Source organism: Fundulus heteroclitus, chromosome 11 (assembly GCF_011125445.2).
Source record: "Fundulus heteroclitus isolate FHET01 chromosome 11, MU-UCD_Fhet_4.1, whole genome shotgun sequence".
NCBI classification, from domain to species: domain Eukaryota; kingdom Metazoa; phylum Chordata; class Actinopteri; order Cyprinodontiformes; family Fundulidae; genus Fundulus; species Fundulus heteroclitus.
The window spans coordinates 6,371,763-6,494,586 of NC_046371.1; the positions used below are offsets into that span (position 1 = coordinate 6,371,763).

The 122,824-nt window shown below is 39.7% G+C and overlaps 3 protein-coding genes and 1 long non-coding RNA gene across 9 annotated transcripts; 2 read left to right on the top strand and 2 right to left on the bottom strand.

Annotated features, from left to right (window-relative positions):
- Positions 1-5,424: 5,424 nt before the first annotated feature.
- Positions 5,425-27,328, bottom strand: LOC105930609 (protein sprouty homolog 3). Its single transcript, XM_012868893.3, has 2 exons — positions 26,630-27,328; positions 5,425-8,729 (listed from the first exon to the last, which is right to left on the bottom strand). The coding sequence occupies exon 2, from the start codon at positions 8,648-8,650 to the stop codon at positions 7,766-7,768; it is 885 nt and encodes a 294-aa protein (XP_012724347.2). The 5' UTR covers positions 8,651-8,729; positions 26,630-27,328; the 3' UTR covers positions 5,425-7,765.
- Positions 27,329-57,611: 30,283 nt separating this feature from the next.
- On the bottom strand, positions 57,612-105,395 carry pof1b (POF1B actin binding protein). 4 transcript variants are annotated; one of them, XM_036142788.1, is made up of 13 exons: positions 104,703-105,395; positions 98,326-98,406; positions 75,530-75,795; positions 73,120-73,144; positions 72,786-72,866; positions 72,314-72,406; positions 70,967-71,080; positions 69,603-69,755; positions 68,352-68,471; positions 67,795-67,941; positions 65,533-65,603; positions 64,699-64,813; positions 57,612-62,369 (listed from the first exon to the last, which is right to left on the bottom strand). In XM_036142788.1, exons 1-13 carry the CDS (start codon positions 105,168-105,170, stop codon positions 62,349-62,351), a joined length of 1,755 nt encoding a protein of 584 aa, XP_035998681.1. In that variant the 5' UTR covers positions 105,171-105,395; the 3' UTR covers positions 57,612-62,348. The 4 variants fall into 4 exon arrangements, with proteins under 4 accessions (XP_035998681.1, XP_021175316.2, XP_035998682.1 ...); XM_021319641.2 differs by having other exon boundaries at positions 75,530-75,804; XM_036142789.1 differs by having other exon boundaries at positions 57,612-62,324; positions 75,530-75,807.
- On the top strand, positions 64,754-65,801 carry LOC118564501. The gene is made up of 2 exons (XR_004931890.1): positions 64,754-64,860; positions 65,504-65,801. It is a non-coding gene; the product is annotated as an uncharacterized LOC118564501 (long non-coding RNA).
- Positions 105,396-109,314: 3,919 nt separating the features above from the next.
- On the top strand, positions 109,315-121,229 carry LOC105930598 (putative monooxygenase p33MONOX). Of its 3 annotated transcripts, none has more exons than XM_021319635.2 (9): positions 109,315-109,460; positions 112,606-112,727; positions 114,274-114,339; positions 115,196-115,371; positions 115,463-115,577; positions 115,774-115,901; positions 117,049-117,149; positions 117,252-117,442; positions 119,387-121,229. In XM_021319635.2, the coding sequence occupies exons 3-9, from the start codon at positions 114,315-114,317 to the stop codon at positions 119,590-119,592; spliced, it is 942 nt and encodes a 313-aa protein (XP_021175310.2). In that variant the 5' UTR covers positions 109,315-109,460; positions 112,606-112,727; positions 114,274-114,314; the 3' UTR covers positions 119,593-121,229. The 3 variants fall into 3 exon arrangements, with proteins under 3 accessions (XP_021175310.2, XP_021175309.2, XP_035998683.1); XM_021319634.2 differs by having other exon boundaries at positions 109,316-109,460; positions 119,384-121,229; XM_036142790.1 differs by having other exon boundaries at positions 109,316-109,460; positions 112,606-112,723; positions 119,384-121,229.
- Positions 121,230-122,824: the final 1,595 nt, after the last annotated feature.

Here is a 122,824-nt window from a genome sequence, read left to right on the forward strand (position 1 = left end):
TGCATTCTCCACTCGGTTTTGCAACAACAGATGTTGGATGATGATGGACAGCATACCGTTATGTGTGAGGTAGAAGCCATTCTAAATGATCGCCCAATTACAAAGCAGTCTGACGAGCCAAATGAACTGGAGCCTCTCATGCCAAATCCTCTTCTTTTGTCAAAATGAAAACCTGCCTTACCACCTGGGCTATTTGAACTGTCAGACATGCATGTGAAACCTCGATGGAAACAAGTTCAGTATATTTCAAATTCGTTTTTTGGACATGTTGGGTGCAGGGACTACCTGCCATCACTACAAGAGAGACAGAAGTGGAAACAAAGGAAAGCTGAAGATGTTGTCATCATTATGGATTCTTCTGCACCATGTGGCTCTTGGCCTCTTGCCAAAGTGCTGGAGATCTTTCCTGAAAAAAGGGGCACAGTGCATTCTGTCAAACTGCAGACTAAAAACAATATTACTGAGGACTGACTCACATCAACATAAAGTCCATTACAGTAATCTAAGTGGGATAAAATAAAAGCAAGGATCACTTGTCTGGACAGGACAGATTTCCGGACAGGAATGATTTTAAGTTGACTTTACAAGGCAACCACACACACAGCTTCACATTCAACTGTTTATTACAGTGTGATCATAGCTATGACAAATGGTGTGAAATTCATTTCATTTTACCAATTGGATAAAAGTTTTCTATATAAGGATTCCCAGCCTGTGTTTTGAGTCATTAAAGCTATAGTTGGTAATCCTGTTCAGAAACACGTTTTGTTATACTGGGTTAAATCGTCCTTCCATCCTAAAAGCAGTCAATACATTATGTATTCAGAACAAGGAGGTTAAAAATGTATCTCTTTGGGAGCTGCAGGTCTGTAAAAACTCTAACCAATCTCTGCCATTAGGTCCGAAGGGCATGGATTGGTCAGAGTTTTGTTCCTGCTCTCACCCCTAGACGTTATATACTCACCCTCGTCTGTCCTTTAGGTTCTGGGGTATCACCTTATCTATTGGTTGTCCCACACGCTTTCATTCTGACGAGCTCACGTAACGCCAGTGTGCGTGCTCGGTCCTTGTTAGTTTCCACTTGCTGGCTGCACATGCGCACTTGTAATGTTTATGTATCCAGTTAGCTTAGCGGTTAGCTTCGGTGTTAGCTGTTCATTGTAGCTCTGCTGCTCTCTCCGTATACCTTGAACATGGCTGAGAGTCGCAAGAAGCAATCTACTTTAATGTTTATGAGAAGAAAAGGAAGGCTTCAGTAGAAAGAAACAAGACCAGAGTGGATTTGGGAGAATTTCTTAAGAGCCCCCTTAAGAGCAAAAGAGCAAGGTGAGATGGTCTTCCGCATGTGCGGTTATTCAAAAAGGGACTTGGGGAAACTTCTGGAAAAATCGAAGACCCTAGCTTTTACTGCAAGCAATTACTCATACCGAAAAAGCATGTGGTGACAGTGGAAAAGAAAACTCCCCCGACGTTTATAATCTAGATAAAAGAAACACAACTGAACAAAAGAAAACAAAACAAAATACTGTTTATGGGACAAAAACCAGAGTGCCAGCAGTGGTGGTTCTGTTGACATTGTCCACCATTGTCCTCAACCACGAAAAGGAGGACTGCTCAGTTCAGATGGGGCATCAGTCCCTGCTTCAAGGAGAGGAGTTCAGCGGACCTCTCTGGTCCCACTGGCAGAAAACCCTTGGACCAACCCATAACCTGCTACAGGAACTGTCTATCTCGGCTTGCCTTTAAATGCCTTGAGGTCAGAATGAGCTGGAGACTGTTGCTGAAAAGAGGTACATCTGGGTTGCCCTACCAGACCTATTACTTCCATTCTTACATAAGGTTATTTTGACATTGAGTCTGGCATCACTGATTGTATGAAACTGGTGTCTCCATTTCTGGTAAAAATGGAGCAGCTGCATGATAAATCAGACCATAGCAACTCCACTTTTGTTTGAAAACTGTTCTTTTATTGGTTCATCTTTTGCCAGGAGGTCAGCAGCAGCCACACCACACTGAGAGGAACAAATAAACTCAAAATACAAACAATAACATTGATGCTGTTTGCTTTCACCGAGTGCTGTATAAATAAATACAACATGGTTATTGTCAGCACAATCATTGCAACCATTTAAATAAATATGGATGAATCAAAAACAGCAGTGGAAGCAAGTGTGAAATGCACATTGTTTTATATATAATACATTTATTTTAGATAGATTTCTATATATATTTGTTCTATATATTCTCCCTAAATTGTTTTACAACTTACAGGATCCCAATTAGCACCAGAAATGATGCTTACTGCCACCCAAGGAGAAGTGGAGTGGTTACTGTGGTAGCCTTCGAACATATAGCAGCAGACAGATCCCTGACATGAGCGCAGGTCCTCAAGGTGACAATGTTGGCAATGCATAGGATTTTTACTTGCTGACTCATACAGACACATAGAGAAACATCAGGAAAAGGGAGCTCTGGAGGATGAAGAGCAGTGACGCTTGCTTACCAAAACTCTGTTAAGCTCAAATTAGCAGTTTCCCATCAATGCTTTAGCGTTTTTTTCAATTGTAAATCTAAAAGTTATCCATGCAAGGAAGGAAGGAAGGAAGGAAGGAAGGAAGGAAGGAAGGAAGGAAGGAAGGAAGGAAGGAAGGAAGGAAGGAAGGAAGGAAGGATGGAAGGAAGGACATGGAGGAGAAAAGAGAGAGGAAGAAAATTAGAGAGGAGACAGGAAGGCAGGATGAGGGCAAGACAAAGGAAAATGATGAAAGATCGAGAAATGAGAAACAGTCAGAAAGAAAGCGAAATCAATAAGAAATCAATTAAGAAGGAAGGACTGCATAGGATTTAGATGGCATAGGATAATTTTATTTCTTTTAAAAAACAATGGGTCATTATGCAGCTTATTTAGCCCATTAGTTTATGTTTTAGAACACAAGCATCAGCTTGTCAATTTTTATGCCTGGATATGTTTTTTTTTTTTTAAGTAAACTCTTAAACTTACTGATTTTAATTGAGTTTTTTCTGAAGTTGAGTTTAGCTTTTCCCCAACAGCTCACCTCTCTGTGTTTCTGTACAGAAAAAAACAAAAAGCTAAGACCTATCCAGAATGAAACAACTGTTCCTCACATGGTCTCCACCAGCACCAAGATTCTGTGCAGAATCCATCTGGGTCCACAATAATGAAGATACATTTGAAAACTGTTATCTTTTTTAAAACGTTTAACTCAACACTCGAGTTTTCTTAATCAGGCACCCAAGCTGTTTTGCTGCTTTGAAGCGTTGTCATTCACGGTTGCATGCATGTGCCAGCAAAGTATCAAAAACAGCTCCTTGGAGGAACCTATTTTTTTATTTTCAGACTCCATGGTTTTATGTGTTTATAGCATCTGTGAAAATTGGTTCTCAGATTTATCTGCATTAATGTGGACATGACATTTAGGGATTTGATTGCCTTACTGAGCATCTGATTGCTGTTCGGTGAAATGTTAGCAATAATTATGCCATAGATATCACTAAACGCAGAACAAGTTGCAACAATCTGATAAAAGAAATACATAAAAAGGAGAAAAACATGGAATCAGTTATCAACTCTTCAGTGTAGGATCAGTGGTGTGCAGAAAAATCTAGGGCAACTCTCACACAGACACGACAAACCAGTAATGGTTTACTTTCACCGGATATAAAATATATCTAATTGACACTGTTGCTGTGATTATGACAGAAATTGAAAAGGTGAACTAAAATATTGTTTTTAAAACAACAATTACAAGTCTATCCATTCGTTGTCTACACCTGCTTGTCTGCTTTGTTTCACAGAGTAAAGCAAAAGTATACAACAAACACTGCTTATTGCACAGAATTGCATCACTTTTTGCCATTTTGCTCTTTATTAACTAACACAAGCATAACAGGTGTTTAGTTGCTGGATAATATGTCAGGCTATCTGCTCAGGTAGCCTTAATAACAGAGATTGGAGATGCTTGTTTATTTTTAGAGATATTTCCAAAAGAGCGGGATTTATCTTCTTTTTAGATTAGAGGAAATTATGTCACATGTACATACCATGGTAACTGTGGCCATTATGGGGCAATGGTGTTAGGGAGTTAGTCCTGCAATTGGCGGGTTGCCAGTTCGATCCCCTGCTTGACTGTCTCAGTCATTGTGTCCTTGGGCAAGACACTTCACCCGCATTGTCTGCTGGCGGTGGTCAGAGAGCCCGGTGGTGCCGATTTATGGCAGCCTCGCTTCTGTCAGTCTGCCCCAGGGCAGCTGTGGCTGCTAACATAGCTCACCACCGTCAGGGTGTGAATGGGTAAATGACTGTAGTATAAAGCGCTTTAGGGTCATCGGGCTAGTTAAAGCACTTTACAAGTACAAGCCTTTTACCATGTAACTGCATGTGCAGAATACTGTAAAAACTTATTTAAACCCCTTAAGAGCTGTTTTATGTTGTTTTTTGTGTGATATTTTAATGTTTGAGATCATTTCATTATCAGACTAAGATCACCTGAGTGAATAGAAAACTTGTGGTTTCAATGATTAATGAAAATAGAAACTGTGCCAACATGGCTCTGCATTAACATGCAATTGTGTCCCTGTCGAGTCATGACTTTACTGTTATCTGCCAAAGTTTTGGGTTCAGTTTCACTAGGCTGGCATGTCGAACCTAAATATCACCTAATCAGAACCTGTCTGACAACATGAAGTAGGCTAAAAGATCAGAAAAATCTATGGGTTACAAACCCATCTCTCAGGATTTAGGACTCCAGCCATAATCCACAAACTGAGGAGACATGGAACAGCAGTGATCTTTTCAAAAAGAGTGTCGGGGATACTAAAAGCACCAAAGAGGGCTTTAATGACTCATCTGGGAGCTCATAAAAGAATAAAGTTATTTCAGAGAGTTTTTTTCAGAGAACTTCAAAGGCTAAAACCATGTCTGGCCAGAAATAACCCAAATCCTCTTCTCATATTTGCCAAAAAAATATCTTGGTCACTTTTGGGAAAATATTTTGTGGACCGAGGAGACCACAGAGGAACCTTCTGGAATGTAATCTAATACATCTGGTGTCAAACAAACACAGCATCTTAGAAACAAGTAACATTACATTTCCAGTTATGTCAAAGGATCTCTCACTGTCAGTTTGGGACATTGTGCCCAAGAACACTTTGTCCAAATGATCCAAAAGACAACAGCCACTCAGTCTTTTAGCAGATAGAGAAAGCAAAATCAAAGTTTTGGGGCGGCCTAGTCCTAGTGTAGATTTAAATCAGACTGAATCCAGAGGGCAGACCTTAAACCAGCTATTCATGCTGGAAAACCCTCTAATTTGTATTTATACATGTTATCTTTGTTTAATAGAAATATTTCTCATGATCTAAAAACATTGTGTGACCAAAAAAGGCAAAAATTGAATACATCTGTAAGGAAGCAAACATGTTTAATGGTACTGTTGTGCAAAATGATGAACAACTCTGGGGAAATATACGGAAAGCATAATTTTAACCGATTGTAATAACAATTTGAGACCCAGACCTTCATAAGGCTTTTCTGATGTATGTTGTATTTAGTCTACACACTGGGTCACATAAAGAAGCCCGTTTTTATCCATTTGTGGATAATGTACAAATTTTAGCCGAGTCATAGCCAGAACTAAAAAAAATTAGAGAACGTTTACTTTTTAAAAATCCCAGGCCTTTCATACAAGGAATCTGTGCAGCACAAAGCTGGGAAATAAGTTTACTTCCTGAGGCAGTTGTGGAAATTAATAACCACATCCTCGATCGCTCGTGAGAGTTGCCCTAAAAGTTTCTGACAAGATCACATGTGTAGTAAAACAGGAAATTGCTCACTCTAATTGAAAAACAACATCAGTGCCAGAAAATAATACTGAATAAAAATAGGTATACAGTTGGTAGGTCCACAATGACATATAAAAATATAGCAAAGTAATATTCAACACATCAGGTCAGTGTGCATGCCTTCGCTTACACACGTGCACAGACAAGCTAAAATGCATTCATTCTTAACCCCCCCCCCAACACACACACACACACACACACACACACACACACACACACACACACACACACACACACACACACACACACACACACACACACAAATATTAAAAAAAACATATGCACATGCCCCAACCTTCACACAAATCCACACCCAAACCAGTGTGACTGTTGAATGCCTCTTTTTCAGAAAGTCTGTTGCATTTCCCCTGCATTGAAGCCCGAAGTGCTGAAATAAGAAAGGATGACCTCATTGCAACACCAACCACCTCTTTTTCCCCTCTTAGCATCCCTCTCTCCATCTGCCAAACACCACAACTCTTTGCATCCTGTCCGCTCTCCTCCCTCCCTCCTCCCACACTCCGGTCTTCTATGGCCCATTAAGAGCTAACAGGAAGCTAATTGCCTGTTTGATCAACTCTCTGTGGGCCTGGAACTAGAGGCTTTTAGCCGTCTGAGCTTAAGAGGGTAGACAGAGGAGGCAGGAGGGAGAGATACAATATAAATGCGTCATGCCTACTTTCTAGTTGGATTGTCTTAGTTCTGTCCACTTCTGTTGGTGTTGAGCCTTCGTCTTTACCAAAAAAATGTTCATTCACTCACATCTAAAAGCAAGCTCCTCCTATGGTAATGTTGGTTATTCAGAGAGCTGACTCTAACTGTCGTGCACCAAGGTATTACCTGATTGTTGGTTGATTAAATAGTTAGGAAAAAGAGGAGTGGATTATGCGGAGCAGAGAAGGAAGATGGAGGTCGGTCAGCAGGGTGAGGCTGGCGACAGACTGACTTCAAGAGGAAATCCGACCAGACCCCTGGAGCTTGACTAAAGCGGCGTGGCTAAAAATAAAGACAAGGGGAGGCTTCTTCTGCTGACAAAACGACACACACGCGCACACATGTTGTACAGTAGGGAAGACACACATAAACACATTCGCGCGCTGCCTTGACAAAATGGATGCGTCCTCTCTGGTTTAATAATCCCCGGTTCAGTTCTGGGTGGGAAAACAGTGTTCATCCACCTCACAGTGCTTTTCTTTTAGGAATGAGCTTAGTAGCATTTAGATCCACTTTGTCCGTACTGTCTATGGTTCCATTGTTTTTGGTTTCAGATTGTAGGTACAGTCACTTTATGCCCTTTTTTTTTGCTTTGCTTAGACCTAGTCAAGCATTCAGTGTAGCAAAAACATTTTTTAATTCTCCCTTTTCTCCCCGTAGATTCTCATAAGTGCTCAGAACATCATTGTATGGTTAATTTCAGTACTTGCTCTTAATTTCTATTTCTGACCTCCAGAAACAGTGTATACAGTCTTTGCCAAACAGGCAAAGACTGTATACACGGACTCTTTCCTTCCTCTCTTGGTGAGTCGCTCCAAGAGACTGTGGTCTGCTCGAACCCTCTGCAAAGGGTGGGGAGGAAGGAGCTTTAACAATAAATAAATAGATTTTATCATGTTGAGATAACACGACAGAAGGCAAAGAGAAGTCGTTCCTGTCTGAGAGTCTTGGTTAAAGGTTAAGCAGACGGTTTCTCCTTCTTCAAGTTGAGCTCTTGTTCTCAGGCATTAAGACTCCAACATGAACAGGCACAGTAAATGTTTGGTCCCCCCTGAGCTGGAGATCTAAAATCAGAGTATATTAGGAGAGCAACACTTTATGGTAGGTGTGTTAGGTTGGTATTTGTAGGCAGGTGGATCGCAATGTCTCAACTTTGGTTTGGCTTTTTTCCCCCTCAACTCGCAACGTGTCATAGTGACTTTTCCAGGTCTTTGCTTCGCAGCGGGGGATGACCAGCGTTAGGGTTGGAAGCAGAAATCTTACGGCACACTGTGTTGGTGTTGCTGCACCTGCAGCCAGGCCGAGTCGCTCGGTCATGGGCACACTGGCATACTGCAAGACACATCCTGGCAGGCGGGTAGCAGCAGAGGCAGGGCAGACAGAGTGCCAGCAGGGTCATGGTGCTCCAACGTGTGCAGGCACGGGCCGAAGTGCAGGAGCATGGCCGGTCAGCACAGTTGTCCTCGTCGTCTTGAGCAGAACAGTGATAAAACAGACCTTTGACACAACACAAGCATGTGCCATACTCCACGGCACTCTCGGCAGAGCAAAGACAACGCTGTCCGCAGGCCCAGCACGACGGGAGGCGGCGGGGGCTGCAGCATTCCTGACACTTACAGCGACCGCACCGCTCACAGATGAACAAATGTTCAGCATCGTCATCCGTCAGGCCTTTACCAAAGGAAGTGTCGGACTTAAGTTCCCCTTTAGGCTGGGAGTGCACCACTGAGCTAAAGCCAGAGTGAGACGGCGTCAAACCTGCCAATAGCCGCTGGTCGGATGTGGCACTGGTCCGAGAAAAGGAGGAGCTGACGGTGCTGGAGCGGCTCAGGTGGGCCAGGTGGGCATGCTGCTGCTGACTTTGACTGCGGGACAGAGCGGAGGAGAAAGAAGAAGACTGGGGGTGATGGCTGTATACTATACGGTTCTCCTGGGCATAATAGAATCCAGACTGCGATGCCGGCTCCAGCGCCACCGGTCTCTCCACATAGTCATTGTTGGCCCGGATGGCACGAATCTGCTCAAGCGAGAGCACTGAGTCCAGCTCATTTCTCAGGGAATGAGTGTGTTCCATCCTGGTGAGCCAGCTGTGTGGCACCAGGACCGGAAGCCGGGGCGAAGGGCTCCCAAATCTCACGGGACATCAGACATGTCTGCAAACACACAGAAGGGAAGAGAAAGCTACTTCAGTTTTTGGTCTTTAAGTTATCGGAAAAGATCAAAAGCTGTCAAAACATTTAACTCAACGTTTACAAGAATGGAGCCAAACATATTGAATAACCACCATCTTACTTTTTCGCATTGGGAATTAAATTGCTATCAGAAAATGGGAACCTAAATACTCCCTTCAGACTTTTTTGTAGCATTTGATTAAACATTTTGGCAGCAGAAGCTGCAAAGAATCCACCGTGTCGCCATGACTGCGGAGGCTCTCCACTTCTCTAACTAATGGTGTTATTAGTCTGCCAGAACCAGAGAGACACGACCCTGTAATTCAGCATTTCTTAAACACAGCTGCTGCTGCTGCTGCTGCAGGAGAAGAATCCCATCTGCAGACTCGGGCTCAGTGAGCACAAATTCAGAGGCTCGTTCCCTCCAATCGGTTTTCTTGAATTGGCTTCAAGCTTGTATTGAAAATAGGAGTACTGTTTGCATCATTATACTACTGTGTTTTCTATTAAAAAAAAAAGATGTAAGACGTCTTTTTATGTTTCTACCTTTATATGGAACAGAGTTAAATGTAATGCTGTATTACTTGTGAAAAATCACGGGTCAAATATTAGATTTATTAGTGCTCCCATGACACAAAGCTTATATAATCCTGAAAAACACACCTAATACATGCTTTTAGGATTAATAAATGTACATGCAACTATAAATATATGAGCTTCTGTTAAAAAAACAACAACAACTGTACGCACAATCTCTTCTCTCCAGTGTCCTTTCATGGGAGCTTTTGGAAACAGTATAGTGGGTCTGGTTGCAATGTAGTGTGACTAATTTGCTCAAAAAAGGGAGAAAATGTGATATTCCTCCTCTTGAGTTTGTTGAATTAATGTCCTGAGAAGCTCCCTTTTTTTGGTTTGGATATTAAACAGGAAATGGTAAGTGTAAACAGGACAAAACATGTTTAACATGATCTGGTTCATACCTTTGCAGTAACAGGAGGGTAATAGGTGAGGTTTCTTATCGGATTTTAGAACTGCCCATACATCAATTTGTACCTTCCAAAGAGATATTTAATACTTGCTTTGACTACCAGTCATTGAAAGACACTTACAGGGATCAAAATCTCACATATTTTTATAAAAAAAAAAAAAATCTGTCCTGAATTAGGATTGCTACCACAATTGTGGAAACAAAATGGTGTAGTATGAAGTCATCAAAAAATAATAGGCAACTAAATGAAATAAAACACTTTATTTAACATGTTTTTTTGTGATATATCTCCAGAATTCATCAACATGGAAGGAGGTTCGGACAAAATGGTAAAGTGTGGGCATAAACCTGTAAAAGGGAAGCCATCCACAAACGCAATGAAATCACCATCCACCAAATCTCTTGAGTTAATAGATCACTGCTTCACCCTTTATACAGGGCGGGAAAAATTAATGTTTGTTTCAAACATTGGATGTTGGGAGATTATAAAGAAGGATGAAACAGAAGAGGTATATAACCTGGGTTAGAGCTCATTCATCCGTTTTTTGTATCTGGTCAGTTCTGGTCAGGGTGTGGTGATGTACAAGGCGCACCCTAGATAGGACAGCACTTTTTTAAAAAAAAAACAAACAGGGTTATATAACACAAACCCTCATTGGTGATTTAGAGCAATCTGGTTGCAAAGCATCTGTGGGACCCTGACAAAAAAACTGCCAGGTGATCAGTTGTCAGAGGTTCAAATCTCAGTGGGTCTTTTGTCTGGTTAAATAAAAATTTAATTAAAAAAATAATATATATTTAAAAAGCCCACACAGACTAACTGTGAGACAGCGGCAACCATCATTCCATCATCCAGTCCAAATTATTTCCTGTTAAATCTGATGGATTTTATGCACTTTTGTCATACTTATACTGTAAGAGTTTTACAGTGTCTTGCAGTTCTGCATATTCCACTGTCTCCACAGTTGGAAGTTATGGAAAGTTTGAGCAAAAGCAACAACGGAAGACTAAACACAACTGTGTTCATGTTTATGCACCTGGCAGACGCTTTTACCCAAACTGACTTATTCATTTTTACTATTGTTTTTTTTTTTTTGGACCAATTATAATACTAGTGTAAAGGACTTTAAAAGATTTTTGGGGAAGTGGAAATAAGGGATTTGGATTAAACCTAAGAACAGTAAGTCATTGCTGCAGAGTGGAACAAAAATACAGATAAATCACTACATTTAGTCTGCTGTTTTCAAGGAGTAACATAAAAAAAATGCGACATTTGTCCATTTTCCATTGAAACCCCCAGGGATGTGGTTTCCCGGGGTAAACCAAAGTCTGTTTTTTTTGGGGTTTTTATGTTTCCATTAGCTAGGAGCCATTTATGTAAAACAGCCCCAATGAGGTATGGGACGTTGTGAGGGGAAACTGCAGTACCACTCCAGTCCAGCTGGTGGCGACAAGAAGACATCAGTCAAACAGACAGATGTAGAGAAGTTGCATCCATGTCCTGCCACTCAAGCTGCCGGGCTCCACTATATTCTACTCCTGTTGGTAGAAATTAATAAAAATGAAGCACAGCTTCTTTCTGCCCGTGCAGCACAGGGACTGCAGTGGTGTGGGGACTGTGACAGAAGTGGAGAGTAGAAGAGACTGAATTTTATGAGTATAATTTTTCCTCAGCCATGCTGAGAACGACTGGGGCGATTTTTAAATATAGTATTGTGAGCTATTGATAACAGCAAAATAATGTAATTATAGGTTAAAGGCTATAGGAGCTGATCTGGTGTCCTCCGTTTATAATTAACTAAAAACTCTGAAAACATCCAGCCAGGATTTTCACATTTGATATCTGTCATGTGCAGATATTCCCCACAAAGTTAGTAAATGCTTTATAGTGACTTTTCAGCCGCGACGAACAGATTCAGTGTACAGGAAATCCCAGATGTTCTGGCCGACAACATGCAGCAGCGGGACTAAAACAATGCAGACTCCTCGGTGAGACTGCAGTGGGTCCGCGGGCCTCTGACTCTCCTGGCAAGTCAGAACAGAATTAAAATCTGCACAGATTAAGTTTGGAGGTGTACCTCATTGACTTTAAAACATCTTAAAACAATCTTTTCTGATAAATTAAGGCTATAAAAACGACGGGTTTGTAACTTCCTCATCTCCTTACTGCTACTTTGTCCTGCTGCACACAACCCCACCCCCTCAACAAGCCCCAGGAAAGCAAAGTACCGGGTCGCTTCGGGGACTAAAGCCCCAGGAAAGTGAAATTAGTTGGGTAAATGTGTTTAGATTTGAAAAGCCACAGGCTTTTAAGTGGTGATGGAAACGGGGGTATTTAAGCTTTTTTTTTTTTGCCTTCTTGGTTTGCCCGCGAACAGCCTACCCCTCGGTTTTCTTCCTGCCACAGGTCCAGCCATAAAGCAGCAGATAAGGAGGGATGGGGCTGGTTAGACGAAGATGCATTTTTCAAATTAGTTTGAGAAGAGAGGTCCTGGTGACTAATCACATCAAGCAGAGCGGTAGCTGCTGCTCACTCATACTCTGCTCGCCTATCAGACCATCTAATTGTTAAAAGGGAAGAGGCCTGCTGTTCATTTTCATGACCTCATATTTACTTACAACTGCTGCCACCCCTGAACATGGCCCACATCCTGGAACTCATGTGAGATAGTTGGACACAGAGACAAATACCTTTCAAGCTCAGCCAACTTTGGGGGGGCTAATTTATTCAACTTGAATATTGCTTTGTGATTGTAGCTTCGGCATCCTTCAGCTAGGACTACAAAAATTGTGGCAAGAAATAAAAATGACAGATTCACAAAATCAGTAAGTCGGAAGTCTATGACCTTGTTTGGCAGCTCTGCAACAAATATTGTGACATTATAGTTCAAAAGCTATATTAGGCAACAGAAAAAAACTGAATGGGTTGAAAAAATTGGATCCAAACTGAGTATGAAAATATTTATGCAGCTCCTGGGCTGACTATGTTTAACTTTTCTGCCCTCCAACAGACTCCATGTACACAACCACATGTACCCTTAAAGAACAAACAGCATTACTAAAATCAAGAAAAATGGCAAACAGGTCAGGGCGGGGGGACAGTGGGTGGTGGTGGTGGGGGTGGGGGGGGGGGTTAAAGAACGATTCATCTCACAGAACTACAAACCTGCCAAGACATGACATCCTACTGAACTGACAGGTCGGGAAGTATAGCATTACTCTACGCGTCACCCTGAACACACCCACCCCAAAGTAAAGCTCAGTGGTGGTATCATCATGCTATGGGGATGTTTTCCTCAGCAATGTAGAACAGATTCCTGGATCAATGTGTCTTCTGTGCTTTCTGTGTCTCTGCTCTGTCTTCTCTAAGCCCCAGTGGATCGAGGCAGATGAGCGTTCACACTGAGCCTGGTTCTGGTTCTGTTGGAGATTTTTCCTCCCTGTTAAAGGGGAGTTTTCCTCTCCACTGTCGCTTAATGCATGCTCAGTATGAGGGATTGCTGCAAAGCCATCAACAATGCAGACAACTCTCCCTGTGGCTCTACGCTTCCCCAGGAGTGAATGCTGCTTGTCGGGACTTTGATGCAATCAACTGGTTTCCTTATATAGGACATTTTTGACCACTGTGGCTCTACGCTCTTTCAGGAGGAGTGAATGCTGCTTGGAGAGACTTGATGCAACCTGCTGGGTTTCCTTAGAGAGGAAACTTTCTCACCAACCTGGAGGATCTGATGGAAGCTGACTTTGGAAAGTGCCTTGAGATGACATGTTTCATGAATTGGCGCTATATAAATAAAATTGAATTGAACTGAATTAAATTCAATGCCCAGAAAGCTACAAAGTTGATGGATGGAGCTAAAAGAGTCTGCAAAAGACATGGGAGGAGGTTCATCTTCCAGCATGACAACAACCCCAATCATAAAGACGCTGCAGAAGCCCCCAGGGGGCTGCAGCAAGCAGATCCAGCCATGCGCCTAAAGACTTGAACCCCAAGGGCACCCTGCCCCCCAGTGGGGCCTCGACAGAGCCAGGGAGCCCAGGCCCCATGAAGCAGCTGCTGTACTGAACCAGCACAAACCCAAACACCCAGCTCTGAACACCTAGAACACCTAGAACCACTGCCCTATCCTGGGCAACCCTGGTCCACACCGCAACCCCCCGCCCCAACCTCAGCTCCGAAGACCCCCGAACCCATCCATTCAGAAATGGGTCCAACACAATTTCATCGAGCCAGCCAACCACAACTTGTAGGTGCCCAGAACCCCCCCCCCACACACACACACACACACACACCGCCCCACAACCACCTGCTCCGGATGCCTCCACAAGACGGAAGGAACGGCATTTTATCCTATAAACATATAAAGTTTGTGGCTGTAACGTGACAAAATGTAGTTTAAACAAAATAGTAGCCTGCAATATTTCATCAAAATTGGTAGGATAACTGTTGCACTACCAATTTTGTTTAAAAAAATAGTATTTTGCAATTTAAAAAAAAAATTTCTCACTGAATTAATGTACTCGAATAAAGGTTTATCGTTGCAATAAATAATTACATTTATTTTAATCAATATTTGAGTGTTTAGCAAAATAATAAACTAGTCAGATGTTTTTAGGTACTAATTTTAGCTAAGTAATGTAAGGCAGTTTGTTCTTTCATTGTAAGCATATGGAAAGTTTTTTACAGTAACAAAGTAAAGAATTCAACCTTTCATATAAAAGAAACAGTGATTAAAAGCTCTTATTGGCCCGAGCTTCAGGATTAACGCACAACCTCAGTCCGGCTTCAGTGATTGGCTTCTCTGAGTGCCGCTGTTGTTTTGGCTGGTGCTGCTCGGTCTGGCTCTGCTGGGGAGCGTCTGTTATCAATCCTCTGTGCACAGCAGCTGGGAGAAGCGTGTGTGTGTCTGTGTTAAAGGATGTAGGAGGGTGGGGCTGGCAGCATCCCGCCTCTCACGTTACAAGTGGAGCTAAAGGATGTGTGCGTCTGTGCTTTTTTATGAGTCACATGTTTGTGATTGTCTCAGGATTCTGGATAGCTGGCTTCCCAAACACGGTTTCCATGGACACATCTTCCAGTAAAAGGGTGTGGGGTGCAGCCTGCAGCAGTCACTTGAATGAATGCTTTGTGTAAACGTACAACCAATCCGGAAGCGAGGAGAAAAAAAGGTACTTAATGTTTCACCTCTACACACAACATGGCATTTAACTAAATTTGTATTTAACTATAGTCTTATTTTCCCTGCTTGTTATCTATAGACCTTACAAAGTAAACAACTAAAATGAGTTACTTGTGTAAGCAGCAGGTGGCGCTATAAAGAAAGACTGGAACCTGCTTAACTCTGCAGCCAACTCATATGGCAATATATGTATATATACTGTTAACAGCACCCTTAATCCAGTCTAAGATCTGTTCTGATTCAGCCATACAACGTAGTTTTTAATTCAACCAATTTCAAGTAGAATTTGCCATTACATTTGCGGTGAGAGGGCGGAAGAAAATACTCTTTTGCATGAATGAACAAGAGAAAGCTGAAGGTGTAATGCCGGTAAAAAGTGTCTGCTGTTGAATATGTACACACAGACCCTACAGGTGCATCCCAATAATTTTTAAAGCACTTTTTCCTTTCACTCAACTTTCCACTGATACGCCTGGATACAGCACTCTGTGAACAGACAGCTTTCGTTGGCATTAACATTTTGTGGCTTCCTCTCTGAATAAACGTATGACTATTGAGTCAGCAGTCTTCAAATTAACATGGCCATGACATAACCTTTCAGTATTAAAAATAATATTTTCTTGGTCTTCTTCAATAATCAAATTTTCTGAAAGGTAACTTTTGGTTTTCATTATCCGTAAGACCTAGTTATCAAAATTAACAAAAATAAATAATGAATAAATAAATACTGAAATGTGTCACTCCATATGTATTTTTTTAATTTAATTAAAGAAAACAACAAATAACTTGGGGTCAGCTTTACCCAGTAAATATGCCTTCACCAAAGAAGCGATATCATAACCCCCGTTGTTTGTAGAGAACTCTACAATAAACTGAGGTCTGCAAAGGTGTTGTACATGTGCAAATCACATTAGCAATTAAGGTCATTAAATATTTTAAGTCAAAATAGTAGAAAAAATATTGAGTAAATCTCTCAGGATGTGCAAAAGCTTTCACAAATAATTATATTTTAGGAAGATTATTGAAGTCCGGAAGAGAAAAGGCCTGTCTGACATGCTATGGAAGATTATTTCATAACTTGAGGGCAGCAACGGTGAAAGCATGGTTACCTCTAAGTTTACGCTTGGTTTTAGGCAAATTGATGGTAGACAGGAGCAGCTGGAGCAGCTCAGGGAGGTACGTAAGAAGTCTTCATCATGTGGAAGTTCCCAGTATGTAATGAGTGACTCACAAATGGGCTGCAGCCAATGCTGATTTAGGTTAGATTTAGGTTTAGATTAGTTAGACAACTCAGGAATTGTTTTAATCCATCACTGCTTTCAGTAGGCACACTTTCTCTTCTTGTTTTGCTGCAACCTTTTGTGCCGTCAAATGAAAATACTGACTTATGACACAGGAATCTGAAACAAATTTTTATTCTTCTTCGATCAGCTCTAATTTACAATATACATTATTAAAGTCAACGCAAGCCGTAACTAAATTATCCCTTTTTGTTTACATATTATTTTCAAAGCTGTTGTTGATTTGTGGATCATGTGTTCTGTTTGTGCAAAATAAAGAGAAAAGAATAATATAGATAGACAGACAGACAGACAGACAGACAGACAGACAGACAGACAGACAGACAGACAGACAGACAGACAGACAGACAGACAGACAGACAGACAGACAGACAGACAGATAGATAGATAGATAGATAGATAGATAGATAGATAGATAGATAGATAGATAGATAGATAGATAGATAGATAGATAGATAGATAGATAGAGTATTATTTTGATCCTTTTTTTACCATGTAAACAACCTTAGATCGGTTTAAGGAGGAAAGCTACAAAGCAACAATAAAAATCTGAACTAAATTGGTTTAAAATTCTTTATATTTTCTATGAATAAAAGGTGGGTGTTAGCGTCCTATTAAATTAGCTCCATACTGTATCGTAAAACAGCTGCTAGTAAAGTTGTTATGGCTATGAATGGTTAAAATAGAGCTAACATAACACTAATTAACGTAACATAAATTTTACTGTCAGTTCTCAGATTCATGAATAGCCCTCTGTGCAATATTATACGTTGCAGCTAAAAGTAACACCTCTGCATTTTCTTTCTTATATAGTTAGGATTTATCTCAGCTTCCAGTTTTTTTACTTGGATATCAAGAATAAATAAATTGACAGTAATTTTAAGGTAAAGGTTTGAAGGCAAACGGTGGTAACACCAAATATTGATGTGCTTTAGATTTTTCTTTTATCCTCTAACTTTGCATTTTATAAATCAATAAAAAGTAACAATTATTATCTAAAATTTTGGAAGAATTCATACTTTACAGGATTTTTTTCATACCTGCTCTCTACTGTAAACTTGGACTGCATGTATTTTCTACAATAATCATGAACAAAATGTAGTTAATCGCTTTTGGATTGTTGTTATACAATACTACAAACTTTTTTTCTTTGTAGATATTTGGAAATTAAAATAAATGTATTTTGTTTAGACTGGAAAAACTGACTTCACTAATACAGAACTATTATATGTCGGCAACTGTTTTTATATATTTATTTCTCTTATCTTCATATGAAGAGCTATATAGACTCCCTAAAATTAAGTTTAAGTGATAAAGCCATTCAAATTATATCTGCTATCAAAAAGCTACAACCTTCAAGCACCAATTTAGTTTTCATTTTATAATCTATCTGTTGTTTAATGCCCTTAAATATTGTATTTCTGTTTATACACTGGTCTGCATTGTCCCTGTTTCTATTGTTGTTGTTCTAAAGAAAGTTTATAAAAAATAAAAACAATTATTTGCTAAATTCCTATTTGGATATACAAGAAGAACTCTAATCTGACTTGAATAATCGGAGGTCTTCAGCCAACTCCCAAGCACCCATTGTCCTGAACAACTTATATTTGTAATATTACATTGCTATTAGCTTTTACATCTGTTTGTAGTTAACGCTGTTTCCAGTCCCACTGTATTTTCAGACATTGGATCTGGAACATGCTCAAATTGGATGTGATCCAATCCCTAAAAGTGAAACTCCACCTAGTTTTTTGATCTGTACTGCATGACATTGTTCTGGGATCCACAAAACTCTTGTGTCAGAAACCTACTGTTTTACATTGATGAAGTGCCTGAACAGGACATGCATCATATGAAAATGTATAGAAGTGAAGCAGACCAAACAAAGAGGAAGACTGTGACAGAGTGAGAGCCGATGTTTTCAGAAGCTGTCAGCAGTAACCCGAGGATGGAGCTCTGGGGGAGTATCAGTAATGACTCTGCCCTGGGACACACTCACACTCTCTCCTCCATCACTTCTTGCCACTAAAACACTGTGTACACTCTGTCTTTGCTGCAACATCACTATTTGAAACATCAAATTGCAAAATCATTCTTTATTTTGCAATAAATATTACCATGTATGTGTTAAAATAATAAAGTTACTTTTTCTTTTTTGCCTTGTTTTGGGCTACAATTTATTCTTATTATTATTCTCAAGGGTATTATTATTATCATTATTATTATTATTATTATTATTATTATTATTATTATTATTATTATTATTATTATTATTGCTACAGTTTTTCCATTACTCCTGGTGTGCTTGTAATTATGTTGTTTTAGTGATTGGCTTGTCTTTGAGTCTGCAGTTGTACTGCCCCCTTATTATGGCTTGATCAGACTAAATATTAAAAAATACATTGCATAATGTTTTGACTGAAGGTGGTTTCCTATTCAACACTGATTAATATTTTGCAGCTACAGCATCAAGGCCATGTGGTGTTACTCAGGGTATCATGTCGGTTACCATGATCTTTCCTTTACATATAGGATGTCTTAGGAATGTATTTTCACATGATGGAATATAGTTTCCAAGTGCTTTGCCAATGATGTACAGGTTATTCTCTCCATAAAAAGAAATGGTAAGGATATTTTTGCAGCCTTTATCATATCACACTAGTTCTGGCCTCCCTACTCCGGCTTTATGTTGATTTACAGATTCAGTTTAAAACTGTACATCTTGTTTTTGAGAATTGAAATGGTTTAGCACCAGATAATCTGTCAGAACATTAATACCGTCACTCGTGAGCTTCAGTTCACTGAGCCAAAAATTTATTACTTTTGGAAATTCCTAGGTCCAGACTGAATAAGAGGAGAAATTTAGGCTTTTGGAGGCATTTAAGTATAAACATTGCTTCCCCTTATACATAAAAGCATGCAGAAATTTAACCAGGACAATTTTATAGCTAAACAAAAAAAACGTTTAGTACCATATGATCACTATTCTTTTTCAAAGTTCATTCAAAAATGATAAACAGGTTAGCCCAGGAGTCATATTAATTATGTGGTTAGATCTAAGTTGAAATCTGGCATATCAGTAAGGACCTTGGCTTCACAGGTAACCTACACAATATTATGCCAATAAGAACTTGAAAACTACAACTAAATTTAATCTGTTTACTATATATTTTTTGTTCACATCTACGTATGGTTAAACCCAAAAATGTTCAAACTCATGACAGATTCTAATATTATCAATGTGTTTCTTCTTTCTGGAGGTAAAATTTACATTTTGAACCGCTGGTCAATTATATGAGGGATTGGATTGCAGTAATGCTAAATTAAGATTTGCCCACTAATTTCTTAGAAGACTATTGTGGTATTTGGCCGAATGAGAAAGAGGAATTCACAGACTTCAGGCTGGGTGCTTGATATTGTTTGCTTTCTCCCCAGCGAGAAAGCTTCATGGTGCAAAGAAGAATCAAATACGAAGCTATTTAAAAAGCAAACATTTTCAAATTAATCAAACTGAGATTATGCTGTATCTAAATGACCAAAAAGCACCAGGACACCCGGCAATGGAGCTTAAGAACTCTGTGCCTCTTGGGCACCAAACTGCAAAACAAGGCTTCAAACCGCAAGCTCCTCCAATAAGACAAACCACCATTAATTGGAATTTAATCAATAAAACACAATTGCAATCAGAAGCAGAGAATATTAACAATACACTAGTCTATTAAAAACAACTATAGTCTATTGAAATTGTTCAAATACACATACATACACACTTATTAATTTAAACAAAGACCCCTAGGTAGTGCATCAGAAATGGAACATCCCATAATCAGCTTGTCTGTTTAAAGCCTTTGGAGACTTCTTGCTCTGGTTTGAAAGACTGTCACTATTATCTGTATCAGGTATGCATGTTTGTAGTGGGGAGTGGTGGCCTAGTGGTTAGAGCAGGGTGCTTGCGTCTTGGGAAGGCTGAGAGTTCCTGAGTTTGAGTCCCACAGAGCGTCACTCTGGGTCCCAGAATGTTGCCTGGGCACTGCACAGGGGCAGCCCACTGTTCCCTAAGGGATGGGTTAAAATCAGAGAACAAATTTCATTGGAATGTACATACATTTCAACACTGGAAGCCCAACATATATTGCTTTTCAAAAAAAAAAATCCAAAATCTAGTTTTATTACTATGTAAATCGATATTAAAATAATGTTTTATTGTGCACCCATGACTTAGAGATTCAGGTATTGTTAAAAAACACAATATTGTGCATAATAGCAGGACATTGGCACACACACATGTACAATTGCTAATGTGGCTACTTAAAACAGAAAAAATGTCATCCAGAAAATAAAAGCCCTTTTTCCAAAATAAAATCAATGTCTTTGTATTTGCATACAAAACTATTTTCTATTGACCACTGTATGCCACTCCAGACCATCCGAAGGACAGCGTGTCTTATAAAGAAGACCAACAATCTGAACTCTAACTAAAGAAACCAGAATAAATTGCCCTATTAGCTTCTCCTTTAGCCTCTTCAACTGTATAAGCTCATACAGCTGGCAAAGTATTCAAGCGAAGAGTAAAGAAGCAAATAATAAAAATTCTGTTTTGTTTGCATGAAGTTTAGTCAAATTCGTGACATATGACTTGAAGTACTTAGGCTCATCTATTCTTAAATAAATGTTGTATGTTCCTCCAGCATTTAATTGAATTAATCATCTGCTGTCTTAATTTTAGCTGAATGAAATGTTGAATGAAAACGCCACTGCTCTACGTAAGAAAAGGGGAAAAAGTTTTCTGTGGCTCACTTGTCTGACTTTCTTTCTTTTGCTGAATCTAAACTCAACCTGCTGGACTTCATTGGTTGAAGCATCCCTCGCAGATGACATCATGGTTGCAGGCTATTTTAAAACCGGCAGCAGTGACCCTTTGGAATGAGGAGGGGTTGCCCTTTCCTCTCCTCTCCTTTTCCCCCCATCTTCCTTTCCTCTCTATTCTCCCTCCTCTTTCACTCATCCTACTTTTCTTCACATTCTCTTTTCAGCCGTTCACCTCTGCTGACCTTTTCTTTAACTTTTCTTGCCTTTTTGTCCCGTTGTGCCTCGAGTTATCTCTTTATCCAGAGGGAACGAATGAAATCTTGTACCTTACAGTGGGTTTTTTTAGCAGTGAAGATAAATATTAAGTTTTATTTCAGTGCCAGCATATCACCTAAACTACATGTTTAAACATTTTACATTAAGGAAATGTTTACTTTTTAATTTTCTGATGTCTTATTTTTTTATCAGTTGCCCAATTGAAAATATAGAAAACCTTTCTGTTAAAATTCATGCACACAGAGATTATCCCAACTGGTTTAAATCAGCAGAATTCAGCAGCTCAAGATATCCAACCACGTGGCTTCTGATTCTGTTGGCTGTGGGACTTTTTGCTTAAGGACTGGTATGGCACTAAGACCCAGGGGCCCTCGTCCCAACGCCCTCAGGGAGCACAGCAGAATTCAATGACAATAAACTGGACGAGATAGCGGATGTGCCGAATCTGACCCCAACGGAAAGACTGAAATAGACACTGCAGACCAGAGAGTCCAGGCAGGGGAAGGAGGAAACGAGGAAGTGGGAAGAGCCAGAAAACGAGAGAACGGTACATGATGTTTACAATGGTGAAAATGAGAAAAGGAGTGACCATTTGGGCCTGTTGTTCATAGATTTTAGTAAATTAGAAGTATTTAGGATTTTTTTTTAAATAATCAAATAAATAAAAGCTGGAATCAAAACACAAAACTGGAATTATATGTACCTAAAGGGGAGATCCTGTTAGCAATCATGTGGGACAAAGCCCACAAACTTTTTTCACAATTAAGTGACGATAATAAACAAGAGTATGGATTTGTTTTTATTTAATTTTCATTTAACCATTGGAAAACTAGGATTTATATTCAACCCCAACCCATCTGACAAATGATCACCCTTGCACTGATTTTGCCATACATGAAGATAACTATTTTAAAAATGTGCAGAAGTAGTCTAATTAGGAGCTTTTATTTCACTGGATCTAATTCAGCAACCGGCTGTTTTTCAAACATGTCAGGGAACAAGGGAGTTCAGGTTGAACTTCGTAAAATCATGAATTAATGGGATGCACAAGAGACCGACAAGAAGCTGAGTACAGGGATTTGCTGGACCGCTTCGTGAGATTGTGTGAAAACAATCATCTATTGTTGAACATAAATAAAACAAAGGGTGTTGTTGCTCACTTCAGGAGAGACATGACTAGATCAAACACTATTTCCATCATGAGAGGAGAAGTGGAGATAGTGGAGGACTATAAATACCTTGGTGCTCACCTAGACCACTGACTGGACTGGAGAGGCAACTGTGAAGCTGTCTACAAGAAGAGAGAGACAGCAGGCTGGACTTCTTGAGGAAGGGTAGGTACATTTGGTGTTTGCAGCAAGATGCAACAGATCTAAGTCCGTAGCGTAGAGAAGAGTGCAATGTTCTCTGCCATCATCTTCTGGGGTAGTAACCTCAGAGCAAGTAACTTAAAAAAGCTCATAAAGCTGATATCAAGCTGATAGAGAAGGCTGGCTCTGTTCTAGGGGCTCATCTAAGACCTTACAGAGATGATTGTGCATTCATAAAATGAAGAACATTACAGACAACCCTGAGCATCTTCTTCATCAGACTATCATTCAGCACAAGGGTATCTTCATTCAGAGGCTTCTTCAGATCCACCGTAACACCGACCGCTACAGAGAATCCATCCTGCCCACTGCCATCAACATCTACAACTCTTTGAAGAAAACATTTAATTTGCCTTTTTATTTAATAAAGTATTTTTGAACTGAATTGAATTGAGTCAAAGGAAGGATGGTAAAGATGGAAGTTACCAAACAACTTAGATTGTTTTTTACAGATGAAATATGACAATAATACTATATAATTTTACAAATTTACACCAATGCTTGTCTTAGTTTTTAACAAAATAAATCAACAGGCTAAAGGTTATCTAAGACTAATCTTTTACCACCATACCCCACTGACTTTACTGAACCCCTCTGGATCAGAAATGCAGCGCTGAGTTCAAAATCCAATATGGCGGTCATGCATATAAGATGTAGAGAAAGTAGTAAGTATAAACTATTTATAAGGACTTTTGACTGCTGCATATCATAAAACCAGTGACACATGGTGCTGAGCACTAACTATGAAGATGTTTCTGTTGTGTATCAAATGGGGAGAAATGCAATGTTTTTGGCCTGGGTTGCTAATAGTAGTTGCACCACAACAATAAACAAATCTAAGAAAAGAGTTTAATAATAAATCTGAAACCTGATTCCCAAGACAAATCGAAAACAACTTAAAAGTAAGCAGCGCCTCCAGAATGAAAAGGTATTCTGGCTATAAGTTAACCTGACATTGGCAGAAGATGCTAGCCAAAATAGGGCTTGCTAAAACAGGGGCTAGCATAACTACTTCCACATCAGCAATCAGAATTTCCTAGGAATACCTCCTGAGGTCGAAGTTTTTAAGTTGACACTTGGAGACTTCTCACTAACACAACATCAAAATCCAATATGGCTGCTTTACGTAGAGAACACAAAAAAAAATCACGGTTTATTTGCCCTTCAGTTTGTATCTTAATAAATCAGGAGCCCACTAACCTTTGTTAGTAAACTTGTTTCAGCTTTTGTACACCTCAGGTACACAGAAATAAGGCGCTGTTCTCTTTCATTAGTAACTAATCAGCACCACAGTTTCTACATTTCTCTGGTTTTCCAATCGACAACTGCGAGTAACATCGTTGGCAGGTCAGAGTTTTAAATTCTGAGTTACAATGATGGCAGTACTGTATAGCTAGCATAACATGTTAGCTAAGGCAATGCTAGCTAGCCCTCCACTGATTCTGGCTGCCATTTGATAAGTTAACATAGGAAAAGGGTTCTGATTCTGAAAATTAAGTTCAACTCCACATATGTTGATGGAAGGACCACAATGTTTGAGTATTTTGCAGATAGAGTTTAAACTGTAATTTTTTTTTCTTGTACAATGCTTAGTCCTGAAAACATGCAGTGAGAGAAATGAGTCTTCGACATTTGTAATGCAAAGTGCCTTGAGACAACCTGTGTTGTGAGTTGCTGCTACATAAATAAGCTGAATTTAAACTCAATTGAATCTCCCGCTGAGTTGCTAACTTTGCTCATTTACAAACAGAAGTAGGTTTCGCAAGTTTGATTTTAAAATCCAGAAACAGGAAATATCAGGAAAGGAATTAGATATTTTGCACTACATAAAAGTTGGAAATTGAGCACCCAAAATTAGTTGCTTTAAAGATATTTCAGGCCTTGACTTGGTATGGGAATAAACCACAACTGTCCACAGAGACAATTTCTTCAATTCCAACTTTTCTCCACCAGTGTGGAGCCGTCAAGGGGTGCTATCTGCACAAGGCTGCAAGGGGCTATAATAACATCTGTAAATAGCTTATGAGAAGGTGACATCAGAGAAATCACTGACATATAAAAGTTACGAAATTACCCTCAGTCACTTTCAGTTTGAGGCTCCAATCTGAATCTTACGTGGTGAGAATGATCATGAGAAAGTTGATGATTCAGCCCACAGCTGAAATGAGGAGCCAAAAAACCCAAAGGATTTAGAGACTTTCTAAAAAAGAGCAGGGGTTCAAAATCCCTCCTGAGATGCATTAAAACTTGGTGACCAAATGCAAAAAATGTCTCAGTCCTGCAATGGCAACATAGGTTTGTTCAACACATTCTCTGTCATGCTTTGATGTCTTTAAATACTCAATGACATGGAAGCCAGTTTTTAACATTGATGCTCTGCACTTCTTCTGACAGCTCCATTTAAATGTTCTCTCTGTATAAGTGAGAAGACTTAGAATGATCAGCAGAGGTGCTTCTATTCATGTTTTCTCCCTAGATTCATATTGCATACTTGCTGAATGAAATGCCATCGTATGATTCTGTTTTAATTTCAGAAAAGCACCTCCCCTCCCCTCCGCTATTTGCGGATGACTTCTTCTTCCAAACATCTGTCCATTTGTCCAACTATGGTGAATGCCTCTTCCCAACACCAGCCCACCCGCTCCTCCCTTCCTGCATCCGGTTCATTTTCTTTCTTTCCCTTCTTCGCGTCAGTCCATCCCATCATTTTCACATCCACCCACCCCTCCACTCGCAACCCAGCGTAGATGGGTATTGACGTTCCACATCCGACCTTGAGGACAATCAATCCAGGCCTCGCGTGTCCCCAATGCAGTTACATGTAAATTGCTCTGAAGCTACATGGCTTTAGAAGTGGAATAGCTGAAATAAAGTTACCCTAACTTCATCCCAAAGTTGCTGCACAGACACACCTTAGAGCATTTTACAGGGTTTCACTAGTTACACAACAGATACACCACAGGTTGATTCATATTTGTTGCTTGAAAAAAAAGGGTAATTTTATATCTCATATTACTGAATACTCATGAAATTCACCATTTAAACACTCTATACTATAGAGTCTATAAATCTATATAATGAACAGAAAACACTTAATGTTAACAAACCTTGTTGTCAATGACATTTAAAGGGCCATTGATGGTAGTTTTGCCGTGGATTTGTTTGTTTCATCTGCCTGTGGAAGAGTTTTCATTTATTCTTATACTACCAAAGCTTTATTCATTTGTTCATTATGCAAAACGCTACTAAATATGTAAAAATCTTTTTCTTCTTCTTTAATGCTTAACTGAAGTGTAAATAATGCACTGTAACTATATTTAATTTAATTTTTATTCACCCTTATGCCATCTTTGTACATTTGAATTTTCCTTGTCCAGCATTTAATGTACTGTATTATTTTACACAGGTTGCTCCATTGGTAGTTAGTTATTTTCATGTTTATCTTCTTTCAGTTCATTATGTGCAATTTTAGAGCAGAAGTTACATTCTGTTCTTTTTGTTAATTAAGATGTGAGTGCGATTCAGATTTTTTTGTTTCTTAAATGTCAGTGTTTCTTAAATGTAAATTTAAATTGATCTCGTAGTTTTCCATCATATTTCTCATTATTCACACATTTGCACATTAATATAAAAATGCATGTCAGATGAATGTAATAAAACAAACAATACGTGCTTTTATTTCAAATGATGAACGTATTTCAGCAGGGTGTTAAATGACCAAATATAATTATTTTGATTATTGAAAACTTAAAAACCGTGAGACGTGCTGCAATGTAAAGCCCAAACGTAAAGTTTAAACAGAGCAGATTTTAAGATGCGCTTACACAACCATAACGAGGAGCTTGAACGACCGACTTTCCTCAAAAAAATCCTGAAACATTTCTATCGTGTGAAGGTCAGGCAAAACATCAATAGATCTCCATGAGATCGAATGGCGACAGGATGAATTAATGCTTACCTCTGATTGGAGGGAGATCCATTCTGCAGCGGTGTGCTGGTGCGTCCCGGATGTGAGTGTGCAGTATCCCTACAGTGTGGGGAGTTTTAATCTTACAGCTGAGCTTTCTATTTAGTAAAACACATTTAAAAAAAGAACCGGTTGTTGTAGACTTATTGGTGCACTGGTTTCTTGGCTGGGAGGATGCTCTTTCCCAGTTTATAGCACTCCCCTCCTCGTCTTCCCGGAGCTTTTTCTGGGAGCGCTCTGATCCCGGATGCTTCCTCTTCAGGTCACCCCGTTCTTCACCTCCCAAAAATAAGCCAACCAGTCCTTTGGTGCAAAGTGCATAAAAGAGAGCTCCCCCCTCTCTGTCCCTGCTCAACAGAGATTCACTTTGGAATGGCTGCTCCCGATGCTGGAATCAAGTCAAACGAAGCGCACACTTATGGCTTTTGTGTATTTGGTCTGCAGTTCTCAGAGAAGGAAGAGTTCTCAGATGCAAGAGGGCATCAGAAGTATCTCCACACAGCAGCTGAACTTGCAGCAGCAGCACAGTAAGTGTGAAAAGAATTGATTGCAAAGGGGGGAAAAAAAGCAGCTTTTAAAGTTTGAATTGATCAGAATTGATATCAGTTTAAAAAGCGTCCTCTTTGGGGGGGGTTTTGATTAAAAATCTCCTTGCCTTTTTGTTGTAGTTTCCTCTCCTCTTTCTAAGAGATGAATGACTGAGAGCTGCATGCAGCCTCGGTCTCTCTTTCACACACACACATTAAGTCAGCCCTCCTCCTGCCTTCCCGTCTCAACTCCTCCCTCTCCCATCACTGAATTCAGCTCAATTCACTTAAGCTTCTTTAACATGACAGTGCAGAAGTCGAACTTAAACAAGCTTGGGAAAAATGTCACAATGCAGAGGATAAACACTTAAAGTTGACCTAAAATGCTCCTTTTTAAACATTTAGGATCGGTCTAAGATGAGAAATAACTTTATTGTCCCACAATGGAGAAATGCGGTCCATACAAAACATGTTCATTGCATTTTTGCACAAAATCATTCTCAGATGATGACGTTTTACCTCCCCAGTTTAGCCTATTCTGAGCTCCTTTCCAAATGAACTCTGTTGTGCCATTACACATGTTTTTAAGTTATTTAATGTTTAATAAATAACTCTCAGTCTGTTAGTTTTTTTTCCAGTGAATATTAGCCCAAACAGCTGATATCAGAACAATAGTTGAAATGAATGATTCGGGCACTGGCGCTCTCTTAACAGTAAACTATGCACACATATAGAATAAATTAACTCTTCAAGTTCAAGAATTTATTAACAGAAAAAATTAACATCACTATTGAATGTTGTTTATCTGAACTAACACTATGTTTCAATCAACAAATCCTCTACTAGGCTAGTGAAACATAACTAAGCTACTGAGAAAAATTAACATTGAAGAAACTAAGGCTCTATGTACACACAAAAGAACAGAAGGACAAATAAAATAGTTGAAAACTATCATCAGAATAATTCAGAGAATCTTGGATTCATGTCATGTCATCTCGGAGTTCATCTTAAAGAATCTCTCACTCTGCTTAGTTCTCCTACTGTTCTCCAATGTGCATTTTTTATTGTTATTTCATCTTTTACCTTTTTGTTGTCTGTGATTTTTTTTTCTCTTGATAGAAGGTACACCTGGTCTGGCGTTCTCTTAGCTGTGACATCATCCAAGGGAAGACAGATCACCCGCTATTACCATATAACATAGAAAGTACTCCTAGATCAATGTGTGCTTCTGTGTTTTTTTGTCACTCTTAATTTGTCTCTGCTTCTCTTCTCTAACCCCTAGTGGGTCAAGTCAGATGACCATTCACACTGAGCCTGGTTTTGTTGGAGATTTTTCCTCCCTGTTAAAGGGGAGTTTTCCTCTCCACTGTCGCTTCATGCTTGCTCAGTATGAGAGATTGCTGCAAAGCCATTAACAACGCAGACGACTGTCCACTATGGCTCTTGTCAAGACTTGATGCAATTAACTGGTTCCCTTATATAGGAAATTTTTGACCAATCTGTATAATATGATTCAATTTGACTTTGTAAAGTGCCTCGAGATGACATGTTTCATGAATTGGCGCTATATAAATAAAATTGAATTAAAATTTAATTGAACTTGTGTGATGTCATTTCCTCTCTTTTGACTGCTTCTCACTTTCCAGGCTGGTGCATAAAAGTCCCTAGAGGCACAGAGAAAAAAAAATGCATTGATCTGTGAAAATTTGCTTCAAAGTCCATGTATTTGCGTTGTGATCCACGGACCAATTTACCTTTCAAATTTCCTCTAATTCTCTTCCCAGAGCTGAGTGGACAGATGCCTTGCTTTTTTTGCCAAATACAAGCAGACAATCTCATCAAAATGCTGATAGGTGAGTGCGCATTAATATCAAATGGATAAAGTAATAAAATGACTGGCAAGTAAACATAACTTTCTTGATCCAGATTAATCAGTTCATTTCTCTCCTTTTGTGACTAGGAGTGCATTTGTTTTTGTTTTTTTTTGTGTTTTCAACTAGTCACAGCTCTTGAAAGTGTCACACCTAGCAACAGGGTCAACCACACTTCCTCACTAAGATAAAAAAAAAAAAAATCTGCCATTTCTTACTCAGAGTCACTCTCAACAGCTATCTGAATCGTTCTTAAGCTAAGACTCATCTGTACACATTGTTTGGCTACGATAGGGGCTCTCTGAGAGGATTCTGTGAATCTTTGTGAATTCTGGCACTGGCCAATTTTTCATGAGCATAGTGTAGTTTTTCAAACATGATGTACTTTTTTTTCCCTTGACAGGGGACAATGTAGTTAATTGCACTCCTGTGTAGCTAATTTTCATGTGGAAAATTTTCATTTGTATAAAAGAAAGAAGCCAAAGATTCTAGTAAATCTTTACTATTGCTTAAATCTCACCCTGAGCAGCAGTCAATATTAGAGATTTAGACTTAGAATTCAAGAAATTCTAAGATTTTTGTTTAAAATGACATCACTTTTAGTTACTTTTAGTCTCAGAATTCTTTGTGAATATGATCACTGGACCTTTTTACTTAAGAGGCCCAGTCACAATCATGAGGAAGATAGCTGACCACAAATTAAAGAAAGCAGTGCACAAATGCACAAATCAATCACTGAATTTATTGCAACAATATAGTAAAACACATCACCTGGACATGATGCAGTTTCTACAGCTGCTTGTTTATGGTGGTATCACGGGAAGCTGCCCAGTATGAGCAGCAGGTGAGGGAACATGCTGCATGTTGCTCCTTATATGAGGAAAAAATACATCAGTTCTACTCTACCAGGACATTTGGTTCTGAAAGCAGATCATATCTTTGCAAATCTGGCAGGTATAGCGAAGTCAGAAGTCAGGCATGGGTCAAAACCATTAAATCAGAATCCTCTTTGTCTACCTCTTGGCTCGAGCTTCTAGGTAAGAGCATCAGGTTTAAAATCATTGGCTTCTGGTCTAAACGATAGAGAAAATTCAACCAAATAAGAGAATCCACATGGCGTTTCTTAGATTAAGCCTGGTAGTGTTTAGGTTGAGGTCTGTTCAGATGATGAAACGATGCACAGCTCTATTCAGCCAATGGCCCCACTCCTCTAGGGCCAGTTTGAATGCTAGTAACTCTCTGTTACCCATGTTGTAGTTTCTCTCAGATGCCAATAAACACCTGGAAAAGAAGGCACAGGGATGGATTGTGACAGCATAAGAAGTGTATTCAGTGCTTTACATATAGTCTGGCAGCCACTTCAGCCCAAGGAGCGTATATTTACTGCAGCTGCATGTTCAGTATATAACAGTATTTAAAAGAGGACATCCGGTTGCAGCAGCATCATTACTTTTTTCCAGCGACTCCTCAGCGCCAGATGTAGAAGGATGTTGGTCCCAAGATTAAAGTGAGTTTTGATACCCTACCCACACTTTTTGTACGACCAATACAAATTTAAACACACAGACTCTTCTAAAAATCTGTTAGATGAGATTGAGACTTAGCTTATCAGCATCAACCACTCCAGGTGGGTCCAGTGTGAAACCAAGAATCTATGGATGGAAAAGAATCTCATACAGTGTTAAGTATTGTGGATGGCTGTTAGCCTGTTTCCACACCATCCGGGGTACCATGTTAGATGAGTTCATCATGCATCTAACAGTTGGAAATGGAAAAAAAAAAAAAACAAGTGGCATGTTTTTCAGGAGTACCAAACGATGCATACAAATGCTGCGGAGTGAGAATGAAATTGGAAACATGCCAGCATTTTCCAAGCACTGTGCATTAACGCACCAAATTTCAGTAAATTACATTTGAGCTATTTGGCCCCTAATGATCAATCACTTTTAGTTAAGTTAGCCTGTTCACATACTGGTTTACATACAAGGAGCAACCTGAGATTTAGTGTCTTGCCCAAGAACACATTGACCTGTGGCAGAGGAAAGTTGGAATCAAGATTACAACCTCCTTATTCCCAGAATATCTATCTCTCTTGCTGAGCCTTAGAAAACAGAGTGGTTTGAAAATAGAAGTCAAATCATTTTGAGGCTCCTTCTGAACATCTTTATTGACCAAGGACTCTTTAGCCAAAGCAGAAGTGCGTCAGTGGTCGCCATGATAAGTGCTGTCCAAATAGTGCAGTCAGTAAGAAAGGAGGTTTGAAAAGGAGCCTGTATGCTTCCTATAGCAGCTAGTTTTGCCTAGGAACCCTGTCATGTCTCTTAAGAAGCCGAAAGTATCCCAAAGTCCTTTGAGTGAAATAATATATGAGCACAGCCCGTCTCACTGAAATTAACGAAAATGTGTAGAGAGAAGAGAGTGCGCACTTTGTAGGCTCTGATTTGACAATCCACGTGTGTTTCCGTCACATAATGACGTCGAAGTTAAAGGCTGTCTGAAATCGGAACAGCAGTCCGACGCTCCTTTCCTCCCCACAATAGAGTTCTTACAGTTAACTCTGTGAAAGGTTACAGAACAAGAGCTAGGAGCTATTATTGAGGGTTAGCGCCTTGAATGGTCAGTATGACTGGAAAGGTGCTATATAAATTCAGTCCATTTACCAATTAGATGGATGGATGGATGGATGGATGGATGGATGGATGGATGGATGGATGGATGGATGGATGGATGGATGGATGGATGGATGGATGGATGGATGGATGGATGGATGGATGGATGGATGGATGGATGGATGGCAGTCCAGCTTATTGTTAAAGTACACTCCAAGGTACTTATACTCCTCCACAGTGTCAACAGGGACCCCCTGGATGGAAACAGGGGTCACAGGTGTTTTTGTCCTCCTCAGATCCACTATTAGCTCCTTAGTTTTTGTCACGTGTAGCTGCAGATGGTTCAGCTCACTCCGAGTGACAAAGTTGCCCATCATAGTCCTAATCAGGCCCGAAATCTGAGAGTAGTGATGGACTCAGACCTGAACCTCCAAAAGCATCTAAAGACAGTTACAAGGTCAGCTTTCTATCACCTGAAGAACATTTCTAGGATTAAAGGACTAATGTCTCAGCAGGATCTGGAAAAACTAATCCATGCGTTTATCTTTAGTAGAACTGATCACTGCAACGGTGTTTTCACAGGTCTGCCTAAAAAGTGGATCAGACAGCTGCAACTGATCCAGACACTACTGCCCGCGTCCTCACTAAGACTAAGAAAGTCACCCCAGTTCTAAAGTCCTTCCACTGGCTCCCTGTATCTCAGAGAATAGACTTTAAAATCCTTCTGTTAGTCTATAAATCCCTGAATGGCTTAGCACCTAAATACATCACAGACTTGTTATCAGGGCATCAACCATCCAGACCACTTAGGTCTTCTGGCTCCAGCCTACTCTGCAGAACCAGAACCAGAACCAGACATGGAGAAGCAGCATTTCGTTCCTATGCTCCACTGATCTGGAACAAACTTCCAGGAAATTGTAATGGTGCGGAAAGCCTGAGTTCCTTTAAATCAAGATTAAAAACACATTTGTTTAGGATTGCCTTCAACTGTTCTAGTTAACTGAATCACCACTTTTTTGTTCTTTTTTCTATCTACATTTTATTCCTACATTTTATTCTGTCTTATTTTGCTATATTTTAATCATGTAAAGCACTTTGCATTGTCTTTGTTCTGAATTGTGCTAAATAAATACATTTGCCTTGCCTTGCCTATATTCACTCTCATCACCCATTTCAAAGCAGCCAACTATTGCTGAGGCACCCAGGTGAAATAGTTTTCATTTTTTGTGATATTGTTTTTTTTTTTACTGAGAACTGTCCCAAACCTCCTATAAAGTAGATACCAAACATCTTAGTTGCTATTTTTACATGAGCTATGTCGGTACACCAATTTTTATTTTAATTAGAAGCCAAAGCTGAATGGAACATAATTTTAATTTTATTTTTTAGCCAAAACACTCACTTGCGGTTTTGTCAGGTAAAATGTGTTCATCAATGATTCCTGATTCATTGATTCAATGATTCATTCCTTTCTGTCTCCTTCTGTGCAGAGTCAAGTCAGGAGCAAAAAAAAAAGCATTTTTCTCTCAATTCTGAAACATGTTCATTTCTGGCCAAAAGACAGGCTTGAAGTGGAAGTGATCAAGGAGATTGTGGTTCTTTCCCCCCATTCATTTGTTCAGTAGGTGACATCACTGACTGATCATGCTGAAAATGCTGTACGGCTGTAATATGAAGCCCGCCTTTTGTGTGTCTGTGTGTGTTTGTGTGTGTGTGTGTGGTTGTGTGAGAAACCTCATTCATGTGCGTTTGGGTGTGTATGTAACCCTACTTTTGTATTAATTTTTTTCTTTTAGTTTCTGTCCTTACTCAGCAAGATCTGAGAAACACCAAGATACACTATGTGCAGGCGCAGAAACTCACACACATACACGCACGAATAAGTGTAACTGGACACTGGTCCCTAATGGGGTTGAGGGGGAGCTCTGTTTCCTGTTGAGAAAAGTATCTGAGATGAAACAAACTGCTGATAGAGATACTTTAAGATGGGGAAAAAGAAAGAGACAATGAGATTATCTAAAAGAAACCAAATCCACCTTCATGAGGAAGTGCCCCTTTCTTCTCAAGACATATGAGGCATCCTCTTCAAAAGAGATCTCATAAAATGCATGTTATACAACCAGTTTGACAGAAATGCTTATGGACTCTTTAATAATCATTTTCTAAATATCCCCCTTAAGCAATTTCTGATAAATTCTCACTAAATTTTATTTAGGCTTTAGATCAGAGAAGAGCGGTGTTGTGCCATTAAGCACATTTTTAAGTTATTTAATGTTTAATAAATAACTTTCGGTGACTCTGCTGCTCCTTGTGGCTTCAGCCTTACAGTCACAATATCCTTCTCTTCTGTGATTTCACAACGATTTAACTTCAAATCGCAATACTTTTTTTCAAAAATGTCATTATGAGCAATATTGCAATCGTGAAGGCTGGTCAAAGCGATGCATGTATACAACCACACCTAAAGAACAGTTTGGAGGGACCAGTTAACTTAGCAGTCATGTTTATGGACTGTGGGTAGAAGCCAGAGTACACTGTGCAGCCCCATTGTTTTATATTCATTTTAAATAAACGTTTTGTACTGGGGGAACAATGATTCTGGTCTTCTTGAGTGAAAAGAGACTGAGAGCAATTTTAGTTATTTTACTTAAATAAATAAATGTAAATACATAAGCTCAGTAACAATAATTCCTTGGGGGAAATTCCCAAGCTGGCAATGTTGGTTACAAAGTCACAGTGTCCAGAACACAATCTCCCATTTTGATGACCCGCTAAAATTGCCCTAGTTTACACCATACAACGATTACACCAGCAATTCTGGTTATAAATAACTATAAATGTATTGGACAATAAATACCTAGAAATCAATACATTAACTACACTTGCACTATCTTAGGTGTTCCCTAAGGATGTATGTTAGCACCGAGTTGGGACAGAGGTTAACTGCAAGTAGGTCTTTATGCTAATGACCGTCAGTTATATAGTGAAACTCTCATGAAATCAGGCTGTGGAGCTTTTCAATCAATCTAGTATTCTCTGTTGAAACTGAAATCTAAGCCCAAAGACCTCTGTGGTTTCTGGGTATTCGTCTGTGCGTTCAGGAATGCCGGCGAAAACAAGGTTGTTCCACATGCTCCTCGCTTGGATACCCGTTACAGCCTCCTTCATATTTAGATCGCGTAACTGATGAAGCCGTCAGGTCTCTATGATCACGCCGATGAAAACCAAAGACCATCAAGGTGAAGACAATTTTCACCATCTACCAAAAAGGTAAGAACTATAATATAATGATATAATAGATGAGCAGTGTTAACAGTAGATCCATAAAAGCAATACAATAGTTTGGCCAAATTTGTGATATGAACATTATAATCGGTGTTAGAGATTACAGTGCGAGAATCTAAAAATGAAGATGACCTGCAAGTGGAGCAAGGCACGGAGAAGAGAAACAATTGACGTATTAGTCTGCACAGATATCTCATTATATGCTATCTCAATTTTAATAATCCATTTCTGATAAAACTGTCTTTCTCTTTTAACTTAAAAGTACACTTGTAACATTTAAAAACCGTTCCCCTTCTGTAGATAGTCACACACGAGTGCAAACTAAGCAAGAATAAGTTGATGCCAATGAAAGTAGTAGATGGGTGGAAATGTTCTGGGTCATGCAGAGATCAATCACACATGGCCTGATTAGGGGCATCCAGCTGACAAAGTCATTTATTTCTTCTGGCTCTCCTCTCTGCACACGCTCTGTGCTTCTGTGTATCCGTATATGACAAAGTCGCACATTGTTGTGTGCTCGTAACAAACACCTCCTGGATGCAGAGCAGGCATCCCACCCACAGAGCGAATGAGAGGCACAACATGTGTCATGTGACCAGAACTGCTCGCACATTGTTGGACATACACACACACATGTTATTTCTGCGGATTCTGGAGTGCCAGACTGAACATTTGGACAAGAAGTAGGGGTGAAAGTTAATATTGCTTGATGTGCCCCAATGTCTGTCGTCACACATTGATGATGACAGGTTTGATTACTCGATAGCAAATGTCTAACAAACTTGATTAAACTTTTTTTTTAATAAGAAATGGTGTACAATAAGAAATGGTGTACTCACAGCTAACAGAACGCCAGACCTCATGTACCTAGTATGAAGAGAAAAAAACAGAGAGAACATAAATTGAACAATAACAATAAAATAACACAAATTGGAGAACAGTAGAAGAACTAAGCAGAGTTAGAGAAATAGACCCTGATATCCTCCAGCAACCTAAGCCTGATAGCTATAGGATCTGCCTCCCATTCTACTTTTAGAGACTCTAGGAACCACCAGCAGACCTGCAGTCTGAGAGCAAAGTGCTCTGTTAGGAACATATGATGGAGCTTGATTATTAAATGGGAGCCACCTCTAAATTTTCAAAAAATATATATTTTTATTATGCTTTCAGCCCACCAGACATTCTTAAACATTTTTAGGAGTCTTAAAAAATGTTTTTTCAAGCCTTCTGGAGATCTTATGACAATCTCATTTTGGATTTTAACTGTTTTGCAAGTAAAAGGAAGACAAATTAATAAGTCATGTCTGAGAAACAGAAAGAATAAAACAACAAGAACTGGCATTGAACATGAAATAGTTGTTTCTTGCTGTCAAATTCTGTTATCTTTAGTTGAAGCTATGAAAAATACAAGAAAACTGAATTTTTTTATGACAGGTCATTAATATTAAAGTTCATCAAGATCCAATTTAACACGTATTCTTTGCAAAGTCTTATGTTATATGTCGACACATCACTGGTTCTTCCCTTTAGATTACATGCTATGTTATTCCTGAATGATTCACACGTCCAAGTTAAATGACTTCAGAAACACAAAAATAACTTTTCTGGAAAAGATTATAAACTGAGATTGAATACAAAATCAACTAAAGCCCAAACATCAACCAAATCAAGAGTTTCTGTTTCCTTCACCTTCCCATCCCACTGCTCTCTCTCTCTCTCTCTCTAGAAACATCACCCACAATCATCTGGACAAAGCAAGCAGCACCGCGAGAATAATGTTCATTGATTCCTCCAGTATATTTAACACAATTCAGCCTTTAATTAGTTTAATTTATCAGACAGGAACAATCACCTGGATCAACAATTACCATACCGAGAGATCACAGTTTGAAAGATTGAAGGGTCATGCGTCTAACCAGGTAGTCAGCAGCACAAGAGTACCACAGGGGACTGTACTCTCACCGTTCATTTTCACTCTAAGTCCTGAGTCTGAGATGGAGTCCTGACATCTGCAGAAACACTTGGAGTCCACAGTTGTTGGAAGTGTCAGAGATGGACAAGTGTCTGAGTACAGAGAGCTGGTAGAGCACTTTGTGGCATTGTTTGAAGGACAATGATGAAAAATGTTCTTTACATTCCAGGATTACTTGTAAAGAGGTATAAGGTTCAGTGATTGGGCACATTCTCTTTACTAAATATTGTCAGTGGGATATATTTTCACTGTTATGCTGATTATACTCAATAATATTTATTCATAAATCCCGATGAATCTGATCAGATGGACTAAAGATGGACCTTCTCTTTCTATAGATGATGGCTTGGCTCTGTCTTTCAGTGTTTAAAATCGTTTCTCCTACAAAACTATATGTACTCTCTTTCATCATAGATTTGAAAAAAAAAACTTATCTCATAGCTCATCAGCTTGGCTATGTTTCTCTCCTTGATGAACCCGCTAAAGGAACTTCTATTACATTTTTACTTTTATCACATAAAAAGTACTCCTGGATCAGTGTCTCTGTGTTCGTTTTGTGTGTATGCTCTCTCTTATCAAAACCCCCATGATAGATGGACACTCACGGTAAGCCTGGCTTTGGTTCTACTGGAGGTTACTTCCTGTTAAAGGGGAGTTTTCCTCTCCACTGTCGCTACATGCATGCTTGGTATGAGGGATTGCTGCAAAGTCAACCACATAATGCAAGCAACTATCCCCTGTTGCTTCATGCTCATGACGAAGCAGTGGATGCGGACAATCAATGCCATCAGCAATTTTTTATGCACGTATAGAAATACTGCAGTAGAGATGGTTGCTGGAAAAGGCAAAATTCAAAATAACTTTCTAGATTTCCAAGAGAAAAATTTTTATGCTCGTTTGAGGTGGGTTTTTGGCCATTCCAAAAAAAGAGTTAATGTACACAATGGGAGATGGAAACACATTTGCCAAATAAATTCTGACAGCAAAGATTTACCTCACATCACTGATCAACTGTTTCCACTGTCGGCGTCTTCATGGATATTCCCGTAACGTGCACAGAATTGTTGTTGTTTTTTTCTCTATGTCTCCAGACAGCATGAAACATCAGCAGTAGTAGTTGACATGACAAAACAATTACAACTTACCCGATAACAACACATTCATGAAATACAAAATTTTTCTCAGATGTGTGGTCCATCCTAGTTTGCAACCTGTACTTCATGTTTATTATTTCAGCCACGTGTGTCAACAACTTCTGAAGAAGTTACGCTTTGGGTAGCCTGGTTAATTAGCTCTAAACCAGTAGATCGAAACATGCCAATTTCAATTTTTTTTCTTTTTTGCAATATTTTAAATGTTCCCTCAAAATTCACATGACAGTTGGATAGAAACATAGCTAGTCTTCTGGGTTTCCTTAAATAGAAAAGTTTTAGCCAATCTTTTTGTATAATTTGATTGAATTGACTTTGTAAAGTGCCTTGCAATGATGTGCTGTGAATGGGGGCTATATAAATGAACTGAATTGAGGAGTATAAATATATCAGTGTTTACCCGGACAACAGACTAGACTGAAGATGCAACAGTGAAGCAGTTCGCAAGAAGGGACAGAACAAACCGAGGAAGCTTTGGTAGCATAAATCTACAGATCGTCTTTGTGACTACAGTGTGCAACATCTGCCATTATGAGTTGATTGTGCAGAGAAGCAGATTTTATAAAACAAAGAACATTACAGACAACCCTGAGCATCCACTTCACAACAACAGGCTTATCCAGATCCTCCCTGCCCAAAGCCAAATCACAATCTATAACTATTTCTTAAGGACACTTAAATAATATGAGCCACGAAGACATTTAATTTCCCTTTGGGGTAAAAAATATTTTTTCATCTAATTGAATTTTATCATAAATAATTCTGGCTGCTTAAAACGACTGCCTTAAGATATGATGAATGACTTTATCAGGACTGTATGCAATGTTTTAACAGCTCTTTTTAGTGAAAGGTGTAAAAAGACTGGACTTACTTTACATAAATTGACCGGGACAGAAGATTGCATACAATAATTCATGCTTTTGTAGCAGTTTATTGTATAGGATTGTCTGATTTGGGTACCAGACAACTGTAATGTTTCATTTTGTTGTGTGCATGCAGCCCGCCACACATTCTCTAATTGCTGCTAATATTTGGGTGTAGAGAAGAGCAGAGCCACAGATCCATTAACTGGCCAAGCAGAGCTTGATTGGCTCCGGACGACCCCCTGAAATAGCAAGATTGGCTGCTGGCCAAGCGCCCATTTCCTGTGCGTCTGAGAGGAGCTCCAGCCACCAGGGCTCAAATGCATTTCCTGACTGTATAAAAGTTTTATTAATGACCAGGAGTGCATCAGCGGCTACGCCCGCTCGTTCGTACTTATTCGCTCAGCCTCTCATTCACCAGCTCAACAAGGGAGAGAGAGAGAGAGAGAGAGAGAGAGAGAGAGAGAGAGAAAGACGGAAAGAGGATGATGGGAGGGAGAGTGGCAGAGAGACACGATGAGATACAAGCCAATAAGTAAGGAAGAACAGGGTGTGTGAGAAGAGAGAAACAACATACACTGATGGATGGATCAGGAGATAGAATTAGGTGAGACAAACCAGGGTTGAGACGTTAAGAGATACTTGGAGAAGGAGAGATGGGGAGGGGGTTTTCTTTAGGTTCATAGAGTTCATCATTACTTACTCTGGATGTTACTGAGTCCACTTTTATTTTACAAATGAAATATATATATATATATATATATATATATATATATATATATATATATATATATATATATATATATATAAACAAACACAGTCGTGTGAAAGAATAAGAAAACCCTACAACAACCGATGTTTTAACATAACAGGATATGTGGCAATTTGATATCAATTTTAACAATGCTGAGAAATATGTAATATCCCCAAACTTTCAAAACTAAAGAAAAAAGCTAAAAGATTCTGAAAAAAATATTAGGCAATGGTACTCTTGAAGAGTAACTTAATAATTACCCACAATTTTTCCACTTAAAGTGGCTAAAATTTCACTCAGGCGTACCACATCAGATGCAAATGACGAGAACAACCTTACTCAGAATTTGCACTAATTCACTCTGTTGATGTCAGAGTAAACACCATGGTGAGATCAAGAGCTTCAGTAACATTTGTTGCAGCTCATGAATCTGATAAGAATTTGAAGAGGTTTCAAATGAATTTGAAATCGCTAATTCCACTATACAGGAAATAGTTAACAAGGAGGACATTCGGATCAAGTGCCACTTTTCTCAGGTCTGGCCTTCTGAGCTAGTTCATTCCAAAAACCGACCAGAAGATGCTAAAAGAAGTCTCCAAAAACCTTTAAATCCCATCACAGCATCCACATAAGGCTCTTGCTACTGCTGATATGAAAGTATATGCCTGGATAATCAGAAAGAAACTACAAAAGCTTAAATTTAATAGGTGTGTAAGGAGGAAACCTTAGCTTTCTTAGAAAAAAAGGAAAATCAGATTAAAGTGACACATAGTCATAGAGCCATAGAGAATGTGGACAAAGGGCAGGGCTGGTGGAAAAATGTTGTTTAAACAAATGAGTTTAAGACTGAATAATTTTGACAGAGAACACATTGCATTCCAGGACTAGAACCTCAAACCAACAGTGAAGCACAGAGATGGAAGTATCAAGGTTTGGGAAACCAATGTTGCACCAGGAACTGCCCATTTCACTATTAAGGAATGTACCAGTTCTAGTGTGTAAGATAAGGTGTTTGAGAAAAATATCTGTAAAAAAAATAACTAAAGCAGAAGTACAAGACCCTTCCGCATAACAGTGATCCAAACATACCAGTAAACCTACCAAGGACCGACTGAGAATTAAGAAATAAAAAGTCCTGGGCCCAGATCAGATCAGACCCATTGAGATAATGTAGTGTGATATGAAACATGAACAAAACTCTCAAATATCTCACAGCAGACAGTAGGAATCGGTAGAGACAGGTAGCATGTCACTGAAGTTATTAAATACAACATGTGAAACATTAGCCATTGGGTTGATGGGTGTCCTAAAATATCAAGAGCTAAAAACATAATATAAGATGAGACATTATCTTACTGTCCCACAATGGGGAAATTTATGTGTGACAGTGGCAATACATAGACAGTTACACACAATTATTGACTACAACAGTTTTATTAAAAGGGACATATCATGCTTTTCAAATTGAAATCATTCAGTTGTGGTCTATATAGTGGCACTGCAACAGTTTTTTTTCTGAAGTCCTCAATAATTTATGCCGACGTTCCTGCTTTTTATCCCTGTTCTGAGGTGCGCCTGAGAGCAACACGTTTTGGTACTGTCTCTTTAAATGTGAAGAAGGCCCTTCATGCCCCGCCCCCCCTCCCCTTCAGGTCGTAGAGAGTTCCACTCAGCCCTGTTGAGCTATTTTTGCAGTGGTGGTGTAATGAACTTACCTGACTCCCCCAGATAGATTTGCTCCGCATATCCATCTGGAAACCTTCCGTTGAAGTAATTTTGGGAAGGGGCGAAAATACTGGTTAGCTGATTGGCCTATGTTGGTGATAGACGGGCCAAATAAACCAATCAGATTCGTCCTCCTCTGTTACGAGCGACGACGAAAACACAACCACAAGCCAGGCCACTCTTGCTGCTGCAGGTAAAGGCTCGTTAGCTCAGCAAAGAAATACTCTGTAATTCCGATAAAACTTGCTCGATAGCCACGCTAACGCTAGTTTCATCGGCTGAAGCCGCCATGTTCTTTAGACTGAACTGTCGCACTTCTCGTTGCGTCACACCTAAACCCGCCTCAAAGCCAACGCTGATTGGACGTTCGTTTGGTGAACGGCTCCAAATTTTCTTCAACGGAGAGTAGCCAGACTGATCTGCGAGTGAAACCTTGAAAGCTCGCGAGATCAGGATGGTCTCACGAGGCTGGTAATGAACAGCCAAGCACTTGTAGTGTCGGCATTTTTCAATTTGTACTACAAGATCGCTCCAAAAAATTGTGGATTTGTCAAATTGGTTAACCAGTAGTTTATGACCTTGTTTAGCAACTTCGCAGATAATATTGTGACGTAATTGTTTAAAAACAGTGTAAAAATGAGAGAAAACTGAACAGCTTGAAAAATATGACCCAAAAAGAATATAAAGATATCTACACAGCTCCTTGACTGACAGCATTCACATTCTTTGCTATTCTAGAGACTCCAAGTACATAATAAAATGTATTTAAGGGCTAAAAAAATTTACTTTGCATACTGGGTCTCAAAAAACTGTGTGCCTGCATGTGTGCATGTACAGCACGCAAAAGTATGAGGAAACTATTGTTGGTGCGGAGAGAAGGCTCAGGATTGTATATGTGAGAGCGAAATAAATGTGAATAAAATAATCCAACTTGTTTTTTTATTAAATATACAATATAATAATTTATTCATTTATCAGTATGTACTACATGTCTCCTTGCTTAAGAGCATAAAACAGTATTTCAGCATGAAAGCACATGTTTATTTACATATTTAATCATATGCCATAACATGTCTATCTTTGTTCAATAGCATAAAATAAAGTATTTCAGTATGAAATCATGTATTTATACATTAATTAGCCATACGTCTGTCTGTTAATGACCATACATTTATTAAATATGTTGTTTAAACAACGTATTTCAGCATTAAAACACTATTTTATGTATGACAGCTTCCTCTATCATAGCCACATCTCTCCTATTTGTAACAAACCAAATCTTGTGAAAATTGGGTAAAAATACAGGTAGTTGTGATTTGTTTTAGTTGGGCAAACAGCTTCCTCGGTACAAATAAATGCACTGGGGGCGCGTGAGAGACCCATCCAAGATGGCGGCCGCACTGAAACGTCAGCTCCAGTTGGCAACGCCAGTCCATGGGGCGTCTACCTATAATGCCTATGGTTCAGAGTGTAGCCCGTGTTTACTTCCTGGTTCCTCAGCCAATCGTATGAGATTTCCCAGGGTTCCCAACACAGAGCGCAGCATTTGGTATTTTATCTTGGCAAAAGAGCTACAGCCTGCAAACATGGAAGCCAGTAAGAGAAGCGGAACAGTAATAGAGCAGAGTACAAGATCATAGACCTATTCTATTCAGAAGGGTTTCACACCATTTAAAAACAGCATATTAGATTGTTGGTTTGGCAAACTGTTGTACCAATTTTGAGTCAGCATTACTTATAGCTCCATTAAGATAGCCACCAAGGTGCAATTACAGTGGATGAACTAGCTCAGATCTATCAAAGACAATATGGGTACAAGACCGCTCAACTCAAAGGTGATCTCTGTGATGGGCAACAACAAAATAAGCTATGTTAGCTTAGAACATTCAACTGATCAGAATCTAGTAAAGGTTTAAAGTGTCTGGCCCGTCTAGGAGCGATTTCTTTGTATAGATAAGGGGTTGGTTGAAAAGTATGTGCAGCTCAGGCAAAAGAAGTTTGTGAAAAAAAAGTATTGGTGAAGAAGCAGCTCTGTGTGATATAAGAGGATGGAGAGTTACCTTGCAGCAATGGCTGGAGAAGCAGCTGCCAAGACAGAACAACCTTTTAAAAGTAAGAACTGGTGTGACATCTATGCATTATTATTTATTCGTTGTGATAATTGTGCTTTGTTGTTCATAATATGGCAGCATGATAAATTACTCTCTACCTTGTATTTACTGAAATTAGTTTATTAGAATTGTTCTTTTTTCCTCTGTAACTCACAAACATTTAATAGTCTTCAAAATATCTTAGTTTGATTGATCAACTCCATTCGATGCTTCAAAAAGTGGCTTGTCTTCACAGTCAGAAGTTTTTAAGGCATCGTCCAAGTACCATGGATTTAGCAGAGGTTTATGTTGCAGCAAGAAAAGCTGAGCTCATCCCACAATAAAATGTGAATGGAAAGCTTCAAATGTGTAGAGAGGAGCCTAATTACATCAAATGGATGAAAGATGAGAGCTGTCAACACTTTCCTGGCAGGGTGGGGAGGCAGGGGAAGAGGAAGAGCGTGAGTGAGGCAGAGAAAGTCGTGAGGGCTCTGACTCGGGGAAAACAGAAAATGTGCGCAGTGATTATATGCAGAGCATTGTAAGAACCAGGTTTTAAAAAGTTTGGTCTTCTTTTTAATTTGTGCATTTTTATACCATGAAAATGTTTATCAACAAAACATCTTTTGTTCCAATTAGTTTCTGACAGAAGCGAAAATCGACATTCTTGAGCAACTCATCTTTATTTGGCTATTTGTGCGATTAGCTTAACCCAATAGTTTAGATTACACTAGTAATTATGATTTAATAGTTTACACGATCATGTTTTGTCAGAAGAACAGGCTGCATATCTTCTGCTACAACAAAGTTGGAGTTTAAGGAGAGGAATCTTGACCAATCCTGTTAATACAATCTTCCTACGCTTTTCAGAGCCCTGGTCGTCTCTTTATGGTCTCTTCAGCTCAACCCACAAACTTTCTGTAGGATGTTGGTCTGTGGACTGAAGTGAAAATGGAAGTATGTTGATTTCCATATTCATTCTTTTTTCATGCCAGAACCACCTGAAGTGCTTGTGACCAGAACGTTCATTTGTATTCCTTTCTAACCAAAGGACCAAAAGCCCCAACAAAGTTCCCGTCAAAGTCTAACAAACTCTACATGTTTATGTTGGTGGAGGTAGAACAGAACAAATATCGCTTAATCAAAGCGTTCCTCATTCACTGTTCATGTAGAGATTGTTTACTGCTTGTTTTGGAGACTTGGTGAACCCAACATACTATTCTTTGCTCCCACTCGCTAAGATTTTACCATCCCTACATGCTGTTCACTTTGCCTGGTGGGAAGATTAATAAATGTCCTAGTCACGCCTTTAAAGTATAACTCATCCCAAAATTAACTTTTTTAGCAGATATTTATGTGTACTTCTTAAGTTCTGCAATATTTGTCTTAAACCATCTTAGTCCTGCCTTCTTAGGATTGAAAGGTGGATTTTGCATTTGCATTTTCCTTCTGGTTCAAAAGGTACATGCTTTCGTCACCATAGCCCGGCATTTGTGGGGTTAAAAATCCACTCTCCCTCGTCCTGACCACCGCACCAATGAGCACTGCTTTTAAACTCCCACCGCTCATCCGTGTCGCTTGGAAACACCCGCTTGGCATGGTTATTCCATAGGTTTTGAGTCTGCAATAGCTGTCCCAATGGGGGTGTTGCTGGCCATGGGTGTGCCCGCTCTGCTGTTCTGGTGGGTTGGTTATTCTTTTGTTGTTTGGTTATTGTTAGTTTACTTAGTTAACTATGGATGGGGCTCGATGTGGGGCCTGGTGTCTTTTGGCCTACTCATGCTACGACTAGACTCCCTTCACCTTGCTAATCACTACTATGTCCAACTCCTGTCGGAATGGGCTCAGCGCCTGCGGTGTTGCAACCTGTGCTGACCCACTCTGCTTGCCATGAAGATGGACATGACGAGGGATGGGCTCTGTGCTACGAGACATTTTCAGAAGGTTGTCTTCCCATTTCTCCAAAAGGTCACTCTGGCTGCCGTTTACAACTTCCAGCTTCTCCGTACAGTCCTGTTGATTTAACACATTGCTTTGTTCCTGAAGACCAGTGTATCAGTTTTATATTCTGTCCCTGTACTTGAATGATTGACATCATCATCAGGTTTGGCGCTGGCAGGGATGGTTGCCGCCCTCAAAGGCTGCAGTGATTCGTGGTTGTTTGATGTTTTATGCCGTTAGAGTCAGTTAACAAGGTAGAAAGTTTAACGGAGTCAAAGCACACCACAATTCGTACTTGTTGAGAAAAGAAATAAGATGCTTTCAAAATGTAGCTGTGATTCATATTGAATTTTGAAGTTGTATCACAGTAATATCAAAACTGAGCAATTTGGCAGAATAAGTAGCTTGGGTCTAAACTCTGAGTCGTTTAATTGTCCTTTCAAGAGCATTTCACATTGCTGATAAATTGTTTCTTTTTTTCTCCAATAACCATATCGCACTCTCATTCACGCCAATAAAGCATATTGATCTCATTAGAGAACGAGTGTGAGCGAGTGCGGCCGACTGGAGAGCGTAATGGGGCTGCATTGATTATGCCTGATAACTCTCGCTCTTTGATGTGGATAATGCAGTCTCTCTCTTCCTGCCTCCAGGCTGCCTTTACACTCTAAAACCCCCGGGGCTCAGAGGATATTGGGTTTACTGAGAGCGAGACACAATAAGAGGAGTGCATGTGTTTGAACATGGTGCATAAGCCCAAGCGTGGACTAAAGAGGTCCTGGAAAGAGGAAAAGAGGATGGGTTGCCACTGGTCTATATGCAAAACACCTGTGTGTGAAAAAGAAAGTGAAGTGAAAAAGCAGCAAAATTAAGTAGAATGTAGGACGTTCTATTTAGTAAGAAAAAACATGAGAATGTGCTGTTTTATTTTATAGAAATAACTAAAATGAAGGGTCCCCTTGTTTGGCATCAGAGACAATTTTGTTTCAGTCATCTCTTCCATGAATTAAGGGGAATATCTACAAGGTTTGCCCAAAGAGCTTTATATGGATGGAAAGGTCTCCTATTTCTTAAGTCTGTCATTTGTTGAAAAACCCATAATTGTAATTTTTCTGGCACCTACGGCACCTTCTGAGGGTTAATTTAGCCCCAGACAGTAACTGAAGGCCTGGCCACCCCTAGTTTATACCTGGGTTTCTGTCCTCCATGTTCTGTCAAATAAACTACCAGTCAAAAGTTTGGACTCACCTTTGTCATTCAATTGCTTTTCCTTATATTTATGACTTTATACATTGCAGATACATAGTGAAGACATCAAAAGTGTATAGAGTTATGCATCAAACACAAAATTGTGAAAGTACTCTCCTCAAGTAACCCTGCATGTTTAGGTGTCTCCTTGCTGCCACACACCTGACTTATATGAAGTGATTACGAGGCTCCTGAAGCTCTGGATTGCTGCTGAGGAGCTCATGTAATCATTTGAATCAGGTGTGCTACAACAGAGATGCATCTAAAACATGCAGGGCAATGGTGCTTGAGGACCAGGGTTGGGAACCACTGCCTTAAGCCATAGACATCAAATGGACATTCCTGTGATCAGAGACGTCAGTTGTACAAAGATATACCTCTGCCTAAATAGTTCTTCCCAGGCCTGGCTCCAGGATTAGGTTCTGAAGTTCAAGAAGGAAAGTACCTTGGTTGCCTTAATATAAAATTTATCAGAAGGGTTTTTGGTTCATGCTAAAGGGCATCTGCATACTCCAAGTGAAAGGAGACATTTCTTCTCGCTTCTGCAGCCAATTATGTCATTTAGATCTTTCAGCCCTGTTTGGGAGGGTCTCCCTGTTTTCTAGACAGGATATCTCTGGGCAGAACTTTTTTCTCAAGGGGTGTCTGACTACATTACTGTGATTGGACAGGATTTAGATGGACGTGTTTAGGTTGAAGATGTCTCACACATCTGTGGAACTTCAGTCACGCAGTTCAATCCAACTATGGTGGTTTAAGTGGTCAAACAGGTTAATTCTGCTCAATTGCAGCCTTTATTCAGTCTTTCCAAATAGTGCCAGGGCACACCATGAGCTATTCTGTGTCTGCCAGCTCTACGTGTGCTCTGTTCTCAGCTCTCCATACCCCCCTTCCCCCAGATCTTCAGTGATGTGGGGCTGACTTCTGCAGCTGAGCATCTCGTACAGTATGAATAGACAGAGCCAAAACAAACCTTTGTGTCCTTCCCACCCAACTACGAGACAAAAACTATTTGTTCTCATGGAGAATGTAACAAGCTTTAGCCGAGGTTTTGACCGCAAACTAGTTTTCCACAGAATACTTTATCAAGGCCAAAAGCGCCCTCGGTGACATTGAGTGTTTTTTGCAGCACCTCTAAACCAGTAGTCCCCAAATCACTGTGTCAGTGTCAATTAAAGTCATTGACGCTTTTACCAGGCAACAGAGTAGGAAGATTATTTTTTTTATTCAGTTTGACTCAAGTTTGAGTCAAAGCAGAATAATTTTCTATTGCCCTGCTTGACATATCCCTTTTGGAAACTGCAAACCAAGGATTCAAAATCTAGGTCAACTGGTAGGTATAGCTGGGTAGGTGATCCCCCAACCTGGTTTGTAATAAGTGGCAGAATATGGAATGGAAGAAACTTTCTGGGAATGAAACTATGTGGGAATAGCTATGTGCAGCCCATGGAGAAGAAAGTGACAGCATCCCATTTTGCATCACGGACTACATTAACTGCAGTGTGCACAACAATGTTCCCCTCATGAAGGTAAAATGTTTCTGCCATAACAAACCCTGGATCAACCCTGGAAGAAAGACTCTCCAAAAGGAAAAAAAGTGCATAATTAAACCAGGAAACAAGGGGAAGCTAATCATGGATGTAAAACTGTCAAAACAAAATAGAGGACCAGCTGCAGCAGGACAACATCATCGGGGATTTGAAAAGCCTGAAAGCCATTTTAGGTCACAAACCAAACTCCCAGGCTGTAAGAGAACTTCGGGTGAGTGAGTGATCTCACTAGTTCTTTAACAGGTTTGTTCAGACACTAACCCCTCCTCCTGCTCAGTCTCCCCTGCTGCAGCCCCCCTCATCTTTACCCACTTTTCTTCCCAAATCTTCACACCTGTTAGCTCTCAGCCATCAACCACACCATCTGCTTCAGAGGAATCCGTCTCACAACCCCTCTCACACCACTGCATTGTCCCTTTCGACACTTCAGGTAAGCAACGAGCTGCGAAAGATCAAGGTACGAAAGGCTACAGGTCTGAATGGCATCAGGTCCAGGGTCCTAAGGGGCACAGATCAACTGTGGGGCATCATGGAATAGATGTTCAAAAAAAAAAGTACCACAGCTGTGGAAGTCCTCCTGTGAGTTACCAGCGTCTGAGACAACACATCAGCCACTAGCATTCACCTCACATTTGATGAAGACCCTCGAGAGGTTGGTCCTAAGCCATCCCCCTGGGGATGTCTCCTTTGGATCCTCTGCAATTTGCCCATCAGCTTGGCATCGGGATGAATGATGCCATCATCTATCTCCTACACCAAGGCCCGACACACTTGGAGAAGCCCGGAAACGCATACATACTGCGGACCAACCTGTCAGAGTGGTGTCTCTGACAGGTTGGTCTGCAACATGAGGGCCATACAGGGAATTGCGCTGGCAAAGTTTCTGTTCACCCTCTACACTGCAGACTTCTCAATCAACGTCCTATGATTCCTTCTCCAGAAGCTCTCTGCTAACTCAGCCACAGTTGGTCTCATCACATGTGAAGATGACTCCAGGTACAGACAGTCAACACAGGACTTTGTGGTCTAGTGCCAGCAGAAGCTTCTCCTGATCAGGGAAAACCGAGGAGCTGGTAGTGGATTTCCACAGGTGCAGACCCGTCACACTGGCACTGCTGAGCATCCGTAGACCTGACGAGATAGTGCACTCTTTTAAGTACATGGGTGTAAACTAGACTGGATTCACAGGACTGATGTTCTTTACAGGAAGGATGAGAGCAAACTCTACCCGCCGAGTAGGTTGAGGTCTTTTGGACTGCATGGGGCGTTCCTGAAGATTTTATTTTACTCAGTGGTGGCATCAGCCATCTTCTCTGCTGTAGTTTGTTGGGGTAGCCACCTGTCTACAGCTCAGAGGAAGCAGTTAGATAGGCTCATCACGAAGGCCAGCTCTATTCTAGGATCTCTTTTTTTTATCCCAAAGATTGTCCCATTGACTCAGGACTTGTCTGTTTAGGAGTGTTTCTCTCCTTCACAAAGCCACTAAAAGAGATACTGCTGCCTTTACTGTGTCGAACATGAAAAGTACTCCTGGATCGGTGCTTCTTCGTTTTTTGTGTGGCTGCTCCAAAATAAGCACATGGCAACCATATGGGGGTTTGGTGGCATCTTTTTACAGTTCCTAAGATTGTTGTTAGGAAACCTACTTAGAGATTACATGTTGTTTGCAATTACAGAACACATTTCAATTCTCCACTTTCATTACATTATGATGGTATAAAGGTTTTCAACAAAATACCAATCTTTACATTCTCACTTGGTCATAAAAATAAATCATAATCTGACCACGTCAGTCAACTTTTTCTCGGATAATCCGTACTTTTCCTTTGTGACGTTTTTGCTGTCCGTGTCCATGTGGGCTGTGAGAAAATTTGCTGGAGTTAAAATAGTTGACAAACAGCCCCTGAGCCAAGCCCTACAGAGCTGCAATGACCTCATTCTCTGTCTCTTCGCTCCATCAGCTCCACTCGATGACCCCTAGCTGAGAGCAAGTTTCAGAGTGAAGCCGGCTCCCTCCCTCTGCTGGAGAAACATGAGCTTTTTTTTGGGTTTGTTTATATGAGGTGTGTGGAGAGGCTTAACTTCAGGTGCGAATACATTACACACAAAAGGTTTCCCCACGGATCATCTTTTGAAGCAGCATGCAATCCCATTAACACCGCTCTGTTCATAGAGAACAAAAATACTTTTACCTAGATGACTTATAATTTACATCCAACCAACTTTACCCTTCTTTAGGGTTTATTTCCCCAGCACAGGTGATCAAAAAGACACCTTAGGTGAAACGGGAGAATTCCTTGCCTTCCTCTATTTGTTTTAGAGTGTTCAATAAATATCTCTTTTTTTAATGATTATTCTTGTCCTTGTGTATGTTTGTGTTTTTACTGTTTATATACTGTCAAAATTACATGTTATACATATGTTTGGACTCCACACTGCTCTTGTGTGTGCACAATGTGCATGCACAGTTTCCTGTCCTGCAGGTCTGTTGGTCTTTTGATGCCGTGGCAAATGAGTCCTTAACCAATGAGTGGTTAAGTGGTTAAGATAGCTTCCCTAACATTTTTACCACCATGTGCCACAAAAACAACATTTAGCGCTCCAATAAATGAATATGGTGGTGGTACAGGGGTAGCGCACGAAACCCATGAATGGAGGCCAGTTCTCGACTTGGCAGTCCTGGGTTTGACTCCCGGCCTGTGGACCTTTGATGCCCACCCAGCCCTACTTTGCTGTCAGTCCAATTTCAAATAAATGCCACTAATGCCAAAAACTATTTAAGCCTGTTTTGTGACTCTGTTCTCAATCACTGAAATAAAGAACTGTTGGCACATAAAAAAGATTAAAAAAAATTAAAAATCTTTTCTGAACCCCGTCAAGCCGACTGAAGAGTCTAATTCCACAGTTAATCTTAAAAAATAAATCAGTTTGGCTGAATAGTTATAGTGAGAGATTATGACCCAGATCTCTGAACAGCAGCAGACCAAGCTAGATGTTTTTGTTTCTGAGTGCAATCAAGGTCAGCAACAATTCATTTTTTGGCAATTTTTACATTGAGCTAACATTTAATTGAGTTTGAGCAAGTAACACCTGTCTATGCTAAATATGTTTGAACACTGTTTAATGTTATTGTGTTTTACTCTTTTGTGTGAAGAGAACGGTGCAGAGAAAAACTATTTAAATTGGTGAAGTGAATCCAAAATGTCGTCATTTAAGAATTTTAGCTCACAGATATAAGAAATATAAGTAAATCCCTTATCCCATTAGCAACACAGAGACCCTGTGCTCATTAGAAGAAATATCAGGAAAACCATATTTAATAAAAGACTGAGCTAATGAGACACTAAAGTTCTCACCAAAGCAGTGCAAGAATGTCTGGCAAAGCTCAGCTGTATGGAACTCTAAATGAGTGAATTTTAGTGTTTCCGCAACACTAGGCAACGACTACTAAACTATGCTAATTATGTCACCAGAAACTTAACAAAACGCCACCTGGCATCCAATTACTGTCACCAGTGTAATTTAAATGAATGGCGACTGAATAACAATCCACGGTACCTGTTTTGTCTAAATGAAAAATAACCAGATTATTTCAAACAAACACTCTCAATCTAGTTTTTTTGGATCCATTTTATACCAAGAGACACCAGTTCCATTTTGTATAAAATCTGAAAAACTTTTCATTTTAAAAGGGTATTGTGCAAGTTTAATAAGGTTAAATATTTTTCTTCTTTCCCATACATGCCATTACAATTGCCCAAAGTATAAAATAAGTTATCCTCTATTTACGGCAGTTGCCTCTAGGCTGGGTTAGTCAGTTCATGAGAGAGTGATTCGGGTCGTATTCTCTGGGCTTGCATGTGGATGTGACCCACTGAGCACTCTCGTGGCTACTGCTGTGCTATTACACACTGTTTAAAGTTATTTAATGTTTCATAAATAACTCTCTGTCTGTTAGGTATTGTCCGGTGAATATCAGCCCAAGAGCTAATATCAGGACAATAGTTGAAAGGAATGATTTGAGCACTGATGTTCTCTGCACACATAGAATAAATGAGTGACAACTTCTCTTCAAGTTCAAGAATTTATTAACAGAAATAAAATGAACATCCAGAGAACATCACTGTAGAATGCTGTTTATCTGAATTAACACTATGTTTCGATCAACAAATCCTCTCTACTAGGCTAGTGAAACTTAACTAAACTACTAAGCAAAATTAAAATAAAAAGGAAGCTAAGGAACTATGTACACACAAAAGAAACAAAAGACAATAAAATGGTTGATCATCATCATCAGAATAATTCAGTGAATCCTGGTTCACTGCAGATCAAAGTTAGAGAACCACAGTTCATCTTACAGAATGTGGAAGGAGGTTAAATTAGCTTAACTAATTTCAAACAACATTTGGTATGTGTTTCAACCCATTTACAATGCAAATCCTGAGTTGAACAAACATTATTTGATAAAATAACATTTTAAAGAATGATTTGCTCAGTAACCTTAGGACACTTGATTTATTAATGAAAAAGAAGGTGATTATTCACAGGAAGCTGGCTCCTTGGTTTAATTCAGAGCTGCGTTCCTTGAAGCACAATGTTAAGAAATTGGAGAGAAAATGGCGCTCTACACACCAAGAGGAATCCTACCTAATCTGGAGGGACAGTCTATTGTTGTATAACAAGACCCTCCGCAGAGTTAGAGCAGCATATTTTTCATCATTAATTGAAGAGAATAAAAATAATCCTAGATTTCTCTTTAGTACAGTTGCCAAACTTACCCAGAGCCACAGCTCTGTTGATCCATCCATTCCCTTAGCTCTTAGTAGTAATGATTTTATGGGATTCTTCATAAATAAAATTGATGCCATTAAAAATAAAATAATTCGCATCCTCCCAAACATGATTACCTCGTCCTCAGTAAGTGAGGCAGCATTGGAGGAATCTTTAGAATCTGCGCAGTGTTTGAACTGTTTAGAAGCAGTAGAGCTTTCTGAGCTATCTAAAATTGTAGCTTCATCTAAACCTTCTACCTGTATGTTAGACCCAATCCCAACCAAGTTGTTTAAGGACATATTCCCTTTGATCAGTGGCACTATTTTAGACATGATTTATCTATCCTTAGTAAATGGATATGTACCACAGGTTTTGAAAGTAGCTGTTATTAAACCTTTACTTAAGAAACCTTCTCTTGATCAAGATGAGTTAGTAAATTACAGACCTATATCTAATCTTCTTTTCTTATCTAAAATTCTTGAGAAAGTAGTTGCTAATCAACTTTGTGAACATTTACAAAGTAATGACCTACTTGAGGAGTTTCAGTCAGGCTTCAGAGCTCATCATAGCACTGAAACAGCTCTGGTGAAGGTCACTAATGATATTCTCATGGCCTCAGATAATGGACTTGTGTCTATACTTGTCCTGTTAGATCTCAGTGCTGCGTTTGATACAGTTGATCACAATATTCTCCTACAAAGACTTGAACATACTGTAGGGATTAAGGGGAAAGCATTAGGCTGGTTTAAATCTTATCTGTCAGACAGATTCCAATTTGTTCATGTTAATAATAAATCTTCCTCAAACTCTAGGGTCACCTGTGGAGTACCACAGGGTTCAGTCCTTGGACCAATTCTCTTTACTATATATATGCTTCCGATAGGCAAAATTATCAGACAGCATGGGATTAATTTCCACTGTTATGCTGATGATACTCAGCTATATTTATCCATAAATCCTGATGAATCCAATCAATTACTTCGACTGCAGTCATGTCTTGATGACATCAAAAGCTGGATGACTTTAAATTTCCTGCATCTAAATTCTGACAAGACCGAAGTTTTAATCTTTGGGCCAGAGTCCTCAAAAAATAAACTTCTTAACCAATCACTTAATCTGGGTGGCATTAACCTGGCCTCTGGTAATAAAGTAAAAAATCTTGGTGTTATTTTTGACCAAGACATGTCATTTAAATCCCATATTAAACAGGTTTCCAGAGTTTCCTTTTTTCACCTCCGGAATATCGCCAAAATTAGAAACATTCTGTCCAGGAGTGATGCTGAAAAACTGGTCCATGCATTTGTTACTTCAAGGCTGGACTATTGTAATTCTTTACTATCAGGAAGTCCACAAAATGCAGTTCAAAGCCTTCAGCTGATCCAAAATGCTGCAGCAAGAGTTCTGATGAAAATCAACAAGAGGGATCATATTTCTCCAATTTTAGCTTCCCTTCATTGGCTTCCTGTTAAATCAAGAATAGAATTTAAAATTCTTCTTCTAACGTATAAAGCCCTTAATAATCAAACTCCATCATATATCAGAGCTCTGATTACCCCGTATGTTCCTAACAGAGCACTTCGCTCTCAGACTGCAGGTCTGCTGGTGGTTCCTAGAGTCTCTAAAAGTAGAATGGGAGGCAGATCCTTTAGCTATCAGGCTCCTCTCCTGTGGAACCAACTCCCAGTTTTGGTCCGTGAGGCAGACACCCTGTCTACTTTTAAGACTAGGCTTAAAACTTTTCTTTTTGACAAAAATTATAACTAGTGGCTCATGTTACTCTCAGCTACCTTTATAGTTTTACTGCTATAGGCTTAGGCTACTGGAGTATATCAGGATCTAATTTTCTCACTCTATTGAGTTCTACTGTTCTTCAATTATGCATTATGTGTTGTCATTTCTGCTTTAACTTTCTGTTCTCTCTCTTTTCTCTTCATAGTAGGTACACCTGGTCTGGCGTTCTGTTAACTGTGACATCATCCAGAGAAGACGGCTCACCCGCTACTACCATCTAATGTAGAACAGATTACTAGATCAATGTGTGCTTCTGTGCTTTTTTGTTTCTCTTGTTGTGTCTCTGTTCTGTCTTCTGTAACCACAGTCAGTCGAGGCAGATGACCGTTCATACTGAGCCCGGTTCTGCCGGAGGTTTTTCCTTCCCGTTAATGGGTGGTTTTTCTTCCCACTGTCGCTTCATGCTTGCTCAGTATGAGGGATTGCAGCAAAGCCATATACAATGCAGATGACTCTTCCTGTGGCTCTACGCTTCCCCAGGAGTGAATGCTGCTTGTCGGGACTTTGATGCAATCAACTGGTTTCCTTATATGGGACATTTTTGACCAATCTGTATAATCTGACCCAATCTGTATAATATGATTGAACTTGACTTTGTAAAGTGCCTTGAGATGACATGTTTCATGATTTGGCGCTATATAAATAAAATTGAATTGAATTGAATTAAATGCGGGTATTCCTCCGGGTTAATTCTAAAGTTATACAAAAACACCATTAAAACGACATTAATGTGGTAATAACACACCTGAGTGAAGTTGCCCCCCCCCCCCACCCTCTTCAAATCAGACAAAATTGGTGCCAAACGTTTGTGCTACGTTTGTGCTGGTTTGTGCAGCAAAAATTTTCGTTTGTGCCGCTATCATTTTAAAGATATAAACAAATGTTTTTACAGGTAATCAAAGGTCAACCAGCACCCCCACCTTCTTCAAATCAAATGAAATTGGTGTCAATTGGTGTCAATCAACAAACAAAAACTTTTTGCTGCACAAACCAGCACAAACGTTTGACACCAATTTTGATTTGATGAAGGTGTGTGTGTGTGTATCTTCAAAACCAAAGCAGCACAAATGAAAATTTTTGCTGCACAAACCAGCACAAACAGAGTTGAGTTGATTGACACCAATTTCGTCTGATTTGAAGAAGGTGGGGGGGCTGGTTGACCTTTGATGACCTCTAAAAACATTTGTTTATATCTTTAAAATGATAGCGGCACAAACGAAAATTTATGCTGCACAAACCAGCACAAACGTAGCTCAAACGTTTGGCACCAATTTTGTCTGATTTGAAGAGGGTGGGGGGGCCAACTTCACTCAGGTTAATAACGCTCATAGCACTATCAAACAATGTTGGAGAGAAACAAAATAAACCTTATATTTGAAACTAACCGTGGTCGCGTATCCGGGAAGAACAAACGTTATCCGGAAGCTAATAGTATTAGGCTAGCGGACATTCGGCACTAATTTAAAAAAGCTTCGGCTTTATTTTGGTCGTAATGAGCGGACCGGATAACACAACATCAATATCCCATCAATGTATGAAACTTTTGTGGACATAACGTTTGTTATAACCGTAAAAACACACTTGAATTACATCAGCATGGCATGGTTTCGAAGAAGCTAGCGGGAGCTATGTCGGTTAGCTCCACGTGTTTTAAAAAAACACAGTGAAAACGCATTAAGTAAACTATTCTAAATAAACCAATAACTTTCCCTGTTAAGAGGCCAAACCTGCTGGTGCCTCTGTGTCAGTTCGGTTCACTTTGGACATCCCGTTGGAAGCAGTTGAAGTACTCCAAGGGAAAGCCGCTTATCTCAGCAACGGCTAGCTCAGAACATAGCTGTTAGGAGGCGGCCCAGGGTCGTAGGCCGTATCAAACTCAGCGCTGCGGGTTTGCAGCAGAGGAAATCGGGGACTGCAGCGTTGGGAAAGCAGGGCCTTGACTCGGCTCGCCTGGTGTAGCCACTCTAGTGCGTCTTTGAGCCAGTTGCAGCAGGCAATTTCAGATCAGTTTTTCTCCCAGGCGAGGAAACCGCTCCGCGCCTTCTCGAGTCAGCTTGCCTGCAACAGCTGGAAAAAAAACAAAGCTGGTTTTGAAATAGATGGATCCTTTACTCTGGCGTCTGGTTGCACAGAAGATACACTGCAGACTTAGCTTCGATCCAGCCGGCAGTTCTCCCCAATGCCGCTCCCTGGAGCAACGGGAATGAGGACGATTGTCTGTGGGAGCTTGGCTTTATAGCAGGGAACCCTGCTGAGGGGGCAGTTCCTCGGTGCCTGTAAAAGTGTCCTGTTCCATGTTGTTTCCAACTCAGTCTGATTTTTCCTCATGGCTTGATGGCACAACACTACTTTTGTTGAGTCTCCGCCGCTTTTGACGAATCAGCAAGAGAACATGGGCCAACTTCAATATTTATAACTTTCTTACCTCTGAATACATTACGCCTCTAAACAAAAGGACCTGTGCAGTCGCAGCAGCAGCAGTCTTCTTCTTCTCCCATGTGCATGCACAACACAGGTGTTATTTCAAGTTGTCGCCAGAGGGGGCAAACCTCTGCAAAAAGTAGGTGACTAAAGGATAAAATTGTGCCTTGAGTGTGAAGTCTTTATAGCTATGAGCTTAAAAGCCCTACTCACCACAAGGGTGGTAAGTTTTCCCTTTGTGCTGGTGGGACCAACATTTGGCACGTTTCAAAATGTTTGTGCTGAACTGTTTTACATAAATCATTAAACTAAAATGTTCCAATAAGAATTTGGCCATTGTTGTATGTCATGGTGCATTTTTGGAACAACATCCTTCAAACAAACAAAAAACACAATGAGACATTTTGCAAAGATATATTATTTTTAATAATCTATTCTCAGCCGTTACATTTCTCAGTGGAGAGAACAGAAGCAGCTCAGCCTCACTTGCAGACTTATTTCTCCTTAAAAAAATAAAGAAAATATATTTAATGTACTCTTTTTGCTTGTTAGCTACATCCAGTTAGCTAATCATGCAGTATGCAGGGAAAATAAGTGGCAATATTTGGTCTTTTTTATTGTTACTTTCATAACATGGAAGTGAAGACTTTTCTGTTAGGCCAGTGAAATGATAATGATTATTTAGACATTTCTCCACCAAGCAGGCCCAGCATTAATGCTAGCCTAATATTAGCTTGCTTACATGGCTAGCACAGATTCCCATGAGGTCCAAACCTGTTTAATGGCTTTGTGTCCATTGGTTAGCTCTTTATTAAGTTACTGTTTTACTATGCAAACAAAAACCTTATTGTCCAGTTTTGTATTTGCAAGACAGAAAAAAAAATATTTTAAAAACTACTGATTTCCATGTTGCACTGCATAAAAGTGTAGCAGGTAGCATGGTTGACTTGCAGCAAGAAGGTCCTGGGTTCAAATACTGGCCCGAGATCTTTCTGCATTGAGTTTGCATCTTCTTCCTGTGCATGCATGGTTCTCTTCAGGTCCAAAAAAAAAATACATGACTGTCAAGTTAATGGGTTTCTCCAAACTGCCCTTAGGTGTGAGTGCGTGCGCATATTTGTTTGACCATGTGTCTCTATGCTGCCCTGTGATGGGCTGCATAGAGACTGAGCCGATGTGACATGTGAATTTCTCCAATGCGAGATCAATAAACCTATCTTATCTTATCTTATGGACTGGCTACCTGTTTCGGGTGTACCTTGACTGTTGGATAAGTGGGTATAAACAATGGATAATTACCATATTTTAGAAAGTGTGATGTCTTTTCGGCTGCTCCCTTATTCAGGGGTCGCCACAGAAAGCATTCTTGCACACCGACTTACCAGAAGCCCTTCCTGACAAAATCAGGATTTGAACCCCGGGCTCCCTGATCAAAGGCTCAGGTTAGCCTGTGACGCTAAATGTAGCTTGGGAACCCAAACAGTTATTCTTTTTTTCCCCCCACACTTATTCAGACCAGGGAAAAAAACATTTTGTTATCTGAAAATGTTTTCCTGAAGCGTATTGTTATTGTTGCTCAGGAGATCTGGGTTCCAGACTTTAAAACTTAGTTTGTAGCGTTACCACACTGCATACAGATTAGCATTGCACACGGTCTTAGGGTATACATTTGTACCAAATTTTACCTCCGTCTCTCCAAATCACACGGGCCGCTGCTCTAGTCAAAGAGATCTTACGCTCAGTGATGTACGATTCCAAAGTAGGTCTTTAGACTAAAACATCTTTCTTAAATGAGTTATTCCAGGTTAAAGTTAATTAAAAATCCACTGAAACTGAATTTGGCAATACAAATCCTTACTTTAGGCTTTTGAGAACCCTATAAGCTCCATATAATTCTCAAGTTTAATTATTTTCAGATATTTGCATTTTGAATACTTATTTTCTAGCCCTTAGTTAGTTTTGCATTTTTAAGTAAAACTGTTTATACATTAATTTTAGACAACCTTTTAACTTAAAGAAACATGCAACAATCTTTTCTGCTAAATATATTACATATTAACTACAAAGGAGCAATTTTAGATTCAGACATTTTAAGTTAAAGTTTGACTTATTAGACTACTTGATTTTAACATTGGAGTAGTTAAACTCAACTAAAATGATATTTCCTCAAATCATATTCAGACTTAAAAATAGTGTGGAAATATTTCTCTTTGCTCAAGAAAGACTTTGAGGTGTTCCCTTTTCAATTCATACCTTTTTCTTGGCTAAGACCAAATCATTTTCAACAATGATACATAATGATGTATAGAATTGTTATAAAATAAATGTTTTCTACAGTCTAAAAGATGTCAGATTTTATTTAATCAAATGTTAAAAAAAGAAGTTTTAAAACTAACTGTGCTTAGAAGTCAACAAAAGTTGTGAAAATAGACTTAGAAATATTTGCTTAAATCTGTAATATCCCCCATAACAATGAGTTTAGTAGATTTGACACCATAAACCACCACAAAGTTTGTACAGCAAGAAACGATGAGGCTGATCACAGCCCATGTTCTACAGGCTCCGGGTCACTCAACCTCATCACATGAGCTTTCAATGCTGTGACTGATTGTGTGTAAAGGTTAATGTGTCACTTTACTATGAATACAATTTATACAAAGTAGAAAGAAACATTTGTTAAGGAGAATCAGTTTCAGTGTGTTTAACTGCAATTTGTATGATAGATCAGCAGGTGAAGGAGACTGCCACCTAGTGGACACAAAGCCTTAAACACGCTTACAACACAAAATCATCATAATAATCATAGAAAACTAGGAAATATTAGTTTACAGTTTATATAATGTTGTGCTTTAGAATAGTTTCTTCCACCACTTTTAATCACCCTCCCCGCCCCCCAAAATAAAAAATAAATCATGCCCCAGTCCCACACATCCCACCGTTCACCCACATTATTAGTTTCCATCCATGTGGGTCTCGCGCCCGCTCATGGATGATGGACATCACACCCAGATCCCACAGTAATGTACAAACACGTCAAAGCTGCATGACAAGCCATGCGCCTTTGACTCGTATCAAACCTCAACACAAAAAAACACAGTTAAAAAGGTAAGACTACCAAACAGAACAAAATAAAAGCGAAACACCCAACAGGAAAATATATGATGAACACCACATGTAAGATGGGATGCTCCACAGTCACAACGTTCATGGAGCATGCCCGTCATTGTACACATACATGTGAATATTTACATGCAGCCAGGAATCGTAGTGAAGCATGCACTTCCTCGTCCCCTGGGCAAAGCACGGCTGTGGTGGGTTTGTTAAAAGGTTCATTTGCATTTGTGACAACTGGGAGCTGAGTTCAACGTCGTGGTTTGCCCCTTAGCTCAATTGCATAACAGATAATGAGAATGATAAAAATTGTCAAATCCCACTGATTGAATGGTCAATTTAATAACTATATATAGCATAACTGCAGATGTATAGCTTTTGTTCAATTGAATTCCCAGGAAAATCCTAATTTTTTTATTATATACATTATATATTTCACTAAAGAAATAACTTTAGGAATTCAATAGAGAACAGCTTGTCGCAGATCTTTCTGAACTGTCCAGCTTTTCTTTATAAACACATTATGCTCCTGACAGTTTAAGCAGAACTAGATATAGACCGAGTGCACTTTTACATATTTTTTTATTTAAATCTCTGGTTGAATTATTATATTTGACCAGTGACAGAGCTCTCCCTCCCAACCACCTGAAACCACATATGCATTCCTATTGACTGTAAAAGCCTTTGTTTTATACACAGAACACAGATTTTGCTCTTATTTCAGTTTTGCATACTTTAGTTTGTCTTACTTTACTGACCTACGTCTACCACAGTTGCTCCAGCGCTACCCAAACAACAGTCTACCGGCTGTAGCAAACAGTTTCACTCACCACTGACACTCAAAATCTCTCCTCCTCCAAACCACATGGCTGAATTTGTCAATAAAAACATCTGATATCAAAAGGTTTGCCTGCTGTTTTTTAGTGTTTTGTACAACTTTAAGCAGCAGAATCTCTGGATCCAGTTACTTTGTGTCTCTAACCTGAAAAGGTTGAAGACACAAATAAAAATGCAAAAAATTTTTCTCGCACCATGTTTAAAAGGTGCCAATATTAGTCTAACTTTGATTCTGTTGTGTCTGATTGTCTTTTTCTATTAAATAAAATAAAGCGATTTTGTATGAAATGCTGTAAGTAAAGTTTTTTTAATCTTCTTTAAACCTTTTAGGGTTTTTTCTGAGTCAAGAGAAACTCTTCTTTTAACAACCTAAAGCAGGAGTGTCCAAAGCTCGGCACGGGGGTCATAACTAAAATAGTTAATTTCTGCACATTATTCACTTCAAAGAAAGAAATTTAAACCCTTTAAACTTAAAACTAATCACTTATAAATGGCACAATAAAAAAATTAGCCTACTAAGCAGTAGACATTTGTATCTACCAGCTGTGCAAAGTTTATTTTTTGGCTTTAAAAGGTCTCTCAGGTTTCTTGCACTTACTCTTCACCTTGCAGATTTGACACTTTGTGCTTTTTTCACTCAGTAAAACCAACACAACAAAGATGTTTAGCAACAAAATAAAATATTTACTTGTTTTTTTTACTCACTGATCAGCCAAAAATGGGACAATTTTGGTTGCCTGTCGGTCTATCATTTCATCTGTCACTTACAGAATATATCTGGTAATAAAATTCATGACTTTATTATCATTACTGTCATAGACTAGAGATTCCAAACCAAACCTCACCCAGTTCCCAGTTGTCATGCTTTATTTCTCTTAAATATACCTGGGTCATTGGAACATTTGGAATGATTGCTGCATTATGCAACTTTCACATAGGGAAACGTTAAACAATTTAAAACAGAAGCTGTAGAAAGCCTTACTAGATTTTAACCCCAACCAACCTGAATTTGACTGCAGCCAATAACTAAATCTAAGTGGTCTAGGGGGGAGAAAAGGAGTGATTTGGACCACCACCAACCCTGGAAGGCCAGAGGGGAGGGGGAGGAGCATGCACAAGGGGGAGAAGGGTGGCTGACGTCAGGGTCTTCTCCTCGTTCAATCATTCCTGTCGGAGAGAAGCAGTGTGTCTTTAAGGTGTAATAATGGTTTCCTGTTTTAAAATAAAACACAGGTACAGTTGTTACAATCTGCAGTTTTTTTGTTGTCTAAATGAATATTTACATTTTGGAATCTTTCAAACAATTTAGGAGAGAATCTGTTATGTTGATTCCATTTCATCTTGTGGTCCCAAAGGGACAGAAGACTGATAGATAGTCTGATAGCATATATAATGATATTTTAAAGTCAGAAGACCTGAAAACATGAATTAATCATGACTAACCTCTCTACTGTTTTCAGAGCAGAGAAGGAAATGTGAACTTTTGTGACAAGACAAACACCTGTGTGGCTAAGCAACATTGACCGTCGCTACATATAATAAAATTAATATACAAAATTGACTCCTCCCAGAAGTGGTCCGCCTCCACGTTTATCCTTGATAATCAGCTGCAGGCGGGACGTTTTTAATCCCCTCAGCATCTGAGCCCAATGAGCCGCAGAAGTGATTCAACCTCCCTTCCAACCACCACTTGTGTTGCATTGGCTTAAAGTGTATGGAGCTAAAACAGTGACAGCGTGCAGCCACATTGAAAAGACATTTGGCATTGTAAAATCAAACACTGAAAAATTAGACATTGAAAAATCACTTGCAATGACATCGAAAAAAAGAGATTTGACATTGAAAAGTCAAACATTGTTAGGAAAGTAAAAACTTATGATGCAGAAAAATGGAAAGCCCATGGAGGGGCCTTCAATCTAGCCCCGCCCCCGACAAGCTTTGCAGTGACAATGAAAACATCTCTCATTGAAAAAAAGCTGCAGCATAAAATCAGAATATCATCATAAGTTTTTGCTTTCTAACAATTCTTGACTTTTCAATGTCTAATTTTCACATAAATCAAATCTCTTTTCAATGTCACTGCAAGCTGTCACTGTTTTAGCTCCATAAACGTGACGCTTTGGGGCCAAACCAAATGTGTTGCAACAAAACTAATTGATAGAGTTTGAGTGGTGTGGTAGCCGGTGGAGATGAAATATTGTTTTGACAGCTGTGGAGCAGTTTGACCAACACATGAAGCCTTTTTGTGTAAAAACGGATACTTTGGGCTGCTTTCACACACCGCTGCGAAGTTTTACACAGTCACACCAAAAGCACCCTAATATAAGATATTCTGCTCACACCACTGAGTGCAGGAAAGGGAGTCCTAATGCTCATGCATATGAAGAGTAACAATGCTGGTCAGAACTGGAGCAGAAACTACAGCATCTATCAGAATGCTGTCAGATTTTATTTTGTTTTTGGGAAATGGAATTGTTAAAAGCAGTCATTCTTTACTATTCAGAGTGCAGACCTTAGGGTGTGCAGACATTATGTTACGCATCAAACATGATTTTGTTGGTTGCCTAATCTTTTAGCAACTTTCTCATGCCTTGTGCTTACGTTATTGTTTTTAATCATCATTATCTACATATTTCTCAGATTTGGAAATGAATACAACTACCAGGAGATACAAGCGTGATCATAACACGCCAACATAACACCAATATGAAGAATTTAAAAATGTGTTGGTTTTTTTTGGTGAGTTCCAAAGATGATATTCCTAAGAAACACAAGAATTTCTTGGATTGTCAGAGTATATATATTTTTTTTTTTTTTTACCAACTTTGTTGTATTTCTAAAAATATCACAGTTGACCAAAATCACTTTTGTATATAAAAAGGCCACAAATAAGGCTATAGTAAGACATTTATACTAAACAGTAAATACTGTGAAAGTATTATTTCTTCCCCCCCTCATATTTATAGAAATTCAATTCACCATCAGATTACACTAAGAATAATGGGAATGGAATTATCCATTTACTGGACGATTACAGCAACCCTAAACTTTCTGCAGTAGCAAGCTTTCACCAGAGGATGGCGACACAGAAGGGTTTCCTTATAATCTAATGAAGCTGTGTGATTGAGCATACATATATCGATACAAGTATTCACTTTAGTTCAGGGTAAACCGTCAGAGGAAGATATTTGGTAGTAAAAATGTTCTCTTACTCACAGGGGGCCTGTTTAAAGAGATCTGTAATCTTATTTTTATTTCTCAGTCTTTATATATTTTTTTGGTTTTGATTGTTCTTTCTCTGGCAACAATTAAGGCAAATGTATTTCCTATTTTCAAAGGGTCATGGTTTGGTATACATTGCATAATTCCCTTTTTTTGTTTTTATTAGAGTAAAAAAGGTCTAATTAAAGTGTCAGTATATAGAAAACTCTGATCCAGGCAAAACGGGGCAGAATTTCCTGTTGCATCTACTAGTAAAAAAAGGAATATAGCTTCATTCACATGCAGGATTCTAAGTAAGCATCTCCTTACACCTTTATACCTGTTTGATCATCTGTCCGGTTCTCTCGATGACGATGGTTTTGTCTTCTTTAACAGGTGAAGTGAGATGGTAGTCGTCGCTAAGTAGACCAAGGAGCGGGTACTGGTTCCTGTACCTACAGAGCCAAACAAATGGACAGGCCTCCCTTAAGGACTCATTCTGGTACGTGTGAAGAGCCAACTAGTGACGCCATCATGGTTATCTATACAATAACATCAACCCAGAGGTGACTTAGAAGGCGGCTGAGAAGTTGAGACTGAATTAGTTTCAAATTATTGTGTGTACCATAATAACCAGACTGGACCATATGTTAGAATTAGACTGACCTTCAATTACATTGAATGAAATTATCAGTGATGTCTGACTATGTTCTGACGTGTAATTGAAATTAGATGATTAGATTAGATTAGATTAGATTCAACTTTATTGTCATTACACAGGTACAAGGCAACGAAATGCAGTTTAGGTCTAACCAGAAGTGCAATAGCAGCAAGTGCAGGATAAACAATGGTTCCATAAGTACAGGGCATGGATATGAGATGAATACTATTATAAACAGAATTTTACTGATAGATTTGTCCTATGAGTATATTATATAGATAACTAGTGTTGTGAACTAAATTATTCAGACTGGTTAAAATAGCAATAAAGCTCTTAATCTGTAAAATTATTTAAGAGACATTAAGAGTTTTGGTGTGACTCCAGATTAAAATGAATGTAATTACTGTAATCTTTGTTTAGGTTGCTTTAAAAAAAAAAAAAAACAGATGAATATCATATAAAATGCCTGAATATGTGATTTCAGGTGAGCTGCATGATGTGTGACTGCTGTACCTCTTGGTGATGACCGTCTTGGTGACGTTCTTGGAGCTGTCGTTCCTCTCCATCATCAGTTTTCTGATCTCCTGTGGACCAAGATGGTTCAAAGTCAGCAAACTTTAATCAGTTTCAGAAAAAAACAGCTGTGTAACATTAAATTAAATCAATAAATAACTTATTCTATGAGTGTAACCATAATATGCCTAATATGCCTCCCGTATGTTTAAAGAAATTCCTCTGTATTTTACAGCCACCCGTTTTCAAATTAAATGGTAAATGGTAAATGGCTTGTACTTGTATAGCGCTTTAACTAGTCTTGACGACCTCCAAAGCGCTTTAGGTAACACTTTATTTGAAGGGGTGTACATAAGACTGACATTACACTGTCATAAACATGACATAACACCTGTTATGAACATAAATGACTCTTTATGAATGTTTAGGACTGTTGTCATTACTTGTCATTCGGTAAATTATGACAGTATTAAAGCAAAGTTGACATTGTTTAAAATGTCTTTCTTATGACAAGCCCTTAATGTAACAAAACCCCAAGTCAAGGCCTTAATTTAATCAAATCTCAAATCAAACCCTTAATGTAACCTAATCCCAAACCAAGTCCTTAATTTAACCTGATCCCAAATCAAGCCCTAAATTTAACCTAATCCCAAATCAAGCCCTTAATTTAACCTAATCCCAAACCAAGCCCTTAATTTAACTTAATCCCAAATCAAGACCTAATTTTAACCTAATCCCAAATCAAGCCCTAAACTTAACCTTGTCTCTGTTAATGCCAAGTTGTCATAACAAAGACATTTTAAACAATGTCAATTTTGCTTTAATAGTGTCATAATTTACTGAATGACAATTAATGTCAACAGTCCTAAACATTCATAAAGAGTCATTTATGTTCATAACAGGTGTTATGTCATGTTTATGACAGTGTAATGTCAGTCTTATGTACACCCCTTCAAATAAAGTGTAACCGCGCTTTACACTACAGTTCAGTCATTCACCCATTCACACACACATTCACACCCTGACGGTGGTGAGCTATGTTAGTAGCCACAGCTGCCCTGGGGCAGACTGACAGAGGTGAGGCTGCCATGCACCGGCGCCACCGGTCCCTCTGACCACCGCCAGCAGGCAATGCGGGTTAAGTGTCTTGCCCAAGGACAGACACAGACACAACAGACACAGACAGAGCAGGGAATCGAACCGGCAACCCGCCAATTGCAAGACAGACTCCCTAACCTCTGTGCCACATCGCCCCATAAATTAAGTCCAAGTGAGAAACCTGTGAGCAGCTATCTGATGCTAGCATCTAGACAAGACAGACATTCATGTAGTTTCATTGGCTAACAGGAGGAGACTGTTGATGCTAAGCAGGAGGGAGAAACCTCAGAATGCAGACTGATGAGCAACGATAATTGCATACAAATTCCTCAACTACACCTAAAATCTGGATCAAACTTGGACACAGCTGGGCGTTCCGGCAGGAAAATGATCCCAAACACAGATTAGAACAGGTAAGAGGTTAGGGAACAAGCAATCTAACGTTAAGCTCCAATTTCACCTCTACTGAAACAGTGAAAAATGAAAAAAAAAAAATCTGTTTCAAAAAGCAACCAATTTAAATTAATGGTACCAATTCTAGAGAAAACTGGTCGAATGTCCACCTCTAACTACAGCTAAAGTCTGGTAAAAGTCTGCAAATACAGCATGTGGTTGGATGGAAATTAACCTGGAACATTTCATCAAATACAAGCACGGGTGTATGCATATATTTGAATTAGAGAAAACCCCCGAAAAAACTTCTAATTCGTTTTCTTATACATAAAAACAAAAAGGTCACTGGGTGTTTATAGGATAACCCTTCCACCCGGTAAAAGGAATAATTCAAATGAATCCTTAAAAGACAAAAACTAATGAGACACAACATGCTGCCATCTTCCGTGGCTCACGCCGCCACAAGACCTTTTTTGTTGCACTCTTTTTCACATTTTAGAAACTGAATGATAATAATAAGTTATAATAATGTTATTTTGTGAAACAAAGCCTTAGCAAAGACATTTAGTAATAAAACAGTTTTAGAAGACAGGGGATTTTTAGCCAAATGCAGTTAGCTTAAAAGTCATTTCCTGAAGTTTTATCCTGAATTTATGACGTTTCTAAGAGAAAAACCTCGTTTAATTACTGTAGGTTGATCTCCAGTAGATTAGTTCATGCCTCTCTCTTTGAGGATAAATATCACAGTAAGAGAGACGTTATGTTTCAAACCTCCTCCTTCTGCTTGATGACGATCTCCCGCTGCTCCAGCTTGGACAGCAGCTCTGAGATCCTCAGCTGCAGACTGGTGTCTGAGGACGACTTGGTGGTAGTGCTCGTGGTCGTGGTGATCTGCGTCTGCAACCTCGAGATCTGGGACTGGGGTCCATCAGGACAGAGGGAGAAGAAACAGAGATTTTATTCAAACATCCAAACAGCGAAAAAGCCTGAATCTCCATTCCAAGCACTTTCCTTCATATATAAGGCTTCCAACACACTTTTAAGTCCAAACTGTTCCAGAATCCAATTAAAAGAGTCTGTCCTTTTAAAATAGGTGATATTGGCACTTTTAAATTTTTGCTACTACATTTTTTGATGGATTTATAAAAGAAGTCATAATCTAATATGTTCTGTAGAGTTTCAGCCAACGTTATATAGCAGAAAAATCAACAACTGTCACAGCAAAGCCTCCAACATCTCCACCGGTCTTCTCAGGAGGCTTTAATCTCCGTGACGTTTTCATATGACATACGCGTGCCTGCTTTGCTTTGCTTTGCTTTGCTTCTTACCCTCAGCTTCTCGATCTCTGCGTTCCTCTCTGCGGTCACCGCGCTGATCTGGTCCTTGTAGTGCTGCGCCAGCGCCTCCGTCTTGAGGTGCAGGCTGTCGTTATTGGCCTGTCCAGCCAGCTGAAGGACGGACGAAGAAGAACATGAAGAAGGACACGGAACAAAGAGCGGATCGTCATCATTCACATCGTTCGAGGTTTGCTGGGGTGCAGTATTCAAAGTGTTGGATGAAATTGTACTTTGGTTGGTGCGTAAGATAAGGAAAGAAAGAGGGCTTCGCTGATTTGACTTCTAAAACCCGGTTTCCTCTTAAATCACCATCGGATGACTTCTGTATTAAACGTCATTAGGATCTATTCACATTTAAATCCTAATGAATTTAAAGCTCCAGGATTTGTTTTTGATTTTTTCCAATTCAATACAATTTGATTTATTTAGCGCCAATTCATGATACACGTCATCTCAAGGCTCTTTCCAAAGTCAAATTCAATCAGATTATAAAGGAAACCCAGCAGGTTGCATCAAGTCTCTCCAAGCAGCATTCACTCCTCCTGAAAGAGCGTAGAGCCACAGTGGACAGTCGTCTGCATTGTTGATGGCTTTGCAGCAATCCCTCATACTGAGCATGCATGAAGCGACAGTGGAGAGGAAAACTCCCCTTTAACAGGGAGGAGAACCTCCAGCAGAACCAGAACTAGGCTCAGTGTGAACGCTCATCTGCCTCGACCCACTGGGGCTTAGAGAAGACAGAGCAGAGACACAGAAAGCACAGAAGCTCACATTGACCCAGGAGTACTTTCTATGGTAGAGAAGACAGAGCAGAGACACAGAAAGCACAGAAGCTCACATTGATCCAGGAGTACTTTCTACGTTATCTGGTAATAAATGTCACATCTAACAGAACGCCAGACCAGGTGTACCTTCTATGAAGAGACAAAAGACAGAGAACAAAAAGTTAAAAGGTTGAAAAAACAACAAACAATGCAGATTGGAGAACAGTAGGAAAACTAAGCAGAGTGAGAGAAATAGACCCTGATTTCCTCCAGCAGCCTAAGCCTATAGCAGCATAACTATAGAGATAGCTCAGGGTAACCTAAGCCACTCTAACTAGAAGCTTTGTCAAAAAGGAAAGGTTAAAGCCTCGTCTTAAGGTGTTGTTTCCCCTCACAGGTACATATTAGTCGAGATTTCCCCCAACGACCTTTGTTTTCTGCATGATATTCCCTACTTTGGGGACATTCTGCCCTCTACCTTCTGTTTGAGCATCTCGTTTTCCTTCTCCAGCCCTCTCAGTCTTCCCTCCAGCTCCTTGATCTTAAAGGTGCCGGCGGAGTCGTTGCTTCGGGTGCTCGACAGCTGACTCTCCAGGGAGCGCTGGGTGGTGGTGACTTCCTTCAGAGACATCTGCACAAAGACGAGCAAAAAAATCCTCATAAATGATATCCTCTCCCTCTCTTTACGGGCAAATGTGGTTAATACTACACTCAGCAGAGTTACAGTTCAACTAAAAATAAAATAAAAACATTGCATAAGCATAAAACATGTTGTAGTTTGGTCACTGCATCATTCTTCACCCCAGCATGCCCAGAAGTCAGCTTTATCTATCCAAAGGTATATTTTCCTGATCTTATGGTTCGTTAAGATGCTACTTTAATAGTGGACCTCCCGTGTTGAATTCAATTCAGTTAAAAAATACTTTATTAAACCTATGGGGACGATCAAAGAGTTGCTGTAGATGCTGATGGATGTGGGCAGGAAGGATCTGCTGCACTGCAAAAAAGGAACCCAAAGTAAGTAAAGTTTCTTGAAATTTGTGTATTTTTCTTTGATTTGAGCAGGTAAACAAGACTATTTGCCAATGGAATATGATTTTGGCACTTAAAATAAGAACAAATCATCTCCATCATCTTATTTCAAGTGCAGGATATCTAATTATTTTATTTTAGGGATAAAAATACTCTTTCCATTGGCAAATGGTCTTATTTAGGTGTTCAAATCAAGGAAAAATACACCAATTTCAAGAAAATTTTACATACTTTTAGTTCCATTTTTGTAGTGTGGAGAATCCTCTGTCTGAAGACGTTCTGTTGGAGTTTGACACTCTGAGGATGCTCAGGGTCGCCGGTAATGTTCTTTGTTTTATTTTATTTTGTTTTATGAGAAGCACAATCATCTCCAGATGCCTTTCCGCCTCAGCACTGTGCTATCTTTTTAAAATTTGTCTGCAGCAACACCAAACAGTTTCAGACGGCACAAGTTGTTTCTCTGAGGTCAATGCTGACGTCTTCCTGCCTTGGGAAGGTTCGAAAACCAGTACGCTTCCCGAACAGAAAACCTGCTAATCAAGGCACCTGATTGGCTGCGTCTGGCTGATTGAAGGACGTAGATTTGGACTTTCTTTTCCCCACAAGCTAGCAATTCTTTAAAATCAAGAGCTGGTATGGATTACAGGATGTTTCATCATAATTACATCAAACATCAGAAGTGAAGAGGGCTACATAAATTACTTCAATTTTACAAATTTGAACTTACTGAAAAAGAAAAACTCAAAAGCAAACTCTCACATCTGGGAAGTTTTTAAGGAAGAGTCAAAGGACTTGACGGACAGACAGTACCTGCAGCTGCCTGTTGTTCTGTCGGAGGCCATCTAAGAGGTCGTCATACTGCTTAGCCTGCTCGTCTTTGAACTTCAGATCTCTTTCCAGAGACTCCTTCTCGCTCTCCAGGCGCTGTGAACACACACCGACAGCCGCGTCAGCACTTTTTCAGCAGGAAGGTGGAGAGCAAAGATATTGGCACAAACCTGCAGCCACACTAGTTCGTTTGTGTGTCTTGCTGTCATGAGCTAAACGAGACCTTTATGTCTGGCCTGAGGCCTGAACACCTGCACAGACGCCTCAAACACTGGCGCTAGCTTAGAACAGCTCACAGCAGAGGGGACGCAATGTTCTGACGGCAAACGAGCTACTGCAAAGTTGTTCTTATCCTTTAAGTAAAAGTGGACACAAAAGTTTAAGGTTATGAGTAAAAGCTTTTGTTGCTAAAAATGTATTACCCCAATAAGAATATCAAAAAGGAGAGAAAAAGAAGGAGAAAAATAAATTGGTTATAATCGTTTAGGAGGCTTTAGGCAAGTTTAATGTTTTTATTTCCAGTTTTAGTGTCAAAAAACTTGTAAAACAAAGAAACGATTTCAACACTGCAGTTTTAAAAACACCACCTTTAGGAGGTTTAACAGCATGGCAGCACCTCTTGTGGCTGCCTTTAGAATGATTTTCACTGATTTCTCTTGAAAACACCTTCGGAGATCAGCTAATTTCTTCCAACCAATGCATTCTGATTTCCAATGATTTGTAAATTGGAGATCATTAGGAATAAAACCTTGAATTTGCATCTACTTTTTGAGATTTGGATCGGTGTCATCCTCACTTAAGACAAGCAGAAAGATAAAGTTTAATTCCATAAAAGAAAAATACAATGAACAGCCCATACTGTATATAAATGTAATATTTAACGCTTTGCAAGTCAATCTTCAGTACCCTACAAGCCCTGAGTACGGTATGATTGTGCTTTATGATTAGCTTAATAATCCATTACATCTATACATCTTTGGGAATCTTTTACCCCCCACAAATTTTCAAATCTTTCCTGTTATTAGTCACCAGGAGCAGCATTCGCAGCAATTATCCTACCACACTTGTATTTTCGCCTTCTTTTCTTCCTCTACCTTCATGTTTGCCGCTAACAGCTGACTTCCGCGTTATCTGCGGGCCGATGTTCTCTGGAAGGAGCAATCACGGTTGCTCATCAGCCACCACAGACCTGATGCTCAAAGATCTGTTTACCCAGCCCCTCAGCGCCGCTCTGCAGAGCACAGCGCTTCAAATCTGCAGACTGAGGTGTCTCTGCACCGCTCAGCCGTGCAGCGAGGCTCGACCCTGTCTGCCGATGACGGCTCTTACCCGCATGTCCTCCGACATCTGCAGCAGCTCCTCTCTCAGGCTGCTGAAGGTGGAGAGCAGCAGACGCATGCTCATGTCTGCGGTGAAACGCGTCTGAAACAGAAGCAGAGGGAAGAATTAAGAACGGAGACGCTTCCTCCTCCGTCGTCCTGCCCTGACGGAGAGCGCGACGGCGACAGGAGTTTACTTTGGGACAGAAGAGTCCTTGAAAATAAGTTACGTCCATTAAATATGCATTACATGTAATGATATGACACGTAATGTTTGTGAAATAAAATGCATTGACAGCACTTTTCTGGTGATGATGGAGTTGCAGAGAACCCCACCATCAATGCCTCCGCTCACCAACCTCAACAACAATGTGTCTGATTTTTTTTTCCTGGCAAGGCCTTGGATCCGCAGTACCGGCAATCCTTTGATAATAATTGAATCACTCATTGAGCTGTACTGGACTCCGTTCCTTGTGTCTCACCTGCAGCAGGTAGCGCATCTGTTGTTTGGTCAGTTCTGTGGCTCCTTTGGGAATCAGAGACTCCACATCCGGTATTTCTCCCTGAACACATGCAATAATGGAAAAAAAAAAAAAATGGAGCAACGGAAGGTGACATATCTCAGCGCACATCTGCATTGCCTCATACAAACAGAAGACTGCGTCAGTATGGACAGGATCCCATCAGATAGGGTCTAGAAGGGTTTTATTGTTTAATATACCGGTAACTGTCTTCCGTTATCAATATAGCAGATGAAAAGGTATTTCATTTTCAGCTCTGTGTGTCTGAAAAGCTCAGTTCAGACTCGTCTCTCACCTTTAAGTCGCTGGAGAAGTGTTTCCTGTAAGACAGAGAGAAGACGAACAGTGAGCCAGGAGGCAGTGGAAAACAGACTTTTTCTCAGATGATATAAACACAGACGGCCATCTTAAACAGAGATTATTTCTGAAATCAAAGAAATTCAACTTAACGACAGCAGAGCTTTAAAGTAAAATTGGTAAACAAAACACCTTAGAAGCATGGTTATAGGGAAAGAATCAGATGTTCTTTGACCAAATTGGAACCGGATCTTCTTGAACATTTTCATTTCACGGGTTTTCAAACGTTTTGTTTTTCTTGTGATAATTTTTTCTTTTTTACTTAATCAGCTTGGAAACATTTTCAAAACTAGATTTTTCCTTCATTATTAGTAATGTGTACGGAAAAGAAATCCAGCAACATTATCTGCAGACGTCCAGCAAAGCTGTTAATGCAACAGCTAATTAGAGACACACAGAAGAATTTGGTTGGCGGTCAGTCAAAAAGATAAAATAAAAATTCCCCCCGCCCCCAACAACAACAATCCTCAGGGTGGAAGCTGTTCCCGAGGGAATGGGCTAAAAGTTAAAATTTTAAGTTTCATGGATGACTTTCAAAATAAAGAGTAGAGGAAGAACCGAAATGGAAGAAGGTATTTAAGACCAAGTTTTCTTTTTTTTAGTGTGTGTCACTGTTTAACCTGTGTGTCTCTGTGATGGACTGTCCAGAGTGGACCCTGCCTCTCACCCTGGAGATACATTTTCAGCTAATTGACTGCAACTTTACCCAAACACATCACAGCAAATCAAAACAAATAAAACCGAATAAGGTACCTAGATTGCCTGAACAGCGGACTACCTGCAAATGCTAGGTGACGGGAACAACTGAAACCGGCTGGACCAGGCTGCAGATAAAACTAATGCAGGCAAGCTGCCAAAGCCACAGTCTGTCTGAAGAGCAGCGACTATAGTTGTTTGTTAGGAGTCGGTCTAATTAGATGTCAGGAAAATGAAGCCATGACGTCAATGATATCATTTGATCTCCAAAAAGAATCAAACTCAGGATGAAAAGGCGTATCTTTATGGTTTCATGTGAAACATGTAGAGCGTGATGTTGCTGTTTTTTGTTGTTTTACAATTTAGAGTTGCTACGCATTTTCCATTTGGAAAGTCCAAACCGTCCAGAATCCATTTGAAACAGTGAATTTTCTGCTGATTTATTTTTAAGAATGCCAGTTCATTTAGGTTTACTTTGTAGTTTTTTCAGTGTTGGTATGTGTTTGAAAAGCTGGGGACAAAACCAATGTTGAGAAAATTATGAGATAAAACCTGAATGAATGGTGGGTTATCACTCCGTGACTCAAAAACTGAAACGTCATTAATAGAAATATGTGCGTTTATATGCATCTGAGTTTGGTTTTGGGTTGGTTTGGCACATTCGGAATAATTTGATCCTGACAAGCGTTTACATGCACATCGATCGGATTGTCAACCACCCTTCTCATTACAATTACAATTTCATTCCGATTGAGCTTAATCCGATCATCAAATTCCGATTGGCTTGTTTACATGATGCTTTTTTTTTTGCGATCGGCCTTTTATTACGATTACTTTTGTCCATGTAAACGTAGCTAATGTCATATTTTGGTCCGGATCTCAGGCTTGTTTTATGAATACCAGTTCAATTATTTTATTAAGTCAAGATCACATCCTATGCTAGTTTTACAGGGATGTCAGTTTAAAATGTTAATATCTCGAGATCAAATTTCAAGTTTGTTTCGATGTTATTGAAGATTAAAAGTTATATTATGTTTAGGTCATATCTTAAGCTTTAGAGTTGGACTAACATTTCAATTTCTTGAGATACATTTTCCAGTTTGTTTTTATCTCAAGCTTAAGATCTTAGGCCCCTTTTATAGCAATGAGTTTATTTTATTGTTTTATGTTCACTTCTAAATGTTGATTTTGGCATGGTAACTTTTTAAAACGATCTCAATCTTGTTTTGGGTAAAATAACATGGTCAAATTTGCTGAAATATTTTATGTTTGTCTTTTGATGACAGTTAAAATATAAGAAATCCCAGTTTTGCTGTGATCACTGCCGATATATCTTGTTATCTTGAGCTATCAAGGCCTGAACTCTTGATAATAGGTTGCTGTGTTTATTTTGTCCCAAAAATAATGATTGCCGCTGATAAAATAAATAAAACCACCTTTCATAGATCAATCCAACACTGTTAGTCTACAGATTATCCAAAACCATGACAGTGATGCTGAGGGAAGAACCTGAGTGTCTCGAATGTGATTTACTGTTAAAACAGACTTCAGTTTGTGCATTGATTGTGTTTTCCTGCCCAGGAAAATGATGCAAATATATATTTTGTCAACATATTCCTAATCCATCCACACCACTAGGAGCATGCACTTACTGTCCCCGGATCTTGGAGACGTTTTCAAAGATGTAGGAGTGGATATCGCAGTTCTTCCTGTAGACATCCGCCAGCAGTTCGCCAAAGAACCGCGTGTCCAGCTTTGTTGGCTCCGGAACCTCCCTCTGCTCCGACACGGAGATTCTCTGCCTCACCGTTCGGGGCTTCTGCTGAAAGACGTTGACAATCTCCACTTCTTCAATCTCCACTGTTCCAAGACCAGGCTGCTCCTCCTCCTCCTCCTCCTCCTCCTCCTCCTCCTCCTCCTCTTCCTCCTGCTGGAAAACACACAAAACTTTGATCGACACTCGAACAACATGTATGCAATGCAGAGAATAAAAGTTGCTATGTGTCATCCCTCTGCCGTGGTTTGGAAGAAGGCAATCGGCAGCTCTCAGATCCAATAAAGTTAGTAAGGACTTTCAGGAGCAGCCTTGAAACCGTAAAAGTCTACCATGAAGTGGAAATCGCTGGTGTTTAACGTCACTGCTGACTAAGGTAGAGACCCGGGGGGGGGGGGGGGTCTCTCTACCTCTCTCTTGAGCTTTTCAGCAAAAAAAAAGACAAGATGTATGTTTGGAGGATTCGAGTTGAGACACTTTCCCAACTGTCAAGCATAGTGGTGGTGCCGTCATGCAGTGTGGAAGATTACTTAAAAGTTATAGTGGATCTTTTACAGCTTTGAGTTCTGGGTTTATCACTTTATCTGCTGGTTGTCCCACATGTCAATCATTATGATGCGCTCACATAGCACCAGTGCGCATGCTCTTCCCTTGTTAGTTTCCGCTTGCTGGCTGCGCACTTCTAGTGTTTACGTAGCCAGTTAGCTTAGCAGTTAGCTTAGCTGTTAGCTTAGCAGTTAGCTTCTGTGTTAGCCGTTTATTGTTGCTCTGCTGCTCTCACCGTATACTTTGAAAAATGGCTGAAAGTCGAAAGAGGTAAACCGCATACAGGTTTATGAGAGGAAGAGAAAGGCATCAGAAGAAATAAAGATGACCAGAGTGGATTTGGGAGTTGGGCGTTTCTTACCTACATTTCCACAAAAATCGTCCGCTCTGCCTTTATTACTTAGTAATGCAAAGGGTATAATAATTAAAAAGCACACCAGCCATTCTGGGCAAGCTAAATATTTATGGTGGTGTACATTGCACAAAGTGGATGGAATAATGACGGACCACATCCAAATTCTTTAACTTCCACTACAATTAATCATTAGATTGCTGAAACCACTGAGCTATATTATACACTGGAGTGCTAATCACCGTTTGTTTGAACGAGTCGCTTTGAAGCCACCAGCCGCCATATTGGTACTCCCTATTTTCCTCCAGTAACTAAGGAATATGTGCGCTACAGCATCGAATAACGAGGATTTTCTCATGTTCAGGGGGGGGCTTTAAACTTTTAAAATCTCAAATGCCATATACTTTTATGTTATGTTCTAAAACTATCACGTAATAAGAAAGTCATGTGCTGAAATATTTTGCATTTTAATAATTTAAATATATGTATTTAACATTTTTAAATATATAAATAACAATATACAAAAACATATATTTACATATGTGTATACGTATATATACATACATACATAAACACATACTTATATAGACATATATATATATATATTTAATATGAATAACATGTAAAATATTTCAGCATCTAATTTCCTAGTAGTTGATAGTGTTAGTACATCCACTGACTGTAGAATTACCTGTGAAACGTTTTCACACAGCCAGAAAACTGCTTGTTGTTGCAACCAAATCCTATGAGATTCTGTGAGAGTAGGGAGTAGCAAGATGGCGGCCAGTGATTTCAGTTTTTCGGCAAAATCAGCACTCCAGTGTATTATATAGCTCAGTGGCTGAAACTTGAACCCGATTGGGTTTACCAAAAGAACCCTGACCCCTAAAACACCCATTAAAACACACACTGACCTCAGGTGTATTATAAATGTATGGACAATGCTTAAAAGCCCTTTACTTTCAGGAAAACTATCCAATTTAAATGAAGCCTACCAGTTCTGCCAGGTAGAGAGGTCAAATATGCCTCCAGAATTATACCAGGACCTTATTAATGACTAAATAATAAAACAAAGAAGTATGTTTCTCTGCAACTTGCTAAGGTACTTCTGACCACATATTACAGCTGAGTTTATGTTCGAGCCTGCATGTAGTATAAAACTTTGGCAAAGTAAAAGAACAGTTCAAATGCGTAATTAAAAGAACAAACTATTATGCATTTATGACAATGATGGCTGTGTGTAAACTTGGGACTGGAAATGTAAAACCCAAACCCCATATTTAAGTTGCTTCATTCATACCTGCTCTTCTGGACTGCCCACGACAGTCAGAGTCCAGCTGCAGACATTGCTTCTACGTTTTTACTGGAGCAACACTAAGCAGCCACTAATCTGTAGTCACAACTAGCAGTCTGCATTCCTGGTCATCCCCCAAGCTGCTGCATTTCAGAGGTTGAGGTCAAAGCTCTGGGCATACTAATTTAGTTCTTGCAAAGAAGTTACTCAGTGAAAGTCAGAGCAGGCGGAGAAATATCTCTGGAAGATAAGCCAAGAAGAAAATGGTTGCTGGGGGAGACTGAAAAACAAAATCTGTAAGACTGGTACAGATCCAGACCAGCTTCTGTAAAAAAAAAAAAAAAAAAAAAAAAAAAAAAAAAAATGGCATCCTCTAAGTTTTCTAGTGATTCATGGACTTGGCTTGTAAACAGAGGCACTGTCATGATGTAATTGTAAAGGGCTTTTCCAAAACTAGCAAAGTAAAACTGGAAGCAAAATACACGGGAAGTAACTTAAGTGGAATGAAAAGAACCCAAATTGCACAAAAATAAATAGCAGCCGATGCTTCCATGTAAATATAAATGTCAGCGTTTTATGGCGTAACCCTGAGTCCAGCCAATGGCCACAGCCTACATTCCTAATGACAACTGAAACAAGAGCAAAACAGGCTCCAGCTCCTGTTTAACATGTAGCAACAGAGCTGAGCCAAACGGTCAGCTTATCTAATGCTGCATGAGCTGAGCTCATAGCTGGAAGCCCTTCCCACTAAAAGCACAATGACTTTGTGAAAACACAGACTGTGACTTTCTAAACTGGTGGTTTTTATAACTCTTAAGATTCTTTCAACAACTTGTGATGCACTTGGAGTGAATTTTAAAAGTCCTGAATAATGATCTTTTTTTTTTTCCCTGTGTTTTTGGACAGATAAGAGTCAGTTAACCAACGTTAGGGTATACAATAAAACCATGTTGCCAGATTTGTGTACAGGAGAGAAAAACAAGTAAAAAAAAAAAAAAAAAAAAAGTAGAAAACACACACGGAAATATCAGCTACGTTGCTGCAACTGGGTGTGTCAAATTGTTTAAAAATGTCAGCAAGAAGGTTCTGTAGGAAGCACCAGTTACGACTGGTAGTGACGGTCTAGATTAATTCACGGAATTATGTTTTTTTTTTATGCGCCGTGGTTTGAAATTATTGCTTACATTCCCCACTTTTCCACCAGCAGAACAATATATAAAGCGTTATGTCACTTTTAGACCTTCCTACGACAGAGAATGCAAATCTCGGGAGGCATGCAGTTTTTGGCACACCAGCAGCAGCGCAAACCATGTGACAAAAAAAAAAAAAGACTTCAAAACAGCAACCCTTCTGTATCTGTCCTAAATTCATAAAACTACTTCTGGGTCACCTAATAGCCCAAAACAAAATGGGGAAAAAATTTATTTATACACTCGTTATCGGTTTTGTATCTGTTCCAAGTTTTTATTTGAAAGGAAAATGAGAAATTAAAAGAAGGAACTGCTCTCCATGTATTTTTTAACAAACTGCAAAACAAAACAAATTTTTTTTTGTTTTTTCATTGTTAGTTTTAATTAATTTAATTAATTAATTTGTTTTTAAAGATAAATGAAAGACACTTGGATTAATTTGGATGGAATTTGACATTTTGGTCTCTCGGTATGTCTTTATCTAAAATAATAAAGCTTGAATTGCCTAAAAGCCCCTCACTAACCAGGGCTGCTAACCATTGGGGGAATATTAGAGTGAGACTACAAGGGTGGGGGTTGAAAATAAAAAGGTAGACATTTTTATTTAAGAAACAAGAAAAAAAATCATTTTTGATCATGATTTCCATTTGTTTTTAAAGCCGTCAGTTTAATGCGGTCAAGTTTAAGAGCCTAATGTCAAGTAGTGTATCGGTGATGCAGTTTCTCTAACCGCCGTTATTTGGATAGAAATCGGACAGAAAATGGACAGAAAAAGAAGGAGAATAAGAGTTAAAAAGAGCTTGAGTCTCTTAATTTTTCTTCAGCTTTAACTCATAAGTCTGATTTAAGTTTGTCATCAGACTATTATAAAACAACAGAGCATCTTTAGTCAGAGGTTTCGTCACAGAAATGCTGTAAGACAGAGAGCTACAGAGAAACTAAAGAGCATCCTCAGGTAGCCATTAAACAATATGGGAAATACAAAATAACTCTGAGGAAAACAATCAACAGGGAGCTAAACCTGCAAGATGCATGGAGGTGGATCTAACAAAGGTTTACTGCAAGCGAACCAGAAGGGGGGAGCAATAAACAGGCTAGTCTGGCTAAATGACAAAGATCATGGTCTGAGGCATGAAGAAAGGCACAGACACTATTCGTCTAAGTTTCCAAATACTGGATCTACTTCATGCAACAAACGTTACACTTTTTGAATTCATTTTACGATGAATTGTCGGGCCTTACTAAACATCCAAACTGGCCGAATTGGTTCAACAGGATTCCACAGGAGCTCGGTGGAAGATGACCTGTCGGAAGAGGAATTTTACACACCACTGAGCCCAGCAGTGAGCAAATACCAAGACAGGCTCCCGCTGAACACCAAGGCATCTTTTCAATGTAGATAAACTTGCTAATATCAGCCTTGTACAGATGAATTTATTGCAGATGAATGCATCTCATTGCAGCAAAATGGGAGTGGTGGCCTAGGGGTTAGGGAGCCGAGTATTCGCATACAGGAGAGGCTGCAAAGGTTGATGGTTCAAAACTCACAGTGTTGGCCGCACATTGCTCCCTAAGGCAGCGGCCCTCAAACTGGGGTTACCAGACCCCCGGGGGTCCGCGAACCACGTGTTGGGGGTCCGTGAAACGCATATTGTCGGGCCTGAGGAGTCACTGCTGAGGATGCGTCTGGTTGAGCTAAGTAACACAAATATTTAACCACTTCATCAAGTAAGGTAAAAGCCAAATCAGCTAAAATTACATACAGAATGAGGATCTTATCTCCACCAAATCTCTATTATTAGGTGTATTTATATATATTTTTAAAAACATACCTAATTCCTGATGTATTTAACAGCACAAAAAACTATTTAAAAATACTACCAGCATTAGGAATCTAAAGGGGTTCTTGGAAAAATTTTACCGCTGCTAAGGGGTCCCTGGCCAGAAAGGTTTGAGAGCCCCTGCCATAAAAGGGTGGGTTAAACGCAGATATAATTTCTCCCTCTGTGGGACCATAAAGGGAAATACTCATTTATTTATTCAGCTAGAAAATCAGTTGCTGCTAAACTGGAAATCCAGAGTTTGGGAGATAAACTGCAGCGGTGCTGGGTTTTTAAAGAGTCACGTTGTGCACTGTTTGCATCGTTCATGGTTAAGACAGGACAAAAATAACAACAGTCTAGGATTTTCCACACAAGTCAGGAACAACCCACTCAGCCAGGTGGCTAAAATACCCGAGTGATTACATGTTTTGTTTCAACACTGAAGACAAACAAGCCGTCTCTCAGCTATACATCATCTAAAAGCCTTAAAACACAATCGTCTATTGTTGCAGCTAATCTCACACATAAACCTAAACTTTAATTTGAGTGCATTTAATAAGTATAGAAGAACAGCCATGTCAAGATCTAATTTCTTTTCCTGAAAACACCATGACAGTGGAGCTGAAACACAAGGCCAAATCAACACAAGTGGTTCACAAATCAACAATGTTCTTTGCTGTGTCAGTCCCTGGGATCTGAATCCTATAAAAAAAGAAAACTGCAGGGTGAACTGCAGAACAGTGGCTCTTTGAAGTAGATAAGCTTAGGTCAGGGGGCACCAAGTAGCCCCTGAGGACCACAAGTGCCCATGAGCCTGTTTTTAAAAAAAGGAAAAGATTTAAAAAAAAAACACAATCCTTTAAAGGTCAACACTCCCAAACTTTATGTTATTCTGTTCCTCTTTCTGTTAATTCACACCTGCATTTATATAGATTTAAAAACAACAATATCTATAAACATACATGAAAAATGTGTCCATTTTCATAAAGTTAAGGTGAACTCTGACTCTTCTAGTTTAAATGTCAGTACTGGTAGCCCTTCGTATAACAACAGCAATGGATTACGCTCAGTTTCAAGAAGGTTGGTGACCAACCTGGTCTAGAGACAACATCCAAAGTCAAATTATGATGCCAAGATGGCAGCTATTCAGTAGATACTTATTGTGATGAACTGGAGGACTTTCCATTGAGTACTTATTATTTGTTTTTTTTTGCATTTCTCTGTTCTACATTTATAATTAAATAGCTGTTAATGCAAAAGATAAAAAAAAAAAAAAGTAGGACCAGTGGCAAACCTCATTCCTTCATTTTAAACAGCAGTTCTTCCCCGCTATTAATCCTAACTATGGGAGACTCGATGAGGCGGCACACTTGTAAGAAGCGTTCCCACCTTTTGAATTCCCGTGTCCTACAACAACATTCAAACAAAAACACGGTCGTTGGCACTCCCCGCCTGGCTCTGGCCATCCAATCAGAGCACACCAGATGCTTTCAAAACAATCATGGTGAAAGATTTGCATATTACCAACAAATATGCAGTTAAGCTTTAACCTCATGGTTACCTTTAAAAGTTTACTCAATTGCCCGTTCATGGTGCAAACCAAAAACCACATCACAAGTTTTCATTAGAGTTTAATGTAAATAATTGCCCATATTTAAAAGATATTAAAACACACAGAAAGTTCCACACCCGGGAAGGTATCTCTATCAAGCTATCAAAACAGAATCTAGTCCAAGTGTTTGAACAAGTGCTTGGCACCAACGGGGTAACTCCGGTGACACACAGCTTTGGTATTCGCCAGCTTAAGAAGTCTTGACTCTGGCTGGCTGCAGGGAACGTGGTATGAAAGCCGCAGGCTGGTTTACAATCCAGCAGAGCTCAAAGGTCACAGATTTAAAAACGAATGCCTCTGTCGTGCCTTTGAAGAAAACAAAAAACGGCAGAGTTGTAAAAAACAAATAAAAAAATAACAAAGCCTGTTTAAATGGATGAGCAGTGTACACAGAGGTGGGTACCTGTCACACTGACATGCCTGTCACACTCAGAGAAAAAAGGAGAGTGGAATCATTAAGGGACACAAACCATTCTGCACACAAAACAGCTCTAGGGTGAGCGCTTGTTACCCAACCAGACAAACCAGTAGGTGTCAACTCTGACAATACACAGTGTACGTTTGTGTCTTTTACGTTTATTCCAACTTTAAAAAGGTCAATAACTTCAAAAACAAAAACTCTGAAATGAAAACGTTCATAATTTCCAGATTGTACCGCGTTTATCAGAGACTACGTCCTAAATCGAGGAGCGGAGAAGTTTAAATGGCCTGCTCATAATCCTAACCTAACCTCAGCTCCACTGAACACAAGTTATTTTGCTTGGGAATTCAGTTTTTGCCTGAGTGACAAGGACAACACTGGGTTGACTTGCAACAAGCGCTGGTTGCAGAATGTGACGCTGTCCCACAGCGCTGTGTGACCAAGCTGGTGACCAGCATGTCCAGAAGGAGCAGCCGTACAGACTGCACACAGATGAACCACACACTCCTGACAATCTGAATCGGAATTGCCAGTGTCTCCTAACTTTAATCATGTAGTCCGATAACCAGCAGCAGACAAGAGTCAACAGCAGAATTGGCTGTTGGTCACCGGATGAGAGGCCTGGGCAGGTCGTCGATGATCACAACCCACAGATTTAAATAAATAATAATTGTACTTTATTGATCTCACAATGGAGAAATTCACTTCTGCATCTTAACCCAGGGGAGCGGTGGGCTGCCATTTGCGGCGCCCGGGGAGCAATCTGGGGTTAAGGGTCTTGCTCAGGGACCCAGAGTGCCGGCACTGGGGATCGAACCGGGTACTTGCATCCTTCTCTGAGTGCAAGCGCGCTGCTCTAACCACTCGGCCATGAACCCCCCCAATTTATGCTGCTGCTCAACCCACAAATGCATTTTCCTCACAATCATGGCAGTGTTAAATTGAGATGGACAAGTTTTCCAACAGAATAAGATTAATCTATTATTCCGCAAGCAGATTTTACAATTCTCCTTTTTTCAGATGTAAATAATTAAATTCTATTCCAAATATGCCACACCGACGAGTCAAAAACCTAAAATAAATAAATAAATAATAAAAAAATAAATAAATAAAAAGGCAGCTTGGGACTCATTCAAGCTTTTCACAACACATTAGCTTATACAGTGCAAGTCAACATGGGTCAAAGTGTGACTGTTTATGCTGTGATAGGAATAAACACATTTTAAACACATCTCAACAGGCAGATCCATCCATCAGATTCTAATGTTATCAACAGGTAGAAGCTTTAGAAATATAAGTGTGCCCATGTGGTCGGGGTGAAGAATAGTGCATGTTGGATATTTACAGGAAGTCCTGCTGCTGGAAACAGTAATTTTACAGAAATATTTGCTGATTCCTCCGTTTTTCACCAGTTCAGTGATTCAAAGTGAAGAGATGTTTTAAAAGAGAAGGTGTACCTGACCAATGATTAATTTATTTTTCTACGATAACTATTCCAGCAGACATGGGTTGGGTTTTGGTTCCATTTTAGAGTTAGTTTTGTGGGAAGTCTTTGATCAATTTCAATATTTTGCAGTAATTTTGAACTCGGCTTTTTGGGGTCAAAGACTTTTTTTTCCCCCAGAGGACGTTTTATACCGACTAAGCAAGAATTCATACTAAACGCGAAGACAATTCATCCTTTTTTCTTCAACATATGATTTAATGAACATGCCCTAACCCTTTAATGGATTCCATAAGTAGCCAATATCCATGTAAAATATCAATAGTCGCTTCCTCAAAAATCATTTCAATATATTTTTTTTTCTTTCCAGATCATGAAAAAAAAAAAAACTCAGACTCTTTTTCCTCAGTCTGTGGAACGGGGGCCGTGGGGTGTGATTCTGACTCCCAGGACTTTGTGTGACCAAGTAACACTAGAGGTTGTTATTCAAGAGAAGAGGAGTCGTCTTTCCACACAAGCTCTTTGTTCGAGTCCCTGTGAGCTGCTTTGTGCCGGAGTACTGTAAAATATCTCCTGCTCAAAGAGACTGTTTCAGTTACGGTGCTCTAATGTGTTCCTCCACGCTTTTTGTTACATCAAATTCACTTTTTTTCTACATGTTGCTATAGTTTAACATAGAGACATTTCTACCTGCTCTAGCTTTAACCGTTTTTCTGTCAAAATACAATAGAAATAAGATGAAGACTAAGCACAAATAAAAGGAAAATAAAAACTGAAGTTTTGATAAAACCTTTTTGGAGGTCAGAAAAAGTTAAAGTCACCCATCAGCAGGTGGGCTTGTCTGTGCTGTAAAACCCATCTTTCCAGGAATTACACAGGTGTGACTGCATGCTGCTGCCTCAGGCATGCAGCCTGCATCCGAGCAGCTGCATGGAGAAGCTATGCAGTCATCTGAGCAACAGATGTGACCTTTTGACTTGAATAGCTCATTTTTAAAACATTTATTCAGTCAAACTCTAATTTTATACAGCATAGTTTCAGATTTATTGCTCCTCAAAGGCTTTGTTTTAAACTGAAAGCTTTCCAAACTGCATCCGGCTTCATATCTGGATTTTTTGCTAGAGTAGGAACTTATTACTGAGGGAAAAGAACCAAATATTTGCCATGGCATTAAATGCAGTCAGAGGAAAGTCCCATGGTGCAAGAAGAGTCTAGAAAGGAAACCATTTTCTACGATGGCAACCTCGACAGCACAGTAAGGTGGCTACTTTTGAACTGAACTGAACATTTTCACCAAACTTGGGCTGTTTAACCATTTTTTGAAGAATCAAGTTTGTGTGTTATGGGACACGTTCATTAGGAAATCCTTGCAGTATTTTGGACATCTTAAAGTTTAGTGAACGGTCTAAGTACTCCTCACAGACAGATGCTAGGCTAACCTCGCTAAGCACAACAACTGAGCCAGTTGAGCTCCTTACCCACGAGATGCATGGGAAAGTTTAAAGTGTCAAGTAATAATTCTTGACACTTTAGTAATAACTCTTCAGATTTTAATTCTGAAGAGTAAAATCCAGTTTCACTGCAGAGCTGTGTAACACAGGCTGCTCAGTCTCCATTACACACATACACACACAGTTTGACGACTCTTCTGATCACGACAGCGATAATTAATGAGCAACTTTAACAGAAAAGGGCACTTAGGGCCAATACTTTTTTGAAACTTATTTTTAAATTGAATATCATGTGATGTGAGGCATATTGCATTTTCAAGTGTGCTAAAAATTGACAAGAAGTGAGAAAGTTTTAATTTATGAAGTATAAATATTTTGCATTTCCAGTTGATGATCTGTAAACTCCTCTGCCTCAAGCAAGTTTAGGTATCTTAGAGTCTTGTTCAAGAGTGATGGTAGGATGGAGTGGAGGATGGACAGACGCATTGGGGAGTTGTCTGAAATAATGGGGGGTGCTTCACCGGTCTGTTGTAGTGAAAAAAGCTCTCTGTTTACTGGTCCGTCAACATTCCCACCCTCACCTATGGTCGTGACGAATGCATCGTGACCCAAAAGACAAGATCCAGGATACAAGCAGCCGAAAAGAGCATCTTCCCAAGGGTGAGGAGCTATGTTATCTGGGGGGGAGCTAACATAGCTCCTCATCCCATCTTTATGTCTCTGCATCGATGCGAGTCAGTTACGGTGGTTTGGGCATCTCATAAAACCTCCTGGGTGTTTTCTGGGCATGTCACACTGGGAGGAGACTCTGGGGAAGGTCCATAACTTGCTGGAGGGACTAATCTATCTAGTCTGGTCTTGGAATGCCTTGAGATCCCCCAGTATGAGCTGGAGGATGTCATTTGGGATAAGGATGTCTTGGTTTCCCTCTTGGAGCTGTTGTCCCACAACCTGAACTTGGATAAGATCAAGATGATGGATGGATGGAAATCTTGGAGATAAATTCTAATCTGCTAAAACTGGTGTCGGCAGATAAAAGCTTTACAAAACCTTCAATTGATTGGATTTCGGTCTGCGTTTTAAAAAAATACAGTATGTCCTTGTTATTTTCCAGCCCTGGCTTTACTGGTGAACAGCCAGAAGAAAACATGCAACCTTTCTTTATGGACAAGATGGTCGGGTAAACCTTCTCAGGCAAACAGACAAGAAAAAACTAAATCTGGAACGGCGCTACATGCTAAGCTAACAGTGCAGCACAGATGTTTGAGAGCAACATAAAAGGGTCAGTAAAGCTCCTGGAGCTACAACAGTGTAGCAGTAAACAAAAGCTAACACTAGCTGTTATTTAGCTTGATGGACAGCGACATAGTCTGAGCTTCCCCTTCGAGATGCGCAGTGCTGCACCACGCAACGCTCCGTCCAGCTCTGGTACGGATCAGGTCGCCGGACCTGCTTTAAAGGCATACTATGCAACATTTTTCAGTTAATTAATGTGTTCCATACCGTTTTGGATGATTAAATGAGTCATTTCAGGTCGAACAAAGGTTTTCTCGGCCGCCCTGGTGGTCTGTGGGGGAAATACCGCATTTGTAATTGCAGGAGCCCTCGGCCCGCACTCACAGGGTCAGAAGTCTTGTGCAAGACCGCGAGAGTCGGTCTTGCTTTACGGCGAGAACTCCATGTGTTTTTGCCCTGCCATTCACTATATGCACACGCGAAAGCAACAACAAAGAACCGCGTGTTAACGTCAGATAAACATGCAAGCATATCGAGTTTTTGTTATTTATTTATTTTATTTTTTTTGAATGTTGGCGAGGCGGCCGCCTCGCCAAGATAGCGCTGCGGGAAACCCTGATGTTCATACTTTCACTGTGTTAGTCATTGTTTGTACTGCTGTTTATTCGACTTTTCCTTGCGTTCGCCTGTCTGCTAAGCTCAAAACAACCGCGCCTGGCTTGACGTAGAAACCAGAACAGCTGAGCATCTTTACGACAGTGCACTTTTACTTTCGCCCTCTGGGGGGAGCCTCGCTGGAAAATCAACCCCGGTTGCATAGTATGCCTTTAAGAATGCCACTCTAAATCCTGAGCATGACACCCCAGAATACTCCCTGGGTGCCACACAGGGGCAGTCCACTGCTCCCTAAAAAAAGGATGAGTTAAATCCGAGAGGACAACTTTCATTGCATGTCACAACGACAATAACCATCATCATGATCCAGCAGAGGAATTAAAAACATAAACATGTTGCAATTTTTGCACAGTTAAGATGGATCCAGTTCCAAAGGCTCCGAGCCAACTTCAGCATCGCTCAAATTGTGTCGCTCTCCACTGTCAACCAAGCAAAACCTCGGTGATGAATCGCTTCTTAATGCACCAACTGTAAAGAAAATAATTATCTGCTGACTTTTCCATGATCAAAAAAAACAGTTAGCCGAGATTGGAAAGCCAAGTTAAAAAGATAGTATTAGCAGATAAAATTAATTACACTATCACCAAAGAAATAATTACCCCATTAGCTTCAGGGGTGGGGCAGCAGATCAGGAGCCAGAATTTGAGGGATCAAACAAATCTAGATGGGTCACTGCTTTGAGTGTCACCGATCTGCACGATTATCTGTCTGCAGAATAGGATTAAGCAACCAGTTTACACACAATGCAGCTGCAAAGGGATGCGGTGCAACAACAAAAAGGAGCACCAATGCTGCTTGTTTAGAGTGCAAAGCTGTTAATTCTGCAAAGACCATTATGTCTTGCAAGCTTTTAACTATTGCATTAATTAGAGAAAAGTGACTGTTTAAAGATAAGCTGTAAAAGTCATTAAGTCACTCTAACTGAAGCAGAACAGTACATTTAAAACAGTGATTCATTGCTGGCTCAACAACAAATTAAAATGCCACAAATATTTATTTCCTGACTGTAAACATTATAAAAACAATGTTCCATGTTCCCTTCCTCACCACAAAGCGAGGCCTTTCTTCACAGTCTTATAGAAATAAAACCAGTGGCTCCATCTGTATCCCTTACATTGATGTTTGCTCTTTGGTCGTAAAAGGTAAAAACCTAGCATTAGTAATGTTCGTGTAAAACTGGACTCCAGCCAAAAACTTGACTCACATGTCAGCACTGTGGTTAATTCTGTTTTTTTTCAGTTGAGACTACTGTTGAAAATGAAGCCCCTCCTTTCTCGATACCTCCTAAAAACAGAGGTCCATGCAACAAGCCTGGATTGTTGCAAATCTATCTTGATTGGAGTTAGTCAGGCCTCCCATGTACATCCACAGCTGCATGATTTTCAAATAAAAGCCCCTAGCTCCAGTTTTAGCATCCTTTTTAAAACTCGTTAAAAACGTTTTTCCTCTGTGGCTTTTAACCTTAAGTGAGTTGGCACCTATGTTTTAGCTATTAGCTCAGCTTTACAGCCAGCTAGTCTTTCTGGGGTCCTTATTTAAAACATACATATAAAAAAATATTGTCAGTGTAACAAATAGCAAGCATATAGAATACAATAAGAAAAAAAATGTAGACAAACTACAATTTATACGCATATCTGTCCATAACCTGTATTTCATTCACAGTTTAATTACCGTATTTTTCGGACTATAAGGTGCACTTAAAATCCTTAAATTTTCTCAAAAATTTATGGTGCGCCTTATGATTACTGTTGTGCTTACTGACCGATTCTATGTGATACAATGTACTCAAAAATCTGTTAAAATGTGTAAGTGCTACATTGGTTAGCAACAAAGCCTCTGCGCTCAATGGAAATTCGGAGCATTACGTTACGCTGTGTCACTACCTGAGGACCCCTTAGCTGTCTACAAGACTGCCTGACTGTAATGTTAAAACCAGAAGTGCATTCATGTAAAGACCCCCACATTCTCGGACGTAGTTCACTCCACAGAGGTTCGCGCGTACACGTACGTGCACAGCTCAGTTTTTTACGACTTCTCAGCAGCAAGGAGTCTTTGCTAATCACACATTTTACCATCCGTTCCGCCGCTTCGTCCCACTGGCAGAAAGTCTGGGAATTGTAGGAATTTCCAACAAGAAATGTAGCCAACAGTACACTGGACTGTGAAGAGTAAAACGTCCGCAGAGAGTCAGAGCGGAGTCCACCAAGCTCACAGTATACGCACAATACACCCAAGTATGTGGGTACACGCCAACAACAATAAACCTAGTAAGTTAACTCAATATAAAAGTTACGTTTATTGAGGCTTTATGTTAGAAACAGGGCAGGTCCAACTACCCTGACATCCCAGCAGAGACTGATAGCTCTCCCTCCCAGGAGAGAGCTGTGTACATGAAATGGTGGAGTGATATTACACACTTTGGAAGAATATTTAGTGCCTTATAATCGGGTGAGCCTTTACAAATACTTTTTTTTATTCTATATCTCTATGTATTACCTCAGTTATTTATTGCTGTTCGCTTATACATTTTTCTGTTGCACTTTGGCAGCTGCCATGTTTTTTTTTTTTTGTTTTTTTTTTAAGTGCATTAGATATAAAGTAGTATGGTATGGTATTGTATTTTCTAATCTAGTGTGAATGCTGCGCATATTCTCCAGAGGAATAAAAAAAAAAGAGCAGAGCAGGTTTCAGATTACCAGACAATCCTGGAATCGTATAATTTTGAGTGAAATCACTGCAGGGTACTTCTCACTGTAACAGAGAAGCTCAAAGAGAAGCAACCATCAGTCAGCGGCCGTTGCTCTTAAATTAAAGCGACTGTCAGCAGAAGTATTTAAACGAAGTGTGACAGCTTTAAACTGATCCCCCTTAAACACTGACAGACAGATGGCACATGGTGTTCCTGAAAAACATTTACACACTGCTAAAGCTGCATTACCTGCCTGCAGGTGAGTTCCCACTATATGTAGGGCAGCGACCAATCACTGATCAGCAGTTACCTTAGAAAATAAAAAAAGGCTCTTTTTGGCTATAGAAGAGAAACAACAATCTAAAGTAGCGCTTCTCCAGGTCTGGAAACTCAAAGCCAATTTTTAGATCTCTTCTTTCTTCAGTTGCACCATCTGGCAATTTTCCTACATCATCTCCATCACAGGAAATGTTTGTGTCATTGGCAAAATAATACCAGTTTCCTTATTTCCCACATTTTGCGTATATAATTTACATACAATGTGAATATCTGGTCAAGACCAGACATACCAAAGAAGCAATTTGGGACCGAGCACTGACCCCTGATGAACCCCACAAATAATGCCCAGCACCACACACTGTTGTCTGTTTGCCAAATATCTTTTGACCCAGTGTAGAACTCCCCTAATGCCATAAAGTTTAAGTGTTTAATAATCAAATTAAGGTTTATTGTATCGAAAGCTTTTTTATGTCAACCCCACAATCCCATAGTGACTTTTTTTCATTGTCAACAGCAGTTATTTTTCCTTCAATGGCTCTTAGTACGGCGAAATGTTTTGATCTAAGACCAAATTTACTTTTTTCTAAATAGATTAAAATATATAATACTAATTCTAACTTCTTATTAAAGAGTTTCAAGTATCTATAAAAACTGAGGCAGCTATTTTCAACTTTGCTATAGGAAGGTTCTGTCAAACAGAGGAAATGGTCTAAACAGTCAATCTTGTGTTGAACTGGTCTAATTTTGTGCATGAACCATGTGATTAGATGCCTTTTTAGGTCAAAGAATGTCTTTATTTTGTAAAAAGTAGGTATTCTTACGGTCTCTGGGTATATGTGCCTTTCAACTTGGCTGCTCTGACCACATAGGGTAAAAAAAACATTTACAAATTGTACAAATCACCTTATCTAGAAATACAATCTAGTTGACAGTGTTTGTTGTGTGGGGGAAAAAAAAGTAAAGGTGGATACGGATTGTGAGATTCTATCTGCTGACTAATAAGCAACAGTCAAAACCCACATGTACAAGCGTTAATGTTTACTTTGCTAACATAGTTGTGCTGCAAGTTCTCGTGAGAACAAGCTCCTGAGACATAAAATCATCTAAAAACAACTGTCTAATAATGTCACAGCTTGGCAGAGTGTTCATTTAGGCCTTTAAGAAAAGAAAGCAAAAGGGTTGAGTGGATTTAAAATACAAGACCAAACAAGAGAAGAGCAGCCCAAAAGCCAAATAAGGGCCTGCATTATTGTGCTTAAGCAAGGGAACTTTTTTTTTTTTTTAAGTGTGCATCTGCACTGACTTGTTTTTAATCTATATCCACCCTAAAGCTGAGTCTTCTTCAACAATAGTAGTCTTTTACTGCATAAGGTCCACATTTTACTGCTCCAGAGTCCAGAATCAAGCCCTTCATAAAAGACATAACTCATGCAGGTGTGTCGCTGGCATGCACCAACCTGATGGCAGCGAATAACTGCAGGCCAAGTTAACAGTACAAACTGATTAGCCTGTAACCTCAATCTGTCACAGTTTCAGCTGCGCAATCGGCTCAGGGAATGTAAGTCACAACTTGATTTTTGAGGAGGTGCTTGTCTATGGGAGGAGTGAAACCATTTCATGTCATGGTTACTAAAAAAAAAAATCACAGTCAGCTATTATTTACTTACAAAAGAAATGTGATTCATTAGAGTCAAATTACGCTTCATTTACTAGTTTTATCCTTCGGAAATTGCATCTCATGTCTGGCAGCCTTTTGGAAAACTTAGAGTATCCTTCTGGCTTCACCACACCTTTACTTAAATAACTCTCATCATTGTGTTTCAGGCATATGTTTAGTGGAAAGACTTTTCATTGCTCTCAGATACTATGAAATAAGGCTTCATTTGCACTATGATGACAACCTAGTCCTACTGCACCAAACCGTTCTGCAGATGCCGGTCTAAAGCTGTGATTGTTGTTCCTAGAACTGGCCACACAGACCAGAAATATTACAAGGATAGAGGCTAAATCCATTGGACTTCAATAATTACCTGACACATATTGCAGCAAGTCCAACGCTGACAGGCTTAGGAGAAAAAAAAAACATTTTCAAGTGGCCTTGTCTTAATCTGGATGTAAACGCAATAGAGATGCTGTTGTATGGCCTAAAAACAGACCGTTCATGCTTAAAAACTCTTCATTGTGGCTGAATTTCATAAATATAAATCACCATTTACAAACCATTTATACAGCATTTGACTACAGAGTAGAATTATAAAAACTTTTATAGGGGGACACATCGTTTTTCACAGCACTATACATCCAAACCGACAACAGAATGGTTTCACTTGAATCAAATTAGGGCTTGGCAAAAGTCCAGAAGGAAATCTGATTCACAGGAGGACGGCTTTGGACAAGAGATGTCGTCACAATATAGAGAACTTTTGGAAGGTCAAGAGTGCAAATTTTACCAGGTCATCATGTAGGAATCTGATAGCCTCCAATCAAAGAAAACCGAATGCTAAAACTGAATCAAATGTAAAAGTTATGCTCACTTATGCAACACTTTAATACATTTCCCTCCCTCAGATTTCTTCCAAGTTAATTGTGCTGAATTATCTTGCATTAAAGATGGGTAATAGCTTTTAAACTATTTATCAGGGTATGCAAACTTTTTAAACCCACCATATTTATCCTTTGTCTACACCTGCTTGGTTGTACGGGCCGTTACCCATCACCAGTGGACATTGGGAGAGAGACAGGCTAGACCCCTGACAGTTGCGACCCGTCAGGGGCCTAGCTCATACATGGGGGTGGGGGGGGGCTCTAGTGAAACCAATTAACCTAACAGGGATGTTTCTGGACTCCGAAGGAAGCCAGAGTACCCAAAGAAAACCAACATATGAGTGGAAAACGTGCAAACTCCAGGAACCCAGGACCTTTTGCCTGCAAGGCAACACATTTCATTCATTCATTCCTCACTCCATTAAAGTTCTGTAAACTTCTGTTTCTCGATTTCTATTTTCTGTTAGTTGATTCACGCTTTGACATAGCACCCAAATAAGTCACAGACCTGAACAAAACTAACCCAACCCCAGCAGTAGATCACTTTGTTGGTTGTCCGTCTGTGTTTGTAAAGTGTGACTAAGAACCACCGTTGTTCTTACACACCATCAGTGATGAAACAGCTCAGGTCCTCCCCGACAACACCTCTGCTCTAACTGGAATCCATCAGCGCTGATCCTTTCTTTTACTCATTCTATACACAAACACACGTTTCACTGCCTCCAAACCCACCAGCCGCTTTCTTTTTATTACAAAACACAAGCTGGGCGTCGAGGTACTTCCATATTCTCCGGTAAAACCAGCAGCAACAGCAACCTAAAAAAAATGACTTCTGAAGTTTTTAATGACAGTACTGTGAAAAGCTAAAAAAGAAATTAAAAACACAAAAAAAATCAAGACCGGTTTGACAAATTGGCCCCGTTACTGTTTCTTTAGAAACCACCGAGAGGTGTGGCTGCTTCACTGCAACAGGTTTCTTTACATTTGTCACCACCCAAAACTAATCAAAATACTTCTCTATTGGTAGGTAGAAGGAATGTAATTAGGGGACAAAAGCCTGAGGCCTGACAGTCCCAATCATTTTCTGAAGTTTTAGCTTATGAGAACAAAACATAATGCAGACAGGTAAACTCTAAACGATGGGCACAGTCTGCTCATGATGAAAAGGAAAATGTTAAATTCCTGCGCAAGAGTTTATCCAAATTACACTTTTTCTGACCAGGTTAGGATCGGTTTCTAATTTCAGACGCAGTACCGGGTTTCAACTTTCAGACCTCAGGCAGAATACCCTTACGAGCTGTCAGTCAGCTGTGTATAGAAACTAAACTAGGGAAAACTTCAAGAACATTTCCACTTTAAGTGGACCCTAACCCTAACACCTCTAAGTGTTCCCACTTACATAACGTTAAGTTGTTAGTTTTTTTGTCAATCAGGTAAAAAGAGAAGCAAAAGTTTCACAGCAATTCTTTTTTTAATGCATTTATAAATAAGATAAAAACTTTAAAAACTGTTGTGATCTGCAAGTTATTCATTTTTTTGCGATATCCAGCCAAATCGCTGCACCAATAGGTGACCTGTTAGATCAATAGGTGAATTTTCACCTTATCGACATGATAAGTCTACAGGAGAACATTATGAGCACGGCTAAAGCTGCACCGTCAGTTGCTTTTTCTGCTGAAGGAAACAATCAGGTAAAACTCAACAGAGTTTGGTGGAAAACATGCTTTTTCTTATCAAACATCCCATCTTCTGCAGCTAGACAGCGGGACCAAACTGACACAGCGGTGATAATTACTCCTGCTTTGTTCATGTGAACGCGGCCCAGACTTCTGTCAGGCCGTGCCCCGTCAAATGAGACGGAGTCACCGTAAATCAAAGAGCCTCCCTGTTATGACAACAGCTAAATGAAGAACACTGCAGGTTCACATCAAAGGAATGTCCCCCGCCTACCGCAAAGGCTTCTGGGAAGCGGCCAGACACGCCCCGCTTTAACACTTGCCTTCAAACAGTAGGAGTTCCTGTGATTGTGAGCAAAGTGGGGTTAAGTGCGTGAATGTGGAGAAAGGAAGGCGCGGCTGCACACGCGACGGCGGCGGCTGCTGCTGCTGTTACAGCAAAAGAGAAGAAACCTCTCTGGTTCTGTTGCATGACTTTCACCCCTTAGAGTGCTCCTGTACTGAGGATTCATGGTTATCTCTGCATCAGCCATCAGCTTCCTCAGGAGTTTATCTCCTGCAAAACTGCGGTCACGCTTCAACAGACCCAGACTTCTGAGTCCTGATCGTATAAACTCTAATCATTTGCATATTACCTATTTAACTATTCAGGAGAACAGTTTTGTTATGGGCTCATTGCCTTTTGAAATAACCTTTCACGTATTAGAGGCTGGGCAGTGATTAATATCAAACTAGATTAACTACAGCCCATGTTGACTGAGTCTCTCAGAGTAATTCCAGGGTAGATTTCAACCGTTAGCGGCTTGGTTTCGTGGGCGTGGCATGTAAATATTTGTCCAACATCAATCCCAAACTTCATTGAAACTTAATTTTTCCCCCCTCATCACATTCACCTTTCTTCTCTGAGTGGCTGAACCTCAGACGTTGTTTAACCGACACTGTTTCAGTTTCTATTTTCAATCACCCGAGTGCTTTGCAAGCTACATTCAAGCTCCAGGCTCATGTCCTGCTGGACTGTGGCGTCTTCACCTGAGCTCATTAACATGAAGCGTCTGCTGGTGCAGTTTCAACTTGTAGGAGGACTGCCATGAAATTCTTTTCAGAGTTGAAATCCAGTTTAGATTCAAATGGTATTCTAAACTCTCACCATTTCTTACCATGTTCTACCATAACAATGAAGAGGATGAGAAGAAAAACTGTGTAACTTAATGATGGGAAAAGAGTGGAAAAGCTTATAAGCATTTGTTGCACACAAAACAATAGATGTTAGCCCTATATTTCTACATCATTTTGATGATCACAGCTTATAGCTACTAAAAAAAACAAAATTCAGGCTTTCAGAAAATGTAAATATTACTTAAGATCATTAAAGAAGGGTTTCTGATCAAGAAATTGGAATCTTTTGAATAGTATGTCCATATAATGTGAAGTTTATGCACTTAATACTTGGTTGGTAAGATACATTTATATAGCACTTTTCAGTAACAAGATGATTCAAAGTGCTGTACATGAACAGAAAAACATAACAGACATAGGAATAAGCTAAATAAACCCTCGACTAGACTTCTTTCATACATTAACAAACATACAGAAAGACTTAATTGTTTCTGATAACAATAAGAAATAAGCCAAGTCTATTCTTGGACAGCAATTGCGCTCATTAATGTTTGTTTTTCCTGTCTGGCAATGTAGCATTAAGAATTGTTGTCTTAATGCCAAAAAAAGAGCCCAACAGATTTTACTTTCACAAGTGGAACCTTACTGCTTTTGCCAAAGTGCTCCGCTTGATTTATAAATGCAAGGAGCTTTATTAGATTTTATGATGGGACTGTTTCATGTTCAATGAACACTGAAACGAGGAGGTAAAAGGGAGATGGAAATCTTATCAGGCAGTTCAGTGCGCTCTGTTCAAGGTCACGGATGCCACAGAGCATCTTGTTTACATCACATCCAGGAGAAATTAAGATTGCAGGGGAGCCAGTTTGGATAATAGCATTTTTAGGCGGGCAGACTTTTTCTGTTTTTCTCACTGCCTTAAAGTCTCACTGGTTTTTCTCATTGCTGATTACAAACAGCCAAAACTATGGTCATTCTGCCAGGGTTCAGGTTCCAGATTTCTCCAAGATCGTTCCCATCCTGCCAGCAAGTTCAGAAACTGCTGCTGGCATGCAGTTCTGCTTACACAGCATTTCCATCTGAGTGCTGGTAGAAGCCATTTCTTTCACATAGTTCAGGCAGCCTTGACTTGGGTCGAAACAGCTGCCGACGTTTTCACATTTTCTCGATACTCCATGTGACCCCCAGCTCCCAAAAGCAGAAATCCTGTTATCATAAATCCAATTTTAACACATTTTCAATATCCTCGACTGACAAAATGGACAGACGCACGATCTTCCTCCCACCGTGTGTCCAGCTGCAAATGTCCCGTCCGGCACAGGGGCTCTCCTTCACCCAGTCTGAGCATCAACCCAGTCCTATTTTAACACTTCAGTCTACAGTTCTGTAGTGGATTAACACAAAGGGTGGAGCATTTGTAGCTCAAGACCTGGATATGTCTGAGTGAGGTGCTGCTTGTTGGGTTTCTCCTACCACACCTTTTCCTTCCACTCAACTTTTCATTAATATGCTTGGATAGAGCACTGTGTGAGCAGCCAGCCTCTATAGCAGTGACTCTCATATGGAGGGTGTCAAAGACTGCTTGCTGTCAATTCAGGAGCCTTCCCCAGAATTATATGGCAAGGCAAATTTATTTATATAGCACAATTCAGTACAAAGACAATGCAAAGTGCTTTACATGATTACAATATAGCAAAAATAAAACAGAATAGAAGCAAGTAGGAATAAAATGTAGATAGAAAATAGAACATGGGGGAAAAAAACTAATGGTGTTTCAGTTAACAGTTGAAGGCAATCCTAAACAAATGTGTTTTCAATCTTGATTTAAAGGAACTCAGGCTTTCCGCACTTTTACAGTTTTCTGGAAGTTTGTTCCAGATCAGTGGAGCATAGGAACTAAATGCTGCTTCTCCTTGTTTAGTTCTGGTTCTAGGTATGCAAAGTAGGCTGGAGCCAGAAGACCTTAGTGGTCTGGATGGTTGATACACTGATAACAAGACACTGATAACATATGGGCCATGATATTACATTTTTGTAATAAAAACCCTTGAATTGCACTTCTGTCATTTACTAATATTTATATTGCTGTAAACCAAAATCATCAGGATGGAATAACAATGGAAGAAAAGAAAGGAAACAAAGAAGAAAGGAAGGAAGAAAAGAAGAAAACGCTCATATTTTCCATCAAATGTTCATCCAGACATGGAAAATACTTAAATTCCATGTTCCAGACTGCATATCCGCCCCCCATCAACAGGTTTTGCATTAGGAAAAATGAGGCAGTTTCCTGTGCAACATTTGCATGCATTGTTAATCTCCTTACCCTCTGTTCCTCATACACGCTTGCCTCGCTCTTGGTGGGACTGGATGAATGGCTGAACACTGAATGGTTGCTTTGACTGTCCTGTGGGGAAGAAAACAGAAGAGAATCAAACTCTCTCTTTTTGGCCAGCAGACCCAGAATTTATGGCTTCACTGGTTTTTAATTTGAAGTAAATGCCTAAATGCATCGTTAACCAAAGCATTTTACAAAGAGTTCATCATTAATTTTACAATGTAAATATTTATATAACATCTTTTCTGTAAATAAATGAATTGTTGCAACATTTTTAAAAACAAATAATTAAATAACCCAGGGAAAAAAAATGTATTATAACTAGATATACATTGTATTGTTAATTCCTCTAGAGTAAGACAGAGAGATGCTAACAGATAAATATGATTTTTTTCTTTATACACTAAGTCTCAAACATCCCTTCATAAATTCTCACATTTTACAAATTTATCCGTCAGAGCATTTTTAGCCCAACAAACCTAAAGGCGGCATACTGACTAAAGCTGAAGGTTGAGCTTTGCTGACTAGGTCAACCTGGGTGCAGCTTTTTTAAAACCTCCACAAAGAAAAAAAAGTGCTCACACAAAAAAAAAAGAAGGTGATTTACTTTTCTTTTTTTTGGTGACTAAAGAAAATCTAAGTAATTGGAACGTTGTAATAACACACAGACAAAGGCTTTAGTGTTCACAGCAGGTGTCTGTGCCAGTCCTTTTACTATGATGTCACTCTGAAGGCGTCAGCAAAATGGGAACGGCTGCCCACTCTTTGCTTTCTCACATTATTAATCTAACTGATGACATTAGACATGCGGATGAACGCACGTGTTGGTTTAAAACTTTGAATGAAACCACAACGGTTGAGCAGCTCTGCAGGTTTTAGTGTTGACTAAGACCACCTCTGTTTGGTGAAGATGACGATGCGTGGGATGCAACATCCCCATTTGTAAAGTCTTTGTTAAGACAAAAAAAATTAAATAAAAAACAATAATTTCCACCGTTTGAGGGTCGTAAATGGTAACTGGCAAAACCAAAAAAAATTAAAACGCCTCAAAAACCTGACATCAGCAGATTTACGTCAACAAAGTTATTTTAACATAGAAAACATTTAGATTTGGGAGTGTATTTTGTAATGCTACCCGTTCATTGCAAGTTTGCTGCTAAGCGGCCTCTTTTGTAAGCTCAGCAGAAAGCATTGGGAACACAGACATGATCACGCAATATTGAAGAAGGTAAACGTTACCTATAAGAGGGACAGATCACTTTTATTGTATTCCAAAACAACTCTCTGAGCAGGCGCTAGGTATGAATGTGATATGGCGATGTCATTTGGTAGATAAAGCAAAGCTTTTCCCAGAACTGGGAATTTCAGATTGGCTATGCATGCCTGGGCTTTCTTTGCTTAGCAGCCGGAGTAAATTTATGGAGGGAAAAGATCTGAACACGGATCTAGCGCTTTCGTTCTGATTAACCAATAATAGAAGAGCTGACCCACCGAAGGAGACAGCCTTATTTGCATATTAAGGCAGATATGCATAAGGAAATGTAAAAAAAAAAAAAAAAAAAGTAACCATGGAAATAAAAAGAGAAATAAATGCATTATCAGTAAAAGAAAAAAACATAAAAACTGTAAAATTAAAATCAAGCCCTTGAATAATGTGTTAGAAATAAAGACAAAAAGTGTGAAATCCAATTAAATGATAGAACGTGGTAAAGGAAGTTAATGGGATATTTTAAACAAATACATATTAATAAGCATAACATTATATCTCTTTTAAATAATGTGTAAATTTTAAGTGTATTGGTTTCTTTATTAGACCTTTTATATATTTTGACTTTTATTTTTAATACCGTCGGTTTTGATCCTCCATTACCCTCCCCCCCCCAAAAAAAAATAACTAAAAAAAAAATTAACAAACAGCAACAAGACAGAAATAAGCATCAGTTGTTAGTAGCGCAGCCCAGTTCTACTTGTCGGACTAACACCGGCCGATACAGACGGTAATGCAAATATACTTTGCATACCCAATTATATTACGTATGCATTTAGCTTGTCACATTAATATGAAAAAAGTAAGCAAATTCTATTATTTTCACTCGGGAAACGTCAAGTTAGGTTTGATTCCAACTTTGGAATTAGTCTTGGTGCCATTAGAAAGTGAGCAATGAGACAGGAAATGTCTCAGAGCATTGTATTTCATTCATAACAATCCATGCAACCAAAGAGAAAGAAGCTGAAAACACAGAAAGCCGAGTTCACCACCGTGGCTGTAATTCAGTAAGCTGGAGCAATGTGTGCTACGAATGTAAGGCGCAGCAGTTAAGACAGGGTGTGGCACAGGTCTGCAGCCAGATAAAACACCTTAAATGTCTCAATAATAGCCTGCTGCACTGCAACCCAGAGATTAGCAACTCAGAAAACGAGGAAGCGTGTAAAAAGCAAAGTTATACAGGAAGAGGAAGACATGGATGAAACGATATGATTAATTACAAAGTTTCCCAGCCTGCAGCAGGAACGGCCAACATGTTTAGAAAATCATTAGTGGAGTAGCAACAAGTTAACTGGCAAGAACTTAGATTCAGGACCAGACTGATGCCATTTACTGGAGTAAAAAAAAAAAAAAGAAAGGCGGAAAAGCAACGCAGTCAATGAGAGTTTATACAAATGAATCCAGTCACAATAGATTTTTGGCAGTGACACAGACTATTGAGCTGCTATTCGACAGGTTCCAAAATCTGCTTCTGCTTCAGCGGGGTTCATTCTGCAAATGAAGGGAGCGTCTCACACCAGGATCATTACCGTAAAGGTAGGCGATCCCCTACTTGTTTCTCACTGGAAGACTTTAACAATGATTAGAATAGAAATAGAAAAACATTTATTGTCCCAGAACGGGGAAAACTGGAGCATGAGGGTGTGCACCGAGTGTGGAAATAGATCATCTGAGGGACGGTGAAGTAATTGTTAATCAGATCAAGTGCGACCAGACGCATTTTTGTAAACACGAGCTTATTGGAAGGAGCGGAGATTATACAAAACACAATAAAAGATAAAAGGGTACCATCCTCACAAAAGTATCCACGTCCATTGAACATTTTGCCACCTTATAACCACAAGTAAATCGAGAGCTTTACTTTTTGGCTCAGCGCAAACAGACCAGAGCTGCATTCGCATCACTGCAGATTAATCCACTAGCAACAAACATTGCTATATATTCAGCGTTTACAACGGCAGGGCTGCCCTCTTGCTTTACCAGCGTGTTTCACAGCTTGTGGTTCGTTACGCTTTAAATTCAGGACGAAATGCTCGAAATAAAAGCACCTTTTTAAAATAGTTTCTTTGATTTCTGTTTGCGAAATGAAAAGAAGGAAAAAGAATGGATTAATAGAATCTTAAACTCTGATCTACCTGAAAAGTGGAAAGAGTAGAGAAAGGGTAAGCAAGACGATGAGAGGATTACCCAGAGAAGCAGTCCAGAGGTTCATGCTAACTCTGTGGGAGTTGCAGACATGCACAGCTCATGTTGAAGAATCTGTTGCGTGAAAACTATAAACTGGGACTTCGTCTGGCTTTCTTGTATGAGTGACCAAAATAAATCTACAAGCTATGTAGGTGACACAGCAAACCTGTGAAAGATGTGCTCTGGGTGAGACGTTGGCTGAATATTTTTTTGCCAACTTAAAAAATGCTACATGTGGCACAAAGGTACAAACTACAGATCACCTTTAACACACTGCCCCATGGAGAAACAAGGTGGATGCAGCATCATGCTCTGAGGATACCCATCTAGAGCAGGGATGAATAGAGAAGCCAGACAGAGACTATGGGAAGATGGATAAAGCTAAATATAGATTAGCCATGTATGAAAATATGTTACAGGCTGCAAAAGACCTGAGACTGGGGTAAAGCTTCACATCCAGTAGGATTACTACCCTAAACATGCCACCAGACCTCCAATGGAAGGCTTTAGATCAGGTATGTACAAAGTGTGACCTGGGGGCTGTTTGCAGCCCCTGTACTGATTTTGTGTGGCCCCCAAACTGTATTTCAGGAAGAATTTGGCTGACCAGCCCTGATGGCTCATGCAACTAGGGCAACATTATTGCAGACAATTTCAGATCTTACAATTAAAAGTTAGGTACAACACAAAACATTTGTCTTTTAATAACCACACTTTTTACATTCTCGTTAATTTCCTAGTAAACAGGACCTCAGCTATCCAATGACTTTTACTCAAATGCAGACTTTGGTGTATTAAAACTGATTAGAAGTTATTAAAATTAGCTAAATATGGATGGTTTAAAATTATCTCTTTTTTTTTGGTTATTTACTTTATTTTTATTTATTCATTTATTTGGCCCCCCCTCAAGTGCTTTTGAGTTGACAATTTCAGCCTACAAGTCAAAAAATTTGGACACCCCTGATTTAGATTAAAGCATATTAGGTGTCAGAATGGCCCAGTCAAAGTCCAGACATAAACCAAACCATGAACCTGTGGGAAGCCAGATGTTGATGTTCACAGATGTGCTCTGTTCAATCAATGCCCGATGGAAAAGGTGTTGAACTGCGACAGGTCCTAGGTTACTGGAAAGAGCTTCCCAGTTTCAATTTCCTGCATCTCCCTCGTCATCAAACATACGAAAGACAGCAATGAGGCAGCTCAATGTGGAGACTTGTTCCCTTTTTAAATTCAAGATACTTTTTATTTGAAAGACATACACTTGCGAGTTATAAAACCCAGAACTTCTAAGCTGTAAAATAGGCCACGTCATTGAGCCGGAACATAGTTTATCTTATGTGCAAATTAGCAAAACATCGGCGGGTATGTGGAGCTTTACGTCATCGTGCGGCTCACTCCAATGTGTGAGCCTGTTCAGTCAGCATGAGCCAGTCACCGAATTAAAGCGCTGCTTCAAAACAACGCGCAGAGGATTTTCAATTTTGATCGACTGAACTGAAAGAAAACACTCAGTCAGCTGCTCGGCTTTCTCTGCATCATATTCGCTACCGATACTGCAGGCTGTGAAAATCCAGAACCCAGTGTGAGAACTGAGGAGCTGGTGCCACATGGGAAACACGCCCAAAAACACCGAGGCTTGTCTGTAGGCTCCGCGCCGCTGTCCCGCTCAGACATCTGTGACGGATCGTGACTGGCAAACTAATAAGCAGAGATGTTTGACGGCGCAGTGTGAACCCAAGCTGATTTATGAACACTAACCCAGAGGTTCAGGGTGGAGTCAAGCCTGAGATAATGCCTCTGCGGCACAATCGGCTCTTAACACAAGCCGTTTTCCATTTATCTGGTTGTTGGGCTAAAAATCAAACAGGAAAAAAAAAAAACAGTAAACCAGGAAGCCCTGCAAACTTTGGTCTCAATAAATGAAAATAGAGTCATGCTGGTTTACAGGCACACTTTCTTCTTGTCACGTGGTGGACAGTCAAAACTGAAAAAGAACCAAATGAGCAAGAGCCCCTCTGAAGCAGCAACACTGATTGGATGAGAAGATTAGAAAAAAAAAATAACTCATCAGAAAAGCTTTGCTAATCTGACAAGAACTCTTTAACTGCCCACATCGATATGGTTTTAATGACGGGGGGCAAACGATTTGAACATTTGGGACGATATCAGAATCCAATATCAATACTGATGTTATTGAGCGATAACCAATGTTTAACGATATATCGTTTTCCACCCTTTTAACGCATGGAAGAAAACAACCAGATCGCTGACGCTGCTTCTCTCATCAGATAAAAACACCCCTAACCCTGCACTGCAAAACTATCTCTGTCACATGACCAAACAAATGTCATATGACAAAACCCAAAACATATAAACAGATCACAATCAGATGGAGGTAAACGTTGGTTGTTGTTAATATCAGTATCAGCCTAGTCTCATTTATTCATGGAGCTGATGCACTGGGGGGGATAAAAGACTATCGACTGGTACCGATGGGAATACCAAAATATCATGCATCCCTAGCAAATAATAAATAAATAAATAAGACATGGGTAAGAGTTTCGATATCCCACTTCTAGAGTGCATTGAAGGCAGCATGACTGGAGGTCGCAAGTGACGTCAGTGTTTTCTGCATTTCATAAACCATTTATTTTAAGAGAGGAAAGTTTTGGTGGTGAATTAGTGTTAAAGTTGTGTATACCTTCGAGCTTTTGAGCTGATGGTCATTTTCCATACCTAAATATGTGCTCTAAAAATCACAAACAACAAACTGCACGTTTTCATCATCTATGTTCCCTTTAAACATTTGCTCCAACATCAGTCCTGATGACGTTTTAGAGAGTGTGGATTCTAGTTAATACAGACTTTCCCACTCTGTCTTTAGAGGTAGAAGATGAAAAGGGGATCTCACCTCCACACTGTGATGCCGTTGTTGCTGCTGGTGCTGCTGGTGCAGCTGCTGCTCCTGCTGCTGCACCAGTATCTCAGTCTCCTGGTTACTGCTGGTGCTCATGCGGGGCAGAGTATAGTACACCATGGGCTGCTGGATCATGGACCGCTGGATCATAGGCTGCTGGATCATAGGCTGCTGGATCATGGTCTGCTGCATCATGGGCTGCTGCATCACGTAGTAGGACTGCTGGGGCATGGCCTGCTGCTGCACCGGAACCAGGTACCTCACCGACTCGTAGTTGCCGTTCAAAGTCGAGACCGGCAGCGCGGTCATGTTAGGGGAGACCGGAGACACCTGTGTGATCTGAGACATCTGTGCGTTCGGAGACACCGGCGACACCGACCTGGCGGAGAACCCCTGCGTGATCACCGTCGGCTCGGCTGTCAACGTTTTGGACGTATGGACCCTCTGAATCGTGTAAGACATGTTGATCCAAAACTGTTGGAGCGAGGAAGCTCAGAACCGGAGGAAAAGCAACTGAGGCGGCAGCAGAAAGCTTGGAGAGTCCACGACGTGAGGGAAAAAATAAAATAAAAAAAACCCGCAGGACTTTCAGATCTCCTCCGTGGGGTTCTGTCTGACAGCAGATAGGTGATCCGCCACAGACTGACTTCCTCCTTAGCTGGGAAAACTGGAGAGGAAAGTCCTGTTGGAGGAGTGACTTGTTTGTGAAGGCAGACCTGAGGGAGGAGCTGTTACGAATGTGGAAGGTGGGCGGGTCCAGAGACAGCTTCAGGCATGTTGGTGTGATTAATGCCAACGCCTTGAAACACTCTTCATGAAGGGTGTGACTCCATTTTCTTTCATTATTGGAAGAAAAAAACATGCATCAAAGGCGAAGACTGGTATTTATATATATATATATATATATATATATATATATATATATATATATATATATATATATATATATATATATATATATATATATATATATATATATATATATATATATTACGTGTTCTCCTTTCCAAGTATAAAACCACAAACTCGCATTAAAACTCACAAATAGAACCTGCAAACAAACAAAAAATGTCAGTGGTGGTGGAAAATAACCCTACAGTGTATAGTTTAGTCGCTAGGTGGAGCCACATAATAACAAACGCCACATAATAAATCTAGAATCAAGACGCTTTATTATAATTATTTATTCAGGTGAAGTAGAAAACAACTCGGAATGCACATAAATACACATATAACGCAGACACAAGACAGGGTCTTTCCATTTTTATTTTTATTAAAGCCTGTTGATTGTACTGGCCAGCAACAACACACCCTGTGCCTATACTCATACGACATAAAAGTGCTATTTCCTAGTGTGTTATTTCATTTAGGCTTAAGAGTATTGCTAATGGGATTAAAGGCGAAGCAGAAGTCCATGCTTCACTTGGAGCACAAACATAAAACATCTGCTCGGAGATCAACTTCAAACTCAGTCCCTGTGCGCTATTACGCACAGAGGCGTCCTGCGCAAATACAGGGGAAGCAATGTCTGGTTGAGATGACAAACCTGTCGCTGTGAAATGTGATGACAAAGGTTATGAAATGTAACAATCCACAAGAGCAGGAGCAGATCAGAGGGGAAAACACAGCAGCTGGAGCATGCGTAATGACGCAGCGTAACAACTGCCGCATGCTTCCAGCGCCGCAGCAAAGTGGAATGACTGACCACAGAGAGGCTCGATGCAACTCAGCCATAGTAAAATGACTACGGTGAAGTATAATAATGATGGGTTTCATTGCCTGGATGTGAATCTGATTATCGGGTCATGCCTTTAGTCAACTGTAATATTTTCTTATTAAAGTCAGAAAAAGAAAGAGAAAAGAGTGTTTTTTTTTATATTTATGTTGTTGAACCGTTTTTGTAGAACGTCTGCTTGCAAACCAACCTTGTTCCCCCCCTTTTTTAACTGTTAACTGTAATGTTGTGTTTAATAAAAGAAATGAAAATAGCAGAAGTTTTCCATTGATTTAAACAACGGTTTCCTGTGTCCTGTGCGTCTGGATCGATGATGCGACGGCGGCCGTTACTTGGTAACACTGCGTTCAGAAACGGAAATAATGACTTTGAAAGGCTGCTGCAGTTTAAATGATACAGAAGTTACACCGCCGTGTTTATGGCTATAAACCACCTTTGATGGGTCCTTATTATTTTTAGTTTCTGATTAGTTTTTCCGCTGTCAATTCAAGGATGTCCACTTGAACAGAGAATGTATTTTCTCCTTCTCCTCGGCCTGTATCTCTTCTTCATAGTGAACTTACAAACGTGCAACTTACAAATAAACTTGTTTTCAACTGTAATTATTTGGCCCACCCAAAAAGCAATTTCTGACTACGCCACTGTGTTGAACTGTTCTTGATGTGTTGCTTTTCCTGGTCTTTTATGTTGCTTTATCTTATCAGATTCAGTATTCAGTTTAAGTGATGAGTCAGGCAGCAAGTGTGGAAGGTGAAACATATTTTTTTGGATACTTCTTTATATATATATATATATATATATATATATATATATATATATATATATATATATATATATATATATATATATATATATATATATATAGGCTGCAGACACCCCTGGGTCTTTCTGCATGGAGTTTGCATGTTCTCCCTGTGCATGCGTGGGTTCTCTCCGGGTACTCCGGCTTCCTCCCACAGTCCAAAAACATGACTGTTAGGTTAATTGGTTTCTTCAAATTGTCCTTAGGTGTGAGTGTGTGTGTGTTGTTTGTCCTGTTTGTCTCTCTGTGTTGCCCTGCGACAGACTGGCGACCTGTCCAGGGTGTACCCCGCCTCTCGCCCAGTGAACGCTGGAGATAGGCACCAGCAACCCCGCGACCCCATGAGGGATAAAGCGGTTTAGAAAATGGATGGATGGATGGATATATATATATATATATATATATATATATATATATATATATATATATATATATATTTATAACCTGGTTTATCATTTGGAAACTGATTTTTATATTTACTAATGTTACCTTTGTCTGCTAGTAAAAGTTTTCTGATCATCTGAAGCATTTAAGTTTGACAAAAACACAAAAGCCAAAGAAATCTGTAAGGTAAATAGTTTCTAATAACATCCTACAACTAAATGTCCTCACATTTAATCTTGTTTCCAAGATTGCTATATTGTCTGAATTCTGTGTAATATTTTACCAAATAAAATTAAGTTATCATAATAATCAATAATTTTCTAATTTATCTATATCCTGTATGTCTTAATTCAGAGCAGATAACCATCTTCTTCTCACTATTATTATTAGGTTAGCATTGCCATTACTAACTGGACAGGAGTGTGGATAGGAAATAAATTGAAAAACAAATTTTCCTAATATTTTTTAATGACTTGATTTGAGCTTTTATTGTAATTATACTAATACAAAAACAATTCTCATCAGCAAACATTTTGTTCTTCTTTGAGGTATCATCTTTCTGATATATTTGTGTTGCCTTCCTTAAACGTGTTGTACAGGTTCAGGGACATTGCAATGATGCTTTCTTATAACCCAAAGTGTTTTGTTAAGATTTGTGTGACCTAACCTGAGACGTGCATGACTGCGACATGCACGTCTGTTGTTGTTTTTTTTTTTTTGTTTTTTTTCTTGTTTTCCTACCTATCATGTACTACAATTTTCAATGCTATAAAAATGTTATTTCCCCAATCTACCTGATAATTACATTAAACATAATTTTTAATTGTAATTTTTGCATTCCTCCTTACTCAACTGAGTCAGAAGTTCACCGTTTTTAGTTTCCAATGACTATTTGGCAAGAACATCTGCATCTTTGTTTCCTTCCAACAACACGTGTTGGAATCTAAACAAAATTCTACTTTTTTTGAGTGTGAAGTTTGATCAAAATGGGTTAAATCTAATTAATTATATATTTCCTTGTTGGGATGTTTGATTTAATGCTTAATAAATCTGATGTACTATCAGGAGCAATCATCACGTACTTTGGACGCTTATGTTTTTCAAGCCAAACTTCCTCACTCCTACATGGAATTTATACAGCTCCAGTATGTCCTGATTCTGGGTCTTTTGAGCCATCAATAATAAATGTTTGTGCAGGATTTTGTTTTTTTTTAATATATTTTTTGTACTATAAACCATTTCGGAACATGTTTTTTTCTTTCTTTCTTGTTTTAGATTATTCCGTGTAAGAATAAATCTACAGATATAAACAGGATGGAATGTCTGAATAAAATACTGTTAAAAGCCTAGGTCTATATAATCCTTCATATTCAGCTTTTACGTTGCCAATCTAAACAAAACTAAATATGTTGATTTAATCTACACACAACAGTCAGTACGATTTTTCCTAGGGACATGACTGATCTTGTCCTTGAACATTAACCAATTATCATCATCTATAGCTTATTAATGATTTCAACGGCATTTCTGCCATTTCATCTTGTAAAACTACCATCGGTGATGTTCTAAATGCCCCACAACACAATCTAATATCTATTGATTGGCAATAAAGTATACATTTTCTTGCAAATGCCCAAAAGACACGCGTTCCAGTTTTTTTTTCTCGCGATGTTCTGCGAGACCAAGTGAACCCGCAGCGCGTGAGGAAGCCTTTCCGTTCGGTGAACACAATAATGGCTACCGCCCTGCGAGACTGTTGTTCGAGTCAGCGAGTCGAAACTGGACTTTTAACGACGTCCGCGTCGCTGCTTTGATACATTTTTCACTCCAGGTGAGACGGAATTGGACATAAAGCGTCAGCGGCGCCGCTTTCAGACACATTTACCCGCTAACTGTTGGACATACATAACGTTTTATGCGCAGACGGGTGGAGAAGGTTCCGCTATTCTCTGCGCAAGACAACAGCAGCAGCTGCATTCAGAAACGCTTTTTTCCCCTCCACACTTCTGTTTAGGGTTGGCAGCTGGTCTGGGGAAGCTTCTGCAGTTAATGTGTTTTTCTTTTTCTTTTTTTTTTTTTTTTTTGGTTGCCGGTTGCTAACGAAGCTAACCCATTCAGAACCTAAACAAAAATCCGCCGGTTGGTCGTTTTTTTTTTTTTTTTGTTCTGTCTGCGGTGCATCTGAACGCAAACAACTCAAATTCAACCTCTAGTATTTCCTTTATTTTACCAGCGCTAGGTCCAAAAAGATGTCCATATCTGTGTTTCTCTGTGTGCAAAGCTCCAACAAACGCTTTTCCCTTGAAGGCTTCTTGGAGCACAAGCTTTGACTTTGAGCTGAATCTCCGCAAACCAGATTCTGGCTGCTAACGGTCCTGTAACAGAACAAGCTTCCCTTTGTCTGGTCTGGCTTTATTGGATCTCCTGTTCTCTCATTTATCTCGTTATTGGCTCCATGCAATGTTGTGCTAGAAAACAGAATGGCATTTCACTTTTCTTTTTTTTTTTGTTTCTTAGCTGACAAACACTCTCCAAAGTAAGAACCTCCAGGGAAGATGGTCCCATTTGAAAGTAATTTGGCTTTTAAGTGAGTTATTATTATTTTCTGTGCAAGGGTGCTGGAACAACCTACCAGAGAAAATATAAATGAACCCTTCAAGTTAAAACCAGAGGAACAAGATGGAAAGCGACATAATAAAAAGCTAAAGCAACTAAATTGAATGCCATGATCCAACCATGTCCTCTGTGGTTGAAAATGTATATGAAAAATATTTATATGTAGGGCTGGACGATATAGGGGGGGAAAAACATATCGATAAAATAGAAATCATATCGATCGATATCGATAATTATCAGCAAGTTCAAAACATAGATTTTAAGTGCAGCCCTGGCCATTTTATGCTCTTGCTTAGCAACATATTTTTAAATACAGAACACACTAACAGTGAATTAAAATGCAACCCTTTATTCAACCAACTTTTTACCAAAACTTCATTTTTTTTATGTATTTAGAACATGTGCTCTCTGAACTTTTTGAAGGGGGGAAGCTTGGTTCCTGGGTCTGTTTATGATTGATTGGGAGGATGTTATGACTGTAATACTAATAGACTGGAATGCAAAAGGAAGGAAAACTGTTATTCTATTGAACTTTTTATTGACCTTTTTTCATCGATATACGTCTATCAATCGATATATATTGTTATTGAATTATTGTCCAGCCCTATTTATATGTGCCTTTTTTGTATTATCTAATTAAATGTCTTCATAGAGAGCAAGAAGAGGTATGAAAGATCTGCAGATTCAATTAGAAATTACACAATAGAAGCGAGGATAAAAGTTATTTAAATTCTGACAAGTAAACAAAATATGGCTAAAAATAATGCACATCAAATTTTAAGCTAAAGACGGGCTAAATGAGTTTTCATTTTATGCTCTTGGGTGGCAGCAGATGAGCGGATAATGATGCCTCACTGTGAAAATTAGCTTTAACTTTGGGTACAGAACATGTCTCTCCAATGAACCATCCAGAACCATCTCCTGATGGTTCTGGATGGCTTGTTGGGGAAAAGAGAATCATATAAAAGGGTTTTACTAGAACCAGTAGTACTTTTAAAAATCAACCAAAGCACCCTAGAAAACAGCAGCGCTCCAACTGCTGGTTGCTGCGGTGTTAGAATGGACAAAGACTCCTGGATAGGAGTCCAAATGTTTCCAGAAAACCTGAGCAGAAGTCCAGTTGCCTTCGACTTAAACCCGTTTGCTGAGGATTTGCACAGGCAGCTTAAAGAGAAGCAATTGAGAGACCTTGAAATGATTCCAGGGTTGTCCTTTTCCCTATCAGCGTTGTTTTGGCTGGATGTTCTAGTTCAGTTGTGGGCTGAGGATGAAAGCAGAGCCTTTTATCAGTCGTTTTAGCAGATTATGAATTCGTACGTTGAGGTCTCTCTCTGTTTGACCGGCAGAGAAGCGGTTAAACTCTGGAAACGGCTCCAGAACGGTACAGATGTATCGTCTCCAGCAAACTAGATAGAAAACCAGCAGGTCGCTCAGCTTAGGCCACGTAGACGGGGAATTCTACCCTGATATCTTGTGGTGTTCATTGTGATAATGATAAATGTCACAATGTAAAAAGCTGCAGTAAAGCCTCACAAACACAAAAACATCCCTATTTTAACACTGGGTTCTTCAGGACACCAGTTCCATGAACAAGTGTGACTATTAATAAATATATATATATATATATATATATATATATATATATATATATATATATATATATATATATATATATATATATATATATATATATATATATATATATATATATATATATATATATATTTGTTTATCACTATACTGGACACAGTATCTGCATTTTCTTTTTTTTTTTTTTTTTTCTTTTTTTATGTGTTGATTCTCTGGTGGAACCAAATAGTAACTGGCAGGTATGAATGGGCAAAGATTGAGCCGCTAAAATCACTTTAAACGTCACCTGATGTCATTCCAAATGAGCCCAAATGTTGTTGCACAACGGTCCTTTACATTTTACATCCCGTCTCTGCATGCTTACCAGAATGGGTCCTAATCGGACCAGCCCTCCTCCAACTGAGTGGATTTGGCGCTCGAGCTACTGAACTTTGTTCAAATTGTCTAAGGAGTAAAAAAATTACCAGAAATTCTGTCTTCTTTGAATCGACGGGGATTGCAATTAAAGCATTAATGCGTGTCTGTTGGACTATAATCACCCGTCTAAAGATCCAAGCCAACTCTTTTTCTTCTTTTTCCCTAAATTGTTTTTATTTGGCAGCGAGGAAACTCCTTTCCACTTCCTGGTTTCTGCTGCTTTCTCAACCTTTTCCCTCAACAAGTGATCGTACGCGCACAGACCGCAGCGGCGTGGCTATTGGGCTGATTGTCTGTCCTCTGCAGAGTTTACTAATGAATTGGCTCGCCTTTGTTCTCTGCTTTCTCCTCAGTTGTCAGTGGCATTGCTGCTCTCCCACAATGCATTGCCAGAGGCGTTTGTGTCCATCTGACAGACCAGTATAACCATTACCTCCTGTCCTTCTAGACCAAAGCAGAGCAACAACACAGGCAGGTAAGAGTCTTTTAAACCATATTTCTGCGGTTTCTCGATCAGACGTGTGGATTTCCATAAAATAAGTTAAAATATCAATACTTCTGTGACTTTTTTTCTTTTGTCGGAAACAATTAAGGGGCAACCTTGGTAGAAGTCATAAAAAAATATATTTTTTAAACCTTTAAGTACATAATTGCATTAAATAAATCTATTCTTGTATTTATTCTTTACTTTTTGAGTGTTTATAGGAACTTCTACCCCAAACTTTATCTTGGCGCTAGTTACAGAGAGGAGGATAGCAAGAGAGCTTATTGTTGGAGAACTATGGCCAAGATCTGTATCTGGAAAAACTAATCCATGCATTTATCTTTAGTAGAATTGGTTACTGCAAAGGTGTAAAGCCTAGCGGCTTGCCAGCCTTATGATGCAGAGGGGAGTTCCTGCTGTGTGAACGGGCCAATTGCGATCTTTTCACTAATCTGGATACGTATCGGATATTTTTCAAAGCGTCCGCTGTCTGAACGGTCATATCGCATTTTATCCATCTTTCACTTCACTCTCCTGTCTCTCACTACACATCCACACAGCAGCAGCAGCAGCTAGCGCTCCATAGAAGACCATCATTAGTAGCTGTGCTGCTTTCTTCGCTATGATGTCGTCTTACTATTATCGGCTCCCTTCGCTCCACAGCTTTCTAATGATAATAAGGAGAGACACCGGCCGGTATCCGTTTTTGTTTTGTTTTTTCAAGTTTTTTTTTTTTTTATTAAAACTTTATCGAACAGTTCTAGAAACAATTGCATTGACAGTGGCATGATGGCGTCCACATTCAGTAGTAATATGAACAGCCATCTAAAAAAAAATACCAGATTTCTGCAAAAGAGATGTAGTCATCAGCCAGATGAGACTATTGAACTAGGGCTGGGCAATTAATCAATGTCAATATATACCACGATAGACATCTGATCAATATAATTTAAAATACTTCAGATAAAATGTTAAATAAATCCACTGAACTCTTATCCAGAACCACATTGTATTCTGGGGGATGTAGGCAGACTCTCACAGCCAAAATAAGCAAGCTTGGTAGTGGGGCCGATCTATTTTAAAGTTTAAAGGTTCCATTTCTTAATAATTATCCATATGGACTGATATGAAAGGCTTCTATGGTGATACATTTTTCAGCCATGTCACACAGATTGAACGTTTCAGCACCAAGTAGTCCAGGTGGGTCTGCTGTGAAATCAAGAATGAATATGTGGCAAAGCAGCTGATGCCCGCTAGATCTAAATCCTCTAGAGAACGTGTGGGGTGAGCCCAGGAGAAGGGAAGTTAAGAACTAGGAAATGTATAAGGCTGTAAAAAGGATCACTCTTTTTGTTTATTTTAATAAATTTGCTCAAATGAATGGCTGGATTTTTGAGATTTCACTACTGTGATAAAATATCACATTTTAATACTTTATATACTTCTCATACCACTTTACCATAGGATTTATTCTTTTTTAAATCATGTCTCTGTTTGGAAATCATAAAACTTATGCCTCTAACTCTGTTCCTTGCAGGTTCTGCACTGACCCAACTTGTTTGTTAACTCACTGCAGTCATGTCTGGTTCTGGTGACTTACCAGGTGAGTGTTCCTTTAGGTTCAGTGCAGCTTAACTTTGTGTTTTTCTTAAAGAGAAGTAATATCTGAGTATCTGTTTATTTGGTTGTCATCTATTTTCAGTTTTCATTCAAGAGGCTCTAGATTATATCGGGAAAAAATTCTAAACGATAATTTGGTCTGAAGCATAAAACCCACAATTTTACCGAAGGTTTACTGGCTTAAAATATTATTACGATATATTGTGGTACATTTGTGATAATGATAAAAATTTGGATAATAGACAATTTACAGTTTCTTGCAGCTTTTTAGGTAACTGTGTGGATGTGACTGCATGTCAATTAGCCCAATAAACAGAAAACATATTAAAAGAAAAATTAAAATGTGTTTCATCAGGACTCTAGTCACATAAAGAAGTGTGATGTTTATCACTAAACCGCACAAAGTAACTCCATTTAATTAGATCTTTTTTTAATTAATTGATGTTTATTGGTGCTCTCAAGAAACCAACAGCGAAGAAAATAGCAAAAATAACAATTATGGCTGTTTTGGGGGGGTTTCTGACACCACTACTTGGAATTTATTGTTGTCAAGATAAACTTCAATTCTTAACATAGGAATTTTTTTGTGATAACAATAAAACGATACGATGAATGCCCACCACTAATTCCATTTATTTAAATACTTTCTTTTATTTCCTCATTTAAAACGCCTCCAGAGAAAAAGCATTATTGAACCTTAAGCCGTGTTGGACACAGTTTTCCCAGCAGGCTGCCTTCAGATGCCCAGTTTGCTTCAGCTAGCTCTCCACAGTTTGGTTATCCTGAAGATAAGTCATAAATCGCCTTTATATTTACCTTATGTCCGGTGGTGCCTGTAGCCATCGAGGGTTCTGGGATGGGCGGGATGAAACTTCCCATTGGAATGACCCGGCGGGCCCTCAGCTACGACGATAACCTGGAGGCCCCCATGTCCACGCCGCCCCACGACATCAGCATCAACAACCTGTGGAGGCGGCCCATAATCCCGGAGAGGAAGTTCTCCCAGCTGGCAGAGGTAAACGCGCCGTTTCCGTATTAACGGCTGATTGTTAATCAGGACAGTTTCCCTGAAATGAGGCTTTTGGTCCGATTGTCCTTCCTCACAGGAGGATGAAGGCGGTCCAGTCCGACGGGCTGCGGCGCAGGACAGCGCCCTCTTCAAGGCGCCAGCTGTGGTGAAAACCAAGGCTTCGTCCATCATCATGAATTCTCTCATCACCAGTACGTTGGAGCTCCCATTCTACATAACGTTCCTTTATTAGGGAGAAAACTTCTCCATGTTGTCCCGATGACTGGGTCATGTTTTCTAGATCACAGATGAATATTTTATCAGGACATGAACCAAAGCAGCAAAACCACGAGGTTTATTTAACCTGTTAATGGATTTTTGCGTGACATGGAAACTTTTCATCCTCAGAGCAAACTCAGGAAAGTATGTACAAGTTTGAGCAGACGGCAGGACTGACCGACACCAGTTACACCCCCCACAAAGGTCTGACTGCTGAGGAGACCAGACACCACCACCGCGTGCCCGAGTCCCTCCAGGTGAGATCAAGTCAGCTCTTTGATAAAAGAGTACCTATGAATAGTCCCACAGTTTTTCAAATTGCTGAGCCGTACGTCTATTTCGTTGGGATTTCATGTGACAGACCCACTGAAAGTTGTGCATCCGGAGGGGAAATGACGCATAATTCTAAAAGCTCAGTCTCAAACATCTGCAAACATCTCCTACGGTTCTGTTAAAGCCTATCAGAACACGACCCGTGCAAGCAGAGCTTTAACCAGATAAGCAGGTGGTTACTCTGGAGGAGTAGCAGAGATCCGCTGCTCGGTTGGGAGGATCTGTTGATGGAGTAACTGCTACTTCTGCACTCCACACATCTGAGCTTAATCAGAGAGTGGCAAACAGAACAGTGCCATATTCACAAAGAATCCTGCTTACTCACGTAATTTTAGGAAAAATCGTAGAATCTTACCTCAGTAAAATAAGTTATTCACAAAGCATCTTAGCCCTTAAGAGAGCTCCTAAAGTGAAAAAATGTTGGGAGTAGCGAGGAGGACTTTTAGCGACCCTAACAAAAGATCGTGGAAACCGAGAGAGCTGATTGGATGATCCACCAGCTAAACAGTGGAGGAAATTACTTCTATAAAACATAAACTTCTATAACAGTCATACAATTATAATATTTAGACGGAAATTAATTGGTTTCAGCGGCTCTGCCTAACGTTTTGTAATCCAGTCTAGTTTCTCTCCTTTGATTGCAATTAGCTCATTTGATTTTCTTTTTCTTGTACCATCAACCAATCACAGCAATTAAAAGACAGCGTCACACCTAGCAACGGGGTTAACCACACCTCACTGAGATAAAAACACAATTTCCATACTCAGTCGCTCTCAGCAGCATCTGAATCACTTTAAAGCTAAAAAAGCTTTTAGGCTAAGACAGGAGCTCAGAGAGACTCAGAACCGATTTTGTCCGTATTCACAGAGATTCTAAATCAATTCCACACAAGCAGTAAAGAGGCGACAAAACATCACCGTGCCGCGTCCTATTTGAGTCAGTCTGTCGCAACAAATCCCCAGGAGATGCGTTGTTAGTTTGCAAAGTGAGAAAAAGTGGGAAAAGTTCAGTTCTGTGTGCCAATGTTTGATTTTTGATGATGAATACGTCCCCTCTGTGTTGTCGCTTAGAAACTGCAGATCCAAAGTCTGGAGGCCAGAGAAGAGAAGAGCTCCTCCGCCCAGTCGACTCCATCAAACACTCCGCACAGCTCGCCTAAACAACAGCGCAGGTAAACACGCAGAGGGTTTCCACCTGAGGTCAGGATTTAGTCTGTCTGTGTAAGCCAAATAAAGGAGGGCAAAGCTGGCATGCTGGTGCTGTTTGTGTGCAGAGGCTGGTTCGGCAGCGCCAGCTCTGAGATCAGCTCCTCCAACAGCAGCGTGGACATGGGAGGAGGAGGAGGAGGAGGAGGAGGAGGAGACCCGGTGGCAGGCGGTGCCGTTGAAAGGTGGGGCGTGTTTGGGCCTCGGCTGCCTGTCCAGAGTTCGACTGCTGATCCGGGACCAGACGGTTCCGCTGCAGGTAACTTACCCTCCTCCGAATCAAAAGCCCAGAAAGTGCTTAAATAATAACAAAGAAAGGAATTCCAACAAAACATGAAAAAATAAACGACCTAAGCCCAAAATGTGACTTTAAAAGCTCCAGCAGGCGTGTGTGATCCGTCCAGGAGCCGGTTGAGGTCTCTGCACCAGATCCACCGTCACATTGTGGATTTGGGTTAAAGGATGAAAGCAGGACCTTTAGACTGCCAGTAAACACACTCACCCTGCGAGCGTCCGCAGCCATTGGGCTCCGGAGAGAGTGACGCAGAGTTTCTCCTCCACATAAAAACACATCAATAGCAACAAAAAGCTGCTGAGAAGCTGCTGTTAGCTGCTAACTTATGGGATGGTTCCAACCGAACTGGATCCTTTTAAAATCTTTGTTCCAAGATGACTCTAGGTAGGTAGTCTTGGACGTGTGAATAAGTGGGGGATTTCCTTTTAGTTAGGACCGTTATTCTGTTTGAAATAAGTTGACATTTTAGGTCTTTTTTTTTTTTTTTTTAAGGATTTAAAGCTAGATAAATCCAGAATCTGTGTTTTTTTATTTTATTATTGGGTTTAGACATGTTAACCCAATTTAAAAATGTTTAACTACAGCAGCAGTACAAACCAGATAAAAAGGGGTGTAAAGAAAACAAGGGTATTACAAATCTATACTTGCAGCAATGAATAGCGACATTAATAAAAGACAAATTTAATTAGGAGTAGAATTTAAAATAAAAACGGAGCGCTGGATCTTTCCATTGATCGTTCTCCCAGGTTGAAGCATGCAGCGAGAGGAACCTTTGTTCTGTTTGAACAATCTCTAGATTATCCTGTGACCTGGTTTCCCTTTTAACCTCTCCACCTTTTCTATAGATCTAGGTCTGTAGACTGGCCACGATTGAACACTTACCGTATTTTTCTGACTATAAGTCACACTTTTTTTTTTTCATAGTTTGGCCGATCCTGTGTGATTTAGGTACGACTTATATATAAATTTTAAATGGTAATTCATACTGACCAAGATGAACCAAGTAGTAAACATTACCATCTACAGCAACAAGAGGGCGCTCTAGGCCTGTGAAAAATATATGTTGCTCTTGCACCACTTAAAAATGTATTAAAACGTTAACTTATAAACAACAGAGACCGAACACATGTACATATGTTGTTTCATTGCTCCAGTCTGCACTCATGCAGCGAAGTGTTGCAGCTCGGAGGAACCAGACTGAAACAGAACCTGTTATTGGGCTATCTGTGAAGCTAATAGCAGCTAGAGCTAGCTTACAGGTCTGCTGTCCGGGTGTTTTACAACTTCGCTGATGCACGTCAGATTTATGCTGCTCTGAAACATCCGTGCCTTACTGTTAGCTTAGCATGTAGCAACCTTATGCTCACGGTCTAATTTCAGCGTAATTAGACCGAAATGCTCTGACGAGAACTTTCCCAGTTGGAGTTGCTAGCTTGTTGTGCTAATTTACTCCATTCATTCTCCCATGTATATTCTATATTATTCAGCTGGGTGTGGATGCTGCTATGTAACTGAATAAGTTACCATACCAGATTAAACGTCAGTTTTTAATCTTGGATTGTGTTAAATAAATTTCTAAATAAATGCAATTTATAGTCCGGTGTGACTTATGGTCTAAAAAAAAAAACGGTACTTTGTGTCTGCCGAACATTTTGTCTTTATTAGGTCACATGGCTCATTATCCTTCTGAAAGCCTTAACAATGATCTGTTGTCATTTATGGGCCTGCAGAGCCTTGTCTAAGTGTCCCAGTACTTCCTAATTCAGGCCCACAGCATCACAGGTCCTCCGCCACACATTGTCTAAAACAGATTTTTAAACTACGGCTTACCTGCTGCACTAAAAGGTGAACTAATCTGAGCGTTTCACGCATCACCAGAGGTTGATGGCAGCGTTTCTCTCCCAGCAGGCTTTGCCATCCAGGCGTACCGTGGAGCCCAGAAGCCGACCCCCATGGAGGTGATGAAGTCGCAGGCCACGCGACTGGCCGACAACCCCCAGAGGGTCTCCCCGCCCAAAATGGAGATCCCCACGGTGGAGGGTCGGCGGCAGGGAGCGCGGCCGCACAAGCTCAAACACCGAGACATGAACATCCTGACGCCCTCCGGCTTCTGAGACGACGACCGTCAGTGCCGCGAAGGTCCCATGAAACGAAAACGAACCTCCCAGCGTCCCGCGCTCTTCTTACCGACCACGGTCCTGTAACGTTCAGTTTAAACGGTTTTCTCCACCTGCATCCGTGTAAGCACGAGTCCTAGAGTTTGACCGTCTTCCAAAGAGAACGCTAGTTACAGCTTTCAGATCATTTCACGTTCGTTCTTTCTTTACATCAGGAATAAAATAAACTCAGACTACAATATTAGTATTATTAAAATAGACAACCCCCCCCTGGGTTAGATTTATTTATTCAGAAGGAAAATCCACCAGAGTTTGTAACTTCCTGTGTGAAGTGTGACCAGCTATGATAACCGATGTTAGAAGGTTTCTCTGGACGATGCTGTAAAGTTCAGAGCGTCCGGCAGCTCAAACGTGGTTTCATGGTGGAGATCAGCTAAAGATTCGTCTCCATCCTCCCGCAGCTGTCCTTGCAGCACTTCAGCTAGCTAGTTTGTGAAAAATAATTATTAAACGTGTTTAATATTTTCTTCCTGCATGTTTCTGGTCCCTTGTTACACTCTTTTTATTATGTTGAGTATTTTCTCCCAGCTTGTTTTTTTTAATTATTTTTTATTCTAACCACATAGTTTGGTATTCACCGGTTTGTACCTTCATTTCATTTCTTTCTACTTCCATTTCAGACCTGAAACGCAACTTCAGACCCATTTACGTTACTCTGTTTATTTTCCATTTGTAGCACGAATTACGCAGATAAATGCTCATAAAATAGTCAAATGGCATGTATAATGTAATCTATTTTCTGAAAACTGTGTCCTGCTTCCTCCTTCTGTTGATTCTAATGAATTATGCCAGATTAGAGCCCCTGATCAAGCCGAAATAACCCTGAGCAACCTGCTGTTGCTCGATATTAATGTTAAATGTTCAAAAAATAATCTTTCAATGCCATTATTTTGTTGGGTACCAAAAAAAATAAAAGTTTTTCATGGGACCTTTGATGGCGGCCGTAAACACTTCATATAAACTTTCCAACTTGCCTGTCGCCAAAACCTCAGTAAGAAAAAAGTAACACATTGCCGTTCGTGCTGGTGTCGTGCGTAAATGTTGCTTGGCTCTCAAATCCAATCATTTCTCTCACCTGTCGCTGTTTGAATAGTTAAACGACGCTTTGACTGAAGTCAGCCCACAGAACTCTGTTGGTTTTGTTCCGCTGAAGTTAAAAGGCGATGCTGCTCCCAGTTGAAAATGGTCCTCTGTAAATGCACTTTATCCCCATTGGAAACTGTTTTCCTTTGCCTTCTGAAGGAGGCGCCGGGCAGGACGGGACGAAGAACCAGTCAAGTGTCGACCAAACCAGTAGAGCAAAAATATTCCAGATATATTGTAAAAGTCGTCTCAGGAAAAAAAAAGCAAATAGCAGACTCTCTCCCTCTGGAAGGTTTAAGATGAATTATTTTGAATGAAATGGTCTTTTTTTTGTTGTTGTTTTTTTTTTTTTTGGGTTGTATAGATTTAACATTTTCCAGGTTTACACGTCATTCCAGTTAGAAATGAGAAGGATCTACGTGCAAATCAGGCTCTCCATAAAATAACGCTGTGGTCTCGTTTCCACAGTTCAAATTTGCTGTAATAAAAAATTAAAACATACCTCTAATATTTTTACTGCTGGCTAAATTTGAAGGATTCTCGTTTTTTCACCACTTTAGGAGTTTTACCAACTGCTGCGCGTAAATCGACTGAAACGAACGAAGACTCGTCCTGATTGGCCGTGGCCCGCTGAAGCCTTTTTACAGCAGTTTTTCTTGTATTTTTACAGTAGATCTTTTTTCAGCAGCCTGAGAAAGACACGGGCGCACTGCAGAGTTTATTGTCAGTTCTTTTTTTTTTTTTTGCTGTGCTTGTTTGCAGATGATGTCTAACATTATAAACAAAGATTTCTGCAATATGACACTTGCAAAGCATCTTCAATTAAGCACTTAGGCTTTTTGTTCTAGCTCTTGGTTCCTACGTTGCACCTTCACCATAAAGCGAAACCGTTTATTTACTGGTAATTAAAGTGAAAATTCCTGAAAGTTTTAACACCTGTAACTCTGCTGTGGTGATATTCAGATGCCGTCGTTTCTGTGTCGTCACCAACTGTTTGATATTTGATGTACGGTGTGTGCCCTCTGTTAGAAACTAGTTTCTAGTTACTTGTGTTTACAGGAACTAAGCAGTTAGTGTGACACTCTCCCCATTTAATCGGACTGGAGCATCACAGTTAAATGTCCTGTGTAAGAGTGACTGACGGAAACTCTCTGTCGGTTCAATGATTTCTGATATTTCTTTTGATTTTGTGTCTCTGTACAGTTTATTTCATGTTGCCGACACAGTTTGACAATAAATATTTCATTCTCCTCTGAGAGAAAAAAAAAAAAAAACAGAGTCTGAGCTTTATTGTTTTGGGTTTAAAAAGTTTATTTTAACAAATTTAATTGGCACTTCATGACGAAGAGGAACAGTTCATTTCCGCCTTGGATCACAATAGACCTCATTGTATCCTGTGAAGAGTCCTGCTTTCAGTTTTCATTTAGTTGGTGTCAGATTATCTGGCGATAATAAAAGGTTTCATTAGAAAAGATTTGATCATGCAGGGAGAAAGGTACTTTCAGGTTTCAGATGGTATTTCCTACTAGTGAAAAACATAAAAACTCCAACAACCTTTGAGAGAAACAGCAGGAGGATTGGAAATTAAAGGCAAAAGCCAAAGTGATGCCTGTATCAGCTGCACAGACTGAGCCTCGGTCTGATGTTGCATTCCATTTACCTCGGAAATCGGATATAGGAGCTGGGAATGGGGCAAAACCGTGTAAAAAGTATTCCTGTTAACATAGTCGAAGAAGTCGGGATTCCAATATGGCAACGACCAGGAAACCTTTGTAATAACTTTATTTAAAGCTGTACTTTCCACTTCCAAACACTACTTTTAATTTGTTGGGTTCAGAGTTGCAGCCGCTATGTGTAACTTTGATTTTAGACGACACTCTTACAACTGTCTTGTAAAATAAACATGTTTTATCACAGCTTCCTGTTATTGATGCAAGGAGCTGCCATATTGGATCCAACAATTGGCCTTAAAATGTGTCCAACTTTCCGAGGGGGAAAGTCCAAATTTAGCATATGGCTGGACGATAATTCAATAATATATATATATATCGATCAATAGACGTGTATTGATGACAGAAAAAGGGTA

What these genes read in the sequence shown, in the direction of transcription:
- LOC105930598 (XM_021319634.2), top strand. Translation starts at nt 114,315, where the DNA reads ATGTCTGGTTCTGGTGACTTACCAG. An exon ending in TCGCCTAAACAACAGCGCAG is followed by an intron (nt 117,150 to 117,251) that starts GTAAACACGCAG and finishes GTTTGTGTGCAG; the next exon opens with AGGCTGGTTCGGCAGCGCCA. An exon ending in ACCAGACGGTTCCGCTGCAG is followed by an intron (nt 117,443 to 119,383) that starts GTAACTTACCCT and finishes TTTCTCTCCCAG; the next exon opens with CAGGCTTTGCCATCCAGGCG.
- LOC105930609 (XM_012868893.3), bottom strand. Translation starts at nt 8,650, where the DNA reads ATGGAACACACTCATTCCCTGAGAAATGAGCTGGACTCAGTGCTCTCG.
- pof1b (XM_021319640.2), bottom strand. Translation starts at nt 105,170, where the DNA reads ATGTCTTACACGATTCAGAGGGTCCATACGTCCAAAACGTTGACAGCC. An exon ending in AACGGCATCACAGTGTGGAG is followed by an intron (nt 98,407 to 104,702) that starts GTGAGATCCCCT and finishes TCTTCCCCACAG; the next exon opens with GACAGTCAAAGCAACCATTC. An exon ending in ACTTCTCCAGCGACTTAAAG is followed by an intron (nt 72,867 to 73,119) that starts GTGAGAGACGAG and finishes GCATGTGTTCAG; the next exon opens with GGAGAAATACCGGATGTGGA.